Here is a 141812-nt window from a genome sequence, read left to right as displayed (position 1 = left end):
GCCAGAGAGAAAGTCCCCAAAAAATGCCAAAGAATCCATATCCTGCAGATCACCAACTCTGACCACAAAGCAACTAGATTAGGAATGAAAAACAAGGCAACTAAGAACTCCTGGCACTGCATCTTGAAAGCATATTCCTGAATAACCCATTGAGTTCAAGAAGTCATCAAAATGGAAATGAGACGATATTTAGAACTGAGCCATAAATAAAAATATCACCTATCAAAAACTTGTTCAATAACTTAGAGGGCATTTAGAGGGATATGTGTGGCCTTGAATATTTATATTATGAAAGAAAGAACAAATTAATGGGCTAGTGGTCACCTTAAGAATGCAGCACAAAGGCAATCCCATACTCACAACATTGACATGGCCTCTCTCTCTCTCTCAGAACTTCTGCTGTGACCCTTAAGTGAAGATCACACCTAAAAGTGTCACATATTCCTTAAACTAACAGGGCTCCTCTCCAGTGTGTCCTCATGTGCATCATACAAGACTGAGGGCTTGTGAAGGCTTTCGCACCTTTTTCTGTGAAAAATATGACCGTTTTCTTCGTAGGTGTACAGTTCCTGCCCTGTCCAATTCTTGCGAATTGAAGAAAGTGACTTTTGCCAGAAGGCTCTATTTAAGTGTCTGTTTTCCCAGAGCTTCTTACATAAGTTTTTTAAAATAATTTTTAAAAACTAAATTATATTTCAAATCCTCAATAAAGGATTTTGAATATAGGTTGTGTGCCGGTAACATTATTTTATTAATGATAAATTTCATGAGTGTATTAATGATATTTTGATTATAAAGGAAAACGTCTGCCAGGAGACAATTCTCTATGGGTAGTCATGTTTCCACATGTCTTACTTTGTTCTGGACTGTCTCTTCAAGGATGTTTATATAGCAAACGTCCTCAGAGCAGAGGGCAGATTGGTTTGCTGTCCAGTGTACTAAAGACAATGTCTCCCTCAGGGGCAAAGATTGGGCAGGTCTGTTTGAAGCTCCTTAGAAAAGCCTGGGGCTCCTCAGCTGTGATGCAAACCCACTATATGTGCAGCAGCCACGTAGCCTGGGTCACATCACCTTGGTGGGATCTGGAAGTCAAGGAGAACTGACAGGAACATGAAGCTGATGCTTCCTGCTGTGCTGTAATAAAGTCCTTGTCTCTAACCCAGAAGTCTGGTGTCTTTGGCCAAAATCCATGAAACTGTGGCAGGCTAACTTGTTAGCGTCTAAGGAGGGAAAAATCTCAGATCTTTCAGTTCCTGACAATTAACAAGTTGAGCAAAATCTAGGTTCTGAGAGTAGGAAGAAGGAGGAGAATGGATACAGAGGCAGCCAGCAGTGTCTGCCACACTGGGCCAGAGAGAAAGTCCCAAAAAGTTCTCAGAACAAATGCTAAAGAAAGGTGCTAAATACTAAAGAAGTTGAGATAAATGCTAAAGATGTCTCATGTCTGTAATGGCTCATCCATAAAGGAAAATTATACACAAGCAAAGAAAGATGTACAACTGCCAAAAAAATACTGACACCTGATGATGACAACTGATGACAAATATTGACAACTGATTCAACAACTGATGAATCCAGGGGAAGGTATGGAATTTGGGGGAGTTTCCTCGGCTAATTTTTATAAGGCTAGCATATTCTTGAAACAATAACAACAAAAGGACAGCATGAGTAAGGAAAATTGCAGGCTAATCTCACTCAAAGATGCAAAAATCCTATCATTTTAGCAAACTAGGAATGACGATATGTAATAGGTATGTGATGGCTAAGTTATCCAGGAATACAAGGCTAATTTCACAGTGGAAAATCAATTAAAGTAATTTACCACATTAACATGTTAAAAAAGAAAAGTTACATGTCTTCATTCATTCCTTCAACAAATACTTATTGAGTGCCTATGCTGGGTTGTACCATTGTTCTAAGGGTTTTGAAATACATCAGTGAACAAATAGTATCATCTCAGAAGGTGCAGAACAAACATTTGATAAAATTGAACATCTGTTCATGAGGAAGAACACCAACACCCTAGGCAAAGAAGGAAACTTTCTTATCCCGATAAAGCTATCTGCAAATATGTTCCAGCAGACACCAAACAGAAAGATGAAATATGAAAAGAATGCCCCTTAAGATCAGGAAGAAGGCAAGAAATGCCTAACACTTCTAGATGATATGGTTCAGGCCCCAGCCAGGGACAGTAAGGCAACAAAAGCATAAGAAAGGTATAAGGATTTAAAAAAGAGCAAATGAAATCTGTCTGTATTTGTAGATACAATTATCTGCCAAAAAAAAACCCAAAGGTCTACACATCAGTTATTAGAATAAGAGTGTAGCAAGTTTGCTACAAGCCAAACTCCACAAACAAAGTGAATCATCTATGAACACCAGCAAGATACGTATGTTGGCATTACTGACATAGGCAGAAACCTTTACCTGACTAAAAGAATTATTAACATTTTGTCTTTTGTCTCCCAACCTAGATAAAATCAAGAGCTAGGGGTTGCTGACACATGGTCAGTCTTTCAGAAATGGGAACATCGATCAAGGAGGAAGAAAGTTGAGACATTCTTGGGAACTGAGGTCACCCACTTGGAGACAGATGTGTGGAGGAATTGTGTTCCTAGAATAACTTTGTGCAAGACTGCATGTCCACACCCCTATATAAATTCTCTGTGCTTTTTGTTCTGGAAAGATGGGCTTTGAGGATGCTAGTCCACCATCTCCCATCTTTGCTTGCCAAAACAAATAAACCCTTTCTATTCCACCAAATTGCCTCTGGACTCATTGGCTGGTCTCATGACAAGCAGAACAAGCCCATTGCTCAGTAACACATATACCTCTAGTCCTTCTCAGAAACCTTACACCCTGATTTAGTTTGAAGCATCCAAAGCCTATGAAAGAAAACCATTCAACGTCTCACAAAAAGTCCAAAAGGACTTCTAAAGAACACAATGAAAAGAACCAAATTAGAAAGTGCTGCAGTGAAACAACCAAGGAAAAGGAGAAAGACTGTGAAAGAGAAGACGACATTGCCAAGCTAAATAAATACTCCACCTGAATCCCAATGAATGAGTTAAAGAGTGTCACACTCTTCAGATCATTCATCCACTCCAAAAAGGATTCATAAACAATTGAACTCCCACAGCATTTGAGAAAATATATTGCTATTGTCCCCTATGAGGAACACCAAAATTGCACAGCTGGGTATTATGCAAAATATTTGGGTAAATGCAAAATTGATTTCAAAGCTGGGTATTATGAATATATCCTACCACGATGGAGACTGTAGCTAGATTTATCAAAATGAATGCACAACGGAAGCTCCTTTTATAACAGCTTTAGTGAGGTATAATTTACATACCATAAAGTCACCTATTTTAAATGTAAAATTCAAATGATTTTTAGTAAACTTACTGAGTTTGTGCAACTGTTAGCATGAACCAGTTTTAGAACATTTCCACCAACCCAGTAAGATCCATCATGCCTGTTTAATCAGGTTCCTGCCCCCAGCCCAGGCAAACACTAACCTACTGTCTCCATGGCTTTGCCTATTCTGCATGTTTCATATAAATGGAATCATACAATATGTGGTCCTTTGTCACTGGTCTCTTTCACTGAGCATGTTCTCAAGATTCATCCACATTGAAGCATGTATCAGAACTTCACTTTTTTTGTATTGCCAAATAATATTTCATTGTATGGATAACTAGATCTTGTTTATCCATTCCTTCTCCAGTTGATGGAGTTTTAGGGTATATCCCTTTTTGGCTATTATGAAACATACTCTGAACATTTGTGTGCAGCCTTTGTGTGGACATATATTTTTATTTCTCTGGAATATCAAGAGATCTCTTTGAAATCAAATGGTAAATTTATGTGTTTTAAGAAAATGCCAAATTGTTTTTCAAAATGACCACACACCATCTTACATTCCTACCAACAGTGTACGTTCCCTGATTTTTGGAAGCTGCTTTTTCTGGTCTCCCTTTTCCCTCAAGACTCATGTTTGTCAATAGAAATGATCTTTTAGATACCGTATTGAGGATCTAGTGTCCACACTTCAAAGTTGTGCCGGTGTTTTAAAAAATAGTAATAAACCAATCAGGTGAAGTGCTTTTGGAAAACATGAGTCTCTTTTCTTAACTTTCTTAATGCAAACTCTTTGCCTTAAAACAAGGATTGGCCAGCCTGGCTTCTCTTTTTATAAATACAGTTTTATTGGTCCACAGCCACACCCATTCACTTATGTACTTTCTATGGCCACTTTTGTGTCACACAGCAGAGTTGAGCTGTTGCAACAGACACCTTATGGCCCACCAAACCTAAAATATTTACTATCCATCCATTTACAGAAAAAGCTTGTATAGCTCTGTCTTAAATGGTAGGTTTAGAAATTTGCACAAAATACAGAGTTATTATTTGCACAAAATACAAAGAGTTAAACTACTGTTTTGGAGGGCTAAGAATAGAAAGAAACATATCAGGCTGACGACCTAGAAGAGTAAATTCCCCCTACCAATTAACCCCCAATGCAATGAATGCTTTTTAATTTTATTTATTTATTTTCCCCCCAAAGCCCCAGTAGACAGCTGTATGTCATAGTTGCACATACTTCTAGTTGCTGTATGTGGGACACGGCCTCAACATGGCCGGAGAAGCGGTGCATCGGTGCGCGCCCGGGATCCGAACCCGGGCCGCCAGTAGCAGAGTACGCGCACTTAACCGCTAAGCCACGGGGCCGGCCCCCCAATGCAATGAATGCTTTAAGGTGTTTATAATTGTGTACACAGCTCTTGATTGGAGCACTGGGAAAGGCGCTGGCCTAGCAGGTCATGTGGAGGTGGGCATGCATAAGACGAAAAAGCTGATATTCTTACTAGGCTGTTTGCTCAGTTAAACAAATGACCAAGCTAACTGTCAGGTTTGGTTTTGGTTTTTTATTTCTCCCTGTCAAATTGCTACTTCTATTATGGAAGACAAAAGCATTTCCATGTCTACAGTTCACAGCTTTGTTAATGTTGGACAAAATCACTATGGTACACTTTCTGGAGTGATGGAAATGTTTTATATCTGGATTGGGATGGTGGTTATAGGGGTGTATACATTTATCAAACCTCATCAACCTGTACATTTAAAATGGTGAATTTTCTTATGTGCAAATTAAGTTTTGAGACAAAATTATAAAACTAATTATATTTCTTAAGAGACATATTCAAAGAAGTGATTGCCTACATGAAACATATATTTCACAATGTCTTTTTTGGTCTTGGAAATAGGGAATATAAAAAGAACAGATATATTTAACTATAAAATACTGTGATTCATCAATCAGCACAAACTTCCATTTCATGGAGTTCATCTGTTGACTTTGAACATACATTATGTGGTCAAAGATGTAAAGATTTTGAACTAATGTTGATTCAAATTGTGTTGTCTTACTGTATTTGTCTTTCCAAGTACAACCCATTGAAAAAGAAAGTACTATGTTTATTAAATCTGTTTGGAAACGTTCAACAAAATTAAGAATTTTTTATGTTTTATTTTATTTTATTGAGGTCATATTGGTTTATAACATTGTGTAATTTCAGGTGTACATCATCATACATCAGTTTCTGCATAGACTGCATCGTGCCCACCACCAATAGTCGAGTTTTTATCCATCACCATATATATGTTCCCCTTTACCCCCTTCACCCACCCCACCCTCTGGTAACCACTAATCTGTTTGTTTATCTTCCACGTATGAGGGAAATCATACAGTGTTTGTCTTTGTCTGTCTGGCTTATTTCACTTAACCAGTTTGCATTCCCATCAGCAGTGTGAGTGTTCCCTTTTTTCCACATCCTCTCCAACACTTATTATTTCTCGTCTTGTTAATTATAGCCATTCTGACTAGTATGAGTTGATATCTCGTTGTAGTTTTGATTTGCATTTCCCTAATGATTATTGACATTGAACATCCTTTCATGCACCTATTGGCCATCTGTATATCTTCTTTGGAAAAATGTCTGTTCATATACTTTGTCCATTTTTTGGTCAGGTTGTCTTTTTGTTGTTGAGTTGTATGAGTTCTTTATATATGTTGGAGATTAACCATTTGTTGGATATATGATTTGTAAATATTTTCTCCCAGTTGGTGGGTTATCTTTTCATTTTGTTCATGATTTCCTTTGCCTTGCAGATTTTTAGTCTGATGTAGTCCCATTTGTTTATTTTTAATTTTGTTTCCCTTCCCTGAGTAGAGATGGTATTTGAAAAGATGCTGCTAAGACCAATGTCAAAGAATATACTGCTTATGTTTTCTTCTAGGAGTTTCATGGTTTCGGGTCTTACATTCAAGTCTTTAATCCATTTAGAGTTAATTTTTGTGTATGATGTAAGATAATGGTCTAGTTTCATTCTTTTGCACGTGGTTGTCCAGTTTTCCCAATACCATTTATTGAAGAGAATTTCCTTTCTCCATTGTATGTTCTTTGCTCCTTTGTCAAAGATTAGCTGCCCATAGATGTGAGGTTTTATTTCTGGCCTTTCAATTCTGTTCCATTGATCTGTGTGTCTGTTTTTGTGCCAGTACCATGCTGGGGTTTCTTTTTGTTTTTTTGGGTTTTTTTGTTTTGTTTTTTTATAATTTTATTTATTTATTTTTTCCCCCAAAGCCCCAGTAGATAGTTGTATGCCATAGCTGCACATCCTTCCAGTCGCTGTACATGGGACGCGGCCTCAGCATGGCCATAGAAGTGGTACGTCAGTGCTCGCCCGGGATCCGAACCCGGGCCGCCAGCAGCGGAGCGCGGGCACCCAACCGCTAAGCCACGGGGCTGGCCCCACCATGCTGTTTTGATTATTACAGCTTTGTAGTATATTTTGAAGTCAGGGATTGTGATGCCTCCAGCTTTGTTGTTTTTTTCTCAGGACTGCATTGGCTATTCAGGGTCTTGTTGTTCCGTAAAACTTTATGATTCTTTCTTCTATTTCTGTGAAGAATGTCATTGGGATTCTGATTGGAATTGCATTGAATCTGTAGATTGCTTTAGGTAATATGGACATTTTAACTATGTTTATTCTTCCAATTCAAGTGCATGGAATATTTTTCCATTTCGTTTTCTTCAATTTCTTCTAATAATGTCTTATAGTTTTCAGTGAATAGGTCTTTCACCTCCTTGGTTAAATGTATTCCTAGATATTTTATTCTCTTTGTTGCAATTGTAAATGGGATTGTATTCCTGATTTCTCTCTTTCTGCTAGTTCATTATTAGTGTATAGAAATGCAACTGATTTTTTTAAGTTGATTTTGTACCCTGAAACACTGCTGTAGTTTTTGATTATTTCTAATAGCTTTCTGGTGGGTTCTTTAGGGTTTCCTATATATAGCATCATGTTGTCCACAAACAGCAAGAGTTTTACTCCTTCCTTTCCAATTTGGATACCTTTTACTTCTTTTTCTTGCCTAATTGCTCTGGCCAAAACCTCCAGTACTATGTTGAATCAGAGTGGTGAGAGTGGGCACCCTTGTCTTGTTCCTGTTCTCAGAAGGTTGGCTTTCAGTTTTTCACCATTAAGCATGAAGTTGGCTGTGGGTTTGTCATACATGGCCTTTATTATGTTGAGGTACTTTCCTTCTATAACCATTTTATTGAGAGTTTTTATCATAAATGGATGTTGGATCTTGTCAAATGCTTTCTCTGCATCTATTGAGATGATCATGTGATTTTTATTCCTCACTTTGTTAATGTGGTGTATCACATTGATTGATTTGCAGATGTTGAACCATCCCTGCATCCCTGGTATAAATCCCACTTGATCATGGTGTATGATCCTTTTAATGTATTGCTGTATTTGATTGGCCAATATTTTGTTGAAGGTTTTTGCATCTATGTCCATCAGCAATATTGGCCTGTAATTTTCCTTTTTTGTGTTGTCCTTGTCTGGTTTTAGTATCAGGGTGATGTTGGCCTCCTAGAATGAGTTAGGAAAGGTTCCATCTTCTTCAAATTTTTGGAATAGTTTGATAAGGATAGGTATTAAATCTTCTTTGAATATTTGATAGAATTCTCCAGAAAAGCCATCTGGCCATGCATGGACTTTTGTTTTGTGGGAGGTTTTTGATTACTGTTTCAATTTCTTTACTTGTGACTGGTCTATTCAGATTCTCTATTTCTTCTTGATTCAGTTTTGAGAGGTTGTATGAGTCTAAGAATTTATCCATTTCTTCTAGGTTATCCAATTTCTTGGCATACAGTTTTTCATAGTATTCTCTTATGATCCTTTGTATTTCTTTTTTTTTTTTTTTAATTTTTTATTTATTTTTCCCCCAAGGCCCCAGTAGATAGTTGTATGTCATAGTTACACATCCTTCTAGTTGCTGTATGTGGGACGCGGCCTCAGCATGGCCGGAGAAGCGGTGCGTTGGTGCGTGCCCAGGATCCGAACCTGGGCCGCCAGCAGCGGAGTGCGAGCACTTAACCGCTAAGCCACGGGGCCGGCCCTGATCCTTTGTATTTCTGTGGTATCTATTTTAATTTCTCCTCTTTCGCTTCTAATTTTATTTGAGCCTTCTCTCTTTTTTCCTTAGTGAGTCTGGCTAAGGGTTTGTCAATTTTGTTTTTCTTCTCAATGAACCAGCTCTTAGTTTCACTGATCCTTTCTATTGTTTTTAATCTGTATTTCATTTATTTCCACTCTAATTTTTATTATTTCCTTCCTGCTGACTATGGGCTTTGTTTTTTCTTCTTTTTCTAGTTCTGTTAGGTGTAGTTCAAGATTACTTATTTGGCGGCTGGCCTCGTGGCATAGTGGTTAAGTTTGCATGGTCCACTTCAGTGGCCCAGGGTTCACATGTTCAGATCCCAGATGTGGACCTACACACCTCTCATCAAGCCATGCTGTGGCAGCATCCCACATACAAAAAAATAGAGGAAGACTGGCACAGATGTTAGCTCAGGGCCAATCTTCTTCACCAAAAATAAATTAATTTATTCATTAAAGTAAATAACAGTGCTTTTAAAAAAAAAAGATTACTTATTTGAGATTTTTCTTCTTTGTTGAGGTAGGCCTGTATTGCTATACATTTCTCACTTAGGACCGCTTTTGCTAACTCCCATAAGAGTTGTTGTGTTTTCGGGCTGGCCCCATGGCTTAGCGGTTAAGTGCGCGTGCTCCGCTGCTGGCAGCCCAGGTTCGGATCCTGGACGTGCACCGACGCACCGCTTCTCCGGCCATGCTGAGGCCGCAGTCCACTACAGTAACTAGAAGGATGTGCAGCTATGACATACAACTATCTACTTGGGCTTTGGGGGAAAAAATAAATAAATAAAATTATAAAAAAAAAAAGAGTTGTGTTTTCATTTTCATTTGTCTCCAGGTATTTTTTGATTTCTCCTTTGATTTCTTCATTGATCCATTGGTTGTTCAGTAGCATGTTGTTTAGTCTCCACATATTTGTGAATTTTCTAGCCTTTTTCTTGTAGTTGATTTCTAGTTTCATAGCATTGTAGTTGGAAAAGATGCTTGATATGATTTCAATCTTCTTAAATTAATTGAGGCTTACCTTCTTTCCCAACATATAGTCTATCTTTGAGAAAGTTCCATGAGCACTTGAGAAGAATGTGTAGTCTGCTCTTTTGGGATAGAATATTCTATGTATATACATCAAGTCTACCCGGTTTGGTGTTTCATTTAAGGCCACTGTTTCCTTGTTGAGTTTCTGTCTGGATGACCTATCCATTGATATAAGTGGGCGTGTTGTGGTCCCATACTATTATTGTGCTGCTGTCAATTTCTCCCTTTAGGTCTGTTAATAAATATTTGCTTTATATACTTTGGTCCTCCTGTGTTAGGTGCATATATATTCATAAGTGTTATGTCCTCTTGGTGGAATGTCCCTTTTATCATTATGTACTGTCCCTCTTTGTCTCTCATTTTTTTTATCTTGAAGTGGCTTTGTTTGATACAAGTATGGCAACACTTGCTTTCTTTTGTTTGCCATTTGCTTGGAGTATTGTCTTCCATCCCTTCACTCTGAGCCTATGTTTGTCTTTAGAGCTGAGATGTGTGTCCTGGCGGCAGCATATTGTTGGTTCTTGTTTTTTAATCCACACAGCCACTCTATGCCTTTTGATTGGAGAATTCAATCCATTTATATTTAGAGTGATTATTGATATATGAGAGCTTAGTATTGTCATTTTATCTCATTTTCTGGTTGTTCTATATTGCCATTGTTTCCTTTCCCTTGTATTTCTGACTGCCATTTCAGTTTGGTGGTTTTCTGTGATGGTTTTCTCAGTTTTCTCTTTATTTATGATTTGTGACTCTGCTCTGATCTTTTGTTTCGTGGTTACCATGAGGTGTGTATAAAAGATCTCATAGACGATATAGTCCATTCTGATAGTCTCTTATCTCCATTAGCCTAAGCAGGTTACATCCCCTTCCTCTTCCTCTTTTGTTTTTGTCACATTCTTTTTCATGTTGATTTCGTGATGAACTTGAAGTGTTTATAGTTATTTTTGATGCTTTCTTTCCCTTTGTCTTTTATGTTATAATTTTTTACTGACCTAATCCAATATAGAGCTGCAATTTTCTGATTCTATCTATCTCCTTTCTCAAGATTTTGTAAACTTTTGCCTTTTTGTTATAGGTAGGAGGTCTTCATCATTTCTTGTAAGGGAGGTCTAGTGGTGATGAACTCCCTCAGCTTTTGTTTATCTCGGAAAGCTTTTCTTTCTCCATCATATCTGAAGGATAGTTTCACTGGATAGAATATTCTTGGCTGAAAGTTTTGTCTTTCAGTATTTTCAATATATCATTCCATTCTCTCCTAGGCTGTAAGGTTTCTGCTGAGAAATCCACTGAAAGCCTGATAGGGGTTCTTTTGTAGGTTATTTTCTTCTGCCTTGCTGCCATTAATATTTTTTCTTTGTCATTGACTTTTGCCAGTTTTAATAGTATATGCCTTGGATAAGGTCTTTTTGCATTGATGTAATTAGGAGTTCTACTGGCTTCATGTACTTGTAAGTCCAGTTCTTTGCTCAGGTTTGGGAAGTTCTCAACTATTATTTCTTTGAACAAGCTCTCTGCTTTTTTCTCCCTCTGGAATACCTATAATCCTTATGTTGTTTTTCCTAATTGAGTCAGATATTTCTCAAAGATTTTCTTCATTTCTTTTTAATCTTAGTTCTCTCTCCTCCTCCACCTGAAGCATTTCTATATCTCTATCCTCTAAATCACTAATTCTGTCCTCAATAACATCAGCTCTATTTTTTATGGACTCTGGATTTTTTGCTGGGATTCACTCTGAGCTAACATCTGTTGCCAATCCTCCTCTTTTTTTCTCTTTGTCCCCAAAGCCACAGTACATAGTTGTATATTCTAGTTGTAAGTCTTTCTAGTTCTTCTATGTTAGCCACCACCACAGCATGGCTGACAGCTGAGTGGTATGGTTCCAAGCCTGGGAACCAAACCCAGGCTGCCAAAGTGCAGCATGCTGAACTTCAACTGCTAGGCCATCAGGGCTGGCTCTGGATTATTTTTTATCCAATTAATTGTGTTCTTCATATCCAGAATTTCTGTTTGGTTTTTGTTTAGAGTTTCAATCTCTTTGGTGAAGTAGTTCTTCTGCTCATTAATTTTATTCCTGAGCTCACTGAACTGTCTTTCTGAGTTTTCCTGTAACTCATTGAGTTTCTTTATGATAACTATCTTGAATTCTCTGTTATTTAGATTATAAATTTCTGTGAGATCAAGATTAGTTTCCGGGGACTTGTCATTTTCCTTCTGCTCTGAAGTATTAATGTAGTTCTCGGGGCCGGCCCAGTGCCACAAGTGGTTAAGTGTGCATACTCCACTGTGGCGGCCTGGGGTTCACCAGTTCGGATCCCAGGCATGCACTGACGCACTGCTTGGCAAGCCATACTGTGACAGCATCCCATATAAAGCAGAGGAAGATGGGCATGGATGTTAGCCCAGGGCCAGTCTTCGTCAGCAAAAAAAAAAAAAAAAAAAAGAGGATTGGCAGATGTTAGCACAGGGCTGATCTCCTCACAAAAAAAAAAAAAAACGTAGTTCTTCATGGTGTTTTATCAAGTGATCCTTTGCTGGTGCATTTGTGGTAGTATCAGGTCACAGATTCCACCTGCCACCACTGGGGGGTGGGCAGGAGCTGTGTTTTCTTATCCCCACCTGCTGGAAGTTGTGTGGGTTGGGCTACTCTGTGTTCACCCGGGCTAGCCACAGCCACTCTGCAGGATGCACTCACATGGACAGGGCCTCTGTGCTGGGGGGGCAAGTCCAGCACCATAGGTGGGGTCTTTTTGTTTTTGTTTTTGTTTTTGTGAGATCAGCCCTGTGCTAACATCTGCCAATCCTCCTCTTTTTTTGCTGAGGGAGACCGGCCCTGGGCTAACATCCATGCCCACCTTCCTCTACTTTATATGGGACACCACCACAGCATGGCTTGCCAAGCAGTGTGTTGGTGCACGTCCGGGATCCGAAACAGCAAACCCAGGGGTGCTGCAGCAAAGCGTGCTCACTTAACCGCTTGTGTCATCAGGCTGGCCCCATAGGTGGGGTCTTTGTGCTTGGAAGGGGACCAGCTGAGCTGCTGTGTGCTAGATGGGAGAAGCACCTTCATGGTGGATGAGCTGCCACTCTGTGGATCCCTTGGGCTGCTGTGCTCTGCAGGCACAGGCACCTTCTGAGTAGGCAGGGTGCCTTCTCACCTGTGCTGCGCTAGAGGGGAGGGGCACCCACATGGTGGCTGGGCCACTGCCACTCAGTGTAGTATGTTTCCATCGGTGGGGCTGCCATGCCACATTGGGCTCTCCAGCAAGCCGGGCTGCAACTCTGAAAGGATTCACACAGGCCAGGCTGTCCCCACCTCCTCTTACAGTCATGGCATGGCTGCTATGTGAGGATCCGTAAACTTGCTTGCTGCCACCAGTGGAGCGAGGGGTGTGCATACTTAGTTCCACTGACTCCTGTGGATCCAGTCCACCCACCTTCAGATGTATAGCTGCATGGATCTCTCAGAAGTCCTGTTTCGCTGTGCAGGGAATCCTCTGCTGGTTAATGAATGCCCATTTAGTTGTAACTTAAAGAAGAGAGACTGAGGGAACAACTCACTCCACCATGATGCTGACATCACCTAAGTAGAATTTTTAATAAACATTTATCTCTGGCACTGAAAAACACGAAGAATCTATGTTTACAAAGAAAAAAATCACATTTTTACTATATTAGCACTTAGAAAAGATAATTTTAAAAATACAATGAAATAGCAAGAAAGGGGGCTGGCCTGGTGGCACAGCAGTTAGGTGCTCACACTCCACTGTGGCAGTGCAGGGTTTGCATTCCATGCATGTACCGACACACCACTTGTCAAGCCAAGCTGTGGTGGCGTCCCATATAAAGTAGAGGAAGATGGGCACGGATGTTAGCCCAGGGCCAGTCTTCCTCAGCAAAAAGAGGAGGATTGGCATTGGATGTTAGCTCAGGGCTGATCTTTATCACAAAAAAAAGAAAAAGAATAGCAAGAAAAATATAAAAAAATATGAAGTGCATAGGAAGATATCTGACAATAAAGGTGCCAGATCTCCATAGAAAAATATATAAAATTTTACTGAAAGACATTAAAGAACACCTACATAAATGCAGATACGAAGTTCATGGCCTGAAAGATTTAATAACATAAAGATGTTGATTCTACTAGTACTGATTCAATGCGATTCCAGACATGAGACCAATATGATTTTTGGGGAACTTTTTGCAAGCTTGTTGTTAAATTTATATGGAGAAATAAAAGGCCCAGAAGAAATAAACCACTCTTGAAGAAGAACAAGTCATAGAGATCTGCCTCTCAGGTACAAAATTATTAAAGATTGTGCTATATTAATCCAGGATTAACAAACTGATTAGAAGAACAGAATGGAAGGCCCAGAAACATAAAACCATGCACACAGGAACAACTTATGGGAGACATTCTGATTAGAGTTCCAGGAAAATTGGTTATCTACCAAGGAAGAAATTAAATTGGACCCCTCCTGACACTACATACAAAAATCAATAATGGATAGAAAACTATTTTAGAAGAATATTTTAGAAACATTTTAGAAGACAAGAGAGTAGAACATATTGTGGAAATTAATAAAAGAAACCTTAACTAAATTGGAGTTAGGAAGGCCTGTGGGGGGGTTCTCATGCCTTATCATTAGTCATGCTTGCATCTCTGACAGGAAGTACAACTACTTTACACTGAAGGAAGATTTCTCTCCCCACTCAGCAACAGACTAGCCAATGAGAAACACTGCAGCTCAGCCAATGAGACACCACTGCTGCCCTGAACTGCTACTTCCCCCAGTGGACTTTCCTATAGAACAGCGCCTCCCTACTCCTCCTTTTCTCTATAAAGGCAGCTCCTCTCCTTTGTTTTCCAGATTTGCCTATGGTTTGCCATAATATGCACTTCCCAAATTGCAATTCATTATGAGGATAAAATAACAGGCCAATTTGCTTTTAAGTTGACAATATTTATGACTGCATGTTATTGTCCCAATACAATCAGCCAAAGACCACCAAAGACAAAACCTAAAGTCTGACAAAGTTTACCAGCTCATTGCATTGAGGGAGATCACACACCTGAGGAACTAGGGGGCGTTCCACCAAACAAAGGAAGATATATGGATATTATAGGATCTGGAGGAAGAAGAAAGTTTAGGTGAAATTTAAATGGAGTACAGTCATGTTCATCACCAACTAGGTGCCCCGAGAAACTCAAGGGTGGGTTTGGAAGCATTTAACTGTTTTTCCAAGTTGTATTTTTCCCCTTTTGTTAAGGAGATGCAACCACCAACCACCCTGAAACTGACCAAGCCTCACCACAAGAGCTACGCCCATGACCTTTGCCTTATTTTTAATGCTAAGATCTCTCCAGGAGGAGCTTAGGCCTCATTACTGTAACCTGCAGTGTCTGTGGAAGCATGTTTTCCAACTGAGCCTGTGCAAGTGAATACCCGCCTCTCCCTTTGGAATGTTCATTCCCCATCCACAAAAAGGTCCTTGCTTCCCTTTCTTCAGGGATGCCATGACTTAGGAAATGATTCCCCATGGTCTTCTATTTGCTGAAAATACACTTTACTTTGTGAGACAACTTCCACTGATGTAGAGTCTTATTTAACTCACCAGGAGGTGAGCCCACTTTGTTCGGTAACAACGTGTACTTAACAACTGGGATATATTCTGAGAAATGTGTTGTTAGGCAAGTTCATTGTTATGCAAACACATAGAGTGTACTTACACAAACCTAGATGGTATAGCCTACTACACACCTAGGCTATATGGTACTAATCTTAGAAACATTGTTATGTGATACATGACTGTAGTATTTTGATAGGCTCAAAGTAAAGTGATGCTGTGAATTAAAATAACTCTAATAGCTATCAGACAGTATTTAAAACTAAAATCAAAAATTTTAAAACCTTAGATCAAAATCCATGTAACATACCTAAGGAGTACTTGGAGGAATATCTATGGCCTTAAATGCTTATATTCAAAAACACAGACTGAAAATTAATGAGTTAGATTTCCAATTTAAGCATAAGACAGCAATAGAAGCAACCCCACATTTATAATATTTATAAGGTTTCTCTCTCACTCTGAATTTCTTTGTGCAGAAGTCAAGTCCCAGTGGAAGGCTTCCCTATACTGAAGATATCCACGGAGTTGCTCACACATGAGATCGATGGGGCTATCCCACATGCTTCCATTCCTGGGCTTCCCTTCACTATGAGTTCTCACATGTTTCCTGTGGGATGAGTGACTACTGGAAACTCTCCCACAGTCATTGCACTGGCACATCTTCTCCCTTGTGTGTGCCCTTTTGTGGGCAGTCAGGCTACAGCTCCTATCGAAGACTTTTCCACAGTCACTGCATTGATAGAGCTTCTTCCCAGTATGGGTTCTCAGGTACACCATCAGATGGAAGTTCCTGCTAGAGGTTTTGCCACAGTCATCACACAGATAGAGTCTCTCCTTGGTGTGCATTCTCTTATGCACAGTCAGGTCGCTGCTCCTGATGAAGGCCTTTCCACAGTCATTGCATTCATATGGTTTCTTCCAAGCGTGTATCCTCCTGTGTACAGCGAGGCTCAAGCTGGATCTGAAGAATTTCCCACACTGGTTACACTCATGGTTTCCCTCCAGTGTGAGCTGACACGTGTATCCTAAGGGATGAGTAGCAACTGACAGCTTTCCTGCACTGAAAACATTTACAGGGTTTCTCACCAGCATAAGATCACACGTGGGTCATAAGGGATGAAGGATAACTAAATGCTTTCTCACGTTCTTTACATTCATTGCATTTCTGTCCTGTGTAATTTCTCTTGGGCAAAATAATGTTAGAATTCCTTTTGGTGGCTTTTCCACATGGATTATATTCATGGGGTTTCTCTCTGGATTGAGTTGGTGCCTGTTGATTAAAGGATAAGTGGTAACTAAAGGCTTTCTCACTTTCACTGCACTCATGGGGATACTCCCCCATAGAAAGTCTGCACTGCAAAAAAAAAAAAAAGCAAATTCCTACACTAGAAGTTGCTACCATTTTCAGAGCATGAGTACTGTTTATTCCGTTTGAGTTCTTTCAGACTGAGTAAGGTGAATGCTCTCTGCCCCAAGGTTGCATCATAGTCATGACATTCATAAGGCTTCTTATGTACAGATTTTTTTCTGATAATTGTTTAAACAAAAACTGAATTATGTGTCAATAATCACTAGCTGAGTCATATTTATGAATATGCTTACTTGTGGGAATTCTGTGAATAAATAAACTTTGAAATTGGTTTAGAATGTTTCCCAAATTCATGATACTCAGATATTATCTCCTGAGACATGACTTCTTTTGGGTGAAGGCCACTGGCTCCAAGTGTCTGCCCTCGTGGTTGTGGTGTTTTTTTCTATCTCGTGGCAATCCCAGACTTCTACTGCAGAGAACAAGCAATGAGCCCTCATGAGCCTCACCCTTTTCCTATCAGTAGATGGTTTTTCCCGAACTTTATTCCGCTTTGCAGTGGTCCCTTTGGTTTTAAGTCAAGACTTCTGGTCTGAAATCTATGGGGGTGGGGGAGAAAACAAATATTTAAGTTCTTAGAGAAATAAATGATGAGACAAACGTGACTCTAAAAAATATCCAGACCCTTGTAGATTTTTTCATATACTAACCTAAAACATTAGAAGTCAATGTGACATGGGGCTGGCCCAATGGAGTAGCAGTTAAGTGAGCATGCACTCTGCTGTGGCAGCCCGGGGTTCAGATCCTGGGTATGCACCGACGCACCACTTGTCAAGCCATGCTGTGGCGGTGTCCCATATAAAGTGGAGGAATACGGGCACGGATGTTAGCCCAGGGCCAGTCTTCCTCAGCAAAAGGAGGAGGATTGGTGACAGATGTTAGCTCAGGGCTAATCTTCCTAAGGAAAAAAAAAAAAGAAGTCAATGTGACAGGGAAGAACACACCAGCAGTTAAAGACAGACTTCAAGGATTTCAGCAATGTGAAGAATTTGACAGGACAATGACAGGAATGGGGGTTGCAAATGACAGGTGACTTGCTAAGAAATGATTTTGTCAAAAATGAGATGGCTGTAGGGCCAGCCTCATGGCTTAGCGGTTAAGTGCGTGCGCTCTGCTGCTGGCGGCCCGGGTTCGGATCCCGGGCGCGCACCGACGCACCGCTTCTCCAGCCATGCTGGGGCCGTGTCCCACATACAGCAACTAGAAGAATGTGCAGCTATGACATACAACTATCTACTGGGGCTTTGGGGGGAAAAAAAAAAGGAGGAGGATTGGCAATAGATGTTAGCTCAGGGCCAGTCTTCCTCAGCAAAAAGAGAAGGATTACCATGGATGTTAGCTCAGGGCTGATCTTCCTCACAAAGAAAAAAAAAATATTTCCTCTCTGGCCCTTTAAGGAAAAGTGTGCGCTCCGCTGCTCTACATTTTCACTTCTTAAAAGGGTGGACCACATCTCCTTCATCACTCTTCCCAAGACCAAGAACAGTTCCTGGAATATAACAGGTACTTAAGAAATATTTGCAGCAAAAACCTACCAAAGAGATGAGGCTGGTCTTACCGACTGAGGTTCTCCAGCATCTCATCTCTGTACAAGATTTTCTGAGCAGGGGCCAACAGTGCCCACTCCTCCTGAGAGAAGTCCACTGCCACTTCCTCAAAGGTAACTGAGTCCTAAAACATCACACACATTAGGGCTTAGCCAAGGCCCATCTCCATCACCGGCCCAGTAGGATAGGGCGTGGGGCTAAAGGCACCAGAGGATCAAGGAGTGGGAAGTTCAGACAGGGGACCCTGGCCTCAGCTCTCTCCACTTGCACACTCTCAGCAATCTCACCCAGCTTCATCAATTCATTAGCTCAACACATGGTTGAACTTTTCTCTCTACAACTAGTCTATGAACACATTCAGCCTGGGTCCCCTCAGTCAGGCATCACACAGCCCTGAGTTCATGGCAGCCTGGGAGGAATATTTAGTAAATGAATGAGTGATGTCCCCAGGAATTCCTGAGACAAAGTCATCTCATTGCCTTTCTTGGTTTTCTGTCACAGCTCTGAAGTGACTACTGAGCTAATAAGGACAAAGTACTGAAAAAAAATCATAAATACTGAGGCAATGAGAGCATTCTCTGGGAAGTCCCTTGGCCACCATCAGAGGCTAAGAGTCCTGAGGAAGCGTGGAGACAAGTCCTGGTCAGGTTTGAGGCTCCAGGCCACTGGAAGGAGACACATCCACCCACAGGGAAGGGAGACGCCATGTTGGAAAGAGATTTCTGATTACCTGTGACCAGGTCCTCAGCAACCCGGGAGCCATCGCTTCCTCCTCCACACTCCCCTCCAGGAGACAGGTGGGGTCATGAGCAGGCACAGCTAAAGGACAGGAGAGGGGCTGTGAGAGACAGGCCAGGTCCTAGATTCCAGCCCACACAAGTCTGGAGGCTGCCTCACACAACTGGTATCCCACACACAAGCAAAACACAAGTCCACATGCATGCAGGTTTCCTAAAGGCCAGGGCAGTCCTGTCTCTCCCACGAGAAAAGAGGCCTGTGGGCCTTGCTGCCCATGAGGAAGCCTAGTCAACTCCTGTGACTGTTGAGAGCACTCAAGTTCACAGAGGTTTAGCAAGTCAATTGCCAAGAGTGTAGAACAAATACAATGCATAATGCAATATTATCCCCCAAGCATCTCAAACTCTAAGAGGCACCAACCCTAATGCAAGCAGGCTTGGAGTCTCTTGGGGTTCCACTCCCACCTTGTCCCAGCCTTTGGAAGCCCTCAAGGAAGAGGGTCTCAGGAAAATGAAAAAGGCCAGGGTGCGATCTAGCTCCAGGAAGGTGCATGAGGGACAAGGAAGCCCACGTGGTGTGGCTGGAGCTTGGCGACTGGGGTGTCTGGAGAGGAAAGTGGCAAGAGAGGGTGGCAGAGGGACCAGGAACTGGGTCAAGACCAGGGCAAACCAGCCTGGATCCTATCTGGATTTACACCTTGTGACTGGCAGCTTAGTGGGATAGATTTACAAGAAGAGTTTTCTGTTCTTGTTTATATTTTTTAAGATCATACTGGCTGCTGTTCACAGGACAGCACTGGGGAAGGCAAGAATGTCAGGGTAAGAGAAAACCTCCTTTCTTCCCTTCTTGTGTTCTTATGGCTGGACTAACAGTAAAACTGACACAAGACCACACTAACAGGAGAAAAATCTAGTTTAATACGTACACATTGGAGATTGTAAAGAAATGATACTTCGAGAGTGAACAAAGCAGGCAGTACATCTATCTTTTACACACAAAAAAAACAATAAATTTGTGAGGAATGATAGGACAAAGAAACTTAGGTTTGGGGTACGTAATTAGTGAGGAATTTAAGCAGAGTTAGGCTTGAAGTAGTGAATTAGCAAGGTTTGTTTATGCAGGCTTCTCAGCCCTGAATCCTCTAGCTCTGGTGATAAGGATGCAGGGAGAGCACCTTTCACAGGGGAGATTTATTTCCTGCTTTCAGGGGACTAGAGACAGCAGGGTCAGAACGCCCTTTTCGTTTCTCAAGTAACTTTGATTCAAAATAATCAATATGCTATTGTGGGATATTTTGGGGTGGCCTGCCCTGGACCCCAACAAATAGAAGCAGGGGTCCAGGTGAGAAGGGGGATGGGGAAGCCTTGGGAGATGGGAGGAGCAGCAGAGACTATTGCAAATGGTTAATATTGTTGACACAAAATAACCAATAACCATGCTATAGAAGAGATAAGTGAGTTCTTTTTTTTTTTTTGTGAGGAAGATCAGCCCTGAGCTAACATCCATGCTAATCCTCCTCCTTTTTTTTTTCCCCCAAAGCCCCAGTAGATAGTTGTATGTCATAGTTGCAGATCCTTCTAGTTGCTCCATGTGGGACGCGGTCTCAGCATGGCCGGAGAAGCGGTGCGTCAGTGCGCGCCCGGGATCCGAACCCAGGCTGCCAGCAGCGGAGCGTGCGCACTCAACCGCTAAGCCATGGGGCCGGCCCAATAGCATTTTTAATTTAAAAAATTTTTACAGGATACAAAACATACAGAAAAGAGCATTGTAATGTTATATGTGATACATTTATATAAACACTTCAATGCCACTCACATGGTGTCATGTCTATCTTGTCCCCTGAAGTGGGCCCTGTGCCAAGTTCAGAGTAAGCAACTGACATAGGTTTGTCCCTCCAGTGAATAAAGTGGTGCCAGCAAAGGGAATTCCACACGCCCCTGGCTGGGAGTCGGCAGGGCTGTGGGAGGTGTCCTAGCTACAGCAACAAGTAACTGCCTCTGGAGTCTCCTAGCCCAGCCCAGCCCAGCCATCTCCACTCACAGGGAGGGAATGGGCCCCATGTCCCCAATTCATTAGACTCTCACCTGATGGAGACAGTGGAGGGGAACATGTGTGGTACAGGTGGTAATTAATACTCTCTGTTCAAATTCTGTACAATGAACACTCAAAACTTTCACACACACAGGCAAACACACAAACTCTATCTAGATCTATTATATACAAATAACATACAGAGACATAGGCATAAATATATTTTAAACCATTAGTTGTTCCGTGCAACAATAATAATGATGCAACCCCTGGCTCAAATGTGGCATCAGGAGAAGTAGTTGCTCCCAATATCGGACTTGTGACATTGTGAATGGCAGGAGGAGAATCTGGGGGATCGTGGGACTGGAGGAAGGGGGCACCGGAGGGATTTCAGAGCAGGTCAGTGCCATGCTTGGCGAGGAGAACAAGGGGCTGGGGCTGGGGTCCGCTTTCCCCACAGTGGGAAGACTCGGGGCCCCCATCATAGGGAGAAGGGCACGGCAGGGGAAAGGGGGTGCCCTCCGCAACCCAGGTTGCTGGGACCAGATTCAGATTCTCTCCCCTGGGACTCGGACCAGCCTCCCCAGGTGAGAGATGGGGCTCGGGCTTCAGGGCTGCAAGGGGCAGGAGGCCCAGCTGCTGGCCCAGGATGCTCATTATGAAAGGTTCAGTAGGGGCTGAAGTCAGACCCACACCATCTGAAGCCTCTGGCATGAACACAGCGCCCCAGGGAGGGTGAGCTGTGGGGGTCCCCTCAGAGACTCTCCCCCAGGGAAACTAGGAGATCCTGTGTCGAGAGAGCAGGTCTGGCTCTTTTCCCTTTAAACTCCCCCTTTCCTCCTCAGTGGGCAAATTGGGGCCAAATCAGGCAGCTGATCCCAACCAGCCAGCTGATCCCAACCAGCCTGACTGCAGCAGCGTCCCCTCCTTAAGCTCTGGACTTCCTGGTTGCCTGTTTTCGGGCACCTCATATGCACTCACATGGGGCCAGCTACTCAAGGCGGTGTCCTCTCTGCAGCCAGAGGCAGGTCAATGTAAAAGCGGAGGCGGAGTCAGCAAGGCTGAGCTACCCAATATCATGAGTATTAATTAGCACAGATGTTGCCTGCAGGGGCCCTTTCCAGACCCTCAGGCCCTAAACTATCCCTAATCCCTGGCTCTTGATTCCCAGAGGGAAGAAAGGATTTGGGGGAAGGAGCCAGTATCAAGCAGGGAGGGGAGGGTCTGGTCTCTGGCTCCCAGGCCCTCTCCTGTCTTCCTCACCCTAAGAGACCACCCTAAGCTTTCTGCAGTCACGACAGAACTTCCCTCAGCCCTTCCCAGCGGGAAATGACCCCCAGCCGGCAGCACCTCCTCCTCATCCTCCACTCCCCTTCCCTCCATTCCCAGGTGCCCCTGATCCCAACCGCCCTGGCTTTCTGCCAGTGTCCTCCCATGCTACACAACTGTCTCTGAGCTGCCTGACCTTCTCCATCCAAAGATTTTCTCCTTTCTCTCCCTGAGGAACCCAATTTGCATCATAGGTAGAGCCCAGTCCCTGGGGAGAGGTGGACAGAAGGCTGGAGCCTAGAGGAAAGAGACAAGGGACTCTGGCAATCCTAGGAGAATCTCACAGGACCAGTCCATTTGGATGGGACCTCCTTTGGTGCACTGGGTTGGGGTGGGGAGGCACCAGCTGGATGCGCAGGAGAGACCCTGGGGTGACTGCAAGATGACTCATAGATCTTCTGATCCTTTGTTTACAAACACACACACTGGAGACAACCCTCATAAATTTCCACGGAGGAATTTTCATGGGGAACGTTTTTCATAGCTCGGCCATCAAATCCCTTTAGAGGTTTTCCATACAGTGCACTTACAACAGTCGTAAATTTTCATCGCCCCCCTCCCTGCCCATTTTGACTTTATCTACATCATTTCATGAATATCAATTCCTTTTCTTGCGAATGCTTCATTCCTCCCACACCATTTGGCCTCATCTCAGTAAATAAATGGCTGATTGGGATGGAAACCTGCCCTTGACACACCCTACTCTTTCACAGATCTAATCAAAGAATTCTTCCAAGGACCCTGAAGGTTAGGATCCCTGAGCACTTCCCCACCCACTCTGTTCCCTCAGCTTCCCGCTCACCCCCTCTTAAGGTCACAGATTCAAACGTCACTCCCTCAGAACTCTCCCCACCCCCTTATAGCCAGTCCCTCCTCTAATAACCCCAACTATTTTTCTCATCTCCCTAGTAATGAGAAGACCTTGTCATTCTCGTAATTATGAGAACAGTACTGGATATTTTATTTATGTATGTGTTTATTGCTGGGACTCCATACACAACCTTAGCACAGGAATGTATAAGTGCTCTTTATCTTTTAGTAAATAAATGACTGAGTAAATGAAGGAGCAAAACTATGCTCTCAACGCCACTCCCTATATCTCTTTCAAATCCTTTTACTTCTTTCCCATTCCACAGCCATTCTATTTTTTTTTTCTTTTTTGGTGAGTAAGATCAGCCCTGAGCTAACATCCATGCCAATCCTTCCTCTTTTTGCTGAGGAAGACTGGCCCTGGGCTAACATCTCTGCCTATCTTCCTTCCCTTATATATGGGACACCACCACAGCATGGCCTGACAGGTGGTGCCTCGCTGGGCACCCGGGATCCGAACCCAGGCCGCCAGCAGCAGAGCGCACGCACTTAACCGCTACGCCACGGGGCCGGCCCCTCCATGGCAATTCTAAATCTAGGCTACTGTTATGCTGCTCCTAGACTTATTCTCCTGATGCCATGCCTTCTCTATGCTTCCCGAAGTCCATTCTCAATCCAGCAGCCAGAATGATCTAGCTAAATCACAAACCAAATCACATCACATCCCTGCTTCAAACTCTTCAGTGAATTCCAATTTCCTTAAAGTTCCATCCAGTCCTGCCTCCCTCTTTTGCCACCCTCCCCACAGCCCCGGTCAGGCCTCTCTTTCCTCGGTTCATGCAACACACCAGGCTCTCTCCTGCTTCTGGGATTCTGCACTGGAAGTTTCTACCACTTCTCAAACCCCCTCCTTCCACAAGCCTCTGCCTCACTCAGCCCCACCTATCCTTCGGTTCTCAAATATCACTTCCTCCTAATAGGTCTTCCCTCATTGTCCATATTAAGCTCTCCTGTTTGTCATAGGCCCCTCCATGTCCGTTTCATATCTGTTTCCAGTATAAATAGCCTACTCTGTGGGGGACAGCACTGCCTTTTTTGATTGCCCTGTGCACATGCACCCGCCCAGGCCTCATACCCGGCACCCAATGAGTTTCTGCTGAGTACCCTGAAAAAGGTTCATTTACAGCTAGATTGAGAAGGTGCACACATCCAATAGAAATACAATTCAAACATTAACACAGGAATTAATTTAAATGCTTGTTGTGAAAGATCACATGAGTGGAGCCATATTAAAATAGAGCCAGGGCAGCCATTTCAGAGGCATTGCTTTGCTCGTCTTGTTTTCTTTATCTTCCAAACTGGACCAAACCGCCAACATTCCAAGAAGTCAGTGAGGATGAGGATAAGAATATCCTGTCTATACTTTGCTGATGACCAAATCTCAACCAATCAATGCAACTGGATTTTGCTGATGACCAAATCTCAACCAGTCAATGAAGTACAAACCTAGGCTTACCTCATCTAGCACCAATGAACTCTTCTTTAATACAACTCACTTTATCTTCTCTTTTTCCACAAAAACCCTAAGCCCCTCTCGTGTAATCAGGACACTCTTTGGGTTTCTACCTGAATTTGTGCTCCCCAAATTGCAATTCTTCGATCCCAAAGAAACGCTTTGCCTCTTAAACTGGTTTCCATTTCTGCAGGTTGACACTGTCTACAATATATACCACCAGTATTATTTCTAAAACTTTTAAGAAAAATTCTTATGGGCCAGCCCCGTGGCTTAGCAGTTAGGCGCACGCGCTCCGCTGCTGGCGGCCCGGGTTCGGATCCCGGGCACACACCGACGCACTGGTTCTCTGGCCATGCTGAGGCCACGTCCTGCATACAGCAACTAGAAGGATGTGCAGCTATGACATACAACTATCTACTGGGGCTTTGGGGGTAAAAATAAATAAAATTAAAAATTAAAAAGAAAAAGAAAAATTCTTATGAAAAAGGCAAGATGTGCGAAATATTATTTTCAAAACAAGTGGCCTGTGTTGCTGAATTTCCTCCAGAATTATTGTTCCTCTAATTTCTCACTCCTGAGTTTTTAACCTCACTGGAAAAAAACCCACTTGGTCAAAACACAGCTCTTTTAAGGTTAGTAAATTCGATTTTCTGCTACTAATATTAGGAAAGCTGCTTCCTCCTCTTCCCTGCAGATTCTTATCTTTTTTTTTTTTTTTCCTGTGAGGGAGATCAGCCCTGAGCTAACATCGTATGCTGATCCTCCTCTTTTTTGCTGAGGAAGATTGGCCCTGAGCTAACTTCTGTGCCCATCTTTCTCTACTTTATATGGGACGCCACCGCAGTATGGCATGAGCGGTGCGTCGGTGTGCACCAGGGACCCCCGGGGCCTCTGAAGCAGAGAGCACAAACTTAACCACTTGCGCCCCGGGGCTGGCCCCATTCCTATCTTTTTAATACACACAATTTCATGTATTTCACTTATAATTTAGGCTTTAGCTAGAAGTATATACCACCAAAATCTGTTTTAATACTATTACTAGGAGATCCTTATATTTGAAAAGTGTGCAGCGATTGCAGCCTGTGGAGGAGAGGTGGAGCTCACTGGGGAAGCACACAGCTGAATAATCTTACTTTAGTTATAAGGCTTGTTATTTACACTTGCACTTATTTCCTTTTATTTTCTTGATTACACTTCTTTATTTACACTAACCCTAGAATCTTGAGAAAGTATTCTCCCAAATGAATCTATGAGACACAAATAACTTAAAAAAAGTTTTACGATATCCTCACCCCAAGAATGTTTACGAAAGCAAAAGTCACAGGTAAAATTCTGTTGCATGAGGAGGGCAGAAAGCGACCTTCTTGATGTGAATTTCACGGGCGCCTATCATCCAAAATACCGACGAGACCCCGCCCCCCGAGCCCCGCCCCCGCCGGGACCCGCACCCCCCGCCGCCCCGTCTCCCACCCCACCGGGACCCACCCCCCACAGTAGGGTCTCCCCCAACCCTCGGCCCCGTCCCCCCGCCCCCGCCGGGACCCGCCCCCCGCAGTAGCTTGTCCCCGCCCCCGCCGGGACCCGCCCCCCCCCCCGCCGGGACCCCCCCCCGCGGCCCCTTCCCCGGGACCCGCCGGGACCCGCCCCCCCCCGCCGGGACCCGCCCCCCCGCGGCCTCGTCCCCCCGCCCCCGCCGGGACCCGCCCCCCGAGTGGCGGGGCCGCACCTGGAGCTGGTGGTCCGCGTCGGAAAGCGATGAGAAACCCTGAGGCGCCGTTACGGGGAAGATGGCGGCCGCGCTGGCACGCGCACTCCGCCTCCCGCCTGGGCCGCGGACGTGGTGGACGGCTCCGGCCCGGGGCCGGCAGCGCCTGAGGCGGCGGGAGGGGCGCGGCCGCGACCTCCGGTCTCAGGCGAAGTCCTAGTGCCCTCCGCGGGGGTGGCGGAGGTCCCCCGCCCGCCGGCTCCACTAGGGACCTTGGGTCGGAACCGGGCGGGAGAACCGGGCGGGGGGCGGGACCAGAACGGTTCGGGGGCCGTTGGGCGGGGCCTCGCGCCTGCCCTAGACCGGCCGGGGGGCGGGGGGAGGCTTCAAAGATGTTTTCCTCTGAGCTCTTGCAGCCGTGTGCAGGGATGCGGCTTGCTACGCAGCAGTGGACAACTGATACATCCCTCTTCACTATTCTTTATTTCCCAACTTTCTTGTGCATTCTCAGAAGTCTTTCAATATTATCTTTGAACTTGTCTTACATTTGTATATTATCTTGGGACTATTGACTTTATTTAAATCTTTCTGTTTTTATCCGATTAATAGCAAAGGATTTTTAGAGTTTATGTACATGTTTAGATCGTTTACATATACTTTTTTGCTTTTACTTTTATGTGGTTACCATCATTTCCCTTAATAGTGCTTTTCCTTTCCTTTATTCGTTTAATAAATACTGAGTCGAGCCTTCACAGAACGTTTATTTCAGTTGGGGGGGAGGATAGATGGTAGAACAAATATGCAAGAAACGTCATGTCAATGCCACATCAGAATATTTCTAGCACGTTTCCAAATTGCATTTGGTGGAAATTCATTCAATCATTTTTGTTAATTTTTAAAAATAAATACAACACAAAAAAAAGGACAAAACAAATTTATACTGTGATGAATACTTTTAAAAGGAAAACTCCCACAACTTTAGAAATCTCATCTGTCCCTTCTCATTCACAAACCCCTGGCTCCCCACCTAAAAGGGAGCAATATCCTGGCTTTTATGGTAATCACTTCCTTGCCTTTCTTTATTCTTTTACCACCTAAGTAGTTATTCCTAATACTACAGTTTAATTTTGCCTGTGTTTGAGTTTTATAGAAATGGCGTCACACAGAGTTTTGTTAAGAATTTAGGTTTTTTTCACTTAACATTGTTTGTGAGATTCGTGCATATTATTGTGTATACTTGAGTTCATTCATGATAATTAATGTATGATATTCCATTATATGAATACATGGCAATTTATTTACCCATTTTAATGATGATGGACTCTAAATTGTTTCTAGTTGGAGGCTATTTCAAATAATTGTATAAATATTCTTGTACATATCTCTTGGTGCCCATGTGCAAGCATTCCAGTTATATACATCCCAAAGTGTGGAATTACAGGGTCCTTGGGTATGCATATCTTCCATCATAATAGGTCTGTCCTCCAAATGGATTGTATTAGTTTTCTTTTTTTGTTGTTGTTTTTTGTTGTTGTTTGTGAGGAAGATCAGCCCTGAGCTAACATCCATGCCAATCCTCCTCTTTTTGCTGAGGAAGACTGGCCCTGGGCTAACATCCGTGCCCATCTTCCTCCACTTTATGTGGGACGCCACCACAGCGTGGCCTGACAAGCGGTGCGTCGGTGCGCGCCCAGGATCCGAACCCGGGCCTCCAGCAGTGGGGCGCAAGCACTTAACCGCTAAGCCATGGGGCCGGCCTCATGAATTGCTTTCTTTTTTGTCATTGATACATAGGAGTAAGTTATATACTTATATATCGTGGATTTATTCCTTTATCTTTTTTATATCACGTATAGTTTCTCATGGTTTGTTTCCTATCTTTCAACTTTTTATTTAATTTTGATGTAGTCAAATCTTTTCCTTTTGTATTTTCTTCTTTTGTGTGTGTGTGTGAGGAAGATTAGCCCTGAGCTAACATCTGTTGCCAATCCTCCTCTTTTTTGCTGAGGAAGATTGGCCCTGGGCTAACATCTGTGCCCATCTTCCTCTACTTTATATGTGGGACGCTGCCACAGCATGGCTTGACAAGCGGTGCATTGGTCTGTGCCCAGGATCCGAACCCTCGAACCCTGGGCCACCTAAGCAGAGCCCATGAACTTAACCACTATGCCACCAGGCTGGCCCCCTGTATTTTCTTCTTGAATGGGATTTCCATAAACAACAACATATCCCCCAAGTGTATTGGTTGAGCTTTACCCCTAACACTTGTCAACTTAAAAAGCAAATTTGTCTGTTATTTTATCCTCAAAATGAGTTTATTCAGGAATAGCCAAAAGAATTCCAATTCAGGATGTTCATGCTGTGGGGAACTATAGGCAAATCCAGAGAACAAAGGAGGGGAGCTGCTTTTATAAGGAAAAGGGGGAGTAGGGAGGGGCTGTTCTAAAGGAAAGTAACAGCTCAGGGTGGCAAGGAGTTCTCATTGGCTGACCTGCGGCATTTCTCATTGGCTGAGCTGCAGTGTTTCTCATTGGCTGAGCTGCGGTGTTTCTCATTGGCTGAGCTACAGCGTTTCTCATTGGCTGAGCTGCGGCATTTCTCATTGGCTGAGCAGCGGTGTTTCTCATTGGCTGGGCTGTTGCCTGGGTAGGAGAGAAATCTTCCAGTTTTACTTCCTGTTGGGTGTAACTGAGGATGTGTGATAGAGCATGCAAGCTCCCCCACAGGCCTTTCCAACTCCAATTTTTTTTTTTATTATCTCACTCAGTTTCTTTTCTTTTCTTTTTTTTTTTTTTTGTGAGGAAGATCAGCCCTGAGCTAACATCTATTGCCAATCCTCCTCCTTTTTTTTCCCCAAAGCCCCAGTAGATAGTCGTATGTCATAGCTGCACCTCCTTCTAGTTGCTGTATGTGGGACTTGGCCTCAGCATGGCTGGAGAAGCGGTGTGTCGGTGCACGCCTGGGATCCGAACCCGTGCCGCCAGTAGCGGAGTGCGCGCACTTAACAACTAAGCCATGGGGCTGGCCCCCAACTCTAATTTAATTAAGCTTTCTTTTATTAATTTCCACAGTAACCTAGATAACTGCTTGAGTCAGTCAGCTTTTTTCTTCCCACACCCTAATTCCCACTCATGTTTTAAATTCACCAATACAGAGTGAACCCGTGAAACCCTAGGCACCCCACCCTTGACCCCAGTAAAGGCAGAGCCCCAGGTCTGCGCTCTCTCTCTGTTTGTCTCTACCTGTGTGTGACCTTGCTGTGTGGCCCTCAGGCATGCTGTGTACCCTTCAGGACCTGTGAGTAATAAACCTTGTCTATTCAGAGTTCCCTGATGCTTGTTGCTGAGGTGCTCTTGCAGTCATAATAAGAACCTCAAGGGCCAGTCCAGCCACAACATTGGCTCTGGTTGGGGAAATGTCTGTGGGGACTCACCACAGATAGTAGGGACCCAGGTGAGTGCCTCAGGCATTCCTAGCCATAGCATCGCTCTCCATAGGCTGAGACTGACACAAAACAGCTATGCATCTATTTTAGTCTAAATTAGGGAGGAAACTCTATCCCTCTAGCTCCCTGTGTCCAAGTAGGGAGAATTTCAGCTGACATGACAGTCCTGACCTCTCTCTGCCCATACACGCCCATGCACTTTCTCTGACTAGTGGGTTTAGAAAAAGGAACTGAGGGGCCGCCAGGTGGCGCAGTGGTTAAGTGCGCGTGCTCCGCTGTGGCAGCCCAGGGTTCGTAGGTTGGGATCCCGGGCACGCACTGACACACACAGCTTATCATGCCATGCTGTGGTGGCGTCCCCCATAAAGTAGAGGAAGATGGGCACGGATGTTAGCCCAGGGCCAGTCTTTCTCAGCAAAAAGAGGAGGATTAGCATCAGATGTTAGCTCAGGGCTAATCTTCCTCACAAAAAAAAAAAAAAGAAGGAACTGAGCTCCTTTGGTTCACGCCCCTTCTGTCTCCCTTTGGGAGTTGGCCAGACCCCAGAGAAGACGTATTTTGATCAGACTGAGGCCATGCAGTAAGCATCCAGAGGAGCCTCGTGGTTGACCATCTATGCCATGCCCGAGTAGGTTTGGCAAATTCAGGGGTGAAATATCAGAAAGCCCACTGGGGCTGCCTAGTGGAGCCACAGGCTCCAAGCTCGCTTTTATCAGTTGTGAAGCTGATGTTTTCATCTGATTCCTGTGACTGGTCTCAGACTCCAGAAGGAAATTAAGAGATGTCATTGAGGGGCTGCCCCGTGGCTTAGCGGTTAAGTGCGCGCGCTCCGATACGATACTGGCGGTCCGGGTTCGGATCCCGGTCGTATACAGACGCACCGCTTCTCCGGCCATGCTGGGGCCACGTCCCACAAACAGCAACTAGGATGTGCAACTATGACATACAACCATCTACTGGGGCTTTGGGGAGAAAAAAAGAGGAGGATTGGCAATAGATGTTAGCTCAGGGCCGATCTTCCTCAGCAAAAAGAGGAGGATTGGCATGGATGTTAGCTCAGGGCTGATCATCCTCACAAAAAAAAAAAAAAGATATGTCATTGATTGATATTTCTCCAAAGTCTCAATAGTAGACAAAGAAAGTTCTAGAAAATTACACACCAAACTTCACAAGGATTTCCTCTGGGGCCTGGGATTAGAAAGAGGTTCACTTTCTGTAATGTTAGAATTCTTTACAAACGTGTATTATCTTTGACATCAGGAAAAATTATGTTCAACAAATGTATGTTTAAACACAAGTATCCATCAATTGATGTATGGATAACAAATTGTGGTACAGCCATACAGTGGATAGGAACTACTCAGGAACAAACTGTTGATTCCTAAGCAACCTGGATGAATCTCAAAATCATTGTGTTGAGTGAAAGAAACAAGACCCCTCCCCCAACACACACAAAGTACATACAATCTGATTCCATTTACCTAAAGTTCTAGGAAAAGCAAAATAATCTATAGTGACAGAAAGCAGATCAGTGGTTGCCTGGGGATGGGATTGAGGGAGGGAGGGTTACAAGGGGCCACAAGGAAACTTTTGGGGATGATGGGAATGTTTGTTATCTTGATTGTAGTGATGGTTTTGAAGCCAGGTACCTAAGGGTTACTGTAAATATTCAATAAGATTACCTTTTGACCTTCTTATGAAAAGAAGTTAATCTTGTCAATTTGCTGTTTTCCTATTTAACCTGAGGGGTAGCTCAAGGGTCACAAGGATTTATGAGCTTGTTTTACAGAAGAAAAAGAATGCCTTCAGGGAAACTATGATTACCAGATAACCAGCCCCCTCCTCTCTGCCCTTGACACTTAGAAGTCAGATTGCCCAGGGGCTTATTGGGAGTGAAAGAAAGATGGATTACCCCTTTGTTTCTCCGAAACTCCTCCTGCCAAGCCCCTTAGCTCTATAAAACCCCCTGCTTTCTTCTCTTGTTAAGGCGGATTTGAGAGGACCTATGCCCCCACCTTTCTTGGCCAGTTTGAATAAACCTTTCTCCATCTCCAAGCACTGATGTCTCAGTGTTTGGCTTACTGCGCATCAAACACACAAACTTGAGAATTAAGAGGTTCAGTAACAGTTTCACAAGTGTACACATGTGTCAAAACTCATCAAATTCTGCACTTCAATATGTGCCATTTATTTATGTTAGTAATACCTCAATAAAGCTATAAAAATTTTATATGTCTAGTCTTTGTCCCCTGATGGGCACAATTTTGGGCCATCCTTTGAGACATTGTTACATGTAAGCAAGACAGCTTCCCATAATGGTTAAGATTGTGGAATAAAGTTACTTAGTTGCTGCTCCTTTTCTAGTTGCGTGACTTTGGGCAACTTAACTTCTCTGTGCCTCAGTTTCCTCCTCTATATATTCCTCATTGGGCTGCTGGTAGGCGTCCATGCTTGAAGGACTGAGTGAAGTGCCTGATATGTAATAAACACTCAATAAATGTCAGCTATTGTGATTTTACCTTCATTGGAGGGTGTATTAATCATATTTTTTATTTTCTATATTTTATGATGCTCTGACATCTTAGGGCCTTGCAAACCTGGGGAAGGACCGCCCCTCTGAGAATTAGGTAATTCTAGAGATTGCAAACACCTTGCCATTGAGCACAACTTCAAATGCAAACCAACCAATTCAACCACCTCCTTTAATTCTCCCACACTAAACCAATGTTCCCTCTGCCCTAAATCACACCAGGACCAGGTAACAGACAACTAGGGACCACCATTATAGCCTCGAGCCCCCCGAAATTATTCAAACTATGCAATTCTAAACTTGCTCAGCTTGCCTTGTCCATAATAAAGACTCTGTCCCATGCTGTCCCCTCCTTCCAACCAATCCTGGTGCTCCCCTGTGTGGCCCTGCGTGGTATGGCGTGCCCCGTCTTCTTGGGAATTTTAAGTAATAAACTCTTCTTTCAAAGACAGGTGTCTCTGTGTCTGTCACCTTTCCATACTTGATTATAACAAATCTCAGGTATATTTTAAAACAGAGGGCAGCTTTAAGACTCCAGCCCCTTATCTGGGAGAAGGCAATGGTCAAGGGTGGGGAGATCCCAAGATCTCCTGTGTCTGATGGGAGCTGTTTCTCATTTCCCATAACCCCAACCCCTCAGAGCTAAACCCAGAGAAGGAGTCACTGAGGCAGAGTGAGTCCTCCACAGAGTGAGCCTGGGAGAAAGGCACCTGTAGCCAGTGGTGTGCTGCAGCCAGCTTATGCCAGCTCAGGAGAGCCAATTGCTAAACTTTCAGGAATTCTCTGAGCCAGTTGTTAAACGGTTGGTAGCTTGAAACCAGCCATGGTGAAAGTATTTAAACCACAGAAATTGGCAAACGCTACAAACACTACAGATTAGGTCTTGCCCCACCACCTGCTACCGCTGGCTGTTAAACATTTACATTAACCACATTTACCACTAACTTCATGTCTCCTGCTCCTTTCCTACTGGAAAGCAGAGAGGAGGAGAACGAGAGGAATATTTTTCCCCTGGAGCTGCTCCAGGTACAGCATCAGTAGCCCACCTCCAGGACCACCAGTAGAGCCCAGCACAGGGCTGGTGGTGACCCCTGCATCATATCCCTGCAATAGACCCCAGATCTCCAGACACCCTCCACCAGCAAAACAGATCTCATTCCCCTTCCTGAGACTTCTCCAGTCTCCACGCTCCAGCCTGGATCAACCCGGTTCCCCAGGTGTCTAGAGCCGGAGCTGCCAGGTTTGGTCACAGCGTGGGACAAGTAGACCCCAACCACAGTCACATTGCGGAGTGGGAGTGGGGACTCATACCCCAGTCCTCATGTGGCCAGATGGGGAAGGAATTTGCACTCCAGCCTCCAAGGAGAAAAACATCCATGTCCTCTCTGATGGGTGAGCTTGGAATAAGGAATCAGGGACACTGTTCTCAGCCCCTTTTCTCTGTCCTGGCTCCGCCCACCACAGAGCAGGCACCCAGGCCGGCAGGCAGGTGGTGAGCCACACACACCCTCCTACCCAGCTCAGAAGTAACGTTCATCTCATGGGGGAGTGCTCATTATCACTATCAGTCGGCCACCTGCATCTTTCAAGTGGTTCAGACTCAAAAGGGAGGAAAAGGAGTTGCTTCTTACTGAACCCCTAAAACCTGAGCCACCTGTGAGGCCCTGTCCAACCTTGCCCCATCATCTCTCTGACTTCACTTTCTTTTTGTTTTTTGTTTGAGGAAGATCAGCCCTGAGCTAACATCCATGCCAATCCTCCTCTTTTCGCTGAGGAAGGCTGGCCCTGGGCTAACATCTCTGCCCATCTTCCTCCACTTTACACGGGACACCGCCACAGCATGGCCTGACAAGCGGTGCGTTGGTGCGCACCTGGGATCCAAACCCGGGCCGCCAGCAGCGGAGCGCGCGCACTTAACCGCCAAGCCAGGGGGCCGGCCCCATGACTTCACTTTCTATTGATCATCCCTTGTTCCCTCCGCCACATGGACTATTTTTCCCATTCCTGGAAAATGCCAAGCTTATTCCCAACTACCGCATCTTCGCCTTTTGTTTTCCCCAGTGCTTTCCAGGGCTGGTTCCTCATCACCTCTCAGGTCTCAGGTCAGAAAGCCTGCCATGCCCACTCCCCCAGACAGCCACACCTCCATCACGTGACCCTGGTTTATTGCCTCAGAGTCTCTGCAACTATGACATGGATGTGTTCACCAGCCTTCTTCTCTGACCTTGTCTGTTTTGTTCACTGCTCTGGCCCAGTATCCAGAACAGCACCTGCAAAATAGCGGATGCTTAAGAAATGTTTGTTGAATGAATAAACGAAACACTCTTTTGAAAAAAACAATTATTTTTCTTTAATAGCAAAATAATATATACTGTAGAAAACTTGGAAAATACAAAATATAGAAAACATAATTTAGAACCTTTATTGATGTTTTGATCATCAAAGCATGAGTCACACCTGCCCTTTCTCTCCATGTCCCCCAGGTGCATGTAGGTATGTCAATGGCGTATAGGTGTGTGGGTGCACATAGACAATCCTTCCGGGGTTCCTAAGGGGTCTGGCCCCTCAGGTCCCTCCAACTCCTAATTCCACCCTTCTGCTTCTGTCCTGCCACTGCCGATGACCCTGAGAATCACCCTTTGTCGAAGACCTTCTCAGGCCTGGGGCCAGTAAAGAGTAAGGCTTTGCAACATATCCATGAGGTAGTTATGGTCTTCCCCATTTGTAGATGTGGGGACCGGGCTTCCAAGAGGCTGGCTGATGTCACAGAGGCCACACAGCCTGCAAACAATGATTCCAATTGTCTGGAGGTCCCAAGGCCTCGGCTGTCTTTACCTGTGGCCTTCAGGCTGATCACTGCCGTCTGCAAGGTGCTGCTCACAGGGGCTGGGGCTCGTTAATGAAAGCTGAGACGGGTCTCGGGGACGGGTGGTGCAGTCACATCCACCAGTCCATGGATTCTTTGGGGCAGGCCCTGACAATGACCATGCAGTGGGGCAGCCCCTCACACAGGATCCTCTCGGCCTCCTGGCGCTCCCAGCCCAGCCCCTGCAGCTCGAGCACCCTGAGCTTGGGCATGTTGAGGCAGGAGGAGAGGATTTCAGCCGGGGAAGGCATTTCCGGGGTGACGAGCGGGCCCAGCAGGCACAGACTCTCCAGGGCCGGCATGCCCTCCAGGACCGACAGGCCGGGGGCAGAGAGGCCCCTGACGGTCAGCCGGATCTTGCGCACGTCCCGGAGGTGGCGGCTGATGGCCAGGAGGGTGCTGTCGGCCGAGAGGGTGCACCCCAGCACCTCCAGCCTCTGCAGGTAGCTCAGCTCCTGCAGGCCCGCATCCAGCCCCGTCTCGGTCACACGGTAGGTGCCGCCCAGCACCAGCGAGCGCAGGGCACGGAAGCGGGTCAGGCCCTGCAGATGCTCGTCGCGGAAGGCGGGGACGCGGTCCAGCACGATGCACTCGAGCAGGGGGAGCACCGTGGGGTCCTGCTCCTTGAGGAGCCAGGCCATGGAGATCTCACAGCTGTGCAGCTCCAGGGTCCTCAGGGTGCAGGGCAGGCTGGTGATGGGCACCATGCTCAGGTCAGCCACGTGCAGGCAGAGTCGCTTCAGGTTGGGGCACTTCTGGCCCAGGGCCCTCAGCAGGGCAGGGGACAGCTGGGGGGCCTGGGAGCCGGAGAACAGGTAGCCGCCCATGCGCAGGGAATGAAGCCGAGAGGCCATGTAGCGGCGAAGGAGGTGCCACATGACTTTAGGCCGCATCTGTAAGAGCCAGAGATGGGGGTGACCAGGGGCAAGGCACGGGGGGATCTTCCAGGGCCCCTGCCTGCCTGGAAACAAGAAACCCCAGCTGGGGTTCTGGTGCTCCCCTGAAATCTGTCCTTCCATCCCCTGCCAGCCTCACCAGACCAAATACCTGGCCAGGAGTAACAAGACTTTTTTTTTTTGTTTTTTTTTGCTGAGGAAGATTGGCCCTGAGCTAACATTTGTTGCCAATTTTCCTCTTTTTGCTTGAGGAAGATTCGCCCTGAGCTAACATCTGTGCCAATCTGCCTCTATTTTGTATGTGGGTTCCCACCACTGCATGGCCACCAATAAGAGGTATGGGTCCGTGCCCAGGAACTGAACCCAGATGGCCAAAGCAGATCATGCCAAACTTAACCACTAGGCCATGGAGCTGGCCCCAACAAGACGTTTTAACCCCACCATTTTGATTTCTAGGTTTGAACAAAAACAATGAGGGAAAGAGAAGATCACAACAGATCTGTCTTAGCAACAGAGTGGATTCTCATTATCTTCTGGAATAAGTAAGAAAGTAAAGCGACCCACTGGTATTTTTATCCCTTTCTTAATGACCACCTCTGGCAGCAGTAACAAAATAAAACTGAAAAAGGCTAAAACTGCCCAGGGCAAATCAGAGCTGGGTTGAAAACAAACAAAAAAAATCACAGCCTGGCCATAGCGAAGAGCTGCAAAAATTAACCCCAGAAATTTGACTTGAAAACAAACAAAACATAACTAGCTGATAGCACTGTGCCTTTCACTGTATGTACATTTTACCCTTAAGAAAAACAAAAAGGAAAGGAACTGTATAGCATACAATTTGTTGACTACTTTTGACAGAATAATCAAATCTTCCTGGCCAAATTTCGACCTGCAAGTTTGGGCCCAGGGAAAGGAACTCACTAGAAATATTGCCACTAAAAGGTAACTCACAAGTGTAGAAGCCATGGAGGCTAAATTTAAAATGGGCACAAAGCCAATGGGTGAACCAACTTTTACTTGCAAAATGACAAAGGAGAAAAAAAATTTTTTTTTTTTTGTGAGGAAGAAAATTCTTTAAAGATTCACAATATCAAATATTGGCCAGGATGTGGAGAAGCACATCTTGAGCCCTCCTGGCGGGAACTGGTCTGGATATTTCCAACGCAATCTGGTGGTTTCTACTGAAATGTAAAATGCGGACACCGCTACCACTCGTTTTGTTTTTGAAGAATATAGATGTTTGTGTTTTTGTGTGCAGAGTATCTCTAGAAAGATTCAAAGGAAAATGGGAGCACTTGCTGTCTCTAGGGGAAAAAATGGGGTGATTTGGGTGACAGAAGTAGAGGGAGATCTTTTTTTTCACCTTTTACTACATTGCATATTTTGAATCCTGTGGGTTTTTTTTTTTTTGCTGAGGAAGATTCGCCCTGAGCTAACATCTGTTGCCAAACTTCCTTTACTTTGTATGTGGGTCACTGCCACAGCATGGCTGACGACTGTAGGTCGGTGCCCAGGATCTGACCCCACAAACCCGGGCCACCAAAGCAGAGAGCGCTGAACTCAACCACTATGCCACATGTATTATTATTATTAGTTTTTTTGTGTGTGAGGAAGATCAGCCCTGTGTTAACATCTGCCAATCCTCCTCTTTTTGCTGAGGAAGACTGGCCCTGAGCTAACACCCATGCCCATCTTCCTCCACTTTATATGGGACACTGCCACAGCATGGCCCTACAAGTGGCGCGTCGGTGCGCGCCCGGGATCCAAACCCCGGGCCGCCGCAGCAGAGCACGCACACTTAACCACTACGCCACCGGGCCGGCCCCTGTATTATTATTTTTAAAAACCAATTCTTTAGTTTGTTTAAATGCACACACTGCCTAACCTAGTAATACCTCTTTTTTGAAATTTACCCTTGAGAAACACTGGTTTCTGACAGCACTGTTTTAACAGCAAAATCTAGGAAAAAAACTAAAATGTACATTGGTAAGATAATAGCCATCTAAGCAGCAATTCAGAACAAAGCAGATCTAGAGATACGAACACGGGTAATTTCTCAAGATGGGCAGGAAACAGTGGCAAAATAATGCCTCATAGATAAAAGAAAAAAGAAACAATACCATTTATTTTGTCTGGGTATAACTATTCCCCGACATAACGGCTAACATTTATTGAGTATCTACTGTTTGCTAGGTACAGCGCTGAGCAATGAACTAGAGCACTGATCACTGAACTACCTGGTCATGTAGTAAATACCCCTGGAAAAATAATCTTGGCTAGAATCTTGTTGCAAGAGGAAGAGGTAAGTTTCAACACAGCCTGACTCCAAAGCTGAATCCTGCTCTTGTAACCACTGCTCTTTCCTCCTTACACAGACACAAGGATGTAAACGCATATAAGATGGGATGGAAGGAAATATTCCACCCTTATAGTGGTTCCTCTGGGGAGGGGTGAGGATACCAGAGGATGACTGTCAAAGGCTCTTAGCTTCAGCTGTGGCAATATTTCAACGTTCTTACTAGGAGAATTATTCGTGACTCGTGATTTTTTTAAAATAAACTTTCACTAGTACATAAATTATATATCAAAAAGAGGACTGTAGGGGCTGGCCCGGTGGCGCAAGCGGTTAAGTGCGCGCGCTCCGCTGCGGCGGCCCGGGGTTCGCTGGTTCGGATCCCGGGCGCGCACCGACGCACTGCTTGGTAAGCCATGCTGTGGCGGCGTCCCATATAAAGTGGAGGAAGATGGGCACCGATGTTAGCCCAGGGCCGTCTTCCTCAGCAAAAAAAGAGGAGGATTGGCGGATGTTAGCTCAGGGCTGATCGCCTCACAAAAAAAAAAAAAAAAAAAAAAGAGGACTGTAAAACAAATGTTCTAGTTAATCTATTATGTGTGCTGAAGTGTTTAGGGATGAAGTGGACCCATGTTTGCAACTTATTTTGAAACACACTTGAATAAAATGGATTGGGCCAGCCCTGGGGGCCTAGTGGTTAAGTTCAGTCCATTGGCTTCGTGGACTTGGGTTCAGTTTCCAGGCACGGACCCACACCACTCCTCTGTCAGGGACCATGCTGTGGTGGCGGCTCACATAAAAATTAAAAAGAAGAGGACAATTGACAACAGATGATAGCTCAGGGCAAATCTTCCTCAGCAAGAAAAAAAAAAAAGACTATTTATTCCAGCGGGATAAGGAAAAGGACATTATTTGCCTCACACTAGTTCAGGTCAGGGTTTGCCACCAAATGAATTTGTGCCAAGCTTACAAAAAAACTGTTCACTTTGCAGACTTTTTGATTCTGGAATTGTAGATAAGGAAATGAAGATGATAAAGTATAAACGACCCTACCCTCAGAAATTGCACCTCTAGGTTTCTGAGTAACTCCTACCTGGACACAAGAAGACGGACACAAGCACATTCTCACGGAACAAGAATCAGTGGCATGAGTGACACCTGGGAGGTTCTTAGAAATTCAGAATCTGGGGCCCCCACTCTAGGCAGCTGAATCAGAATTTGCATTCTAACAAGATCCCCACGTGACTCATACGCACAGTAAAGTCTGAGACACCACTTTTAAGACTGTAATCATAAAAAGTTGGAAATAAACTAAATGTCTGTCAACAGGAAAACAGATGAACACATTGTGGTATATTAATTTAACAGCAGTTAAAAAGAATGACCTAGATTACAAGCGCCAATTAGAATAAATCTCAAAAGCAATGTTGTGTGACGGAAGCTAGTTGTAGATGGATGTGTAACTAAAATAGCATTTAAATATCTAAATAGTAGAATAGCATTATCTAAACTTTAGAAACACGTTAACAATACTGTATATTGTTTATATAGGGCACCCACACAAGAAGTAAATAAAAATGTAAAAGGATAAAAATCCACTTTCTAATAGTGGTTGCCTCTGAGGAGGGTTCCAAAAAGTGCGACAAATATACCTATAAATGTTATATGCATATATGTACACATAAACATTTGTATGTGTGTTTCACACGATCTGCAGTAAACGAGGGCAAAGGTTAAAATAGGTTAAATCGAGGACATGATTGTTCTACATATTTGAAATAGTTCATAATAAAAACAAGAAAAATGAGAATGCGGGAAAGTAGAAATGGTTCGGTTGCACTACTCAGGAAATTAATTCTGGAAATAAGCTGACTATGGAAAATTATGTCTCCATGAAAACTCACCAATAATAATAATATTTGATAATGTAATCATCAACCAGCATCTATCGTATGCTGACTATATGCCAGACACTAACGGTGCCCATTCCCTGCACAATCTCGGTTACCCCATTTTGGAGATGGGGAAACTGAGGCCGGGAGGTCGCAGAGGAGCAGGTAAGCGACGCGACCGGAGTGCGCCCGGGACTGCCGGGCTCGAAACCCAGGGTGAGAGGGGTGGTCTCGAGGTCCGGCCACCCGACCGCGGCCCAGGCCGGCCCCACGTACCGTATACAGGGTCAGGTCGACGTGTCGCCACAGCCACCGGTCGTCCACCAGCCTCTTCCAGCGGTGACAGACCCTGAGGGAGGGGACCCGCGGTTAGAACGACCCCGGCCCCGCGGGGACCGGATCCGCAGCTCCGGGCGCGCCCCCCGCCCGGCCCTTCCTCACCTGGAGACGCGGATCCGGTCCCGGACCGGGAGGTAAGAGAAGACCTCCAGCAGGACCGAGTCCGGCAGGTCGGCGAAAGTCGCCATGATCCGGCCGACACGCACTTCCGTTTCCGGCGAGGGGGACTCGGGGATCACCCCGGGGGCGCCCCAGGAGGCGGGGGAAGGTGGGGGTTCGGCAGTGCGGTAGCCGCGGCCTCCGGCAGCCGGCGGAGACTTCCGGCTTTCCTCTTGCGCGAACGTTGTTGGGCCTCAGCTCCACACCAGCTCGGGGTCTGGACCGAAAGCTGAGGACTTCGCTGGGGCCGAGGATCAAACCCAGAAGGCGTGGCCGGGGTGGTGACAAAGCCCGGGGGCGGGGTTAGGGGCGGGGACGAGGCTCTGGGGGCGGGGCTGGGGACGAGGGACAAGCCCGGAAGGCGTGGCCGGGGGGGGGGGTGACGAACCCCGGGGGCGGGGTTAGGGGCGGAGACGAGGCTCTGGGGGCGGGGCTGGGGACGAGGGACAAGCCCGGAAGGCGTGGCCGGGGGGGGGCGGGTGACGAACCCCGGGGGCGGGGTTAGGGGCGGGGACGAGGCTCTGGGGGCGGGGCTGGGGACGAGGGACACGCCCGGAAGGCGTGGCTGGGGTGGGAGACGAAGCCCGAGGGCGTGGCTAACGGGGGGGCGGTGGCTCAGGGGCGCGATTAAGGACGGGACGAGGACCAAGCCCGGAAGGCGAGGCTAAGGCGGTGACGAGCCGGGAGGGTGGGGTGGAGAGACCAGACGTCGAGCGGAGGGCGTGACGGAGAGCGAGGTCTTAACTTTTTTACTTAATCATAGTTTTTGATGCATATACACGAGGATAAATTTGCAGAAGCGAGATAGCTTTTTAAAGTGCATGTTGAATTTTTCGTTTTGATTGATACTGCCAAACTGTTCACAGAGGCTGTCTTGAGCTGACCCTCCCACCAAATGTAGATCACTCATTTTTAAAATAGCAATTCATAAGGGTAGTGAAACTTATTCAAACGTTCCCGTATTGATGAGCATTCAAGTTGCTTCCAGACTTCTTGTTACCACAAACAATAACGCAGCTAAGTATTCTTTATTATATATGTATGTACATATATATGTATGTGTGTATATCCTGCTTTTATTTCTATAGGATAAATAATCAGGAGTCGGTTTGATGAGTCAAAGGACATGTGAGTTTAATTTTGTTAAATCACTCCCCCAAGAGCCTATAATGGCAATAAATATGTTTCTAATACACACACACATACAAAAGCAGGAATTGGAGATTATTTTAAAATTGAAAACTATTTTAAAAAGAAATGCAAAACTCATTAAGATGTATACATGAAATGTGTGCAATTTTTATATATCAATTATGCCTCAATAAAGCTAAAAAAAATACATCTTTATGCTCACACTTATCCATAAATAAATAAAAAGTAAAACACTCTGGTTTCTCACCTATCAGATTAAGAAAGATGAAGAAGCTGGAAAATACCCACACTGGCCTTGGTGTGAGGAAACAGATCCTCTCAGCTACCACAGATGGGGCAGGATTGATGCAAACTCTTTGAAGGCTGTTTGGCAATAGGAGATTGCAGCCCCTGTTTGGACCCAACAGTCCCACTTCTAGGATTTCAAGATGTCAAAAAGAATGAGGTAGATCTTTCTGTGCTGTTTGGAATCCTCTCCAGGATATTGTTTGCTTTAAAAAACAAAAAGTGTAGAGGACAGTGTGATACTGGTTCAACACGAGGTTGACATGAGGGAAGCCATATTGTAGGAAAGAAACCCTATTGTAACTTTGAATGACCTCTGATTAACTGACATGCTCTGTGGATTCTATGGCCCCTCCCAGCTGCTATAAGTTGATAACTTTGTTCTTTTGAGTTCCTTAGGAATGTGATGACCCCCGGGCAGAGAGGCTATGCTGATAGCCATCATTAATGACAACTGAAAGATCTGGGTATAGGGCGTTGCTCCGGTCTCTGATGCATATCCAGTAAAACAAAAGACTATCAGGAACTAAACAGACTATCAGGAACAGATATCTGCTCCCACCCAGAGATCAGATGGATGCCCCCACCCAGAGACCAGATGCCTCCCCCACCAGGAGACCAGCCCCCTATATAACTGGCCTGTAATCTTTGTGCTGTAAGATGGCTTTTTTAGGTCATGAGTTGGCCGTCTTCCCTCTTGCTAGCAAGCTGTAATAAAAAGTCCTTTCTCTCCTACCACCTTGCCTCTTGACTATTGGCATGTCTTGCAGCAGGCAGAAGACGCCCCCTTGGGCAGTAACAAGTGCATATAGTTTGATCCCACTGGATATATATATCTCTCTCTCTCTCTCCAATAAAATGCATACACAATTTATAATGTGTTTTGCTTTATACATAAAGGCCTATATAAAAACTAAGTTGTTTGTTTCTGCTCTTTGACATAACTTAACCCATTGCATGTACTTGAAAATATAAAGTCCCTATCTCCATTGGAACATGTTATTAACATCTGAAAAATTTTGTTATCTTCTTGGGAGACTCCATATCACACATGTTTGAAGATGCAGAGACTCAGAAATGGAGACTTTTAATGGTGGTTGCCCCTGGGGAGAGGCTGGGTCTGGAGAGTAAGGAGACTTTATGTTGCTGTATATACACTTTTGTGCTGCTTGCATTTTTGCCGTGTGGAAGTAGTACCTTAAAAAAAAAAAAGTGGGGCCAGCCCAGTGGCATAGTGGTTGACTTCATGCTCTGCTTCATAGGACTGGGGTTCGCGGGTTTGGATCCTACATGCCACTCATCAAGCCATGCTGTGGCAGCATCCCACTTACAAAACAGAGGAAGACTGGCAACAGATGCTAGCTCAGGGCTAATCTTACCAAAAAAAAAAAAAAAAAAAAAAAAACAAACAACAAAATAAATCAAACCCCTTTGATATTCCTCCTCAAACAAGAGCACAGAAAAAGTGCTTCATGCTTTGGCAGCCGTCTTGTGCCTGTGGAAGGAAAGACCAAAAGAATCGCACAGAGATCAAGCCACTTGCCAGGGCCACAAGCTCAGATCTTTCTTTCTTTCTTTTTTTTTTTTAAATAGTCTTTATTGGTTTACACCACGTGCAGCCAGCTCAGAACAAGACGAATGAACAATGGGCTGAGAAGCAGTGTTCCTGAAGGAACAGCGCTTGGCTAGGGGGTCCTTCTAGTTTTGTTTTGTTTTGTTTTGTTTTGTTTTGTTTTGTTTTGTTTTGTTTTGTTTTGTTGGTGAGGGAGATTGGTCCTGAGTTAACATCTATGCCCATCTTCCTCTATTTTGTATGTGGGACGCCGCCACAGCATGGCTTGATGAGTGGTGTGTCGGTCCACACCTGGGATCCCGGGCTGAACCCCGGGACGCCAAAGTGGCGCACATGAACTTAACCACTATGCCACCAGGCCGGCCCCAGCATGGATCTCTCTGGTGCCAGATCCTGGGCCTCTACCACAGTGCTGCATGGTCATGATTCCCTCTGGAAAGCCCCCACCATCATGCAGGGGCAATGTCTTCTCTGCTCCCAGCGTCTTGGGCTTCCTCCTCACAGCACCTGACACGCTGTATTGCAAGGACCTATTCACTTGTTTCCTTCTTTCCTTGTCTTCCTCCTCTATCAGACTGAATTCTGGGGTGGCAGGTCAGCCTTGCTCACTGCCATATCTCCAAGGCCTGCTGCCCTGCTAAGAGATTGGGAGAAAGGACTTCCTGAGCAACTCGCTCCACCCCTAGGATTATTTCTCCTCTGGTGAACCCTGGGTGGGATGGCTGCCTTTAAGTTTGGCAGAACCCAGGTGTCCCTGCCCCCGGCTCAGTTACACCGGTTCCTTAGAACCATCTCCTGCCCCATCAGCACACAGCAGTGGAGAGAAGAGATCCCCGCATTCTGATCCTCTGGGTCAGAATCCCAGGAAACAAGAGGGCAAAGGGGGCCTGCCAGCTGGCAACTTGGGTCGTGACCCAGCACTTTTCCCTTCTGAGAAGCACCTTCCTCCTCCTAGAAGGAGCAGCTCTGACAGCAGATCCGTTTGCCGCCCAGACAGAGTGATGGGGCTGCCCTAGCCCCTCAAAGGGCAGTCACTGAGTCCCTTCATGCGAAGCCCAGAATTATAAGTACCAGGGTGTGTGTAGGGGGTGGGGGACAAGGTCTCTTGTCTCCTGAGGCTCCTCCCCCTCCCACCTGGGTCCAGGAGAGGGAGTCAGTGCTGTCTAGTCCTGGGACTTCTCACTGCCCACTCCCTACTCCCTCCTCAGGATGGCTTAGCCCAGCTGGGGCTGGCAGGCCCCCCAGTAGATCCCCCCACTCCCCATGGAGCCCAAGCCCCCAACAATCCCAGACTTTATTTTCCTCCCCCTTCAGCAGCACTCCCCATCCCCTTCCAATCAGCCCCAGCCTGTAACTCAGCATCACGATCCCGTGCTTGAGCTATCTTTGAATCAAACATCGAGAAATTAGAACTTCTTTTTTTAAAAAAAAAAAGACTAACATTTACTTTTTTCCCAATTACCAAAGTAACATATGTTCATCGCAGATAATCTGGGAAAACACCAAAAAGCAGCAAAGAGGAAAATGAGCCTCAGCAATTCCACCATCTAGTGGCAACCACCATCAACACCTTGGGTGACCCAGTATTTCTTTTTTATAATTTTTATTTATTTTTTTTTCCCCAAAGCCCCGGTAGATAGTTGTATGTCATAGCTGCACATCCTTCTAGTTGCTGTATGTGGGACGCAGCCTCAGCACGGCCGGAGAAGCGGTGCGTCGGTGCGAGCCCGGGATCCGAACACAGGCCACCAGTAGCAGAGCGCACGCACTGAACCGCTAAGTCACAGGGCCGGCCCTGACCCAGAAATACCGACCCAGTATTTCTATGTGAATGCAAAGATGTGCTCCTTCCAAACTTCCTCAGGCACATCAATCCCCTCAGCTCACCCTTGACCTTCTGACCTCCCCTCTTGCCCCATATGTCTTCTGCAAACTATTAGAGGATTGTCAGAGGCTGGTCCCAAATCAATCCTTACTACAATCCTAGGGTGGGAATTGTTACCCGCTTTCCATAGATGAGAAAAATGAGAATCAGAGAGTGGAAGCGTCTTGCTTGTGACCATACAGCTTAATATGAAGGGGTGAGGTTGGGGTTTCGACTCATCTGCCTGGATCCAAAGCCTGTGTCTCCAATGTGAATAAGCTTTCCCTTCAGATTCCTTGCCCTCTCAAGCCCACTCTGAGGGACTCTGAAGAGGATCGAGGAACCACGGAAAGTTCTGAGGCAGGAAGGCCCCTGAGCCTAGAATTTGTGGTAGGGTCTCTTGGGCCAGCTCCCTAAGGCAGAGCAGCTCCAACTGGGTCACAGAGCGTCTACCCTTTCCCTATTACGTCTTCCGCCTAATCTCACATCCTAGTTTGAGAAGGTGGATTGGGTGATTCAGAAGTGGTGGCCCCTCTTGGGAGTGAATCCCTTTAGGCTCCCCAAACCGCACAATCCTGCCTGCTGACAAGGAACAGTTGACCAGTTCCATTAGCAGCTGTTCGGTTGAACTTAGAGAGGGGGGGCCCCTGTCCGGCCCTGGGGAACCACACCAGGGGGGCTACTTTGGGGCTGCAAGGCAAGGTTGAGATCTGGTACAAGGCGCCCCCTGCCGGGCGGGAGCGACCTTCCTGGAAGAGAGCCCTGGGAGGTTTTGCACTTGTGCCCTTTCCAGCTGCCTCCCGGTGTTGTAGGTTGGTGTGCAACGTCCTATCTAATAAGTGCTGGTTTCCAGGCCAGGATCAGGCGGCTCCTTCGCTTGTGGACTGTGGTCTGCACCCCAGGAATCCCGGGGGGGGGGGCCGAAATAGGAGGCATCCCGCCCTGAATGAAGGCAGGGGGCCGGACGCCATGACTACAGTACTCGACCCAGGCTCTCCATGGCCCCGAAGCTACAATAAGAGGAATCGTCAGGCTCAGGAACGAGAGGTCACCCCCTCCCCCCGGGATGTCCCCCGAGCCTCCCTGGCGTCCCCACCAGACGCCACACAGTCGGTGTCTCCCCATAGCGAAAGGGCCTCAATTAACGGCTTCCAAACGGCTGGGCGCTGGCCCCTGACCTCTGACTCTCCCTCGGTGCCCCTTCCCCAGCCCCGCACAGCCCGGGACCCCCAATTGGCCCCCTGCACCGAAGGCAGGTGTCTTCCAGCCCAGGATCGGGAACCCAAAGCCCGGCCTGGGGCCGGGAACGACCCGGCCCGGTGTTGACGGACACCGGGAGGAGCAGAGCCGGGAGCTTCCGGCGGCGCACTTCCGCTTCCGGCTCTCAGCGTCGATTCTGGCCCTGGCTCTGCCCTCGAGCGAGGAGGTTGTGGCGTCGGCTGGTTCCAGGCGATTGGAGGTGAGGGGGCCAGGTGGAGAGGTTCGGAGTCGGGGAAGGCTGAGGGGACCCGGCCGTCAAGGGTCTGCGGGCCGGCGAGAGGCGAGGCCGGGCCTGCGGGCGACCTGAATGGCGGCGGGGCGGGGAGGGGGTGGCGCGACTGCTCGGGGTCTGCGATCCTGGGAAACGGGACCTGGGGCCCGGGAGGACTCGGGTCTGGGGGTTGGGAGGGCGAACGTAAGACTCAGTAACCGGGGGTCTTGGGGCCTGGGAGACCCCTGAAGTCCGACTCTGGGGCCCCTCACCCCCCGCCCTGTGTAGCTGCAGACAGGATGATCGAGGTTGTCTGCAACGACCGTCTGGGGAAGAAGGTCCGCGTTAAGTGCAAGTATCCACTGGCGGCCGAGAGGCAGTGGTCCCTGGGAGCTTGGCATGAGCCAGGCAACTCAGCCTGTTTTGTGGGGTGATTTTAGTTAAAGCCGGGAGAGGGGGTGGATGGGGTCCTGGCAGCGTGCATTTAGCCCTGGAATGTCCTCTTCCGCGTTCTACTTCCCGCCGCCTTCCATTTCCTTAACTCCTCTGCGCCCAGCACGGATGACACCATCGGGGACCTTAAGAAGCTGATCGCAGCCCAAACTGGCACCCGTTGGAACAAGATCGTCCTTAAGAAGTGGTGAGTGCAGTGGCAGAGCTGGGGGCCGGACAGGACTGGGCCAGAAGGTTTTGGTTGGGGGTGCGCTGCTGGCTGCCCTTTGCTTACAGCAGGGCTTCCTCAGCCTGCCTCCGGGGTGAAGAGCCGCCTGAGGCGTCTGTCTGAAAGGTTTCTTTCCCCGTAGGTACACGATCTTTAAGGATCACGTGTCTCTGGGGGACTGTATCCTTTGTGTGACTTCTTGAGGAAGAGTGTGCATACCCAGACTTGGTTCTTTTTGCTCAATACCGGAGTCTATGTGACATAATGCACATAACGTGTTTAACTTAGTGTGTGGCACATGGTAAGAACTTAGAAAATGAGAGCCATGTCATTATTTTGTTGGGGGAGGTGGGCGGTAGACGTGTGAGGTATTTTGACTCAGCTTAGAAGACACTTTAAGGTCAAAATATTTATTACTGAGCTCCGCCCGGGTGTGAAGAGGAGGTCAGGGTGGAGTGAGACTTGGGCATGTCTGTTGTGCAGAAGGAACAGGAACGTTTTTTATAGTTTGGATTCTCTCCAAATCAAAAGGAGCCAGTCCCAAACGGCTTCCTTGGTCCTGGGCTGAGTCCTCAGTTCCCCTTGACCCAGGTGTGAGAGATGAGAGGGGTGGGGATGGAGCCCACAGTGAGGATTCCTTAACCCCTTTACTTCAGATGAAATCCATGATGGCATGAACTTGGAGCTTTATTACCAATAGAGCAGAATTTCTTCCCCCTGCCCTGCTCTCCCCTCTTTTCTCTTTTCTCCCACCCTCACCCCTCACACTGGTATGGATGCTTGTTTTTAAAGACTCATGTTAATAAAAACTGAGAAGCTCCTTCCTTGTTGTCATCTTTGAGTGAGGGCTGTCTAACGAGGGGAGGGTTGGTATCTGGTCGTCACTCTCTCTCAGTACCCAGCTGCTCCATAAGAGGTCACGAAGGAGGAAGAGTCAGCCAGCAGACTGGGAGCCTGAGTGGAAGCCCAGAGTGCTGGGGCTTGCCATGGGTCTCTGAAGGTCACGAGATCCTGGGATTATTGTCATCCTAAAAGACCAAGTTGCCTCTGAGTAGGGACCAAGTTGCCTCTGAGTAGGGACAGTATGTACTAGTTAGGGATACAAGTTCTGGATTCAGACCGACTGTGGGTGGAATCCCAGCTCTGCCACCAACAGTGACCCTGGGCTAGTTACTTAACTTCCCTAAGCCTTCATTTCCTTATCCAAACTGGAAGTGATGGTGCGTACTTCACTGGTGTGTTGTGAAGTGTAGATGAGAGAAAGCCTGGGTAAGCATCTCCAGTTCCTGGCACTTATGAAATCCTAGTGGACAGAGCGAGGCAGTGTGCCATAGGCTGAATTTTGACTGATTTAGCAGTGAGATTTGGGGAAGTCAGCCTCTCTGATACTGTTTCCTCCTCTCAAAAGGGGCACCATGATGGCGCCCGCATCTCGATGAGATACTGCAGTTAAAACAGCAGGATGCCTGGCACATAGTGTTGTTAGCTCCAGCCTTCCCCCAGGTGTGAGTACACAGGACACCAAAAACATCTCTGTTCCCTTGTCCCCAGATCCTGGGGTTGACCTTGGCCCTGGCCTTTCCCAGAGCCCTCCATTCTGGAGCCCTTCTCCAGAACATCACCTAGAACCTTGCTCCATCCCTCTTCAGTACATGAACAAGTCCAAGTCCAGCCCACTGCTCCTGCCCGCCCCCCAAGCTCCATCCAGCCTTCTGCCTTCCTTTCGCCACCAAGCTTCTTGGGAGGTGGACCTGCTGGCTGCCTGGGATGCTGCTGGCCTGAGGTCCATTGAGGATGGTCTCTCCTCGGTCTCCATGAGTCACCTCCCTACCCACCCCCCCGGCTTCCCTCCTGTCCCTAGGACTCCACTTCCTTCTGACATGTCAGAAATGTCTGCTTACTCTTAATGTCTGGTACCCTTACTCTTCCTACTCTTAGAGCTCAGTCTCCCCCTTAGCGTCTGTTTAAAAACAAACCCAATAATTTAATTTTTTAACTGCACACCATCCTTGGCAAGGTGATTCCTTGTTAATTTCAAATCGGCACAGAAAAGTACAGACCAAAAATAACACCCTTCTCCTCACCCCATTCTCTCTCCTTTTCAATGCATTTACATAAACTTTAATTTTATTTATTTATTTATTATTATTTATTTTTTGGTGAGGAAGATTGGCCCTGAGCTAACAGCTGTTGCCAATCTTCCTCTTTTTGCTTGAGAAAGATTGGCCTTGAGCTAACATCTCTGCCCATCTTCCTTCTATTTTTTATTTGGGTCACTGCCACAGCATGCCTTGATGAGTGGTGTAAGTCTGCGCCCAGGATCTGAACCTGCGAAACTGGGCCGCCAAAGCAGAGTGCGCCAAACTTAACCACTATGCCACCGGCCCAGCTCCTCAATTTTATTTTTATTTATTTTTTTGGTGAGGAGATCAGCCCTGTGCTAACATCTGCCAATCCTCCTCTTTATTTGCTGAGGAAGAGTGGCCCTGGGCTAACATCCGTGCCCATCTTCCTCCACTTTATATGGGACGCCGCCACAGCATGGCTTGCCAAGCAGTGCGTTGGTGCGCGCCAGGATCCGAACCGGCGAACGCCAGGCTGCAGCAGCAGAGCACACACACTTAACCGCTTGAGCCACCAGGCCGGCCCCTCAATTTTATTTTTAAAAGATAACTATGCTAATATCTGCTTGTAAAAAAAATCCAAATGTTTTGTTAAAAATTAAGTGTCTTATTTCTTAACACCACCCGTCCGACCTGTGGCAGTCATTAAAGTATTTGAGTGAATCCAGAAATTTTCTGAAATACAACCCATAGTTTTTATACAATTGGGATAATTATACATTCTGTAACATTCACATACCATTCAGCAGTTTGCTTTTTTAGGCTTTATTTTTCACATCTTTCCATATAAATGATGTCTCATTCTTTTTAATTAGTATTTTTGCTGTTCTTGTTTTGCTTTTAGTACATAAAAGGGCAGTATGGAGGGATTTTGGAGGTGATGGAACTGACTTGTCTGGAACTGTGGTAGTGGATGCAGGACTGCATTTGTCCACCAGGATGTGGGGAGGGAAAGGGAATGTAGGCTGTCGACTGAAACTGCCTGTACCACAGATTAATCACATGACCACACTGAAGGGGGAAGAAAGGAGCTTTGGAAAAAAGTAAGTTTGGAAGAAGTCTTTTGACTGGATACCGTAAGACTAAAGACAAAAAGGATTATACAAAAACACTATTCTGGTTGGTAAATGTGTTCCTCGCAGCAGTATGATTTAGAAGTTCTGAAACTAGTTTTGTACATGTATACACACACAGGGTTGAACAAATGGGTAAATATATTGTAGATAATAAGAGCCTGATTTAAAATGAGGCGGGTATTGGTGGAAGGGTGTGGTTAGAATGAACTGGATTAGAATTGGAGGCATCGCTATGAACTGATGTATATGTACACAGACATGGAGAAATACAGATATATATGTTACCTTGCTTTATCCACTTAGAGGGACCAGAAGCAGTAACACTCCAGTAGCAATAAGCATACCTAGCACGCAGATCGTGGTTTTTTTTTGTGCTAACAGCCCTGTGCTAACATCTGCCAATCCTCCTCTCTCTTTTTTTTTTTTTTTTGCTGAGGAAGACTGGCCCTGGGCTAACATCCGTGCCCATCTTCCTCCACTTTATATGGGACACCGCCATAGCGTGGCTTGCCGAGTGGTGCGTCAGTGCACACCCGGGATCCAAACCGGCGAACCCTGGGCCGCCGCAGCAGAGCGCACGCACTTAACCACTTGTGCCACCAGGCCGGCCCCCAGATCGTGGTTTTTAAATAACATTCTCCAATGAAAGAAACTAGGGCTTCTTGGAGAAGTGATTAGTTCTAGAGTTAGGGCAGGAAAAATACAAGCTGAGCCTGCAGCATCTTGTGTCATGAAATAGGAAGTGCTCAAATAAAAAGGGTGGAAGCATGTTGAAAGGGCAGAGAAGCCAACCTGTGAAAGAGCTCCCAGTAGCCAAATTTGGAACAACTTGAGCAACAAACTAACAATAGTATTGGACTAAACCCAAAGAAGAAAATAAATATCCTTGAGCCTATGCTCATATCAATAAATAACTTAACACATAAATAAATGAGGGAGAAGGGCTAACTCTTCATTATAAAAGGATTCCAATTAATGTAGAAGGGAAGAGGGAAATAAGAAATCACCCCCCATTGCATCACCATAATAATAAATTGCTCTAGGCAAGATGCACTGACATGCTAAAATTGGTGGGTGAAAGTTTAAGCAGCAGTAGGGTATTTGCATAGTCTCAAAGTATCTCCTCAAAAATATTTATTTATTACAAAGGGGAAAATAGTAAGTGTAGATACTGCCTTAACCAAGTGATCAAAGTTAATATCACAAGTGTGGTAGGCAGCCTCTAAGATGGCTCCTAATTATCCCTCAGTCGGAGTATTCACATCCTTGTGTAATCTCTTCCTCTTGAGCGTGGGCTAGACCTAGCTTCTAACAAATGGAACATGGCAAAAGTGATAGGATATCAATTGTGAGATTAGGTTGCAAAGAAACTGTGGCTTCTGTCTTGCTTGCTCTCTTGCTTTTGCACTTGCTCATTGATGAAAGCCAGCTGCCATGTTGTGAGCTGGAGAGACCCCCAGCCAATAGCCAGCAAGGAACTGTGGTCCTCATCCAACATCCTGTTAGCAACTGAATCCTGCCAGCAGCCACATGAGCGAGCTTGGAAGCAGATCCTGCCCCAGTCAAGCCTTCGGATGAGGCCACAGCTGCCCCTGCTGCTAAACTGCCTGGATTCCTGACCCATAGAAACTGTGAGATAATGAATGTTAGTCCACTAAGTTGTGAGGTAATTTGTTATGTAGCAATAGATACCTTAATACAACCAGTGATGCACTGCAACACCATCGATCACCTGGTACGATGCACTGAGAAGGGCACAGGTCTCTGGGGTATCCTTCCCAATAATGCATAACCTCAATCTAATCGTGAGGACACATCCAACAATCCCATCATGACAAAACATCAGAATGAGGGACATTCTACTCTTTAAAAGTATCAAGGTCATGAAAGACAAGGAAAGACCTGGAGGGGCCGGTCCAGTGGCATAGTGGTTAAGTTCACATGCTCCGGTTTGGTGGCCCGGGGTTTGTGGGTTCAGATCCCAGGCGCGAACATGCATACCACTTACCAAGCCATGCAGTGGCAGGCATCCCACATATAAAGTAGAGGAAGATGGGCACAGATGTTAGTCCAGGGCGAAACTTCCTCAGCAAAAGAGGAGGATTGGCAACAGATGTTAGCTCAGGGCTAATCTTCCTCACCAAAAAAGAAAGAAAAAAAGAAAAGGAAAGACCTGGAAATTGTCACATATTGCAGGAGACTAAGGAGACATGACAGTGTGGATCCTGAAATATAAAAAGAATATTAGTGGAAAAACGGGGGGAAAAATTCTTTTAAGTCTAGTTTAGTTAACACATAATATTGTACCAATGTTGATTTCTTAGTTTTGATAATTATTCTAAGGTGTGGTTTCTCAGCTCTGGCACTGTTGGACATTTGGGGCTGGATAATTCTTTTTTTTTTAATATATAATTTTATTTATTTATTTTTTTCCCCAAAGCTCCAGTAGATAGTTGTATGTCATAGCTGCACATCCTTCTAGTTGCTGTATGTGGGATGCGGCCTCAGCATGGCCGCAGAAGCGGTGCGTTGGTGCGCGCCCGGGATCCGAACCCAGGCCGCCAGCAGCGGAGCACACGCACCCAACCGCCAAGCCACAGGGCCAGCCCTGGGCTGGATAATTCTTTGTTGTGGGGACTGCATTGTAGGATGTTTAGCAGCATCCTTGGCCTCTTCCCACTAAATGCGAGTAGCATCTCCCTCCCCCACTTTGTTTTGTTTTTTTGTGTGTGTGTGAGGAAGATCAGCCCCGAGCTAACATCTGTTGCCAATCCTCCTCTTTTTGCCAAGGAAGATTGGCCCTGGGCTAACATCCATGCCCATCCTCCTCTACTTTACGTGGGACACCATCACAGCATGGCCTGACAAGCGGTGCGTCGGTGCGCGCCCAGGATCCGAACCCCAGCCGCCAGCAGCGGAGCGCGAGCACTTAACCGCTAAGCCACCGGGCCGGCCCCTATTATTATGTAAGATGCTAATATAAGGGAAGGCTGGGTGAAGGGTATATGAAAACTCTCTACTACTTTTACAACTCTGCCCTAAGTCTAAAATTATCTTTATAAAGAGATGATGATTGGGCCAGCCCCGTGGCTTAGCGGTTAAGCTCGCGTGCTCCACTGCTGGCGGCTGGGGTTCGGATCCTGGGTGCGCACTGACGCACCACTTGTGTGGCCATGCTGAGGCTGTGTCCCACATACAGCAACTAGAAGGATGTGCAACTATGACATACAACTATCTACTGGGGCTTTGGGGGAAAAATAAATAAATAAAATTATAAAAAAAAGAGAGAGAGATGATGATTATTATGCTAATACATGCTTGTAAAAAAAATCAAAATGTTATATTAGAACTTAAGTTCCTCATTTCTTCACCTGCGTCACCAGTGGTAGTCATTAACATATTTGGATGAATCCAGAAATTTCCTGTAATATAAACCTGTAGTTTTACACAATTGAGGTAATTATACATACTTTAATACTCATACTGTTCATATTGCTCATACAGCAGCTTGCTTTTTAATGCTTTTTATGCTTTGATATCTTTCTATAAATGAGGGCATTCTTTTAAATCAATTTTATTCGTTGATTTTTTTTGGTTATGTTATGCTTTCATATATACTATAATTGCTATGCTGTACTATGACTTACTGTTTTTTCACCCAGCAAATACATTATCTTTGCTATCCACCAGGCACTATTTAAGTGCTTTATATAGATTAATTCATTTAATCTTCCCATCAAAGCTATGTATGAGGGGCCGGCCCCGTGGCTTAGTGGTTAAGTGCGAGAACTCCGCTACTGGCGGCCCGGGTTCGGATCCCGGTCGTGCACCGACACACCGCTTGTCTGGCCATGCTGAGGCCGCGTCCCACATACAGCAACTAGAAGGATGTGCAGCTATGACATACAACTATCTACTGGGGCTTTGGGAAGAAAAAAGGAAAAAAAGGAGGAGGATTGGCAATAGATGTTAGCTCAGGGCCGGTCTTCCCCAGCAAAAAGAGGAGGATTAGCATGGATGTTAGCTCAGGGCTGATCTTCCTCACCAAAAAAAAAAAAAAAAAAAAAAAGCTATGTATGAGATATGTGTTATTTCTTATCCTCATTTTGCAGATGAGAAAGCTGAAGTACAGAGGTTAAGTAATAAGTTCAAGGTCGTAGCAAATGGTAGAGCCAGGCTTTGAACCCAAGCAGTCTGGCTCCTGTGTGCTCCTCACCTTCTACCGCATCCTGCCCCTATAATTTGTTGTGCATATGTTTCCCTGTGTTTCATGTCACTGCGCCTCATTCGATTTAATGGTCACATAAGGGGCCATGCTATAGACGAAGTGTCATTGAACTCTTCCCTGTTGGTGTTTTTGACTCCCATGTCTATCTCCAGCCCCACGTTCCCAGTCACCTCCTCAGTGTCCCATGAACGCCACAGACTCAATTTTAAATTGACTAAAACTGAGCTCATCCTCCTCCCACCCGCGCCTGCTCCCCTGTCCCCATCTGAGTGGCAAGGTCAACACTCACCAGTCATCAAGGGCAAAGGCAGGAGCTAGATTGAGAAAGAATAAGTGACATAAAGTAGGTTCCAAAGGAAATGAAAGGTGTTTGGGTCAGTGGCATAGGGAAAAGGTTAGCCTTGCAAAAAAAAATAAAAGGGCGTAGGTTAGCTTTGGACGTCTGGAGGAAACAGGTGGGAAGAGGGAGGATGGAGGAGACAAATTTAGGCTTCTGGGTTCTTAGCTGCTCATCACCAAGGCAACTGCGCTGCTGTGGCAACAGCAAAGGAGCACCGCCACCGCCCCAAGTACCTCGTCGGCTGCCGTTCCCTCCGCACCAGCCAGACGCTTCCGCATGGGGGGGCTTGCGGGGCTCCGGGAACGGCTGAGGAAGGCGGGAATTGCTGCTGCAGTAGCCAATCGGGTGGGCCCTGCGGAGAAGGGCGCAAAGGAGGGGCCGGGAGTTCTTTGAAGCTCTCCAAAGGGCATTGAGAAGGCGGGCTCGAGTCCCTTCTCCACCACTTAGGGGCCGAGGGGAGGGAGGGGGCGGGACCGGGGTGAGGCCGACCGGGGGCGGGACCCGGGTAAACAGTGGAGAGGGTCCGCCCACTCTGGCTTCTGCCCAATAGGAAGCCAGGGAGCCAGTCCGGACAGTTAGAGTACCCAATGAGCGTCGTGGCCAGGCCCCCGTGCGCGGGGCGCCGAGCCAATCGGCGGCCGCGGCGGGCGGGCGCGGGCGGCGGAGGCGGCGCGGCGGAGGCGGAGCGGGCGCTGCGGCAGGAGGGAAGATGGCGGACGAGGAGAAGCTGCCGCCCGGCTGGGAGAAGCGCATGAGCCGCAGCTCAGGTGCCGCGGGGTCGGGGCTGGGGCGGGGCCGCGCGGGCCCGCGGAAGTAGAGCTCGAGCTCGCCCCTCGGGCGCCGCGCCGCCGCCCTGTTGCCGTGGGGTCTTGGCTCCTCTGCGTCGTCCCCGGGTAACGGCCCAGTCGGCCCCGTGGGGCTGCGAGCTGGAGGAGCGGGGAAGCCGGAGGAAACTGAGGCAAGGGGCGGGGCCGGAGAGGCCCAGCGCGCTGCCGGGGGGTGAGGGGCCGGTGATCCGGCTGCACCGCCCGGGCGGTGGCCGTGGCCCTACCGGGCCGGCTGACACCTTTCGGCCGAATGCACCTGCCGTCCCGGGGGACCGTCTCTGCACTCCGCGGGGCCCGGGGGCCACCCCGGGGGAGGTCACCCCACCCCCATGCTCAGGGCGTGGCCCCAGGGTGTTGCCCAGCCTGGGATCCGCAACCTACTTTTGCTAACACGCCTGCCGTGCGCATCTAATGCTGAGTCTGCGACATGCGGCTGGTGGTGTTCTCTCTGAGGATGGCGCCTGTGCTGGGGGCCCGGGTTAAGGCTCATCCACAGTATTCATGTCAATAATAGGGCACGTTTGTCTCAGCGCCAGGCATTGTGCCAAGCTTTTTAAGTGTGTTCTGTCTCTGCACGGCCGTAACTCGGGGGGGGGGGGAGAGGTCGTTCTTCCTCCCATTTTGTAGATCAGAAGACTGAGGCCAGAAAACTTAAGGAAGTCTCCCAAGGTCGTTCATTTCAGGGGTGGGGGCTGAGTTAGAACCCTGCCCTTGTCACTGCAGACTACTGAGGAGCAGGCCCTGCGTCTCCCTCCAGTGGCTCCATAGCCCGTAGTAACCGCAGTGGCAGTTATAATTCCTGATTATTGACCACCAGGCACTGCGGCGAGCACTTTGCATACATCATCATCGATTCCACGTTAACCCCGTGAAGTTTGATGTCCTTATTCTCTCGCCTCACTTCTACTTTTCAGATGAGAAAACTGAGGTTCAGGGAGATGGAGCCTGTTGCCAAGGTTTTAGAGGCAGGCAGTGGCTCAGCTCTCAGCCTGCTCCGGCCCTGGCCTGCGGCTGTGACCTGCAGCATAAACTTGATGCTCTGCCCAATTCCGGGCCCCCACTCCTGCCACTTGTGCCTGGCTCAACCCTGAGAGTGTTCCTTAGGGGTGACATCAGCCCTTCAGGGTGCTGGGCGCAAGTCTTCCATGTCACCCAGGGAAACTCTGGGCCCCTGGAATGATACCCCATCTCTGCTGGGTCCTACTTCTAGCTTCTTATTTGCAGCCTTCACTGCTTCATGTTCCTCAGTCCTAGGTAACGTCTGGCCCCCAGTCATTCTGGCCTCTGGTTCTGCGGCACAGCATACGGGGTGGGCGACAAGAGCAGAGCTTTTGTGTCTCACACACGTGGGTGCAGTTCCTGCCTCCCCGCATTTGTGCCTGGAGCAGAGTAGACACTCAGGAAACGTAACCAAAGATGCGCAAGGTGAAGCCTCAGTTTTGTCGTCTCTAAAATGAAGAAAATAACAGCTGGCACACTCTTCGTGCCAGGTGCTCTCCTGAGCATGAGTTTTATCCTGAGCATCAGTTCCAAATGTGGACTTATTCAGCCTTCCAGGCAGATACTGTTATCTCCATCTTACAGGTGAGAAAACCTGAGGCCGGGGCAGGTAGGTCATACCTTGAGGAAATGGCAGAGCCAGATTTGAACAGGTGTTTGGCTGCCTGCGTGCTTTGAACTACTCCCTGTCCCCAAGGCTTCCTCTCTTCCTCACCCTGGGTTATTTTCCTTCTTGAAGTTATGGCTGAAGTTACTGTCTTATTTGCTGTCTGGTACCTGTTTGTCCCCACCTAGAATGTTAGCTTCCTAAGGGCCTCTGGCAGGTGGTGGACACAGTGGATTTGCTGAATGAAAGCATCTCATCGGCCAGTCCTGTATGCTGGCCCAGGGTGGTGTCCTGTGAGCACGTCGGCGCTGAATTCCCGCCCGCCCCCCCCTACAGGCCGGGTGTACTACTTCAACCACATCACCAACGCCAGCCAGTGGGAGCGGCCGAGCGGCAACAGCAGCAGCGGCGGCAAAAATGGCCAGGGGGAGCCCACCAGGGTCCGCTGCTCACATCTGCTGGTCAAGCACAGCCAGTCACGGCGGCCCTCGTCCTGGCGGCAGGAGAAGATTACCCGGACCAAGGAAGAGGCCCTGGAGCTGATTAACGGTGAGCGGGGCTGGCGGCGGGGGCTCGGGGTGGGGTCCTCTCCCCGGGAGCCAGAGCCGGCCTTGTGGAAACCACGTCAGACCTTCCACCCCAGCTGGCTCAGCTGTCAGGGGGGCCCTGGGTCCCTGAACTTGACAGGAGCCTGGCCCACACGGCCGCCTCTCCTTTTTCTTTCCATCTGGTGTTGGAGGCTGAGCCAGGGTAGGTGGGGAGGACCTAGCAGATCTGGATTCAGGTGGTTGCTATGCCACTGTAAGCCCCTTGACCTTGGGGGACCCGAGTCACCTCCTTAAGACTCAGTTTTCACCTCTGTAAAGTGGGCGTCATCACATACCTATCTGTGAAGGCCGCTGGGAAAATTCGGTGAATGAGACAGTCACTGCGTGCCGCACAGTGGGCCCTCGGTCAGCGGGGCTGTGGTTGATGGTAACATCATCGAGCAGGGTCCTGGGGCACATATGTGGGTGAGTAGGGAGGGAGGTTGGAAAGTAGCAACGCAGAACCAGCTGGCAGAGTTGGTGAATTAATTCTGCCCCGAGGGAGGAGGCTGTTCCTTGCTCTGTTCTGTGCTTCCTCCACAGTCTAGAGCAGCAGTTGAGAGGCAAACTTTTTCTGAAAAGGCCAGATGGTAAATCTTTTAGGTTTTACGAGCCATAGGGTCTCTGTCGGCTTTGCCTTGTAACTCGCTAGCAGCCGTGGATAATATATAAACAAATAGATGTGGCTGTGTGCCAATAAAACTTTATTTACAAAAACAGGAGGATTTGGCCGTTGGGCCGTATTTCGCAGAACCCTGGTCTAGAGCTGTCCAGTGTGGCCGCCACTACCTACATGTGGCTATTTGTGTTTAAATTAATTAGAATTAAGTAACATTAAAGATTGGTTTCTCAGGCATGCGGGGCACACTTTGAGTGTTCAGTAGCCACGTGTGGCTAGCGGCTGCCGTCTCAGGCAGCACAGGTATGAAACGTTTCCATCCTTGCAGAAAGTTCTGTTGGGCAGTGCTGCTCTGGCTCTCACGTACGGTTTCATTGTCCGCTCAGCCTCTCTCACCAGAGACCCCAGACCCCTCTCAGGCTGCTGCTGCCTACCATAACTCAGCCACACCTAGACAGCCTGAGTCCCAGTATGGCTCTGCCAGGTCCCCGCTGTGTGACCTTGAGTAGGTTACTTAACATCTCTGAGCCTCAAATCTTTTCACTTGTAAAATTAGTGTTATGATAATAAGACTGACCTCATAGGGTAGTTGTGAGGACTCCAACCTAATGCATTAAAGCATGAATAATGGCCCTGGAATGTGGAATGTTCTATAATTGCTAGCGGTCATTATGATTGTTGTGCTTATTAGCACAGGCCTGACAGAGTGCATACTGGGTCCGTGTTGGCTGTTATCTTACTGTCACATCACTCGATCCAATACTCGGCCTGTAGGATGTTACCTGTACACACCCACATGCCCTGCATGGCGTCTTGCACAGAATCTTGAAAGCAGATTAAAGAGCTCACCTCCTGAGCTCTATGAGGACAGGGACTGGATCATCTCTCTCCCACTCTATTCCCACTACCCAGCACAAAGCCTGGCCCACGTTAGCGCCCACGGCATCGGCTCATGAGCCAGCAGGAAACAGCAGAAATGAAGGCCTGGGGCTAGGAGTCAGGGGAAGGCTGTGCAGGGGCCTGAGGAGGGATGAGACCCTTCTAGGTCAACATCCCCGCCGGGTTGAGGAGGGCCCAGAGTGAGGTGAGGAGTTTGGGGCCTTTCCTGGGGGCGGCGGGAAACACTTGGCCACAGGTGACGTGGAGAGGGCCCCTGCGGTGCTGTGTCTTCAGGAAAGAGCCGTGTGGCTGGAGTGGGAGGGCCGGGGAAGCCAAAAGGCCCAGAGCCCAGGCTGGCTCGATCAGCAGTGAGTGACGAGGGGCGTCTGGCTGCCCCAGGGGAAGAGGAGGAAATGGTGGGGGTCGGGGGAGCCAGAGAGAATCACGAGATGACCTCTTGGGTCCTCCCAGCTCGAGTGGTCCATGTTCTGAGGCTTCTGGACCACACGAGAGTGAGCAACAGGTAATGCACATTTGGAAATTGAGTGGCAGGAGGCATCGTCCCCAGTAAGGGGGACTCCAGAAGAGGCGCGGTCTGGGGAGGGACTCACTAAACCTGAGGAGCCCGAGGCAGAGGCGCTGGGGAGGCAACTGGGAGAGGAGCTGGAACAGCCAGGCCAGAGGCAGAACCCCTTGGGACAATCCTGGCAAGAGACGGCAGGAGGCTGAGGCAGGTGGGCACGGTGTGATCTGAGCGTGGCTTGGAGGGAAAGCCGTCGGGTCGTGGGGACTGCCTGGGAGTGGCAGGTGGGGGTGCTTCCCCCATTGTGAGGATGGACATGTGTGTGTCTGGTGGGCCCGGGGGTGCTGAGGTCAGCTGGGGTCTTGGGAATGGGTATCTGGGGGCTGCAGTAAGCAGCTGGGCCCTTGAGCCTAACCTTAGGTCACTGCAGACTCGGGAGCGTTAGCCGGAGTCAGACAGGCGTGCCTGTGCCAGAGGGCCCCGTGCAAGGTGTGGGAGGAATTGCAGCTAGAGGCAGTGTGACTTGAACTTGGGGGCAGGTAGAAGTAGAGGAGCAGATTCTAGAGAGATTTAGGAGGCTGAATCAGGAGGACTGGGTGATGGATTGGATGGGCAGGGCGGGGTGAGGTCAGACCCAGTGTGACCTGCCCTGGAGTCGCACAGAAATGGATCCTGGTGCCGGCGGTGTGGCCTCGAGCAGGGGTCTTCATTCTCAGAGCCTCAGTTGGCTCGTCTGTAGAATGGGGACATGGTGGCCGTGAAGATCCAGGGGCCGACCTGGAGCTGAACACTCAGCAGAGTGATGGGCTCAGTGTCTGGCGCTCGCTGTCTACACAGCAGAGCCTTGACTCCAGTCATTCAGGCGTGTGTGGTAGGGGGCCAAGATTAGAACAAGGCCTCTGCTCGCTGGCAGCCCCTGCTGTGCCCCCACAACCCATGGGGAGAGCTCTGGGCAGGGCCGCAGGGGGCCCGGTGGGCTCAGCCTGCAGACCCTCCAGTGACCTTGAGCCACGACCTCTGTCTTGGCCTCAGTGTCCTGAGACACACGGGGCTGAGGCAGGCCCCCGGGGGATCGTGAGGAGGTCGCAGCGAGATGCGGGCCGTGGTGCCGTGTAGGCGAGGTTTTGCCTTCATTGTCTCTTCTGTGAGAGTGGAAGTGCCCCTGTCACTGTTCTAGGCGATCAGGATTTGGGCAGCACACTCGCAGCCCACAGCCTGGGCCAGAGTCTCATCAGTACCCGTTTAGATCCAGCTCCCCCGTCGCCCCAAGCCGCAGAAATCAGCGCATCCACGTTTTCTGCTGAGGCTCCTTTGCCCAGCGTCAGCTCCTCTGCCGCTGCTGGGCTTCGGCCAGAGGCTGTCAGGGAGCCCAGGACCGGCTGCTTGTCATTGCCACTGTCCTTGTGGAAGTAGCCAGGCCATGGAGGCGCCCTCCCCGCCTGCTGCCCAGCCCTCCGCCCCCACATGCCCAGGGCCTGAGGGCCCAGGGAGGCCCTAGTATGAGCAGCAGTCCCCCCACGCACCCATGCCAAGGGTCTGAGGCTCAGTGAGCACCTTTGGCCTGGTGTCGCCACCCACGGTCGGTGACTCCCTTCCAGCCTGGTGGCATCAGGCCAGGTCTCTTGTCTCCCTGGGCCCCTCCTGCTGTATCTTGGGTCTTCTGGGACAGCACACCTAATCCTGTCACCTTCTTCCCTGTTCAGGCCCTTTCCCTAGTTTGTCTCGACACCTTTTTAGGGTCAGAGAGCACCCTGTTGGTTCACTCGCTTCCCCTTGAGTAATTATGGTGCGTTAGCTCAGGCTGCCCTAACAGAATACCACAGACAGGGTGGCTCAGACAGCATGATTTCTCACAGTTCTGGAGGCTGGAAGTCTGAGAGCAAGGTTCTGACCAATTCGCTTCCTGGTGAAACAACCACCTCTCGCTGAGAGCTCATACGGCCTTTCCTTGGTGTGCGTGCATGTGTGCGCGTACGTGCACATGTGTGTGTGTCTCATACGGCCTTTCGTTGTGTGTGTGTGTGTGGAGAGCGAGAGATGGATCCCTCAGGTGTCTCTTCTTATAAGGACACTAATCGTATTGGGTCAAGGCCCCACCCTTATGACCTCATTTAACCTTAATTAGTTCCGCGAAGGTCCCATCTCCACCTACAGTCACATTGGGGGTTAGGGTTTCACCATAGGGATTTAGGGGGACACGGTTCCATCCATATTATGTAGAGTGACAACTGGTGACTGTCAAGGGCTTGCCCTGCACCAGGCACCACTCCAGCAGTAATTCCCTTACTCCTCACAGCAGCTCTCCAAGGTGGGGGCTGCTAATTAGCCCATTTTACAGACCAGGCGAGTGAGGCTTCAGAGGTGAAGTCACCTGCAGGGTTGCAGAGCTCAGGAAAGGTAGAGCTGGAATCCGAACGCAGCAGTTAGAGTCCAGAGTCCGCCCTCCTCACCCTCAGGGGTATACTGTGAGCTGGCTGGCCTGTGATTGTCAGTGGAGGCAAATGCTGTTCTCTTGTGCATCCAGTTTCAGGGGCTTCTGAAATCCCCGAAGCAGGTGGGAGATCCAGGCTGGGAGCTCCCTGAGAGGCGGCCCCGGGTCTGCCTTGCTCATAACCAGAGCCCCAGCCGGAGCCCCGGGGAATGGGCACTGTCTTGGTGAGTGGTGTCCATGCCACCAGGCGATGCTGGGCATTGCCGGGAAAAGGTCGGGCAGCATCTGGGATGCACTTCCTTTCTCTCCTCTTTTTTTTTTTTTTTTTTTTTTTTTTGGTGAGGAAGATTTCCCCTGAGCTAACATCTGTTGCCAATCTTCCTCTTTTTGCTTGAGGAAGATTTTCCCTGAGCTAACGTCTGTACCAGTCTTCCTCTATTTTGTATGTGGGACACGGCCTCAGCATGGCTGACAAGTAGCGTAGGTCTGTGCCCGAGATCCAAACCTGCAGAGCATGCTGAACTCAACCACTACACCTTGGGGCCGGCCGCTCTCCTACTCTTGAGTTCACAAAAAAAAGGCGTGAGATTCTAGAATTTCTGCCTCAAGAGCCTGGTGGTAGATCCCTCTCCTTCCTTGTGGCCTGTTTCTGTCTCATTTATTCATGAATTCCTTCAGCCTTCGTGAACACCTGTTCTGTGCACAGCGCAGGGTGCTGGAAACACAGCAGTAAGCAAGGCCGACCTGCCCCTGTCCTCCCAGTATGAGGGGGCGACAGACGCACAAACAAGGCAGGGGTAAATGCAGGGCCCAGGAGACACCCCATGCAACGAGGTCTTAGGGAAGACTTCGGGCTGAGACCAGAGACACAGCAGGTGAGCTTCAGGCGGGAAGAGACACCTAAGCAAAGGCCTGGAGGTAGTGGGGTCAGGGGGAGCCAAGGAACAGGGCATAAGACTGAGCTAGGGGTTGCACGGGGGTCTGAATGTTCCCTTGCATCTTGGCAGGTGACCAGACTCTAGGAAGGGGAACTCAGGCAGGACGTGTGATTTTTTTCATTTTTTATTTTTTTGGTGGGGAAGACTGGCCCTGAGCTAACATCTGTTGCCACTCTTCCTCTTTTTGCTTGAGGAAGGTTGTCCCTGAGCTAATATCTGTGCCCATCTTTCTCTGTTTTTTATGTGGGATGCTACCACAGCATGGCTTGATGAGCAGTGCGCAGGTCTGCGCATGGGATCTGAACCTGCGAACCCTGGGCTGCCTAAGCAGAGCACGCCGAACTTAACCACTATGCCATGGGGCTGGCCCCTCCCCCCTTTTTTTTTGTTAGGAAGATCAGCCCTGAGCTAACATCCGATGCCAATCCTCCTCTTTTTGCTGAGAAAGACTGGCCCTGGGCTAACATCTGTGCCCATCTTCCTCCACTTTATATGGGACGCCGCCACAGCGTGGCTTGACAAGTGGTATGTCGGTGTGTGCCCGGGATCCGAACCTGCGAACCCTCAGGCCGCTGAAGTGGAGCGTACGCACTTAACCGCTGCGCCACCGGGCCGGCCCTGCCCCCCCCCCTTTTTTTTAAATCATTTCAGGCTCCCGTCCAAGCAGAGTGTTTTCCAAGAGAGCTTGCCGGTCAGAGGAAGATTTGGGTGCTGTGAACTGGGGGGCAAAAGCTGGGCTTTTATTCGATCTTTAGGCTAGTATCTCTTGGTACACACACCTTGCCTGGGCCATCTGGTCTCAGGGATCCCGGCTGCTGGAGGATGCCGGGCTTGTCCTGGGCTCTGGGCAGGGCCTGACTTCACAAATGCTGGGGTGGGGACAGCTGTACTTCATGGAGGCGGGCGGGGACACCGGGGGGGGCACTGTGCACTCAGGATTCCCTCGCCAGTGTATCGAGGTCCAGACAGAAGAGAGAAGAGGAGGAATCTCAGGGCGGCGCAGGTGAGGGCAAGGAGATAACCAGAAATCCAGGGTACCGTAGTGACGTCCGGTTCAGGTCGGAATCACCGATGGATGCGTCTGGCGCAGGGGGACCGCTGTTCCCATCACCCCAGGGCATTACTGGCAGAAGCCACCGCAGCGTGCAGTCCACAGAGGGTGGGGCTTGTGTGTCGCATGGGCGAGCCTGTGTGACTGGGCAGCGCATCACGGTGATGGCCAGACCAGACTGAGACGTGCAGGCAAAGGAGACCAGGGATGGACAGATCAGAGAGAGGTAGGGGCAGCCTCATCCCTGGGGCGTACAGCCCACACGGCAGGGAGAATGGTGACAGCAAGTGACACTTGTCAAGGTCTCACTGTGCCAGGCACTGTGCCGCATGTCACTGTGGCCTGCTGGCAAATGACAAACAATTGAGGCTCAGAGGCAAAGGGATAGTCAGGACAGGACAAGAGTGACAGGGACATGGGGCAGGCAGGGATGAGGGGACAGCCATGGGGGCGGCCGAGCAGATCAGATACGAGGACGCTACGCTTGCTGGCGTGACATGCGGCAGGTCGGGCTGATCGGCTGCTGTCATGGTCCAGCCATTTCGACTCTGGTCCCAGGCAGGTGGGTTACCGTGACGTTGAGGTCACACAGGAGGCCGAGGCCCGAACAAGAAGTTTGCAGCAGCCCAACGTCAGGCAGATGGCCCCGGCGGGGCGTCTGGGCCTCTGAGCACCAGGTAGATTAATCAGCAGTGTCCCTGTGGTGCCCAGGCAGGGACCAGGCAGGCGTGTCACAGCCTCGTTTAGGTGAGACAGGAGCAGCGGGTGGACGTGTCACAGTGGTGTTCAGAAACCCAATGGCAGGTGTGACAGGTTGACCCTCACATCTGACGTGGGCTGGTGCCGCATTGCTGAGCCAAGTGGGTGCATGGTCTCAGGTGTCCCCAGGGCCCTCAGGGAGAACGCCCCCGGGGGAGTGGCCATCAGGAAAGCCATGTGGGCCCAGTGCGAGGTGAGGGGCTGTTCCTGCTGTCGGGGGCCAGATGTCCTCAGAGCCTGCTCGGTGGCTGAGCCTATGGCACAGGGAGGAGACTGACAGGGATGCCCGTTCCTGTGCCAGGGCAGCTGGGCCGGCAGGAGGGGGGCATTTAGGGGAGGAAAGGGTGGGGCCAGGACTCGAGAGCGACTGGTGACTCCTCCCCACCCGCACATGGCCCTCCCGCTCTCTGCTCCCTGAGTGTGAGTGACACAGCTGCTCCGAGCTGCCACCTCGAGCCGCTCTGCAGGGAGCACTTCTCAGTCATCCTTCCCGCCCATCAGCCCTGGCCTCCCTCTCCCTCCAGGGAGAGTCGTCACCCCATGGGGACAGTCTGGGCCGCACAGAGCACGGTGAGCTGCCAGTACCCCCTCTGGGGGCAGCTGCGAGAATGTGTAGCTGCCTCTGGGGCCGTGGTCTACGGGAATGACGTCCACAAGCCCCACCTAGGCTGCCTCGGGGTGTCTTCACGACGCCCCAGTGAGCAGCTGGGCCTTCCACCTGCTTTCGACAGATGGGACAACTGAGGCCCACGGGCTGAGGACTCAGCTGGCTCCCGTGGCAGAGCCAGGCTCATGCCCTGGCCTCCTGCCTTTCTCCTAGAAGCCTCTAGAAAACTTTCCCACCACTGCCCTAGGGGCTCTTGGGGGGCCCTGGGTCCCAGCGTCCTTCTTCACCCTCTGCCCTGTCTCCTGCTCTCCTGCTCTCCTCCCCGACAGGGCCTGGAGGTAGATTTTCTCTCTCAGTGTGTGAGGGGTGGGAGGAGGCCGTGCTCTGTTCATGTTATGTTCGCGTGTGTGCACGTGTGTGTGTGTGTGTGTGAAAGAGAGAGAGCAGGAGTGTAGGAACGGGGTGTGAGACCGGCATGGCTGTCGAGGTCACCACAGGGTCACGGTGTGCTGGAGGAAGGCACCACTTCATGGACACGTGTGACTCCGGCTGTGACTGCACACATGTGCGGGGAGAAGGCGTTCCAGGATGTGCGTTAGTGTGTGTGCATGCGTGCACACTCCGTAGGGGAGGGGGTCGCACACTCCTTTCCGCGTGAAGTGCCGCCCTGCGTCTGGAGCCCTGTGCCCCCTGACGCGAGGTCTCCCTGTGTGTCCCCATGTCGTGTGTCCGCAGGCTACATCCAGAAGATCAAGTCAGGAGAGGAGGACTTTGAATCTCTGGCCTCACAGTTCAGCGACTGCAGCTCGGCCAAGGCCAGGGGAGACCTGGGTGCCTTCAGCAGAGGTGCGCAAGGAACGGGCACCACCAAGCCCTGGGGGACCCTGGGGCGCACCGGTGGGCCCAGCCCGGGAGTGGTTGGGAGGGGCGGCCCCTGCTGCACGGGCCTTCAGGGTCCACCAGGTGGCAGCACAGTCCCTCCCTCAGGCCCCAAGGGCTGCCCTGCTGTGGCTGAGGTGGGGGCTGCGGAGCCCTCTCTGCGCTGTCATTCCCTCCTGGGGTGGGGGGTTGGTCTGTGTGTCTCTCTGCACAGTTGTCCCCCTCATGGGCCCACCAGAGAGGGCACTTCCTGCCATTTGCCTCTCCTGCTGGGAATATAAGGCATAGGCCCCTGAGAGCCCCAGGGCATGTCCCCCAGAACATGTCACCCATCAGGGGTGAGGGGAGAGGGGTCAGATCAGCCGCCCTGAGTTTAGGCCTGTCTGGCGGGGGCAGTGGAAAGAGAGGAGAAGAGGGGACCAGGCCGCCGCTGCCTCCTCCTCCTCCTCCCTCCATCCCTGGGGTCTGCAGAGCATCAGGGAGGGGTCCAGGATGGGGCGGGGGGTGTGGAGGAGCCAACAAGGGGCGTCAGCCGCCCGCCCACCTGCCCCAGAAGGCAGGGGTACAAATGATGTGACGGGCTGGGAATCAGGCCTGAGAAGATGAGTGCATCACCAAAATGCGTCTGTAAACGCGCGGCAGCAGCTCTGCCTGCCATCCCTCATGCTGTCCTCAGGCTTCCCGGGCCTCTTTAATGGCCCTGCCGCCCCCGCTGGGCCACAGCTCAGCTCGTGACAGGGCCATAAACGGCGTGACGGATGAGTGGAAGGAGTGTGAGGCTGGCGCAGGCGGGAGTCCCATCTGCCTGGCCTGCCTGGTCCTGGCCGGCAGCCCAGGCCTTGACCCCGCACCCCGCCCCTCCCGCGTCCCCAGGTCAGATGCAGAAGCCATTTGAAGACGCCTCCTTTGCGCTGCGGACGGGGGAGATGAGCGGCCCCGTGTTCACGGATTCTGGCATCCACATCATCCTGCGCACCGAGTGAGGGTGGGGCGGCCGGACCTCGCCCGCGGGGTGGGGCGGGCGGGACAGGGCGGCTGGGCCTGCAGACTCCACTCCCCGCTCCCTGCTAGTGTCCGCAGTATTTATTGTTCCCAGAGTGGCTGGGGGGCTCTTCCCCGGGGGGAGCTCCCTGTGCGCCCCTGGTTGGGGCTGTCCCTGCCAGACTCTCCTCCCCTTTAGGAATTGACTTCAGAAGGGCAGCCGGGCTGGGGAGGCCCCCAGACCCAGGGACTGGGGGTGACCTGTCCCAAAGAGAAGGCTTGGTTATCTGAGCTGTCCCCTGTGTCCCCTTGGGTCCAGGACGGGAGCCGGAGGGCCTTAAGTTGTTTCTGGTTATGCCATGTTCCTCTGTTGCAAAAAGCAGATGCTGTGCGTGTGGCCTGGGGGGCCGTGGGGCTCTCTCGGCAACAGTGCAGCACCCCCTATACCCTGATTAAACCTGGAACCACTGCTCTGCTGTCCTGTGTCTCATTTCTCCGCCGCTGAGGCCAGAGGGGCACTGGGGGGGGAGCCATCATCTCCCGCCATCCTTAGTGTCCAAGCGTCCACCCTGCCTTTCCTCCCTAAGAAGAAATTCCCAGCAGGAGTTCTTCCCAGCAGCCAGACACCCAGGGAGGCGGGGCACCATTCAGTGCCAGCGGTCTTCAAACTTGGGTGTTGAAGAATGTTCTAGAATGCACAGGCCCTGCCCCACCCCACAGCTCTAGCTTCAGCAGGTCAGGGTGGAGCTGGGGGATCCTGGGAGAGCCAGACTGAAGCCCCTCTGCCCTGGGTGCTCTCCACACACCCCCAACCCACCCCCTCCACACGCTGACTGCTCTCCGATTAGAGGGAATTACGCCCAGCACCCTGACGGCACCCAGAGGCCTGCTTCCCTGTCACCACAGCCCTGCTGGTAGGTTGTGCCTGGGTCCTGCCGCCAGACCCAGCACCCTCCGCGGATGCCATCACCATGGCGACAGGGAGCCAGCCTGGAGGGGAGGGGGCTACTGCCAGGCACCTGAGAGCAGGGATCCTGCACAGGCCCCTGGGGGAGGGAGGCCCTGTGCTCAAACAGGGGGGAGGGGGCTGCCTGTGGCCGTGAGGGAAGATGCTGGGCTCTTCCTCTTCGGGTAGGGGCGCCTGCCGGGGTGGGTGCTGTGGGTGTGGCCCACCTGCTCTCATCGCCTCCCACGGCTGCTCCTGTGCGGGGCCTGGGCTGGGGCCTCAGAGGTCAATGTAGGGGCTTGTGGGTCTGTTAGGTGCTTCGGCCTCTCGGGCCCCCTTGCTTAAGGGGGGCCAGCACAGATCAAGGGGGTGGCAGGCTGGCAGGCTTTGGGGACCTGAGCAAAATAAAGCCCTTCTTGGCTGGGCCCCAAGGGAGTCCCCCCACAAAGGCCTGAGTCTAGTAAAGGCCCCAGTCTCGTAAACAGTCATCTGGGCCAGCTCCCATCTGGCCGATTTCTGGAGCAATCGCTCTTGCTGCCCGCCGGAGCGGGAGTCTGCCATTAGGAAGGTTTAATGAGTTTCCTCTCAGCTCTGGCGGGCTGGGGAGAGCGGCTGGTTGGCTGCACCTCCAGACAGAATCTTCTTGCATTGCCTGTGGGGGCCGCGAGGCAGGCAGCAGCCCCGCTGTTGGCGCCCACAGTTCTGTGGCGGTGGGGAAGCGATTGCACCCCTCCTAGCCCCATGGAGCCTGGGGAAGGATCAGAAATGAGTGCTGGGGGGACAGGAGGGTTTGCGGAGTCTACTCCAAGGCAAACGCCCACCGGGGAACGGGCCTGTGCCCCGATCTCAGACCAAAGGCCCGGGTGAGGATCTCCCCGGAGCTCCTAGGCATCTGAGATGCTGCCAGGGAGGGGTGCGCATTTCCCTTTGCGGGGCTGGCAGGGAAATGGGCTTCGTGGCACCCCGTCTCTTTGGGCATCCGCGTGTGTGTGTGTCTGCCCGAGCAGGCGTGTGGCTGTGACTCTAGTTGTCCTTAGGTGTGTGTCTCGCCTGTGCGACACTGGGAGTGCCTCATCTGGGCGTGACCTCCGTGGACCTCCCCCTTAGTCTAGCTGTGCAGCGGCCAAAACCCAAATACAAAAGAACGTTGCTGTTAGATAAACATGCCCCGGAGCCCACGCAGCGTCGGTAAAGCAGCTGTGGCTTCGCTCACCTGCTCCCCACCCACCCCACCTCCTGCCCAGAAGTGGGACCGGCAATCCCAGGCCTTCAGGACGGTGACAGCGCGGTTTTCCCTCCCCTTCCTTTGGTCTGGCACCTTCCAGCGCGAACGGCCCCAGGGAGCTGCTTTCCACCCTTCTGCCACGGGCACCAGCTCAGGCATCTGTGGCCATGGGGCAGGGCTAGTGTGGGTCGTCTCAACTCGGGGTGACACAGGTACGGCCATGCGATGGGCTACAGAGCTTCCCCAATGTAGCCAGATACACATCCATGAGAGGGGAAGTCCGAGTTAGCAGTGGGCAGCCTAAGACACACACACACACACACACACGTGCACGCGCGCACAGATGACATGATCCTGGCCTGGCCAGGGGGGAGGGTGTTACTCCTCCTGTCCATCCTTGGTTGGAACAAAAGCCGCAAACGCAAAAGCGTAAGGAGCGCTGGGCGTGCGTGTGTGTGTGTGTGTGTGTCGAGAGAGAGAGGGAGAGAAGCGGCAGTTATGGTGCAGTGTGTGTGTGTGTGTGTGTGTGTGTGTGTGTGTGTGTGTGAGTGGAGAGAGGGAGAGAAGCGGCGGTTATGGTGCCAAGCGCCTGTGGCATCTGTTGAAGGACTGGTGTGCAGATGTGACAGCCACACCCACACCCAGCCCTGTTCTCTGTGTGAGAATGTGGGTCTCCAGGTCTGTGTGTCTCAAATTTGGACAAAGGTTCAGCAGCCCGCAGTATGTCCCCGTCCTTACTTTGGGGGGAGTCAGTATCAGAGACCGATGAACGACCCCCTCCCCACCACCCTGCTCACCTTGGAGATTTGTCTCCAAATAAATACACATTGGAGGGGGGTGCAGACGTCCTAGGTGTCCCAGCCCTGTGCCTTTTTTTAGGCAGGTACCTCTCAACGTGCTTATCCAGGAATTGATGTTTTCCGGTGTCAAACTTGTTAATTTAAATGGACATTAATTGCTTTTCTCGAAGATTTCTTGAAAAATTGGTTTTAAATGAGTGCATCAGGCAGTCACATTTATTATTCATTGGTTTCGTTTGCAGTATGGCCCCAGTGTCCCGGGTTCCCAGAGATGCCAGCACAGGGCGGAGATTATTTAATCAGGGAGGCCATTAATTAGAGATGGGGAGATTGAGGGGGAGGGGGACCTCCTCGAGGAGCAGGTTTCGCTTCGTCCGTGGCCTCAGCTGGGTGGGGTCTGGGCCGGTGGGCTGTTTGCACAATGTTCCTGCTTGGGATTCAGCAGGGGTCTATGGGTTGGGGTGAACGTGGGGCTGGTCGTCAGCGCTACGTTTGTTCCCAACCACTGTTGTCCCCACCCCACTCTGGCCACCAGAGATCTGGCTAAAATGAAGCCCTCATCTCGTTCTTCCCCTTCTGTGACCGCCAGACCCCACTCCCTTAGTCATATCACTAAGACCCCTGAGGATTTGGCCTCTGTTTACTTGCTCAGTGTCTTCCTGACTCCCTCTCATGGCCCTTTCTGCCTCCCATCCTTCCTGGCCTGGCCCGTCCTTCCCCTCCAGGAGCTCTGGTCCCCATGGTCCCCATGTCGGGGCCCATCCCTGCTCGAGCCCCTTCCAGCTCAGTGGGCTCCAGACGCGGGCTGTGAGTGTGTTCAACCAAAGGCACTCAGCCCACCTTCAGGCTGTTTCTAGCTTTCTGTTATTAACTCAGAACAGCTGCGACTCATTTAAAATCATTTTGAAATTACAAAGCAAAAAGAAGAAACACGAAAAATTGTACTGTGTCCTACCCTCTCCTACCTCAATTCTTGAAAGCAGCCAAATTGTTAAAAACCTATTTAAAAAGTTGCCAGACGGCTCAGCGACACACCAGAGTGATCAATGAGTAAAAAAACCAGTGACAGAGAATACTCATTTGAGGCCAATTTTCATCGTTGTGATAGAATTCTCGGTTGTTTGGATCAAATTGCTTTTAAACGAATTGTTTTCAATCGAAATGACTTCAGACTGGGTCTCCTCACCTGTCTTCCCAAAGGGCCCACCCTGCCGTGCCCCCCACATGCCCCCCAGGCTGGGCTTGTGCCCCCGTACACAAAGCTTGCAGCGTGAGACAAGGGAGCCCAGCTCAGGCTATGATTTCTCTCTGCCCCTTCCGGACACACACAGCCACCAAAGCATCAAATGTCCAAGGTCCCGTTTATTCCGGCAACCCGGAAAGAAAGGGTGTAAATAAAAAAAAGAAACAGATCCATGCACTCAACTCCTTGGAAGGGAAGCAGGGAGGGTGCAGAGAGAGGAAAGGAGACTGGATGGGAAGCAACAAGGGAGGGGAGGGAGGGCGGAGATGGACAGACAGACAGAGAGGCAGAGACAGGGAAAGGGACTGGAGAGTCAGATCAATAAAAAGAGACAGAGGGACAGCCATAAAAAGAACGAGAAAGAAGTCGCGTTATCAAAATCAGAGATCAATAAAGGAGAAGAGACAACATTGAGAAAATACACCGATAGAAATAGGCAGAGAAGGAAAGCTGGGCAGGAAGGAGGGGAGAGAGAGAGGGCAGGACACAGACAAAGAGAACCTTGAAGGGACACAGGCGGAGTAGAAGGGGCCCCCGGTGGCCCTGGCGTGGCAGCCCCTAGGGGTCCCCAGCGGTGCTGATGACGTGGAAGAGGGTGACATTGTAGAGCACCTGGTGGCCGTTGTTCCAGGTGTACAGGGCCCGCTCCCGGGGGTTGTAATCCAGCATGGAGATGTGGGAGTACTGATTGTGGAAGGGCACGTCCGTGTACTCGTAACTGGACGTGTTGGTGAAGTAGGCGAAGTAGACCTTGGCCCCGGCCAGGTGGGAGTTGGTGACATAAAGCACGCCACAGATCATGAAGGCCTCGCCCGCGCTGCGCTTGGGGTAACCAGTGTCCCAGGACCGCACGACCTCGAGGGTGAGCGGGTCCAGCCGGCTGACCACGATGTTGCCCGCGTTCTGGTTGGTGGTGTAGACGGCCCAGAGCCCGCTCTCGTCCACCATGAAGTCCATGTCGGAGAAGCCGCCCCAGGAGTAGGGGAAGGTGTTGTTGTAGCCGGCCCCCGGGAGGCTCCTCTGCACCAGCACGGAGCGCGAGCGGAAGTGGTACTTGACCACCACGTTGCTCTGGTACTTGTTGTAGAAGAGGGAGCCATTGTAGACCACGTGGCCTGTGCCCGCCCACGGCTGGGGCAGCAGGTGCTGGATAAAGTTCTGGCCTTTGATGAAGTCTCCCAGGGTGCGGAACTCCAGCACCCGCCGGCCCTTGTAATAGCCATCCATGTACCAGACCTACGGGAGAGCCGCCGGTCACTGGGGGACCCCTGCCAGTGACCCTAAGGTTCCAGCAACCACTCAGGAATCAACCGTGGTCATTAGGGATCAACAGTCACTAAGCGGTCATTACCCAGTCATGGAACGTCCAGTGGCCGTTCATGGCCAGTTATAGTCCCAGTGACTGGGATTGTATGGTCAGGGAATGCCATTGGTCTTAAGACAGACCCTAAGTGGATGGTGCTTGATGCCTAAGGATCAGGGGAAATTGCAGTCTCTGGCGACTCACTGGGCCTAGGAATTCACTGGTCACTGGACAGCCCTTGAGTGATAAGAAGTCACTTGAATCCATTGCCCGTGGGTTACCCCTGTAACCACAAGGTGACCAGGCCTGTCATCAGCATCTTCTCCATCATCATCACTCACTGTGGCCGTGTTAATTAGCATTTGTGAGTGCCCTTACTAGTGCTGGTTACTGGGCTAAGCATCTTTAACGCCAACATTATCACAACCATTTTGAAGATGAGGAAATTGAGCCTCAGAGACATTAAGGAACCTGTCCAAGGTTCCCTAGCTAAGAATTGGTGGAGACAGGATGTAAATCCGAGTCTGATTCCCAAACCCAAGCTTTTTTTTTTTTTTTTGTGAGGAAGATCAGCCCTGAGCTAACATCCATGCTAATCCTCCTCTTTTTGCTGAGGAAGACTGACCCTGAGCGAACATCCGTGCCCATCTTCTTCTACTTTATATGGGGCACCGCCACAGCATGGCCTGACAAGCGGTGCGTCGGTGCGCGCCCAGGATCCGAACCCAGGCAGCCAGCAGCAGAGCACACGCACTTAACTGCTATGCCACGGGGCCGGCCCCCCAAACCCAAGCTCTTAACCACTTGGTTGAACCAGCATAATCCCTGGGAGGCCAATGATCACAGTGGGGCGGTGGCTAGTTATGAACCTCTAATCTGTGATACTCAGTGGCCACCCAGTAACCAATGCCAGTCACTAGGATAGTCACTGGGTAGTTAGTGGAGGATTCCTGTGGGTCAGAGGTGATGGGCAATCCTGACCATGGAGGCCACTGGAAGTCCCAAGGTCATTGAGCGGTGCTGGTAGGTCCTAGTCCTTGGGAAGGCACTGGTCACTGATAATTCCTTAGAGGTCAATGGTGATTGGGAGCTGGTCAGCAGCACTAGTCCCATTAGCGTCTATACAGTCATGAGAAGTCAACAGACTTGGGATTCACAGGGCTGGAAGGCCCTTGGTCACTTGCCAGTCACTAGACAGTCAAGGGAAGATCCAAGGGCCCTGGAGATCCTAGGACACTTCGTGCTACAAGAGAATCATTGGTGTGGCATCCCTGGGCACCTGCGGGCAGCCACAGGCTATGTCTCCCCAAGGCTCTGATCCCTGGGCTGGGCACAGTCACTCACCCGGCTGTCCGCACTGGGGGCCATCGTGTCGGTCATCCAGGAGCCGAAGCGGGACCCCATGGCCCGGATAGTGATGGGGTTACTGACCCCAGTCAGCTTCCCACAGCCTGGGAGGCAGGAACAGGGGGGATGAGGGTGGGGGACGGGAAGAGCCCGAGGGAGGCAGGGCAAGGGTGAAGTGGTGCGATCAAATGGGGAAGAGCTGGGACCAGGGGTGAGGGAGGGTCCAGAAATCTGGTCCCGAGATAGAGTCAGGCCATTTCCAGCTTCTGGGTCTATTTTTGGCCTTGGGTAGGGAGATCAAGGGTCACAGTTTAGAAGTTAGAGGTCAAAACTGTGCCCAGCTTCTGGGCACAAAGGGAGTATAAGGGTTGGGCTTAGAGGTCAGGGGTCAAGGTGAAGGGTCAAGGCATACCCAGCTTCTGGGCGCAGGCGTGGAGCCGGGCCTCCAGTGCCATCACGCGCTGCTGCAGGTCCTCGTACCCGTAGGCGCCCATCTCCTCTTGGATGGCGGCGAGGCTGCCGGAGAGATTCCTCACCTCTTCCCGCAGGCGCACGATGGTCCGCGTGTCCGCCTTGTACTGCTCCAGGACCGAGCTCAGGGGCAGCAGCTCCGTCATCCTGTCCCTCAGCTCCTGCCCACCAAGAAGGACCACTCGCTGATCCCGACCCCTGACCTTTGACCCAGACCTGACCCCAACCCTTGACCCATGACCTCACCTCTTTGATGTACATCTGGCCCTTGACATTTGGCCTACACTGGACCCTGGGTCCCGGCCAACCCTTGGTCCTTCCCAGACGTGACCCCACTCTCGGAACCAATGGCCACCAATCCCAATTCTTCCCTTGACCCCTGACCTGAACCCAGAAGGACCCACCTGGAAGCTCTTGGCGGAGAGGGACCCATCAGCCGCCCGGAGCCGCGCGTCCAGGCTCCGCATGAGGGTCTCCATGCTGCGCACGTACTGGAGGTCACGGTACGTCCGCAACTCAAGCACCTCCATGGCCTGGGAGGCGTTCTGGACCTAGGAACTGGGAGGGTTAGGGACAGCCAGACTCCACCCCCGCCCTGAGATGCCACAGACAAGGCCTGGCAGGGCCGGAGGTCAAACACCCGACCAGCCTGCTCCCCTGATCTCACCAGCAACCTCCCAATGGCATGCCCCGCCCGTCCATTGGCTCCAGCCTGGTCTGGCCACCGTCACCTCTCCCCTCTCCCCTCTTGACCTGCTCTCCCTGCCCCCATCCTTGCCCCCAGCACTCAGTTCTCCACACAGCAGGCAGAGGGAGCTTTTCAAAAGGAAGATGGGATCACCCCCTTCCTGTGCAGACCCTGAGGGCTGGTCCTGCCCCCACACCTGCCTCCTCTCCACGTTCATCCCCTCCAACCACCAGCCCCCTGTGTCTCTCAGACTCCAAGCTGCTCCCCTCCTCAGGGCCTTTGCACTTGCTGATCCCTCTCCCTGGAGCGCTGTTCCTCTTGTCTTCCCACGGCTGGCTCCTTCTCATCCTTCAGGGCTCAACTCCAGCCTCACTTCCTCAGAGTGGCCTTCCCTGACCGCCCTGCCTCAGGTACCCATTCTCCCTTTACGTGGTTATTTTCTTCCCAGCTGACTACTACGTGGAATGTTCTTATTCATCTGCCTCCTTCAGGCAGATCCTCAGAGGCAGACCTGGTGTCTAGCTTGTCCACAGCTGAATCCCCAGTGCCCAGCACTGGCCCAGACTAGAGGCTCAATAAATGCTTTTTGGCTACATGAATGAACTGAGTTTCCTTGCCCTGGCCTCTCCTAACCCAGACAGAGGGCCCCTTAGCTCCCACCTCCACCTGGTTAAGGTGAGCGCCACCTCGCCAAGGTGAATTCCACCTGGCTAGGGTAAACCCAGAGACAACACTGGATGCTTGTCGAAACACACAGATTTTCCTGAACCATCGTTCACGCGACACTTGGAAGTTCTCAGAAATCCCACAGCCTGATACCCATCCTGGACACAAAACATTCTGATAGCCATCGTCCATAATCAGAGGACGCCACGTGGACGTCCCAAACCGTTGGGTTAGCAGTTCTGGTGTTGTGCGCAGGCCAGGATCCTGCAGAGTTAATGGGCAGGAGACTGCAGGGCCAAGGTTCTCTGCTGAACCTCAGCTCTCTCCTCTAGAGGATGGCGGTGGGAGGTGGCCGGTCCCTTTCAACATCGACATCAGGGCTGACTAATGGGCAGCGGCAAGGGGCAGCCATCGGTCTATAAAGGGCACCGAAACATCGTTGGGGATGTATTGAATGGGGACCATTTTATACCGACCATGATGAGAAGGGGAAGGAATCTCTATGTGAGTCTCTTGGGATGGAGGGTGAGACCCCTCCACAAGGGACACAAAACATCTTAGCAGGTGAGTCTGGCCCACGAAAGGGCTGAGGGGACGTGCACGGCGGGGGCCGGAGCTCACACACAGGAGACTCAGACCCTGCCACTGGGGTCCTCCTTCTCTGGGTCCCCACGCAGCGCTCAGCGTCTCCTCCAAAGACACACTGAACAGATATTGACTGAGATATCCACCTGGAGGGTGGCCAGGTAGTGCCAGCGCTACATAATCCGCACGGCTAGATCCGGCCCCAGTCCTCAGGACGGGGGCAGAGGGCAGGGTGGGAACTGGGAGGTTTTCCCGGCCTCCTCAGGGAACCTGGGAGGTTCTCACCTTCTCCATCAGCTGCCGCAGCTCCCGACTCCGGCCGTCGCGGGAGCAGCTGCTCTGCGCGGGGATCACAGCCGTGCAGATGCATTTCCCGTCGGGCGCCTGGGCCGACGTGTACAGCTGCCAGCCTTCGTCGGGGCTTTGGAAGAGGGTCTGCAGGGAGGTCAGGGGTCAGAGAGCGGGGACCCAGGGGGGCATTCACCTGCCCCTGCCGGGGGAGAGTGGGGGCCCAGGGAAACGACAGACGCCCTTTGCTGGACCCCTGGAAAGTGCCGGACCATCTGCTGAGGGCCTGATGCATGTATCTCAATTCCTCCTCAGGGAGCCCCATTTACAGATGACAAGACTGAGGTATGCAGGGCTAAGAAACACAGCAAGGAATGGCGGGATTCGAGCCCTTCCACAAGACTGGAATTCATTCTCTCACGCATGTTCACACACACACAACACTGCCTCCATAACCACCAGTAGAAATAGACCCATTCATACTGACCCCCAAACCTGGACCTTCCTCTCTGCTTCCCCAGCCCACGGTGACTGTGGATATACCTTAGGGGCCACTAAACACAACCTTACTATTGTCATCCCCCCACCCCCTGCTCCTGAGAACCTAGGCAAGGTAACAGCCAAAGGGTGACAGAATCCTCAAGAGACTTCCAGACCCTTGAATAGAAAGTATCACCTTCAGATTCCTCCTAAATGGAACTTCAAGTCAGTTTATGCTATGCTGCTCAGATAATTCGGGGATGAATTATGGCTGTGTTTCCCAAGCCACGCTCCTTGGAACACTGGCAATCTCACCAGGCACACTGGAAAAGGACGCTCTGTGGTCAAATAAGTTTGTGCATTGCTGCATGAAATAAGTGTCTTTAATGCAGGACTTATCAGAGCCTTTGAAATGCTAATGTGCATCGGGAAACTCGAGAGAGTCATAATTTTCCAAATTTATTAGAAAATATCTAGTGAGTGCCTATTCTATGCCAGGCACAGAGTCTGGGGTAGGGGCTAGGAAGAGAGGGGTAAAGAAACCATATCTGGTTGCTGTCCAGGGATGTGAGGAGATAGACATTAAGCACATAATCCCACTGATACTTCTAGAATAATATGCTGCAGTGAAGGCCTCAAAGAAAGTGCAGGGAGTAACAGGGGGTCTCAGAGGAGGTGCCCCACGATTTGAGCTGAACTCGAGGGATGAATGAGCCAGGAGAAGGGGAGAAAGGATGGGACACTTTGAGCCCCACAAATTTGAATCAATATCTGGAGGGATTTGAGAAACATTGTTTGAAAAGCACTGGATACTCCTGGATGGAACATGATAGGCCTCCAGATCAGGCCCCCTTGAGCTTCCCCAGAACACACTGGAGTTAGTCACAAGTCCAAATCTCTTTGGTTTTATAAGAGCATGTTGGTCTCATTTGTTCAATAAAGATTTATTGAGCTCCTACCGTGTGTCAGGCTGTATTCTGGATGTTGAAAACACAGCAGTGAACAAAAGATACAAACACAACAGCTCTTCTAGGAGTTTACATTAGAGAGAGAGAAAAATAAACAAACAAGTAAATATCAAATATTTAAAGAGTGATGAGTGCCATAGAGAGAAGAAATGCAGGGAAGAAATGATGGAGGACACTGGGGTTGGGAGTGATTGGGGTTTGCAGTTTTAGGGTGGCATGGCAAGGCCTCCAAGAGAAGAATTCACTTGAGTCAAGACCTGAAGGAGATGAGGGAGGAGCCATGCAGATATCTGGGGAAGGCAAAGAAAACAGCACGTGCAAACGCCCTGAGGCAGGACTGTGCCTGGTGTATTTGGGAAACATGGAGGAGACTGGTGTGGCTGGAGTGGAGTAAGGAAGGAGGTAAGTGCAGGGGGAGGTGAGGACAGGGAGGGGACAGGGCAGTGCATTCAGGGCCTGTGGGCTGGGGGGAGGACTTCGGTTTTTGCACTGAGTGAGGTGGGAGCCATGAAGGGTTCTAAACAGCGGATGGACATGACCTGACTCAAGCATTCACAGGCGCCCTCTGGCTGCTGTGGGGGCAACAGACCGTGGGTGGCGAGGGTCGGGGACCAGAGCAGAGGCGACTGCACCAGTCCACACAAGCACTGATGGGTGGTGGCCACAGAGGTGGGACGTGGAAGATTCTGGTCCCACCTAGGATGCATTCCTTGGGCCCAGAAGAAATTCTGATAAAACCCCAGTGTTTAACAGAGAAACAAAGCCCCATAATAATCGATCATTCGCACAGCTGTTACTGATGGCCCAGCAGAGGCGGCTCCCACGAGCCGCAGCACAGAGAAGCCAGGCTGTGAGTTACGAGCAATCCCGGAGGCTCCAGCCATTAGCCCACCTTTTTCTCTCCCACTCAATAAAATCTCTTTTTTCAAGCTTATGGGAATGTGAGCAGGTGATATCATTGTACAGACGAGCTTGACTCCTCCATTAATTTATAAGAAAAACAAACCATTCAGAAACGTCATCTGAAACTATTGTAATTAGTCATTCTTTGTGCCTTGTGTACACCCTTCCGAGGTTCTTTCTGAGTCCACGTCTCCCCCTTGGAGGAATGAAGTCATTCGCTTTCCTAGCCTCCCTTGCACGCAGGTATGGTCCACACCTCTCTGGTCTTGCCAGAAGCGCCCAGGATCCCCACTGCCAAGGGCTTTCTCTAGTGGTCGGAGCCCACTCTGCCTTTGCACTGGGCAGGCAGAGTCCCTCCCAGCCGGCAGTCCCAACAACGCCTCATGGAAGGTAGTGATCAACACCAGCCCTCTGCCTCTCGGGTGGGAGAACCCGGAGGTGCGAGTTGCACACGGTTTGCCAGGGGACCCCCCTGGGACCTGCGCCCACCACAGCGTCCTGCTCATTAGCTCACTCTGCACGCGTTTCCTTCACTTCCTGTCTTACTTCCCCCACTGGTTCCTCCTGGAATCACCTCCCACATGGATATTTGCACTCAACTCTACTCCTCCAGCTCTGCTTCTGAGTGAGCCCAACCCAAGACAGGAAGGGTGGCCCAAGGTAGCCTTCCCCTTGGTTCTGGGATAATCAGAACTAGCTTTGCCTCCTTTCATGACAAATCCAGTTCTTTAAAAAAAAAAAAAACAAAGCAGGGGCCAGCCCCATGGTGTAGTGGTTGGGTTGGGTGCAATCTGCTTTGGCAGCCCAGGTTTGGATGCCAGGCGTGGACCTACACCACTTGTCAGCCACGCTGTGGTGGTGACCCACCTACAAAATAGAGGAAGATGGGCACAGCTGTTAGCTCAGGGACAATATTCCCCAAGCAAACGGGAAAATTGGCAACAGATTTTAGCTCAGGGCCAATCTTCCTCAGCAAAAAAAAAAAAAAAGTGTGCGAGTCCAAGCACCCCCACCCGTGCTCCCCTGGCTTGCTCCCCAAGCAATTTGGACAGAACCCCCTGAAGAGCTCCATTTGCGCAGAGACAAAGCAGCCCGGTTCAACATAATTAACATCTCCTTCCAACATTTCCTAGCATGTCCTTTGAAGCAAACAAGTCATTTTCTCAACAATTGAAATATTGAATTGTAAAAGAGAAGCAAGATTTAAGTGGTGAGGAGAGGAGGCCTCCACGGCTTTCCTAAAATAATTGTCTGCGTCGGACGCACCTCGCTGGAGTGTTCTCTGCAGCAGTGTAATTAAATGCCTGGGGTTTGGCTGCCAAATCTCGGCACGGCAGACATCCTGAGTTTTGCCCGTCAGGTTCATGTTCAGATATGCAGGCAAGTTCATGTGCCCGGGGAACCGCTGGAATGTCCTGGAAGGCTAAGTGTTTGAGAATCCAAATCCCAGCTCTCCCAGAATGGGTGTGGCTTGGATCCAGAGTCATAAAGTCTTGGGGGGGGGGGTCACAGTTCGATGGATGGAGAATGGTCTACACAAATGGAAATGCCTCGTAACGCAGGTGTGGGAGCCCAGGTGAGCTCTCCAGGTACAGACACCTCCGACTGGGTGGCCTGTCTCACCCGGGCTGTGGCACATGCGCCGGAGAAGCCAGACGCTCTCTCGGCTGAGCTGCTGGTTCTGAGTTTAGTGCTCCTGCTAAGGGGATCTAAGAGGGTCAACTATGCGCTCAGGTGGCTGGGCCTCAAATTGTCTTTTCTGGCTGGGATTTTTCAAGTCCTTGCACCCGATTAAGCAGCAGTCTCCATAACAGGTCCAGGACTGACGGACTAGGAGACACGCAGGAAAAGCGTTCCTCGCTGTCACACCCAGGACCATCGTCTCAGCCTATATCTCTGCCGCCTACACTTTGTTTCAAAAACAATTCCTGGTTCTGCCGGGGCCAAGGGATTGCTAAGGAGCCCGGGGGCAGCCATCCATCCAGCACTGGCTACGGGGGATTAGCCGACAGGAATACAGCGAGCGCCTGCCTCTTAATAAGACAAGGATATGATTGCGTTTGAGGCTGGATAATTTAATCAGGAAGCAGATGCAGCTTGGGGCTCATATATTTATTTGTACCTTGCCTTGTTTCAGAGAGGATTCCAAGTGGAGTACAAGGATATGTAAAAGACCACAGATAGCTCCGGTTAAACAGGGGTAGGAATTAGATGCTCCTGGAGGGCAGTCTGCCAATCTAGACCCAGTGTTGAGGTTTCTGCATTTGCATTGAACTCAGCCAATCCGCGTCTAAGAATCGAGCCCTGGGAAATCGCATGGACCAGCCCTCGATGGCTGCAAAGATGCTCATTAAAGCGCTGTTTAAAAAAAAGCATGGCTGTAATTTTTTCCCTCCAGTTGTCTGACCATAGTGTATTGATTTCAAAACATAAGGTGTACCCACAGGAGGGAATACTATGCAGCCATTAACATTGAGGCTTAGTCGGGATTTTTGTCACCATCTTCCAATTTATCTTATTTTCTGAGTTTTCTACAATGAACACGTAGTGGTCTTGTAAAAATGTTTTTCAATCCCTTACAAAAATTTATTTTGCAAAGGAGAAAAGGGGGGACGTGGAGCCAGAAGTGAGGCTAAGAAAAACTCATCTCTTAAAAACCTGAACATCAGCATATGGTTGGGCCATAAATTTGGCTCCAGGCTCCAGAGCAGCCAACTCGAAAAGGAGAAAGCTGGTCATTTCTGCGGTTCTCAGTGTCCTGAAACAAAAGCACGCCAGATGCTCCGGAGAAAGCATCACTATTTTTGGCCCAAGAACAGGCAAGGATCTCTCCCACGGTCCTCCCAAAAAGGAGTCCGGTGATGTCACCAGCATCTTTCCAGACAACATCCTTACGATAGAAATGACTCGTTTCCCCTGGATGTTTCTTATTCCGACTCGGATGGTAGAGCAGAGCCGGATGGTTAAGAGTAGTGTCCTGGGGGCAGGCTGCCTGCGTTTATTTCCTGACTTGGCCACTACATGCTGTGTGACCCGGCCAGGTTGTTTAACCTCTCTGTGCCTCCATTTCCTCATCTGTAAAATGGACACAATAGCTGTATCGACCCCACAGGGTTGCTGGGAAGCTTGAATGAGTTAATAATATATGTGGGAGCAATTTGAACAGTCAGCAGCGTGTAGTAAGTGCCACGTAAGTGTTTGCTATTATTGTTACTATTATTAGAACCGTTATAACACTTTAAAGTCAATTTAGTAACTTCTTGAAGTCAAAATGGTTAGAGTTTGATGCAGGCACTGAATTGAGACGATCTGGAAGAATCGATGGGGGTTCTGTGGAGTCAGGGCTGAGGCTGCAGGATGAGGAGGGGTCACAGATAGTCCAATGTCAGAGAGAAAGGAATGAGAGAGTCAAGCCCCGTGGAAGATGGATGGAGATGCCTCATCCCAGGCTCCACGTGGCTCAGCCAGCTTCATGTCCCAGAGCATCTCCTCAAGAGAATTTGGCAGAGGGTGTCCTGTTCGGCTTACAGGCAATCAACAAGGCTCACCCTGCCGTGTTCTCTCTGGCCCATCCTACAGTCCATCTCACTCTTCCTGGAACACTGCTTTTTCCTACCTCCGGGCCTTTGCACCGGCTGGACCCTCTGCCGTCAACACTCTTGCCCCATCTCATGGCCAGGCTATGCTTCTCCATCCCTGGGGCTCAAGCATAAAGGTCTGTACACGTCTAAATGTCTAACAACCTAAATGTCTCTCCCAAAAGCAGTCTCCCCTGTCCCTGCCCCATGTTATTACCCCCCTTCTCAAGGCATCCTGTGCTTTTTTTCATAATACTTCTACTTCTTACTATATGTCAAGCATAGTTCTAAGCACTTTCCACGTTTTAACCAATTTAATCGTCACCACAATGCTAGAACGCAGGCACCGTCATTAGCCGCCTTTGATAGGTGAAGAAACTAGGGGAGAGAAAGGTCAAGTTTTGTTTTGTTTTGTTTTTGTAGTGAGGAAGAGTGGCCCTGAGCTAACATCTGTTGCCAATCTTCCTCTTTTTTTTTTTTTTTTTTTGCTTAAGGAAGACTGTCCGTGAGCTAACATCTGTGCCAACCTCCCTCTATTTTGTCTATCTTTTTGTGTGTGTGTGTGAGGAAGATCAGCCCTGAGCTAATATCCGATGCCAATCCTCCTCTTTTTTTTTTTTGCTGAGGAAGACTGGCCCTGAGCTAACATCTGTGCCCATCTTCCTCTACTTTATATGGGATGCCACCACAGCATGGCTTGACAAGCGGTGCATCGGTGTGCGCCTGGGATCCAAATTTGCGAATCCTGGGCCGCCGCAGCGGAGTGTGCGCACTTAACCGCTTGTGCCACCAGGCTGGCCCAATCTTCCTCTATTTTGTATGTGGGACACCGCCACAGCATGGCTCAGTGAGCGGTGTATGAGTTTGCGCCCGGGATCTAAACCTGCAAACCTCAGGCTGCTGAAGCAGAGCACGTGAACTTAACCACTATGCCACCCGGCTGGCTCAAGTCTTTGGCTCAGAACATCACAGCCTGGGAGTGGTGGGGCGGGATTCGAACACGGGCCATCTGGCTCACAGTCTACACCACCATGCTGTGTCTCCCGTGTCCTCCTTCAAGCCCTGATCATAACGGCCATGAGGACCACATGGGTGTGGACACTGGCTCAAAGCCAGCCTCTCTCCCTGCACAGGAGACAGCATGGGGGTGGGGAGTTTGCCCATCACTGAATCCCTCAGGCCTGGCACCATGAGTGTTTGTTGAATGACTGTACACTCATCGGCTGGTGGGAGAGAGAGCAAACGTCTTCACAGACCCACTGCATTTTCCCTTCTGCCACCCAACTGGCTTCCCTCTCTCGCAGGGAGGGATCATCCGAGATCAGGCTGCAGACAGGTGCCCGGCAGACTCCGAGGCAGCAGCGGCTTCTCTCTGACTGCCGGGAAGGCGGAAGGCCGTGACGAATGATCAGGGACATGCTTGTCTGCCATGTCTGAGCCGTGACGGGGGCCGCATCCCTCTGGAGGGCTTGAGATAATAGCAGGCTGCCCCGTCAAACCTCAAGGCACCGAGCAAATCCCCCCTGAGTGATAACCTTGACAGGCCTTAAAGAAGATGTCAGCTCACCCGTGCCAAGACGGAGAGCTGGGGCCTCCCAGAGCCCGAGCAGCTGGGGCTTTGTCTGTGAGAGCCTGTGGCCAGAAGAGGGGCTGGAATGGGGGGGCAACTGCAGGTCTATTCATTCATTCATTCATTCATTCCCTCCCTCCCAACGCAGTTAACCTATCTTGCCCTGAGTGGCTACCCAGGCTGCAGGATGGCACAACCTCTCACCCTCTGAAGCCACCCATGCTTTGGCAGAAGACCCTCAGTGCCCCCTGAGCCCCATCCAGGCCAGTATTATGTTCCAGGATATCTCAGCCTCTGTCATCACAGTGCAAATGTAGGCAATAACCAATGAAATAGACTTTCTTGGGAAAAGCGGGAAGAGACACAGGTCTCAAGTTCAACTGACCACCCTCCTCGGAGTCTAGGGAAGGTGTAGAGAAGCCTTGCCTTGTGCAAGAATTTACAATTAATTCTCTCTGAGTGTGGCCAGACTGTGTTGGAACCACCACAGATCCCTGCAGACAGCCCTAAGAGTAAGGTTCATGGACAGAGGTCTGCATCAAGGCTACAAATTCTCATGCAAGGGCCACACCAGTCATCAGACAAGCTTGCTTGGAGAAAGTGCAAGTCCCTCCCCTCACCCCCAGCACTCAAGAACACCTCCTTTGAGGAGACCCTTCTGGGAGGAAATAAACTCTCACTTGAACCTCCTGAGTCTCACCGGCCTCCTTTCAGATCCTCAGTGATCCCTGAGCTCTTTACCACCCCAGGGCCTTTGAATGTGCCAGCCATCCCCACAGTCGTCCAGCTGAGCCATGATGAAGGCTCACACCAGGGTAGCTGTAATGGGGACAGACAAATGGGTAGATTCTTATATTTCAAAGGCAGAACCCACAGGATTTGAGGGACCAGATGAGGGGTGGAAGGGAAAGCAGGGAGTTGAGGATGACTCCAACTTTGGGGGCCCAAGCAAGGGAGTGGATGCGTGGGGGTGCCATTTACCCAGACGGAGAAGGCTGGAGGAGGAGCCTATGGGGAGTGGGGGAGGGGCAGATTGGGGGGGATGGAAATCAAGACTCCAGCCTGAAGGCACGTTCAGTTCATGATGCTTGTGACCACATCCAGGTGGAAATTTTTCGTCAGAGGCTGGGGAGAAGAGCAGAGAGGGCTTGGCTAGAGAAACGCATTTGGGTGCTGTCAGCAGAGAGATGGAATTTAAAGTCATGGGAATGGATGAAGGAGAGGACCAGGCCCCAAGAACCTCCTACCAAGGTTTCATATTTTATTTAATACTTACAGAGCTCACTCTTTGCTATCAACTGTTCTGTCCCCCCAAAATTCATATGTTGAAACCTAATCCCCAGTGTGACGGTATTTGGAGGTGGGGCCTTTGAGGAGTGGGCTTGGTGCCCTAATAAAGACCCTAGAGAGCTCCCTGGACCATTCCGCCACGTGAGGACATAGCGAGATGACGCCATCTATGAACCAGGAATCTGGTTCTCACCAGACATTGAATATGATTTGACCTTGCACGTCCAGCCTCCAGAACTGTGAGAAATCAATGTTTGTTAGTTAAGCCACCCAGTCTGTGGTGTTTTTGTTATAGCAGCCTCAAAGGACTAAGACACTCTTCTAAGGGGCTTTACAAATATTAAATCCCCATAGTTTCCTCTCTCTCAATGATGGAGGTACTACACTAGCTCCATTTTACAGATGGAAACACCAAGGCACAGAGAGGAAAGCCAATTGCCCACACTCGCAGAGCTGGTAAGTGTCCGAGCTGGGATTTGGACCCCGGCCCATCATTCTCTCAAGTCCTCACTCTTAGCCACTATGCTCAGGCTGGGGGAGAACAGTCCCTCCCTCCACAGAACCCTGGCCTCAAGCCTTCTGCCCTCTGATCCATTCCCCTCAGAGAAGCCAGAGCCGGCTCTCGACGTGTCACTCCCACATTGGACCATGGGAAGTGCCCTCGGTATAAAGCCCAAAGCCACTTGGACGCATTCACCCGTTGTGCCCAACTGGGCCTGGCTGAATTCTCAGCCTCACTGCTCACCTGTCTCCACCCACATGGTTATTGCGGTTCTCTTTTCCTGCCTCTGGACCTTTGCCTGTGCTGCATTCTTTTTGTGTGTGTGTAAGGAAGATGGGCCCTGAGCTAACATCTGCCAATCCTCGTCTTTTTGCTGAGGAAGACTGGCCCATCTTCCTCTGCTTTTATATGGGCCGCCGCCACAGCATGGCCTGACAAGCGGTGCGTCAGTGTGCCCCCAGGATCTGAACCGGCGAACCCAGGGCCGCCGTAGCAGAGCGCACGCACTTAACTGCTTGCGCCACCAGGCGGCCCTGCTGCATTCTTTCCTTAGGACACTCTCCCTCTCCCCCTCCACATGCAGAAAACTTGCTCAGGCCTCAGCAGAGTGGGGTGCTCTGGTTCCAGTTGCCCCCCGCCCCCCACGCTTAAATGCTCCTCTGGCATTTTAATACCCCACCTCCCACACACAGAGTCCTGCTAGTGGGATACGACAGCCCTCTGCAAAGGGAGGTCCTTTAGCATCACAACAATAGCAGCAATAACAATAATCATCATCACCACCATCAATAACAGCTAACATGTATGGAGCACATCCTGAGAGCCAGGCTCTATTCTAAGGGCTTTGCAGTTTGTTTCTGATTAATCCTCAGAAGAATCCTACGAGGTTGACCACAATAAATGTTCAAGTCCTGGAAGTGCCACTTCCTCTGTGTCAGTTCCTAAGCAGATCACTTGGCCTCTGTCATTTGTAAAATGGGGACTGAAACTGTCCCCTGCACCCCCCATGTGCACACACACACACAGAAGTGGCTGAATTTCCACGCCCTTTCCCTCCCCTGCCCCGCTCCGTAAGGTTGAGAACTACATTTCCCACACTCCTTCGCCTCTGACTTCCAGGAAGACTCAGCCAATGGGAGGCGTTCATGGAAGATGGAGGGTGGATTTCCCCCCTTTCTCTGCCTCCTGTGCTCTGGCAGTGGCTACATCTGTGAAGCCTCTGTGGCTTCACTCCCACTGGTCATCCCACTCCTGGGCTCCATTTATACCACCTCTTCTATCTGACCCCCAGTCCTGGGGGGATAGAGGCTCTCTGCCGTTGCTAATCTCTGAGTTTCATCTGCATCCTCTGTTTTTGTTTCTCATCTCTTCCATCATCTTTGTCACCAATTCCCTCAATTAAAATCCCTGAAAGGCCTAGAAGAGCTCTGTTTCTCTATTCAGCCCCTGAGAGGTATAGTAGCTTCTCAATAAACACCTGCGCTTGAACAGGTAGTTGTAGATTTTAACAGCTCAGTTTGCTTGGGTCCAAATTCTAATCTTCTCCTTCCTGTGTGACCTTGGGCAAGTAGCTTGACACCTCCGTGCTTTTCTTAACCTCTCTGCTTCCTCATCTAAAAGTTGGGATCATAATGGCCGGGCTTCACAAGGTCATTATCAGGATGATGAGTTAGTTGAGAGTCACTCACATAGTGCATGCCCAGACAGTGGGGGCTTTTATATCAACTCACAGAACCAGCACTGTTCTAGAATTGTTCTATCTCCCCTGTTGATTTATTTTGGGATAATTTTAGATTATTAATTATTACTAGATTATTAGCAGAGAGCTCCCATAAGCCTCCCACCCAATTTCCCCTGTTGTTAACACCTTATATATCCATGGTACCTTTGGCACAACTAAGAAGCCAACACTGGTGCATCATTATTACTAAGCTCCGATTTTACTCGGATTTCCCCAATTTTTCCACTCACATGCTTTTTCTGATCCAGGACCCCACACTGCATTTACTCGTCACATCTCCTTAATCTCCTCTGGTCTGTAAGAGTTTCTCAGTCTGTGTTTGTTTTTCATGACCTTGACAGTTTTGAGGACTAGTAGTCAGGGATTTTGCAGAATGCCCCACTGGTTCATATGGGCAGGAACCGGGTCCTAATTTCTCCTTGCCGTTCCCCGGCTCACAGCCCAGCGCCTGGTACTTGGTAGCCGCTTCACAGACACTTCCTGAATGAATGAACACATGAATGGCAGTCATTTCTTTCTTTATCCTCCCGGACTCTGTGTTCTGGAGACACCCCTGCCAGAGGCTAGATCTAGAAAAGTTCACAGCGAAATAAAAGCTCTTTTCTTTTCAGAAAGGTTCGTTTTGATCCTTCCTTTGTAGACATCAAGGATTCACTTCTTTAATATTTAGGGGCTTTTGTACCAAAGTGAAGCAGCTACATTTGCATCAGACATCTCATTTTTCAAGGCGAGCAAGAGAGATCTTTCTAGCAAGACGGGGTTTCTTCCTTCCCAGCGCTATCCCTGGATATCTCTGCTTCTCCCTGCCCCGCCTTTGGGCAGGGGGTGGAGTGAGGGTGAGAGGCTCTGAAATTATCCACACTTTGATGTCCTGTCTGCCACAACCCAAGGAAGCTTAATTAGAACCTCACAAAATTGCCGAGACTGAGCTGGTGCAGGGGGCTGGCTGGTGAGGGAGAGGAATTAGAGGCTTTATTTTCCATCGCTATGAATGGTTCAATATTTGCCGCAGAGACCAAGAGGCTTGTCTTTGGGTACACAGAGCGTGCCCCTTTTTTAACATTAGCTGGTCAGAAACGGGAATTCCCTTTAACCACGCAGGCCTGTGGGTCTGGCTGCTTTTGATCTCTCAGCCCTGGGACGCCAAGGCGAAGGCAGAGGATGTAAGAAAAATGCCCACAGCGAGGTCATTTCCCCGCCACCACCATCCCCACTGCTGGAAGACACTGGCCCAGGTTTAATCTCTCGCCTGAAGTTTGTCAGAAGTAAAAATGAGCCCGGGTGAGCTTTTCCAACACTTCCCTCGACTTACAGGAATTCAATTTCTGGCCTGGGCATAAATTTGAAGCCATCAGCGCCCGCGCTGGGGGCTGGGGCTGGGCATATTGGCTGGGGATAGATTTCTGAAATCAATCCGTCGGCGCGTGGAAAAGGTCGTCATGGGGGAAATTTATCTTCCGTGGCTGGCTGAGGCATTTCACGCCGATAGCCACAGACGCCCCTGCACAAGATGGAGGTGTTTGCTGCAAGGCTCCCAGGTGGAGGCTGGAGGGAGGGAGGCCTCGAAGGATGGGCAGTGTGGCCAGAGGTGATGCACCTGCCAGCTAATAACTCACAGAGACAGCCAGGGGCCAGCACTGCCTGAAAACCCACTTTCGTGGGCTCCGTGTGTGCCCCTGGGGGTGGCGAGTTAATCTGGGGTCCAAATCTTTTATCATTTGACTGCATCTTTGACACACATTCCAGGGTTTCAAAGAAATGAGTCTCAAAGGCATTCAATTCCCCCAGCCAAGGCGAGGCAATGCAACACAGTCATTGAGGGGCACCGACTATGCAGCCAGGTCACCTGAGTTCAAATCCCAGGTCTGCTGTGTGACCTTGGGCAGGTGACTTAACCACCCTGGGCCTCCATTTCCCCAGTTGTAGTACGTGGCTAAGAATAGTACTGATGTCACTGCTAATATATTCAAATGGCTTAACACAGGCAATGTAATATACAAGTGAGAGCAATAAAATTGACTGTGGAATAAAAATAAGCAAGTAGGTGCTGACAGCAAACACAAAAAGCAGCCCAGGATCTGGGGACCAGACTGTCTGCATTTAAATCTTGGCTCTGCATTACCTGGGGCACGGTATTCACTCTCTCTGCGCCTCAGTCTCCTCGTCTCTCAAAGGGCACGGGGTGATGACCATGTTGGTGTTTTGAGGGTTAGGTGAGCTAATATATTTGAAATACAAGTGAGGAAGTGATTATACAATGGTGTGACAAGTGTCGTGATGGGGGCAGCATGGGCCGCCATAAGAGCAGACGCTGGCTATGGAACCTGGTTTTGAGGGTGCAGGAACAGCCTTCTGGAAGAAGCAATAGCTAAACAGACTGAATGGATGAAGAGGAGCCATCAGGGTGAGGAGGAGAAGATTCCAGGCAAAAGGAACAGCATGGGGCCTGGGCAAAGGCCTGGAGGGGAGAGAGCATCCATGCGTCCCACAGACATTTACTGAGTACCTACTATGTGCCAGGCTCCGCTCTAGGCACTGGAGACACAGCAGCACACGAGACAGCCAAAGATCCCCACCCTCATGAGGGTTCCACTCTAGACGGAAGAGGCACGGCGCCCCTGAAAATCGTGCAATCAGGAGTTGAAGCTCAAAGTGGGGAGCTGGAAGGTGAACCAGAGTATTCTCTCTGCCCCTCCAGGTCCTCTCTCTCCACTTCCCCATCCGCTCTGCGCTCCAGGAGGCCGACCCTGCCGCCCACACCTCCCAGAATCCCCTGCCTTCCAGCTTCCAGTGGAGTCTGGCCAATGAGAGCCATCACAGGAGACTGGGGAGCAGAGGAGAGAGAGGCTGGGATATATTCACGCCTCTCGTTCCCTTCTCACCAAGCAATGGTTCCACTGCGGCCATTCTTTTCCTATAGCTGGTGGCTCCTCTGGGTGCCTCCCCTGTAATGGGCTAAGTGGTGTCCCCGCCAAATCGTATGCGGAAGTCCTCCCTGCCAGGACCTCAGAATGTAACTGTATTTGGAAATAGGGTCTTTAAGGAGGTGATTAAATGAGGTCATTTGGGTGGGCCCTAATCCAATATGATTGGTGCCCTAATAAAGAGATCAGGACACAGACACACACAGAGGGAAGACCACGTGAAGACACAGGGAGATGACGGCTGCCCACCAGCCAAGGAGAGAGATCTCAGAAGGAACCAACCCTGGGGCCAGCCCCATGGCGTAGTGGTTAAGTTCAGGGCACTCCACTTTGGCAGCCTGGGTTCACAGGTTCGGATCCCGGGTGTGGACCTACACCACTCGTCAGCCATGCTGTGGCAGTGACCCATATACAAAGTAAAGGAAGATCGGCACAGATGTTAGCTCAGGGTGAATCTTCCTCAGCAAAAAAAAAAAAAAAAAGGAACCAATCCTGCTAACACCTCCAGAACTGTGAGAAAATAAATTTCTGTTGTTTAAGCCCCCCACCCAGTCTGTGGTACTTTGTTATGGCAGCCTCAGTAAACTCACACACCCTCCTATAGCTATGGCTCCTTCTCTGAGGCCTGGGGGAGGCAACTGCTCCTCTCAGTTGCTGACCTCAGTGGTCTTCAACAGAGAACAGGCCCACCCCTCTGAAAAGCGTCATTTTGTTGAATTCTCTTCATTCATCTCTTTTGAGAGAACCATGTTCCCTGCCGGACACAGTCATGTTGAGATGGTCAGGTGCCTCGTCACAAAGGATCTTATTTTGTGTGTGTGTGTGTGTGTGAGGAAGATCAGCCCTGAGCTAACATCCACGCCAGTCCTCCTCTTTTTTTGCTGAGGAAGACTGGCCCTGGGCTAACATCTGTGCCCAGCTTCCTCCACTTTATATGGGACGCCACCACAGCATGGCCTGACAAGTGGTGCGTTGATGCGCGCCCAGGATCCGAACCCAGGCCACCAGCAGCGGAGCGCGCACACTTAACCACTACGCCACAGGGCCAGCCCCACAAAGGGTCTTAAATGACAGACTCAAGTTCACTCTGAAGGGGTGGGAAACCAAGAAGGGTATGTGTATTACTTTGCTGGGGCTGCCATAACAATGTACCACAGACCAGTGGCTTAAACAACAGAAATTTATTTTCTCACAGTTTTGGAAGCTGGAAGTCCAAGATCAAGGTGCCTGCAGGGTTGGTTTCTCCTGAGGCCTCTCTCCTTGGCTTGTGGATGGCCGTCTTCTCCCTGTGTCCTCACATGGTCGTCCCTGTGTGTGTGTGTCTGTGCCCTGAACTCCTCTTCTTATATGGACACCAGTCATATTGGATTAGGGCCCAGCCTAATGACCTTTTTTTTTGGTGAGGAAGATTGGCCCTGAGCTAACATCTGTTGCCAATCTGCCTCTGTTTTGTATGTGGGGCGCCACCACAGCATGGCTTAACAAGCAGTGGGTAAGTCCGCACCTAGGATCTGAACCTGTGAACCCCAGGTCACTGAGGCCGCATGTGAACTTAACCACTACGCCACTGGGCCAGCCCCTCTAATGACCTCTTTTAACTTAAATACCTCTTTAAAGACTTTATCTCCAAATACAGCCACATACTGAGGTCCTGGGGGTGAGGACTTCAAAATATGATTTTTGGGGGGACACAGTTCAGCCCATAACCATGTGTGAGCCAGGGAAGGATCTGGTCAGGGAGCTCATGGGGGGTGGACTAGACAGAGCAAGACAGAGAGGCAGAGAAATCCACCAGCAAGCTCCAGGCGAGCACACTGAGGGCTGACTCAGCTCATCCTTTGGAGTTTTCCAGAGCTTTCAAAGAAATGAATCTCAAAGGCAGAAAACAGCTCTGGCCGTGAGGCACCTCCTCCGCTCGGAGGGGAGGGGCAGTGACGGCCACCTGGGTCACCAGAGCCCTTCTGTTAGCGAGAATGGAAGGGAAATTGATCCTGGCTAAGAGTCAGGCAGCTGCTCCAAGCCAAAACCGCCCGAGAGAAGCCCTTTGCCCCTCTCCTCTAGGGCTGGACAGAAGCCAGCAAGAGTCTGAGGATTGTTCCACCAGGTGGTGGGCTCCATAAGGGCCTTTACTCAGCGTGCATTGTGGTCGCCGGCACCTACATCCATCTGAGGAGGAATTTCAGCATCACCTCCAGCCTGGGCTCTCACCAGAGACCAGTTCCACATGTAACGATTATCATTATCACCAACTTGCCAAATGCTGCCCATGTGTCAGGCAGTGCCTCCTGGTGCCACCTCCCAGCTGTGTGACCTTGGGCAAGTGACTTGAACCTCACTGTACCTCAGTTTCCCCATCTGTAAAACAAAGCTAACAGTAGCACCCACCTCTTAGTATTGTTGTGGAGGTAAATGAGTGCCCACGTGCACAGAGCTTCAAACCATATGTAGTAAGAGCCATGTAAGGGCAGCTAGGGAGGGTATTGTCCGTTCATCTCTCAACAGCTATGTGATGTCGCCGGGGTTACAAACTGAAGGTTGGGGAGGAAAAGTCAAGTGGTGGCGCCTGACGTGCCATCAGTCTGTTAAGGGAACAGAGGCCATGCACAATGGTTGCATGGAGGGAATCTGATATGGGGAGTGTGGTGTGGAGGAGCCACAAGGGCTGAAAGAGGGAAGTAGGGGAGGTGAAAGGACCAAAAGAATAGCAACTAAAAGAAGCTGCAGGATTTGCAGAGAAAGGCAGGAGGGGTGTTACCGGAGCCCAGGAGCCGGGGCCACCAAGCAGGCGTCATGGCTGCCTGAGCAGACGGCAGATGGGAACTGAACCCGGGGAGGACAAGAGGCCACTGCTTGCAGCAAAGGGAGAAACCCCCTGGCTTCTTTCTTCCTCCCCGCTTCAAACTCCCAGCACAGCCTCCCATTGGCTGAACCTAACAGGAAGCCAGTGAGCAAGGGAACCTGGGAAATGTAGTTTTCAGGGGTCGATTGCCCAGCGACACAGAGAACAAGAGAAAGGCAAGCAATTGATCTGAGGGACACCAGGTAAATGACCAGTACATGGGACTCAGGGCCCAGGCAGCCTCTCTCTAAAGCTGTCTTAACCACCGAGCCACACATTTAGGGAGCATTTGCTCAGATCAACTGTCCCATTTCATCCCCCACAATAGGCTTTTGAAGGGAAGGTGATAATGCTAGATTCTTCTTGTTCATAGTTAAGAGTTAAGTTTAAAAGTCACCTCCTCAGGGAAGCCTTTCCTGATTACCTCCTCAAAGAAGCCCTTCTCAGTCTCCTTCTCCCTTCCCGGCATTTGTCACGGCAGAAACCATACTCTACATATTTGTTGGCTGGTGTGGCTCCTTCCCACTAGGAGGGAAATGTACAAGTACAAGCACTTCATGTCTTGTTCCTGATGCCTAGAACAACACTTGGCACATAGTAGGTGCTTAATAAATATCTGTACAATTTTTTTTCAAACTTCGAGGCAATGCTACTTGCTCTGCATATTAAGTGACAGAGCTGGAATTATGATCTCAGGTCTTTGGGACTGTACAGACAGCGGTGTTTCTACTCAGCCACCCTCCTGCCAGCTACCCCAGGACTCTCCCAACTCTCTGTATCCTTCAGGGCTCAGAGTAAACATCACCACCTCCGGGGAGCCTTCCTCATTCCTACAGACAGGTCAGGGTCCCCTCTTGTGCGTCTCCACAGTTCCCTACCCCTTCCCTCTCGCAAAGTTCTTACATTTTATTCTTTTCCTTGCCCGGGTGAATGTCTGCATGTCCTGTTAGGTTGTGAGCTCCAAAGGGGCGGGGCTGAGTCTTTCTTCTTTCCCACTGTGGCCCCAACACCAGCACATGCTGGATAGAGTAGGCAGACATCATCAGGGCATGAAAGAATGAATGAATGAATGCCTCCTACACACTCTGAGTCCTCCATGTGACCTGTTTCTCTCCTACTCTCCACACGCCCTCTGTTCTGTTCTCTCAGGCTCACGTCCCTTCTTCCCCTCCTCTCCCAGCGTGGAGAGAGGGGCTCTGGGTTTTGAAGGGGTTGTGGGGTCTAAGGCAGTTGACTGTAGCTCTGAAGCACACGGACCCCAGAGCCTAAGGACTTGAGTTCAAATCCTGGCCCCTCCACTTTCTAGCTGTGTGACTTTGAGCAAGTGATTTAACTTCTCTGTGCCTCCGTTTCTACATCTGCAAAACAGGGATGATATCAGTGCCATCCTACAAGGCCATGAGAGAATTAAATGAGCTATTCTGACCTGCTCCGGGGCAGGATCTCTTCCTCGAGGCTCCATTCTGCAATTCCCAGACAAGCCTGGGAAGCAGAGGGCTGAGTCTCTGGCCGTTAATGAATCCGGAAAGGATCTCAGCTGTGTCAGGGGAGCCCTGGTGCCAAGCTGGCCTGATTTTCATCCCGAGAGAGCTGAGCACAGGTTCTGGTATTAGACATCCATGCTGTGATTGGCATAAATGCCCGGTGCTCCTGTGACCCTTTTTGTTGGGGCCTGGGGGTATAGGAGATGCTCTTGGGGCTCTGCCCAGATCTCCTCACTGACTGGGTGTACCCACCCCGCAGCTGCCGAGAGCGGAGGCCCACAGCTAGCACCTGTGACCTTCTGGAGACCTGCCCTTGGCTTTTGGGAGCCAGCAAACCATGGAGATGCCTGGGAGGGGTCCCCCACCCCCAGGAGGAGCCAACAATTGATTGAGGCAGGGGTCCAAAAGCCCACAGTGCAATTTGCAGTGCAGTACAATTTACATTCCAAAGGGCCCCCCCACCCATGTGGATCAAGGCAAGCCTGGAATTCACCTGAGACCTCATCCTTGGTCAACCCACCCTCCTCCCGGGTCCTTCTTTCTTACCCCCAACTCACAACTAACCATGAGCTTCAAATCCTTGTCTCAGGCTCTACTTCTGGGGAACCCAACCTAAGATGGGTAGAAACAATGAACAAGAGGGTATTTATGTGGGTGTTCCTTCAAAGCTCATATTCACACCCAGGCGCCCAGTTCTGTCATTTCCACCTACGTATTGTTTCCATCAGCCAATCCTGAGAGAAGTTCTCGTTTCAAAATGTATCCCAAATTCTGCCCGGTCCACCAGATCGTCACGTGCAGCCCCCATCACTCTCCAAAGGTCCCTCTGCTGCATTTCTCTGCATAATACGCACTGCCCCTTGACCCTGCATTAAAATTTATCTTGTTTCTTGTCTGTCTCCTCCATGAGGCTGTCAGCTGCCCAAGGGCAGGGATGTTTATTGCTTTGTTCATGGCTGTGTCCTCAAACCAGAACAGTGTCCGGCACACAGTAGGTGCTCAATAAAGATTTCCGGAATTAAAGAGTGAATCCTTTAAATCCTTTAAATGCATTCATTTGTCTCTTTCTCTTACAGCTTTGCAATCGGAATATATTCACTTCTCTCCCTCTCCATGGCCATCTGCCCAGTACCATCACCTCCACCCTGGTGCCCTGGCTCCCACCTCACCCCCCACAGTCTGTGCCCCCCACAGCAGCCAGAGGTCACCTGAGAGCACCTGAGTCAGGTCCCCTCCCTCCTCTGCTCCGAACCCTCCATGGCTCCCGCCTCTCTTGGGGTAATAATCAAAGTCCTCGTTGTGGCCCACAAGGCCCGGCATGATCTGCCCTGTCCCTTCCCTGCCCTCACCTCCTCCATGCCCCGCCTCCCAGCCCACAGGCCTCTTGGCCATTCCTACGACACCCCAGCATGCTTCTTCTCTATCAAGTCTTTGTACTGGCTATTCCCTCTGCCTAGAATGTCCTTCTACCTCCTTCAAACCTTTACTTAAATGTCATTGTTTCAAGAGGGCTTCCCTGACCCCCTCCATAGTCAGAACCACAAGCGCCGCAGCACTACCCACCCCTTCCCTACTTGATCAGCTTCCAACACACTGCATCATTGAGGCATTAGTTTTGCATGTTATCTTTCTTCTCCAGAATGTCAGGCAGGGATTTCTTACCTGTTTTTATTTACTGCTGTGTCGCCAGCACCTAGAATAGTACCTTGCACGTCACTGGCATTTGGTATCCATTTGTTATTTTTAAAAATCCGCACAACAACGCTATGAGGTAAGGACTCTCAGTGTCGCCCTTAGGCAGATGAGGAAACCGAGGCCCAGAGCGGGGTTGTGGTGCAGGGAGGGGTCCCATGAGCTGGGGCCGCAGGTATCTCTCTGGTGTGTGTGATTTTGTGCACCTATGTGTTGTGTGTGCTCAGAGCTCAGCCGCTCTGAGCCTGAGCGGCTGTATCTGCCTGAATGTGGACACAGGAGGCTGCCCGGACATGTGCAGGCAGATTCTGTATGTCAATGTCTGTGTGTGGCAGGGAGGCAGCGGGCCAGACCCCAGGCAGGTGCGAACACAGGTCTGTGTCCTCAGCTGTGTAGGCATGTGTGCCAGTGCACCGGAGGATGAGAATTTGTGCATCCACAGCCAAGCTGTGTGCATGCATGCGTGTGTGTGTGTGTGTGTGTGCGTGTGTATGTGTGTGTGCGTGTGTGTGGAGGGGCAGCTCTGGGGCTGGAGCTCAAGTTGGAATGTGGTGGGTGAGGGAAGAGCCCTGTCAGCCACAGGCCTGTTATTTATAGTTGGATCCTGGTTCATAAATTCCAAATGTTGTGTTTTTTTTTTTCTCTCTCTCATTGCCAGGCCCCTATAAATATTCATGAGTTTCCTGCCTTGGAATATTTAAGTAGTCGGAAGGAGGAGTGGGGTGGACCGTGCGAGGGGAAAGAAAGGGTCCCAAGTGGCGTTGGGAGGACGTGGGGGTGGGGAGGCTGGGGGTCTCTGTGGATTCACCTTCTCTCCCCCAGGCTCCCCTTCCAAGCTGCAGCTGGCAAGATGGGGAAGGTTCTCGGCCAATACAGAGATCTCCCAATGCCTCTCGTTATTCCTCCCCAGTGTCTGTGGAAAAATACTGCCCACTCCAGGGGCAGGGAAGGTGTCTGCACTGTTTCGTCAGCTCCGACTCTAGCTCTGGCTTAGAAACTCGTTACTCTTGGACCCCCAGCTCAGGAGGGAAGAGGAGACCCCTCAGATGCGCCACGAGGCAAAAGAGTTCAGGAGGCAAACCATGGGCAGGGCATGGTGGCTTCCAGCTTCGTCCCATGTAGAGGTACCCGTCATAAAGACTGGTCCACATGGGAGGAAATGAAGTGTGCGTGTGTGGACCTGCATACGTGAGTGTATAACTCTTTGAGCGCGTAAGAGACTGGCAAGTCAATAGAAGTGTTCATAAATTTTCCAATTCTCTCTTGGGCACACAATAGGACTGGACTTCCCCAGCGTGGCCCTGTAACTTCCTTTAGCCAATGCCATGTGAGTGGAAGTGACTTCCAGGTGACAGCTTTAAGATCCAGTGCGTGATTCGCCACGTTCTTGCCTCAGCGATTGCGGAAGTGCATGTTGATGAGAAGCCTCCATCAGCTGGGGTCCCCGAGTGACCACACTAGGCAGAGACCCCTGCCAACCGGCATATGGCATGAGCAATAGGTCATTTGGTTGTGCTAATCCACTGAGACTTGGGGACTGTGTGTTACGCAGCTCAGCCTTGCCTATGCTGACTAGCACAGAGCCTGTGAGTGTATGAGATGGATGTGTGGCCCATCTGTGTCCATGTGCCAAGAACACACATGAGTGTGTAGCCATTTATAGGCCTAAGTGTGTGAGCATCACCGAGTGTATGAAACTACACATATGAATGTATAAAACAGGAACTAAGAGTGTGCAAGACTGTGTATGTAAGAAAATGTGAATGTGAAAAGGCACTGCACGCACAACTCCAGGGGGCACTGTTCAGAGAATACCATGTCCCCTAGAGTCGTGCCACTGTTGTAAATGTGAAAGTGTCACAGCGTGGGAGGCTATGTTTGCATGCACTGCCCTGGCTGGCTGGCAGTGCATTTGTGAGACTGTGATGTGGTCCATGCATGTGTGTCCGAGGATTTGTGTGTGGCTGTGTGTCAACATGCACGTCTATGCAAAGTGTGTTGCTGTGTGTTTGAGGCACAAGTTTGGGTGCTGTGTGTGATGAGGCTGTGTGGAGTGTAGGTGTCACTCCAGTCTGCATCAGAGCAGTCATGGTCAACATGGAGGGAGGGAAGGCCACCCCGGGCATTCTCCAGCTGTCAGCTCTGCTGAGCATGTTTCCAGGCTCATGGGCCTGAGCTGGCTCAAACTTGGGTCCTGGCATTGGACTTCCCCTCATTAGTCCTGGGATGTGCCACATCATTTGCAATAGACATTAAATCACAGAGGTACTCAAGGGTTTGAGTGAAGTGGCTCAGCAAGTAGAGAGATCCCCACAGGGCAAACCTGCTCTCCTCCAACTCCCCAAGATAAGCCCTTTTTTGTTTCTATTCTCATGAGCTCGCTCTGCTCTGGTCTATCTCAGAGATGTGGGTTCAGCACTGGTCCATCTCAAGACTCAGGTTCCACTCTGGTCTATCTCAGAACCTGGGTTTGGCCTTATCTATCTCAAACTCATACTGTAGCCCTGATTCACCCAGGACTTGGATTCATTCCTGGTCTCCTAGAACCAGGTTTATCTTCAGTCTATCCCTAGACCCAAGTTCAGCATTTGTCTATCCAGGGCTTGGGCTTGACTCTAGTCTATCTGAGTCAACCATCTCAAGTATCTTAAGACCTCAGGGGTTTATCCCTGTTCTGTCCCAGGACTGGAATTAATCCCCAGTCTTGGGGTCTGAGCTGAGCTGGGTCTATCTCAGAACCCAGTTTCCCCCAGGTCTATCTGTATCTGAATCCCCCTTGCCCTAGGTCAACTTTCACAATCGGGTGAGAAATGCATAGCTGAAGTTTCCTCTTCCTAAGCATCTCCCCATGCGTGGAGCACTTGCCTTCAAGCGCTCAGGCCTCTGGATGAATGTCCACTGCAAATGATTGGCGTGTCCCAGGATTAACGAGGGTAGGGGGATTTCATTTTTCCAATGCCATTATCTAAAACTCATTAAAGTGGATTTTATGGGTTTTTTTTTCAAGGATTATCATAAGGCTCTCTTGACGGGCTATTACAAATGGCATTAATCTTCAAGAGTTGGGGACTTTATGAGAACCTATCATGAGTCTTACCTCATAAATACTGGAGTTGGACATTCCCCCATTCAAGCTCTCTCTAGGCTCAGATGCCAAACCTTAGGCCAGGAGTTCAGGAGGGGGCTTTGAAGAGGGCTTTCTTCATGGGTATGTATCATGGGGAAGGCCAGCACACTGTCACCAGGCGTTTCGAGCTAAACAGGAAGACTTGAAACATTCTCCACTCTCCTCCAACCTTCCCTGAACCCCCCAGAGAAAATAAGAGCCATAAAATGGAATTCCTCTTCTCCCCTGTCATAATTTATGAACTCATGTCCCATCCTGGTCCCCCCCTCCTGTTACAATGAAAGAGCTGCCCTTCATCTTAAGGTTCATGCTGCTATTCTTACTTTGGTCCTCTTCTGCCTTCTTGGGAATCTTATGCAATCAATACTCTGTTTTTATCTTGCATACGCAACCTCTCTCTCTCAAGTGGAGCTTTCTCATTGGTTTTTAAATAAACTCGAGTCTCTCCTATTAAAAAACAAAACAACTTACTTGACTCTTCCCTCCATCTGTCTGCTACTTCTCTCCTCCTTTTCATAGCTGCCTACACTAACCGCCTCCATTTCCTCACTTCCTGAACTCGCTCCTCCACCCAGCCTATCTAGTTTCTGACCCCATCGTACCACCAACACACCTCCTGCAAAGTCCACCAATGGCCTCCATGTTTCGAAATCCAATGGATGCTTTTCAGTCCGCCATCTTTCTTGACTTCAGCAGGATTCGACTCTGTTGACTCCTCTCTTTCTTGACACATTTCCATCCCTTGGCTGCCATGACACATGACTGCATGGTTCCTTCCTACCTCAACACATCTCCTTTTCAGACTCATCTTCCTCCACCTGGCCATTAAACGTTCTTCTAGACCAGAGTTTCTCAACCTCAGCGCTATTGATACTTTGGCTGGATAATAAGTCTGTGCACTGGAGGAGGTTCAGCAGCATTCCTGGCTTATACCCACTAGACGCCATTAGTACCCCCTCCCAGCTGTGACAACAAAACGCCTCCTGACATTGCCGAATGTCCCCTGAGTGCAAAATCGCCTCCAGGTTGACTCAGCCTTGGGTTCTCTCTCTACCTTGGTCTTGCTCTAAGGGTTCTTATTCTTGCCAAATCTCCCACCACCACCTGCATGCATATGTCCTCAGAACTCTAAATCCATATGCATCTGACTCCTTGACTCCTCACCCTTGGATGTCTCAAAAGCATCTCAGTCCCAACATGTTCAAAATGAAATGCAAGATCTTCTCTCTAAAACCTAGTTCTCATTCAATACTCCCTATGTCACCATCTCCATCCATCCAGGTCAGTGGTTCAGATACCCAGGCATTATCGTCATGCCCATTTCCACTCCCTCCCCAAGTCTGGTTCACTTTAACTCTTAGGTACTTTTAGAATTCATGCATGGTTCTCCACCTCTGTCACCACTCAACGGTCCAAGCCACCCTCACAATTCAGAAAGTCTATTTGGTCCACCTCAATCTACCCTTTCTCTTACCAGCCTGCTTTACACACGTGAGCCTCAGGGAACCTTCACAATGTAAATCTGATCACATCATCCTTCCAACCAAACCCCATTGGTAGATTCCTTTAATTCTTGGGATACAAATAAAATTCCTTAACACTGCCACACGTCCCTGTGGGTCTACTCTTTCCTCACCTCTCTGCTTTCATCTCACACTACCCTTCCCCTCCAAGGCCTTCTTTAGTCTGTCATACTACCCACACTTTCTCTCACCCCAGGTCCTTTGCAGAAGCAGTTTCCTCTACCCGGATCACCCTTTGCTCTCTGCTTCAGATCTCAGCTCTTGCTTCCTCTGACCTTCCAAATCAAATCAAATCCCCTTATTAGAAACTCCGGCAACACCAAGGACCTTACTTCAAAGCTGTTATCATAGCTGCCATTTATATTTATTTGTGAATATTTGATCATGATCTGTCTTCCCAGTTTTGAAGGAAGCTCCATGCACCCATGTCAGCCTGGCTCACCATCCTGTGACGGGTACAAAGTAGGTCCTCAGAAGTACTTGCTGAATAAATACATGGATGGGTAAACGGCCCCACTGCTTTCAGGATCAAGTTTGAGTGACTTGCTCTGGCATTTGAGTTTCTCCATCATCTCAAGGACTGAGATCTCAGTCCACGGAAAGGTCAGAGCAGAGACCAAAGGGCACAAGATGCCAAGTGGAGAATAATAATTCAGCAGAAGCAGGAAGTCAGAAGCAGGGATGACGGAGAGAATATAAGCCCCCCAGGGAGGGGGGAAATCTCGGGGAGACACTGGCCTTCCACAGAGTGTAGAAGGGGGTTCGGGCCATTATCTCTTCCTGGCTATAAAGAGGCAGGGTGACCCAGCTCACATCTGGTCTGCTCTGGTCCTTCCATCTTTTAGAAATTCTCCCTCGGCTTCATACCTCTCTCCAACTACCACTCTGTTTCTCTGTTCCTTTTTTTTTCCTCACCTCTCACATCTGGTCCATCAGCAAGTCCTGATGGCTCTACTACTAAGACATGTGCCAAATCTGCCCACTGCTCACCATTCTGGATGCTTCTATCCCGGCCCAGGAACCCCTGGCTTTTGCTTGGACTATTGTAGTCAGCTCCTGCCTGGTCTCCTGGCTTCCACCCTCTCTCCCTGGAATCCACTCCCCAACACAGAAGTCAGAGGGACCTTTAAACAAGGCGAAGCAGATCGTGGGGCTCCCCCCGACTGCAACTTGCCCTGCGGCTTCTCGTTGCATTTAGAATAAAACCCAGCAACTCACCTTGGCCTGCGAGGCTGCGCATGCAATCCCCTGCCAACCTGTACAACCTCACCCTCTCCTCCTCTCAAGCCACCCCAGCCCTCTCTCTCCAGGAGGCACCAAGCTCATTCCCATGTCAGGGGCATTTGCACTTGTAGTTCCCTCTTCCAGAACGTTCTTCTGTTCTTTCCATGGCCGACTCCTTCTCATCTCTGAGGTCTCTGCTCAAATGCCACCTCCCCAAACTTCCAATTATGAGATGAATAAGTTCTGGGGATCTAATGTACAGCGTGGTTACTATGGTTAACAATACTTGAAAGTTGCTGAGAGAGTAGATCCTAAATGTTCTCACCACACGTACACAAAAACGTAACTATGTGAGGTGATGGAGGTGTTAACTAACCCTAATGTGGTCATCATTTCCCAATATATACATATATCAAACCATTTCATTGTACACCTTAAACTTACCCAATGTGATAGATCAATTATATCTCAGTAAAGTTGGAAAAAAAGCCACCTCCCCAGAGAGGCCACCCCAATGTCCTGACAGAATGGGGCTCCTCAGTGACTTTCCTTTACATCTCCTTGTTATTTTCCTTACAGCACTCATCTATCCAAAACGAAAGTGTTTGTTTATTTGCTTACAGGTTTATTGTCTCTCCAATATAATATACATGTCACGAGACTGTGGTAGACCCATCATAGTCACAGCTGTGTCTCAGCACCTGCCACAGTGCCTGAGACTGTAGGCACTCAATCAGAGTTTGCTGAGTGAATGAATGAATGAATGAATGCGTGACAATGTCTATCATTACCTCCCCTCACAGTGCCTCTCCCAAGAGAATATCCCTGCCCATAAATCCCTACTGAGTGGGAGACACCCATAATCGTGTGTTCCCACATGCCCAAGGTGTGCAGTCTCAGCAAACTGGGTAAGTGGATTCCTGATACAAGTTCAAAGAGACAAATTCTCCAGTCCAGGGAGATGGAACATGGAGGGTGAGGCAATTAAAAGATGTGGGGTTGTGGAGCTGAAGAAGCATGGGAGTTTGAAGTCTGCAGAAACCCAGAGCCACGGGCAGGGGTGCAGAAACGAAGGACCCTCAGAGTGGAGGGGGGGACAGGAAAGTGGGGATTTGCTCCTGAATTCAAAGTAGCCCCCCACCGCCACCAGCGTCCATCACCCTGGCTTAACTCTCTGCTCGACGCTATTACTGGATGATAATTTCTGGTTTGTTTGTTGTTACTGGTCTCTTCCCACTAAAATGTGGGCTCCATCAGAGCAAGCGCCTTGTCTATCTTGTCTACCCGGTACATAGTAGGTGCATAATAAATATTTGCTAACTGAATTGATAAATGAGTGAATGAATGATGGCTTTTGAGTCCCTGGAGCCCCAGCTATTGGGTTTTGTGAGATTCCCTGCATTCTTTATCCAAAGCTCCTCTTTCGTTTTAGGGGGTTTTCTATTTCAAATGGACTCTCTGATACCCCCCGCCCAGGCAGACAGACTGGAACTGTGATGCTTGGGGGCAAATGAGAATGAAGAGAGATGTCAGGGAGGCGCCCACCAGTGAGAGACGAAACCATAGCCTTAAAGGAATGACTGTCTCGAGCGAAAGAAGGAGAGAAATAGATGAAGCCGGAAAGCTGGAGGGTCACGAGGGTGGATGCCAGGACAGGCAGGGGGATGAGAGAAAAGGCTGGAAAAGTAGACGCAAAGGACCAGGATCTCTCTGCATTTCAAGGAGAATATTCATAATGGTAATAATGATTCCACTCAATAGTAATGGCGGTTTCTAACATGTACTGGGCTCTTGTGCCAGGCACCGCTCTAAGCCATTTCTCAGCATTGGCTGCCACAATTAGCTCTGATGGGCAGGGGCATCAAACAGGAGAATCTCAGCTAAGACCGCCTGGAGATTGAGGTGGGGCTCAGGGCTCTGGATTACTGGATGGTGTTGCCAGGTCACCCGGGCACCCAAGTGCCTCCGGCCTTCCCTTCCACGGTCCTCCAAAAAGGGCCTGGGGGCAGTTCCAAGGCCACTCTTGTCACCTTTGAGATCTCACTTCACCAGGAGTCCAGGGAATTTGGGGGGATTCAGTCATTTACATGCCAAAATAGTGGCATGTGGGTATTGGGGTACACAAGGGTTCTGTGACTGTCTGTGGACATCCATGTTTATCCACAGGCATCCGTGAGCATCTACATTCTGGACACATGCAGGACACCTGGACACATCTGTGACTAGCCATGTACACGGGTGCAATTCATGTAAATCCAGGCGGATGCTGATGTGCATCAGTGGACAAGTGCTAGTCTACGTGCGTCTTGCACTGTTGCCCACAGCCATGAACATTCCCTTGGTCCAGACACGCCCATAAGCATTCTATTCCCATATACTCTGTGTACAATTTGTGAGCCCACAAGTCAATCTGTGTAACGACTCTTTGTATGTACACTGGGTATATTTGTGTCCATTTGCCTCTCTCCATGAGTGTCCATGTCCCTGTGTCGCTCTATAGCCATGTATGTAAAATGCACATTGCCTACAGCCACAAACAACTCTGCCACAGTGTGCCCATCACACAGGTGAATGCCTCCCCATAAATACCCATGGCCCTCTGTGTGCTATTCTGGACAGCCACATACACATGTGTATGTCTACCCAGAAGCCACAAACACGTTACACATCTGAGTCCCTTCAAGAACATCCATGCCCTTCCATGTATAATGCTCCACGTCCACTTGTGTCCACCTGCCTGTATCCACAAACATTCCTACACTCTTCGAGAGGAACCAACATCTGTGTACATTCTGTCAGCTGCCCTCTTAGGTCTCCCTGGCTAACTCATTAGCATTGCAGTCAGTCCTGAAATATTCCTGCAGAATTTATGCTTTACTAATAAGCCTGGTGTCCTGCTGAGGTCAGATGGCACTTACAAGGGCTAATGGAGCCAGCCTCGGCCAGAAGGGTTGGGGAATCCTGGCATCCTGGAAGAGCCAAAGAAGGCACTCACCAGGATGAGCAAATTCCCCTTTCTTCTCTCTGCACCAAATGTCCCAGCCAGTGCCTGTCTGCAGAACTGAAGTCACATTTCGAGGCATGTTTATGGCCCAACCACTACCCTGGCATCACACTGAGGGCTGCATTGCCAGATTTGCCATTATACCGAAGGCTTCATCACTCTGATGGGCACTACACTGAGGGCTGCATCACCAGACTTGTCATTTTACTGAAGGCTGCATCACTCTGAGAGGCACTATACTGAGGGCTGCATCACCAGACTTGTCATTATATTGAAGGCTACATCACTCTGATGGACATTACACTGAGGGCTGCATTACCAGACTTGTCATTTTACTGAAGGCTGCATCACTCTGATGGGCACTACAACGAGGGCTGCATCACCTGACTTGTCATTTTACTGAAGGCTGCATCACTCTGATGGGCACTACAACGAGGGCTGCATCACCTGACTTGTCATTTTACTGAAGGCTGCATCACTCTGATGGGCACTACACTGAGGGCTGCATCACCTGACTGTGTGGGGTGGGAAGGGGCAGGCAGAGGTGAGGTTGAGAAGTAATTCTACAGGACCTATAGCAATGGAGAAACTGGGGACTCTGAAACTAGGCACTGGGGGAGGGAAGCTACAGAGGACAGAGGAGCAAACAGTAAATCAAGATTTGGAACTCAACCCTCCTCATCCAGCAGCACTGAAGGGGCTGGAGAAACTCAGAGTGTGCAGCTGTGGAGGGGGCCTGACCAATTCCTCCTGGAAGCTGTAGATATTGTCATGCCTTCATTATCTCTGCCAAGGGGCCTGCAAAACAGACCTCATTATGCCCTTGAGGAGAGATGGTCCCTGACACACTCAGGTGTGCTATGCTTCGACATTCCCCACATGAGAGACATGTTCTGACCTGCTCCAACATGAGCTCAGACATGCCCACTGGCCATCAGATTCTCCTTACACGAAGGGGCATGCCTTCCATGAAGACGTGCCCAACGTGTTCAAACATGCTACGACACGCCCTGACACGCGGGGCAGGCTCCAACACACACGCACACGCCCCAGCATGCTCTGGGTGGCCGCAGGTCCCCAGCATCTGCCCGAGTCTACACGCCTGTGGCCACTTTGCCCTTCTGGATGGATTGATGGGGCAGCGGGGAAGAGGCTGTTATAAATTAAACATTGAGACACCGTCTGAGCACCAGACTCTGCCATCCCCTCATTGGCTGGTTCTCTCCCAGGAGGCTGCGGGACTACAGGGTGGGGGAGAGGGCAGAGGAAGTGGCTCGCTTAATTAATTAGTCCTAATTGAGATATCTTTGTAAATATCCCTTTATTGAAGGACACGATCCCATTGTTTCCTGGGAATTTGCTGTCTCTATTTGTCTCCAGCCCCTGAGTATCGCAGAAATGACAAGAAAGGAAAGGGCATTGCAAAGAGCTATGCTTCTGATAACGACGGCGGCACCGAGGGACTGGCGGGGAGGCTCAGAGACACGCAGAGATCCAGGCGGAGTGGCAGGCGGAGAGACAGAGAGATAAAGGCAGAGAGAGATGGAGAAACTGAAATACAGGGCAGGAGACGGGCCAACAGGCTAGAGGGAGACCGAGCAACACAGGCAGCGTCAGAGATGCAGGCTCTGAAACACAGCAAGAGGGGGAGCCAGCCAGAGACAGGCGGAGAAACTTCACGGCAGGGAGGACCAGAAGTGGGGACAGATGGACCCACGGCTGGGCAGAGAGACTTCCCTCTGCCTTTTCCTGCCTCGCCCAGTCTCCCCATCTCCTGGGCAAACCACTCTTGCGGCAGCAGCAACAATCGAGCCTGATTCCTTTTGGCCCTTGCTACCCTCCCCTTCTCTCTCCCTCCCCCCAATCACTCCTGCAATCATCTCCCTTGTTCAAAATGAGCTTCTGCAGCTGCAGCCCAGACAGCTGTTCTATCCTGGAGCCAGCACTGGGGCCGAGTGGCTGGGTCCTAGAGGGACGCCCTCCTGGGCAGCAGAGGGGAGTGGGGATGGGGAGAAGGAGGGCAGGGGGGTCACCTGGAGCTTGAGCACCCAGCCCCCCCCCAAGCTCCCATCAAAGCTTGGTCCCCATCCCCAGCATCCCCAGGAGGCCACACACCCTGGACCCCCTCTAGGGCCTCTGGGGATTTGCGCTGGTCTGGCTCATCCTGTCCCACTCACTGAATCCTGACCAACACCCAGCATAGGTTCTGGCTCTATCTTGTCTCAAGAGCCCTCGCAGGTCTGAGAATTCTAGTCTCTCCCCCACCCCTTGTCAGGTTCATGGACTGTGACACAGCAACTATGGTGATATGGAAACAGGATTCCAGAGAGAGAGACACACAGACAGACAGACAGGATGAAACAGACTCAGAGACAGAGAGAGAAAGAGAAGACAGAGTACGACAGAGAGAGAGGCACATATAAAGACAAAGGCAAACAAAGAGACAATCACCAATATTCACTCAACAAACATTTCTTGAATGTCCACTATGTGTTGTGGATACACAGTTAAGACAGAGAGAGAGGGATAAAGACAGTTAATGAAACAAAGATATGAGAGAGAGAAAGGGAAAGAGAGAGACAGAGAGTGAAACTCAAAAGACAAGAGTTTGAAAATAGAGAAGCACAAAGGCTGGGACAGAGAGGGACAAGGACTGGGAACCAGCCTGGCCTCCTAAGTCTCCCAGTGGCAGCCTCTTCACTCCCACACACAAACACATCCAACCCCCACATCAAACTCTTTCAAAGCGCCTGGACCTCTCCCAGACGGCTGCTTTTCTTCCTTGCCCAGTTTCACAGCTGCTCCCCAAAGCTTCACAAAGAGGCGTCGGCCGCCCAGGGCCAGAGGTAAGAAGGATGCTGGGGGCACGAAAGACACTAAGAGGCTGAAACCAGAGCTTCCTTCCAGCAGCCCCAAGGCCCAGACCAACCTCCCTTGATGGCTGTCCATGGTGCTGACTGGATGGGCGAAGGCACCACCTCGAGACATTTCTACACGTTGGTGTCAAACTTGCGGTGGACTGGGTCTAGGGCAGTGGTCAGCAACCCGTGATGGGTTAAGACCCCCGCCCACCTCACCAGATCCTCAAACACCACCTGTCATCCCACCCCAACACCATCACGCACCCTGTTCTCTTGGCTTCTCTCCCTTCACCTTCCCAGTTCTGTCTTTGCCCAACTCTCACTCAACCTTCATGTCTCCAGGCAAATGTCCCTTCCTCAAGGGAAGCCTTCCCTGGCCACCTCCTCCCAACTGCATACCTTCACGGCTCCACATCTTCTCCTTCATGGCCCTTACCAAACTGCAATTACATAGCGATGTGCATCATTTTATGTTCACTATGTTTCCCTACGAAGCTTCATGAGGGAAGAGACAGAGTCTCTTGTTCATGCTGTGCCCCCAGCCCCCACCATAAGGCTGGCACATAGAGTGGCTCAATGATTGGTAGTTGAGGATGACTCTGCTCTACTCTTTGGTGGCAAGACCACTCCACACCTGTATGTGAAGTTGGCAATGTGCACATTTGTTGGACATTCATTCAAAGAGAGAAAGGTTGAGAAACAAAGACACACAAAAAAAGCTTTAGGAAACAGATGCTTCTGAGCCATGGGAGCAGATGTGGAGGTCACAGAAATGCTTGTCAAGTCTCACAGGTGTCATTAAGAGGAAGAAGGGGCAGAACTGAAACCATTCAGGAAATATCTGTTGCCCCAAATGAGAAGACCCCAGTAATAAGCAAGAGGGACAACGTTTTTGCTTGCATGGCAATTCCATTCTAGCAGTGGTAAACAAATAATTACCCAGATAATTTCATATAATTATGAGTACTGGACAGAAAATAGAACAGGTTCAAATAATACTGTGGGGACATTTTCCCTGGGGTGGTCAGGGGAGGTTTCTAGGGGGAGGCGACATTTGAGCTGGGACCTGAGTAGTGAGAAGGAGCTGACTAGAGGAAGGGCTGGGCAAAGGGTGTTCCCAGAGGAGGGGACAGGAAGTGCAAAATTCCAGAGGCGGGAACAAGAAGAGTGGAGAGGGATGGAAGAGTGGTCCAAGATCCGACAGTCAGGCAGGTAGGGTCTTGTAATGATAATAACGATAATAATACAATAGCTCACCTTTATAGCACCTTCCATGTGTAAGGCACACTGTTAAGCACAATGCTATCAGGGTACTTTCTACTATGATCCCCATTTTACAGATGAAGAAACTGAGGCTCAATGAGTTGGGTCAGGGTAAAGAGTTTAGATTTGGCGCAAGCGAGGTGGGCAAAAGTTAATAGGAGGCAAATTTCACACTCACAATCTAGAAGGATTTTCTAACAATTGAGTCTCTTGAAAAATGCAACAGGCAGCCACATATGCTCTTCCTGATCCAAACCACTCCACGTCTCTCATCCTTTGACACTCAGAATGAAGTACAGGCACCTCAGGCCAAATTCCTTTGTGACATGGACCCTTCTGACCACTCAGGCTGTTTCCACACTCCTCCCAACCTGGTACATAAGTCTCCAGCAACTCTGAGCTGCTTTCAGCCTCTTTGTGCTTACCAGCATTCTCCTGACTCTGAGCCTTTGTCCAGGCTGTTCCTTCTGCCTGGAATGCCCTTGCTATGTCTTCACCTGGCCAATTCCTTCTCGATTTTAAGACACACCACTTTGGGGATCACCACCTCCAGGCAACCTCCATCGTACCCCAGCTGGGTTCAGTGCCCCCATAACACTCCAGAAATATCCCTATCACCACACATCCCATGTCATGTTACAAGTATTGTTGATGAGACTGCGATCTGATGGAAGCCGGGGGCGTTATTCATCTTTATATTCCATAGTCTAGGACCCTTCCCAGTATAAAGTAGGTGCTCATTAAATATTTCCTCGCACTTTGAGCAGAAGCTGGAAGCCCACAATTGGGAGCAGATGTGGGTCAAACCCACAATATGCCTCCTTTTCTCCACCTCCTTGGCCCCTACCCTGGTCCAGCCCCCATCATCACTCACCTGGACCAGGGCAGTGGCCTCCTCGCTGGTCTCCCAGCTCCCACCCTCACCTCCCACACTCTGCTCTCCCCACAGGGGCCAGAGGGCAACTGTGAACAGCTGGGTCTAGTCCCGTCCCTCCTCTGCTCAGAACCCTCCCCAGCATCCCATTTATTCACTTCACAAGTATTTATTGAACACCCACTGTGTGCTAGGCACTGCGGCTACAAGAAGCAACAAAAATTGGCTTTTTAAAAATCCCTGCCCTTGTGGAGCTGATGTGATGGTGAGGGAATCAGACAACAAAATAAGTCACATAGCATATATTAGAAGGTTAAAAATGCAATGGAGAGAAGCAAAGTATGAAAGAAGGACAGGGAATGCATGATGAGTTGCAAGCTAAACCTAAAATTCCTACAACCTCCTCTCCCCCAACATGGTGTGGCTCCCACCACCTCCCTCCCCTCATCTCCTCTCTTTCCCCTCTCACTTGATCTGCTTTAGCCACACTGGTTTCCTCACTGTTTCTCCAACATTTCAGGCATATTCCCACCTCAGGGCCTTTGCACTTGCTGTTCCCTCTACCTGTAACTCTCTTCCCCTAGATGAGCCTTCTTTCACTTCCTTAAGATCTCTGCTCAGATGTCACCTCCTCAGAGGGGCCACTCAATCTAAAATAGTCCCTCCATCACTCTCCATCCCCCTTATTATGCTTTATGCTTCTTTATAGCACCTGTATCACCACATGGAATATTACAGATTTACCTACATACTTATTTCTTTCTCCCCATCCCTGCCATAGAATGTCAGTTCCATGAGGACAAGGATATCTGTCTGTTTTGTTCACTCTTCTATCCCTGGCACCTAGAATAGTGCCTGGCACACAGTAAGTGCTGAAAAAATACTGGTTGAATAAATGAGTGAATGAATGAATGGAGACACTCTCTGAGCGAATTCTTGTCACTTAGAATAAGAGGAGGAGGGATCAGCAGAGTGCGGTGGTGTTTAGGGTTGTCCACAAATATTTGGCCTCTCTTCTCTGTTCAGGTCAACGGTAGGACCACACTGCTCATCTTATTTAAGGTTAGGCATGTCATGTGGCTTGCACTGACCAATGAAATGTGAGCAAATGTAACATGTGTCACCTCCAGGGCAAAGCTTTAGGAGCCAGTGGGAGGTCTGCCGTGCCCTCTTTTTCCCACCTCAGTGATCATGTCACCACAGAGCCTCCATCATCCCAGGTCCCTGAGTGGCTACCATGGACAGAGCTCTCCAGCCAACAATGGATACACAGTGCAAGCGAGAAATAAACCTGTGCTGTGTGAAACCACCCAGATGTGAGGCTGCTTGTTTCCACAGTGTAACTCAGCCTCTCTTGACTGATACAGAGTATCTGGAAGCCTTTTCCCCCAGAAAACTGTCAAGAAAAGACATGGATTCTGAGCTTTGGTTCTTCACAGGGAAGTCTTCAAAGAGCCTTCTGATGATAGCTGCTCAGACCCTCCCCATTCCCCCCAGGAGGAAAAGGGTCCTCCTGAAACAGAATACCCCTCCTCCCTCTCCCCTTCCTTCCCTCCAGCCCATAAGAATGAGGAGATAGGCAAGAGCACAGCATATAAGGTGCAGGTAACTCACTTCAGGCTCTATAATGACAGCGGTCGCTGGCAGTGGGGCTGACAGCTCTTAGTCTGGTTGTGATTTATCACCCCCAGGTGAGGAGCCATTCCGCCGAAGGCTCCCATCCCACAGGGATGGTTCATGGCTGGGAGTTGGCCAAAGGTAGTAGTGGGAGGCAGCTTCCTCCCCCCTCCTTTCCAGAGATGGTCTGTAACACCATCTTTTAAGAATCTCTTAGAATGCTAAGCTGCTTCTCCGGATCCGAGAGGGGAGCGGAAGCCAGAGACAAAAATGGCCAGAGGGTCTGGGCTCACCCCCACCTCAACATTGAGGTCCTTTATTAAGTCAAACACCAGTATCCAACCTTCTGCCTCATGACTGGAATTCTCTCTACCTGGGTTCCTGAACCCCTCAGCTTACCCATGTTGGGGTTCTACACCTTCTTACAACTCCTCCTTACTAAGCACCTACTATGTGCCTAGTCAATTCCATTTGTTCTCCCCAATCCATAGGAAGGTGGGTTATTGAGGTAGACACTTGACAAATATTTATTCCATGCCTACTATGTGCTTGGCTGCAATGGAAAACAAAGAACTCCTTACTGAACACCTACTATGCACCCAGACATTTGTTTCCATTTGAAGGTGGAATTCGTGAATTCTTATGAAGATGTTGATTATCCTTCCATCCATCTCTCCAGCCATTTCTTCATCCACCTCTCCATCCACCTGAAGGTGAAATTGGTGAATCCTTATGAAGTTGTTAATTTAGCCACTTGACAAATATTTATTGTAGGCCTACTGTGCCTCAGGCCTTAGGGTTCAGTAGTGAACAAAACACTGATGTCCTCATGGATCCTATGGTCTAATGCGGACTCTGAACTCTCCTTGACTAATGAGGATATTGGACCTTAGAGAGATTAAATAATTTCCCCAAGGTCATACCACTGGTATGGTGGGACCAAAATTCAAACCCAGATATGTTTAACTCAGAGTCCTATCACTAACTGAGCATCTACTATGTCAGGCACTGATCTGGAGCTTTCAAACATATTCATGCTTGACACAGAGGAGGCACTCAATAGTTTTGTTGAATAAATGAAATGGATGGAAGGATGGACGGACAGAAGGATGGATATATAGAGGATAGATGAAGAGATAGTTGGATGATGGATAGTGGGTGTATGGAGGGATGGGTAGATGCATGGATAGAGAGATGGATGGATAGAAGGATGGATGCATGGAAAGACAGATGGATGGAGAGGTGGAAGGAGAGACTAATGGAAGGGTAAAGAGATGGGTGGATAAATGGGTGAGTGGATGGATGGATGGACGGACGGACGGACGGATGGATGGATGGACGGATAGATGGAGAGATGGATGGATGGATGCATGGAGAGATGGATAGATGGATGGAAGGATAAAGAGATGAATGGATGAGTGGGTAGATAGATGGATGGATGAAAGAATGGGGATAAAGATGGATGGATGGAGAGACAAATGGAAGGATGGATGGAGGCGGAGCTCTGTTACCCACAACAGTTCTGCAAGGTGGGAATTATTATTCCCATTCTATAGATGAGGGGCAGTCAGAGTGGTGAAGTCACTGGCCCAGAGTCAAGAGCAAGTCATAGAGCAAGTTGGGGGAAAGTCTGGATTCCAATCTAGGTCTATCAGACTCCCAAGACACTTTCTAGAGCACCCGCACGTCACAGTCCCCTCCCAAGTCCTATCCTGAGTCCCATGGCATCTCACTCCACAGAGCCGTTCTGGCAAGGCTTAGTGAAACTGAGGGATGGGGCGGGGATCGGGGATGGCAGAACCGTTTGCTTTTAGCAAGTGATTTCATGGAAGCCTTGGATCAAGGTGCTGTTAGCTATACAGATGGGCCAGAGAGGAGACCAGGTCTGTGTGGGTGTAACACGTACACACACATACACACACAGAAAACACATGGTACACACAGGAATCCATTCACAAATACAAGGCAGGCACACACATTCATAGATACACACTTGCACACATACACTCACAAAGACATATATGTTCACACTTATATGCACACAAAACACTTATACACATATGTATTTATTTGCACAGACACAAATGCACACACAAAATCATAACCCAGAGATAGGCTTACACACTACTGTACACATTCCCCAGACGCATCATATGCTCGCATTTACACACCATATGCTGCACATAATACATACACACATTTACATGGACTCACACTCTTTAGATGGTGGTGGAGGGGAATCTGGCTTCTGATTTCAGTGAGACACCATCTCTCTCCCCCCTCAGCAGGCAACAGCTACAAGGCCGTCTCAGACTCACGTATACAAACTCATATGCACACACACAATCACGTAACACACGCAAACCCATAGCCGGGGACACACAACTGCAGATACACACTTAGACACATCCTAGACACACTAACTCAGGCACACACCCACACTCATTCTAGGACCCACCCTCACACACAGCAAGACACACTTGGACCCTCACACTGGCAACGCACATAAACTTTCTCCCACCCCCCACTCACACACACACCCCATACACACACTGAAACTCACGCATGGATAGACCCACCAGGATATACGCAAATAATATCACTCGAGGTGAGAGACGCACAGAAAGACACCATTTCACATATTGCCTTCAAGTCTGGGAATTTGGACTGAAAGCCCTCACCTGTGCCAAGTCCAAGGCCATCTCCCTCCTGGGGCTGGACAAAGTCTGCACACAGCACACGGCACTCCCTCTCCACTTGCCTGCAACCCTTGGGAGCAAAGACCTCTTTCTTTTCAGTGAGGGGAGAGAAAAAGGCAGTGTGGTGGCCGCTGGAAGCTAAACAGGGGAGCTGGCGAAGTTGGGGAGATATTGAGCAGATATTGAGCAGGAGAGGGAGCCCCACGCATTCTAGTTCCACACATTGGGAGGAGTCCCACAAACAGACTGAGGAAGGGAAGGGGTGGGGGGGCATATCTGGAGGAGGCTGAGGGAAGTTTGCAGTGGAGGATGCCTCCTCGCCTCTTCCCGGGACACCAGGACCACCATTATTAACCCCACTGAGTCCCCCTGCCCGCCGCCAGCTCTGTGGTGAGGAAGCTGGAAGGTGACAGAGGAAGATAGGACGGCGGCGGCAATCCCGGAGCTTCTGGGGGCAGCCCCAGCCCCAGCCCCTGTCTGAGACCCGTCTGCCTCCTCGGGAGGGCGAGTTATGGGAATAAATACGCAGCACATGGCGAGGCAGGTAATGAGGAGGGAGATGTTCGGGGTTGGGGGGGGGTGTGCAGGGGAGAGAAAAAGAGAAACAGACAAAAAGAGACACAAAGTCAGAGACAGCGCAACAGAGAGACAGACAGGGAGAGACAGAAACAGAGAAGCAAACCAGAGCAAAAAGACGAGAGAGAGAGCGACAGAGAGAGGGAGAGAGGCACGAGACACACACAGGCAGAGATCCTGCAGGTGAGGACGCCGGGAGACCTCGAGACCCCCCTTTCAGAGGCAGGGTCCGTCCCGGGCCCCGCACCTCCGCTCCCGTCCGCCCCACTGCGCGCGGACCGCTGGCTCCCGCAGCCTCGCCGCCTCCGCCCGGGGCGCGGAGAGCCGGGTAGGTTGCTGCCGCTCGGGCAGCGCTCACCCATAACAACAATAACAGTAACGACGACAACACAGCGGCCGGCGCGGGGCGGCTGGGGGTCCGGGGGGCGCCCCCCGGCGGGCGCGCGGGAAGCCGGGGCCGGGCCCCGGGGCTGCGGCGGCGGCGCGGGCACCACGCCCCCCGGGAGCGCCCCCCGCGCGGCGGCCACTCACGATTTTCTCGGAGGCGCCGGCGCGGGACACGGTGCCGTTGAGCCCCACGAGCGAGGGCAGCGTCTGCGACATCCAGTTGGTGACCATGGCCATGGTGCTCAGCACGGCCCCGATCTTGAGCAGCGGCACCGACATCGCGCCCCCGCCTCATGCCCCGCGGCCGCCCGCCGCGCCTCGTGGTCCGGCCCGCCGCCTGGCGCTGCGACCCTCGCCGCCCAGCCGCCCCGGGGGCGCGAGCGCGAGCGGGGCCGGGGCGGGCCGGCCGGGGGCTCGGGGACGCGGGCTGCGGCTCGGCGCGCCGGGCGGGCTCGGCTTATAAGGCGCCGGCTCGGCCCCCACCCCCTCCCGCGCCTCCGCGCCGGCACTTCCAGCCGCCGTGACGTCACGGCTCCGGCCCGGGCCCCGCGGGGGGCGGGGGCGCCCGGCTGACCCCACCCCCCGCCCGGGAACGCCCCCTCCCGGGCGGGGACCCCGCCGCGGCGCGCCCCGCCCCGCCCCCCGCGGTGTTCCCGCCCCCCCCGCCCCCCAGGCATCCCCGGGCCCCCTCCGCGCGCAGCCCCCCGAGAACCCGGGCGCTCGGCCCCGCGTTTACAGCCGCCCCGCCCGGCCACCCACAGCGCGCGGGGGCCGGAGTCGCCCGTCCCACCCACCTACTGTCCCCACCCACCTACTGTCCCCACCCACCTACTGTCCCCACCCACCTACTGTTAGGACAGCGGCCCCGGCTCTCAGGCCGGGGAGCAGGGGTGGGGCGTGGGGGCGAGACTCGGGTGCGCTCCCCTGCGTCGGGCAGCCGGGGGTCTCCCTCGCGGAGGGGGAAGGGGCTCCCCCGCAGCAGGGCCACCCGGGGGACCCCCGGGCGCGTCGGGACGAGGGAAGCGCAGAGGAGCCGCGATGCCCGGGACGCAGGTGCGGGAACGGGGGTCACTCCGGCGGCGGGAGGAGGCCCCGGGTCACCAGGGGGCGCGTGGCGACCGGCCGACAGCCCCAGGCGGGTCTGCGCTCACAGCTTGCACCTGGGGAGGGGCGGGGAACCGGCACTCGGGACCTTCCGCCCAGCCCGGGCCTGCGGGGGACGGGAGTGCGCCCCCCGCGCCCCCCGCCCACCTCCGCCCACGCACCAGCCGGCGGCGGGGGCCGCGCGTTTCACTTCCTCCGTTTTCCCCGCACTCACGCCCCCTCCTGGCGTCCCCGCGTCACCTCGCGCCGCCGCCGGCGCCCTCAGCCCGCGGCCGCCGCCGTCTGCAGGCGGCGATGACTCAGGCCTTCCCCGGCCGTGGCCGCCCGCCGGAGGGCTGGCCTCGGGAGAAGCGCCGAGCAGGGGGGCGGGGGTCTTGAACCGTCCTTTTTCTGAGCTTAACACCACCCAGAGGCAGGTTCTGCCCGTGTGTGGGCGTTCCCGCCATGACTGCTCTCTGCCTCAGTTTCCCCATCTGCAAAGTGGACCTAATACGTGTAAAGGGCTTGGGTGTCCTAAGAATCAAGGGAAAGATTTATTGAGCATCTACTGTGTCCCAGGCACTGAACAACAGACAAAAATGCCAGGCTTTGTGGACTTGCAGTGGGGCGAGACAGACAACAGGAAAAAAAAAAAAAAGTGAAAATATATTACCAGGAGGAAGGGGACTACAGACTAAGGGGTGGAGTAAACTTTAAACAGGGTGGTTGTTGGGGAAGTGACATTTGAGCAGAGACCAGAAGGTGAAGGAAGGAGCCATTTGGATATCTGAGGGAAGAGTTTCAGGCAACAGGGCAGCAAGTGCAAAGGTCCTGGGGCAGGAGCATAAGTGTTTAAGGAAGCGGAAGGAGGCCAGTATGATTGGAGCAGTGAGCTGGCAGAGGGTGGGGGGAGATGGTGCTTGTAAAGTACTTTGCAGGGTGTCTGGGACATGGTGTTTCATAAATAGTAGCTGCCATTCTTATTATTTGCAACTCATAATGAGCTTAAAAAAATGAGAGGCGTCCCTGTCTACTTGTACTACAGCTTGCATTTATGAGTGTTGAACACTTTACAAATGAGCTTGCTGAGTACCTGCTGCAACCTCCCATAAGAAGTAGGCGACTTCCCTATTTACAAGAGGAGAAACTGGGCTCAGAGAGGAGAGGGGACCAGCTCAAGGTGACCCAGTGGGTAAATGGGGGCCCAGAATTTGAACCTAGGTCTGTCTGATTTCAGACCCCAAAACCACTGGGCTCCAAGGCCTCCCGGCTTAGAGAATTTGGAACCCAATAATACTCTCTCACCGCTGATGCTGTAAGAAACGGCCCCAGCTCCTTACGGCCAAGCTTCTCTGAGATGTGGTCTAGACTCCTATCTGCACTTGCTGCCTCTCCTTCGTCACCGTCTGCCTCCTCCCTACTTCCAAAACTCCCCTCACCAAAGGGGCCAGTGACCTTCCAATCTGCCAGTCCCACAGCCGCCCACGAGCCCTCATACAGTCACTCTCTAAGGTTAGTCTTTGTGGATCATTCCCTTCTTCTTGAAAGTCCCTTATCTCTTGATTTCAGACACTTTATCATTTCCTAGTTCTGGCCCCACCTCTCTGGCTGCACCATCACTGTCACTCCTGCCTTCTTCCTAAATGACTGTATCTCCCAAGTCTTTGTCCTAAGTCCCAGCCCCTCTCATTCTGTACACTGTGCCTGGACCATCATACCCACTCCCAGGGTTTTCGTTCCACCTGGCACACTCCCGCCTCAGGGCCTTTGCACTTGCTGTCCCCTCTACCCAGAACACTATCACTACAGATATACGTATGGTTTGTTCCTTTACTTCATTTACATCTCTGCTCTAGCCTGGTGCAGGTCAGAGCCATGCCCTGCCCTTCTCCAGGAAACTAGACTTCCCAGGTTCCCTTGCACACTGGCTTCCTATTAGGCTCATCCAATGGGAGGCACTGGAGGGAGATTGGAGGATGAAGAGGAGGGGAGAGACCAGGGTATTTCTCCTCTCTCTTTCTGCTTGGAGTGGGGGTGTGTTCTGCATGGCTACACCACCTCCATCGTCCCTGCTCCCACACAAGAGCCCCTTCCTCAATTCCCTGTATTAAATTCTCTCTATTTGAAACACCTGGGGTGGTTTGTTTCCTGTCAGATCTGAAAGACCTTCCCTGCCCACCTCATCTACAATGGCAGCCCCCACCACTCTCTGACCCTTACTCTGCTCTGGTTTTTTTTTTTTTTTTTGGTGAGGAAGATTGGCCCTGAGCTAACATTTGTTGCCAAACTTCCTCTTTTTGCTTGAGGAAGATTGTCCCTGAGCTAACATCTGTGTCAGTCTTCCTCTATTTTGTACGTGGGACGCCACCACAGCATGGATTGATGAGCAGTGTGTAGGTCTGCGCCCGGGATCCAAACCCGCAAACACCGGGCTGCTGAAGCGGAGCACGCGAACTTAACCATCATGCCACCGGGCCAGCCCCTGCTCTATTTTTTTGAACAGCATTTATCACTGTGTGACATTATGTTGTACTTTTGTTTATTGATGATCTGTCCCGTCCATTTTTCGCAGCTGCATCCCCAGGGCTTAGAAGAGTGCTTGGCACACAGTAGGTGCTCAAGAAGTTTTTGTCGATTGACTGACTAAATGAATCTACAGCTGAGATGTCCAAAGGTATTTCTACAGCCCAGATTCCACCTGGAGCTCATTCCCCTATGCCCTTCTGCTTCTTGGGCATCTCCACCTGTGTATTTCACAAGACTAATAGCGTATGATATCCACCAGCACAACCTCAGTCAGAAATACGGCAGTACCAAGTACTGGCGATGATGTGGAGAAACCAGAATCCACGGCTAGTGGGACTATAGAACGTTGCAACCACTTGGAGAAACAATTGAACAGTTTCTTAAAAAGTTAGACAGAAACTTACCGTAAGACCCAACAATTCCATCTACCCAAGAGAAATAAAAGCTTATGTCCACGGAAAGACTTGTACGTGAACATTCACAGCAGCGTTTTTCACAATGAACGAAACCATCCAAATGCCCATCAACTGGTGAATGGATAAAAAAACTGTGGTACATCCATACAACAGAATGTCATTCAACGATAAAAAGGAATGATCTACTGACATATGCTACAACATGCACGAACCTCAAAAATACATCACTAAGTGAAAGAAGCCAGACACAAAAGGCCACGTTTTGTATGATTCCATTTACACGAAATGTCCAGAAAAGGCAAATCTATAGACAGAAAGTAGATTAGTGATTGCCTGGAACGGGGGGTGGGAGCGGGGATGGATTGCAAATGGGCACAAGGGACCTTTTGGGGGTGATGGAAATGTTCTAAAATTGATTGGGGTGATGTTTGCACAACTCTGTAAATTTACTAAAAGCCATTGAATTGCACATTTAAACAACGGATATGATGGTATGTAAATTATACCTCAGTAAAACTGTTAAAAGGGGGGAGCATTCTTAAACTTTCTGTGCAAGCCCTTCCCCCGGGATGCCCTGTGCTTGCACTGACATGAGAATGAGTTCTTCCTTAAATTTTGCACCTTAGCTTCCTTTCTTCCCTCAGCCTGGTCCTGGCCCAGATGTACCCACAGTTGAAAACTACAGATTGTGCCTCTTTGCCCCTCCTGTTCCTTCCCTACACCTCCATCCAAACCGGCACCAATGCTGGCTGATCTTGATGCAGAAATATATCCAGAAAGTGTCCCCTCCTCCCCATCACCATCATCATTCTAAGCATCCTGCTGAGGAGTGCCATAGATTGAAGGTTTGTGTCCCTCCAAAATTTGTATGTCAAAGCCCTAGCCCCCAAGGTGATGGTGTGAGGAGGCAGGGCCTTTGGGAGGTGATTAGGTCATGAGGGTGGAGCCCTCATGAATGGGATTAGTGCCCTTATAAGAGACCCCAGATAGCTCCCTTGCCTCCTCCACCATGTGAGGACACAGCGAGAAGACGCCATCTATGAACCAGGAAGCTGACACTGAATCTGCTGGCACCTTGATCTTGGACTTCCCAGCCTCCAGAACTGAGAGCAATAAATTTCCGTTGTTTATAAGCCACCCAATCTATGGTATTCTGTTATAGCAGCCTGAATGCACTAAGACAAGGAGCCACTAAAAGAAATGTTTTTCCCTGAAAATTCCCAGAAGGAAAAAAACTCGTAACTATCAGAAACAATAACAATAATTGCTAAGGTTTATTGAGTATGTATCATGCGCTAGGCACCATTGGCTGTGATGTACATGTAATAATTCATTTAATCCTCGGAATAGCGCTATGAAGTAGATAGGATTACAATTCCCATTTAAAAAATGAGGAAACAGAGGCACAGAAATGCTAAGAAACCTTCCCAAAGGCCCCTGGGATTCTATCCCAGACAGTTGGACTCCAGAGTCTGCATGGTGCTGGGTCAACAGGACCTGTTCATAGGGGAAAGAATTAATGCTGATCCCTACCTCACATCATATATAAAAATCAATTCCAGTTGGATTGTACATCTCAAGGTGAAAGGTAATAAAGCTTTTAGAAGAAAATAGAGAAGAATATCTTCATTACTCTGGGGTAGGCAAAGATTCCTAAAACAGGACACTAACAAGCACTAATCTGGAAGGAAAAAATTATTTGGACTACATTAAAATTAAGAAATTCTATCGATCAAAAGACACCATTAAGTGAATGAAAAGACACAGAGTAGGAGAAGACATTTGCAATCCTTATACCCAACAAAAAACTCATATCCTGGGGCCAGCCCCATGGCGTAATGGTTAAGTTCAATGCATTCTGCTTTGGCAGCCCAGGTTTACGAGTTCAGATCCCAGGCACAGACCTACAGCACTCGTCAGCCATGCTGTGGCAGCGACCCACACACAAAATAGAGGAAGATTGTCACAGATGTTACTTCAGGGCTAATCTCCCTCAGCAAGAAAACAAAAACAAAAAACACCTCATATCCCATCCTGATTTTATATTTCTATCAAATATGTATAGATAAATATAGATGTAAAATCTGGATATACACACACATATTTCTATGAATCAATATGAAAAAGATACACAGCCTAACAGAGAAATGGGCAAAAGACTGGAGCAGGCATTTCACAAAAGGGAATACCCAAGTGGTCAATAAACATGTGAAAAGGTATTTAACGTTATTAGTCATCAGGAAATGTAAGTTAAATCCATAAGGTGATACCACTACACACCCATCGGAATGTCTAAAATGAAACGGAAAGACAACACCCAGTGCTGGTGACGATGTGGAGCAACCAGGACACTCAGACACTACCGGTGGGAGAGTAAATCGGTAAATTGAACAATCTTTGGAACTTTGGAAAGCTGTTCAGCAGTAAAGCTCAATATATGAGCTTTTCATATTACCTCCCGTGCGACCCAGCAATTCTACTCCTAAGTATACACAGTTGAGTCTCATCATTCGCAGAAGCCATATTGGCAAACTTGCCTCCTCGGTACAATTTATTTGTAACCCCCAAATCAATACTCGGGGGCTTTTGTGGTCATTGGCGGACTTGCAGAGAGTGGACAGAAATTGAGCCACCACGTGCAGGTTCCCAGTGAGGTCCAACACGGCCATGCTGTGCCGCCTTGTTTCCACTCTCGTAACTATGAAGTGTCTTTTTTATAGTCTATTTAATGCCAAATTTTTCACATTTTGGTGCCTTTTATTGGTGATTACACTACTTTAAGTGGCCCCCATGCACAGTGTTGAAGTGCTGTGTAGTGTTTCTAAGCGCAGGAAGGCCGTGATGTGTCTTCCAGAGGAAATACATCTCATTGATAAGATTCATTCAGGCATGAGTTATAGTGACTTTGGCTGTGACTTCAATGCTAATAAATCAACAATATATATTAAATAAGGTGTCTTTAAAGAGAAACACACATAAAACAAGGTTTCATATTGTTTGGTTGACATTCTTACCAGAGGCTTGCAAGAATCTAACGTTACAATGGTTCAATGCAGTGACTCAGTATTCGCTAATTCAGTGTTCACAGGGTCTCTATAAAACATAACTACCGCGAATAAAGAGAATCTAACTGTACGTATATACCCAACAGAAATGCGAACAAGCATTCACTAAAGACATGTGTCAGGGTGCTTATATCAGCACTGTTTGTGTCAGCCACAACCATGACCAAGCCAAGTGCCCAGAAACAGTAGAATGGGTATATCATGGTATATTCACACAATGGAACACCAAAAAGCAATGAAAACAAGCAACCTATCACAAAACAATAATAAGAAGGAATCTTACAAACATTATGTTGAGCAAAAGAAGTAAGGCACCAAAAACTACATACTTAATGACTTCATTAAGTTTAAACGCAGGCCAGTGCATGGTGAGAGACAACTTAGTGGTTATTCGTGGGGGTGGGTGGCATCTGGAAGGAATATAAGGGGGCTTCTGGATTTTTGCGAAGTTCTGTTTCTTGATCTGGTGCTGGTAACACTATGTCACTTCAAGACAATTTATCAAGCTGCACTTTTATGACTTGTTTACTTCTTTGTAGATAGGTTTTACACCGAGAAGAAAGTTTACTTAAAAATACGAATTAAGGTATCAACGATAAAACATTAAGTTCCATCTCTGTTTAAGGTGCAGCTGGTAAAAATGACAAAACTTTCCAACAGGAAACACAAACCAAGCAAAACGAAGATTCTTTTGCAATAAGCCAAGTGGCCTCTGTCAACTGGGCCGCCTGGGCCCCCATGGTATTTCATTCACACGTGAGAAAGGCATGAATCCGTGTCCACACATACACAGCTTTGCATCCCTCAGAGCACAGATGGTGTTAGCCTTTTAGCCTGTGTCTGCTTTTAGTTTTTTGCTGGGTTACAGCAAGTTTTTGGAAATGGTGTTAAAACATGTCTCCCTCAAAATCTCTCAGTGCCATCTCTCTCCCATCATCTCTGCTTTCCCACCTGGTTCAGAATTCCAGGAGGAGGTTGGGAAGGAGACAGTAGGTCTGGTTGAGGACCTTGGACAGCAGACAATGAGAGGTACACTCCCCGTGCCCCCCAAAATGTTAGTCTAGCTATGCCTCTGGCTGCCACCAATTTGCCTCAGGATTTGTCAGCTCCTGAAATAATTCTGTCTTCACACCTTTACCCTCCGTTCCTCACTCCAGGCTGTCTTCCATGTTATAGCCTCACACACATCCAACCATGTCTCATTCCTGCCTTGAAAACCTTCCATTTAAATAACAACAACAACAAAAAAAACAATTAAAAAGTGGACAAAGGACTTGACTAGACATTTCTCCAAAGAAGATATACAAATGGCCAAGAAATACATGAAAAGATGCTCAACATCACTAACTCCTAATGAAATGCAAATCAAAGCCACAGTGAGAGATTACCTCACACCCATTAGGATGGTCCAGAATCAAAAAGTCAGGTAATAACAAGTGTTAGCGAGGATGTGGAGAAATTGGAACCCTTGTGCACTGCTGGCAGGAACGTAAAATGGTGCAGCCGCTGAGGAAAACAGTATGGCGGGTCCTCAAAAAATTAAACACATTATTACCATATGGTCCAGCAGTTCCACTTCTGGGTATATATTCAAAAGAGTTGAAAGCAGGGTATTGAAGAGATATTTGCACACCCATGTTCACAGCAGCATTATTCACAATTGCCAAGAGGTGGAAGCAACCTAAGTGTCTATTGATGGATGAATGGACCAACAAGACCTGGCCATCCAGACAATGGACTATTATTCAGCCCTAGAAAGGAAGGAAATTCTGACACAGGCTACAACATGGTTGAACCTTGAGGACATTATGCTAAGTGAAATAAGTCAATCACAAAAGGACAGACACCATATGATTCCACTTACAGGAGGTCCCTAGAGGAGTCACATTCACAGGGACAGAAAGCAGAATAGTGGGGGCCAGGGGCTGGGGGAGGGGGATGGGGAGTTAGTGTTTAATGGGGACAGAGTTTCAGTTTTGTAAGATGAAAAGAGTTCTGGTGGTGGATGGTGGTGACGGTTGCACAACAATGTGAATGTGCTTAATGCCACTGAACTGGACACTTAAAAATGGTTAAGATGGTAAATTTTGTTATGTGTATTTTGCCACAATTACAAATGTTTGAAAACCCTTCTATTTAAACACAAACACGCACGCACACCACCCCTTCTGTGGCCTCCTATTGCCAGCTCAATAAATTGTAAAATCCTTAACCCAGCTTTCAAGGCCTTACAGTCAGATCACAACCTACCTGTCCAAGCTCACTTCCTTTCTCACCTCCCCGTGCACACCAGCCCCATTCCACCCGATTCTCGTTTTCAGAACCCACCGTGTGCTGTCAGGTCTTGCTAGCTTGGCCAACAACCTTCCTCTGCATGGAATGTCCACCCTCCAATCTTCATTCACTCATCCTTCCAGGCCCAACTCAAATGCCACCTCCTCCAGGAAGCCCGCCTGACTCTTGACATCCCGCACATTGTACTGTGTGCCTGCTGCGTCTGTCCCCCTGACTTGGCTATGAGAACCGCTCCACAGCAGGCCATGTACGTTTCTTGGGAATAACCAAGAGTCCCTCAGGACCTAAAAGGTGAGGAGCTGTTTGCCACTTCATTCCACGGCTTCAGCTGACTTTGCTTTTGGTTCCTTTCTTCTCACGCTGTGACTCCCTGTCTTCTCATCTGCTAGGCAGGGCTTTGATGCTGGCTGCCCAGGATCGTTGGAACTGTGTGTGATGTAAGAGGAAACAGGCATCGAGAGCCTACGGAGGCTTCCAGAAGCAACACAAATAAGCCTCTGCATACAGACTTCACGGAATCTATTCTCTCCTCTCTGTTCTTTCTGGTTTCTCCTTGGTTTGTAGCTGAACTCTGGAGGGATGAAGTTGTGGGACAGGCAGGGCTTCCACTTTGGGCGTGAAGACACGTCGATGTCCTCAGACAAGAATTCCAGAAAAATGGGAACAAAGTCCCCTGTTCCTGTCCCAACTCCTTTTCCCCAGCACAGCCAGACTCAACCACAGAGAAGTTCAATCTTCCATCCCACCCGTTGGGAGCTCAAACTGACACCCAGCCCTTGGTGTCTGGTATAAGGCTCAAAACACCGAAGGCTCACAATGCGTGCTTTCTAAATGAATACAGTCATGCGTTGCTTAACGACGGGGCCACGTTCTGAGAAAGGCGTCGTTAGGCGATTTCGTCGTTGCGCGATCACAGAGTGTGCTTACACAAACCTAGATGGTACAGCCTCCTACACGCCTAGGCTCTGCGGGACTAATCTTATGGGACCACCATCAAAATTTAGTCTGTCATTGACCAAAATGTTGTTTAATGCGCGTGATTGTACCTGAATGCATGAATACGTGAATGCATGAATACACACGCCCACGTGGTTGACCCATATGGACAGAGAGTCGTTGTCCACACACACAGATGTGATTATGGCACACACATGTCCCTGTGCCCAGCTTGGTACAAGTGGTACAAACGACAAGTACCTGGGCCCTAAACATACACACACACCCATGGACACTCCTACAGGGCCAGGGTTAGAAGGATGTGATATGCGTCATGTGAGTCATGAAAGTGCAGAGTTGGATCTGTCTTTATTTAAAATTTTGATATTTTATTCAACATACATTTTTTGCACTAATTTTGATTTTCTTAAAATATTGCATTAAAATAATATTTATCTTGGTGACTGAGTTTTTTTGGCGTCCCCTTCAATTTTGCACCCCAGGCGAGTGCCTCACTTGCCTCTCCCCGGGCGGGGCCCTGACACACACAGGGACATGGGGGGACGCGCACCTTCACCATAGCCGCAGGGACACACACAGTCTCTGCGCAAACCTCATGCCACCACTAGGTGTCGCTCCCGCTCCTTCATCTTGGGCCCAGCCCAACCCCGCTCGACCTAGGAAGAAACCGTCCAATTCACTGTTATCTGGGAGTCCTCAAGATTGCCTTTTATTTCCCTCCATCTGAGATATTTACATTTTCTAAAGGAGCCCGGGAGAACAGCGTCTTAACCCCAAATATCGGTGCCCCATAATGGTGGAATTTTAAGCACAGGTGAACAAGAAGGGTTTTGCTGATGCCGCAGATCCAGGAGTGGTGGTTGACTTGAAGTGAGTATGGGACGGTCCAAGGGGAGAGTTGTTCCCTCGACCCTCCCTTGGCACAAGAGTCCCATGGTTTGAGAAAGAAAGAGACTGTGGGAGGAGGAGTGGGATCCATCCATCCATTCATTCATTCATTCAACCAGTATTTGTTGAAAACCTACTAATGAATTAACAAATCGTGGAAAGGTAATGACAAAACTTATGAAGAAAAATAACAGTAAGAGCCCAGAGAGTGGCAGTGGGGGGGTTATTTTACACGGTCAGGGTGGGCTTCTTAGAGGAGGTGACATTTAAGCAGAAGGAGAGGGAATCAAGTAGCTACCTGGGAAATCAGTGTCCCAAGGAGAGGGAATGGCAAGTGCAAAGGCCCTGAGGCATGCAATGCAAACTGAACTGTCTCTCCCCTCCCATTCTGAGGGGACCCCAAGAAAGAGGTGACTCCAAACTCAGATAGTGCCAAAGACATAGCTGGATCTTAGGGAGGACTTCCCAGTGGTCAGGAAGGGGGCATCTTTCCCACAGGGAAGATGGTGGGGCTTGGACCTGGCAAGCTCTCTGGCAGCTCCAGGGGACTCAGGGACAGACCCAGAACATCTGGGACAGACCCTGGATGGATGGATGACTCCTCTGACAGGTGCTACTCCTCTGTTCTCAGGGTCCAATCCAAACTCCTGTCCACAGCCCACAAGTTCCCACGTAGTCTGGCCCCTCCTGGCTTCCCTGGTCTCATCTCCCCACAACCTCCCCTTTGCTTACTCCTCTCCAGCCACACCAGCCTCTTTGCTGCTCCTCAAACACACCAAGCTCGTTCCTACCTCAGGGCCTTTGCACTTGCTGTCCCCTCGCCTCCGTTTTGAATGCTCTTCCCTTGGATACCCAGAAGGCTCCCTCTCTCACTTCCTTCAAGTGTCGCCTCAAATACCACCTCCTTAGAGACCCCATCCCCGACCACCCCTGCTAAAATAGCCCCCACCCCACCACCATCACTCTTTAATCCCCTTTATCCTATTTATTATTCTTCATGCCACTTGCATTATGTTATACGTTTATTTAGTTTCTGACATTGTAGTATATATTTATTCGGTCCTTGTCTGTCTCCCCTGCCAGAAGGCCAGCCTCAGGAGGGCAGGGATCTGATGACTTGCTTCCTGGCTGTATCCCCAGTGCTTAATCTTATCTGTTGATTGAACGGATGAATGAATGATTTCGAGAAAGCACCCCTGGTGGAGCCCGGGGCTCATCAGGGACCGAGGAGGGGACTCTGGGAAGCAATGGAGGGGATGGAGAGCGGGCAGAGCACCCATTCTCCAGACCCTGCGGGCTGAGACGAGTTTACGACGCTGTAGTGCCCGTGGTGGCCATCTGGAGGCGCTGCAGCCCGAGGCAAGACCCCACCAGCCCCGCCCCAAATGATTACTCCAGCTTAGCCCCGCCCCGTCTGCTGTTTAGCCCCGCCTCCACTGACCCCAGTTGAGCCCCGCCCCCATGAGGCCTCATGTTAGCCACGCCCCCAGGCAACTCCCTCCTCGCCCTGGGGTCTGTAGGACTGGCCTCTCAATAGCACTTCTCACATCACCCTCCCGCACCCTTAGCCAATCTTGGCGACAGGACAGGTAATCTAGAATTCCCTAGGGGCCAGCAGGGTAGGGGAGAATCCCCAGGTGGGGGTTCCAAGGATCCTTCTCGGAAACCAAATTCAACTTCACTCCTGGTTCATTTTTTCCAGCATTCTCTCAAGTGTATGCCTCTTTTGGTCTCTTGTCTCTCTCTCTCTCTCAGCTGTCTCTCTTGACGTCTCTCTGGTTCACATGTCCATTGAGCACCTACTGTGTGCAGCCTGATGCTGGGGCTGAGCACACTTCCCATCCCAGACAGTAAGTGGGTTCTGGGGTGGGGAAGCGGAGGAATGGAGAAAGGGACCCCGCAACGTCTCCTTGTGGCCTAGAAACACTTCTATTAGAGCTGACCTCGGTCCCCCACAATGCCCTCCTCGGGTGGGTACAAGAGTCTGTTACTTTCTTCTCTTGACCAGGAAAGAGAAGATGCTACGACTGTTTTTCCAGTGAGCTTCAATCGAAAAACCCCTCCTAGCGTCTACACAGGCACTGTCCACACCCATGGAGTGGATTACCTAACCAGAGGCTAAACACGTGGGCTCAGGAACCAGGCTGCCCCGTTCAATCCTAGCTCTGCCCCTGCCGAGCTGTCTGAGCTTGAGCAAGTGACGTAACATTTCTGTGCCTCAGTTTCTCCATCTGTAAACTGAGAATAGTGATGGCACCCACTAGCAGGGCACTGGGAGGATTAAATGCCTTAGCTCATTCTGTGTGCTTGAAACAGCGCCCAGCGCATGATAAGCACTTAATAAATGTTAGCTGTTATTATCACTCTTCTTTTATTTTTTTCAATTCCAACTTCTCTCTGAGCTTCTACAGATCTGAGAACTTGAGGGTGTTCCCACGCCCAAGATGGAGGGGGAAAGAGGTTTCCCAATAGCTGGAGAAAGCGTGGACCCCCACATTTTGCAAGGTCCCCCCAAGCCTGCCCAAGAGATAGGGTACCATGGAGAAAAAGACCAGCGTCTGTGAAAACGTGAATGGCTGTTTGAGGCACCAACACACACACACAGATGCATGGGTGTACACCTTTGCACACACAGCCTTCGCCCTTCACACCCCCTTTTGAGAGTGATTTACTCAAAAGCACACAACAGCACACGGTCACCCCAAAGCTCTTACACAGCCACACACCTGGTCACACATTTTGTACAGCACACAGGCAGATGGACAGAGTCATGGGGACACTGTCACACACAGTCTTTTATACACAGCTAGGGCTGCCCAAAGACTGCCAGGATAAACACAGTGGCTGTCACATCGCCAGTCACACACAGACACACAACTCACAAGCCTCGCACTGTCACACCAACCCTCCAGTCACAGCCTCCCCGGTCACACACAGACTCTCCCTCACGTATAGACACCTCTCCCGATCACACCCCAGCTCACGCCCAGGTGGACATGCACCCGCACAGCCACACACACACAAACTCTCAGTCACACCCAGCCATGACACAAAGACACGTTTACCCAGCACCCCACACACGTCCCCATCAGTCACTCACACGTGAGTCCCGCCCCCTTCCCCACACTGGGGGTGCAGGCGAGGAGTGGGGGGCTGCAGAAGCCGGGCACCTCTTGCCATAATGGGGGTGAATGGAAGGTAAGTGACACCCAAGGCCCCCTGAAGTCCCCCCCAGCCCCACTCAGCTCCAGCGAGATGGCGGGTGTGGGCTCCGGGTCATCAAAGAGTTGAGAACCCCGAAGCTGGGGTCAGACTGTCCCCCAAACCATCCCAGCTTGCGGCTGGATTTGAAGCCCCCCCATCTTCTCCCCCAAGCCCGGGCGGACGTGCCAGCCCCTCCCCCGCTGCGACCCCCGCCCCGTGCAACCCTGGGGGGGCGCGTGGAGCCCCACACCCCGTCTCCGCGGGAAGCCTCGGCGCCCCCCGCCCCTCCGGGAGCCCCCTGCACCCGCACCTGCCCGCCGGGCCCCTACCTGTCCGGCGAGGCCTGAGCTCAGCAGCAGCAGCAGCGGCGGCGGCGGGACCGCGAGCGGCCACATGACGCGCCCCCGGCCCGGCGCCCCGTCCCCCGCCCGCCCTAGCGGCGCCTCGGCGCGGGCACCGCCACCGCGCGCGACCCCGCCCGCCCGGCCCGGGCGACCCTCCGCCGCCGCCTCCCCCGCCGCGCCGGGGCCGGGATTCCGCCCACCCCGCCCCCCTCGCTCGCTCCCGGCCTTTGTTGCGGGCTCCGCCCCCCGCCCCGCCCCCAGCTGTCTTAGGGCGCCGACCGAGCGGGGTCTGGGGGTGGGGAAGGGTGGGGAGCAGGCACTGGGGAGGAGGGCAGCTGGGGACAAGACCCGGCAGCCCCCCCAGGCCATTATGGGGGCGGGTCACTGAGGTGGGGGGGTTCCGTCGCGTGTTTGTCAATTGCACCCTCCCTGCACCTTTCCCACGTTGAAGATGGGAGTGGGAGGAGGCTCAAAGGGCTGGGGGTGTAGGAGGAAGGCCTGGTAGCAAAGAAGAGAAAGTGAGAGGCCCCCTCCTTAGAGAACTCAAGAATCGACAGAGAAACTGAGGCAGAGCCTGTGAAATTGGGTGTTGGGGGAAGGGGGTCACTGTCGGGACAAGGAGGGGTGGGGCAGAGATGGAGATAGGGGATGAGAGACAAACACAAGAGGCAGGGGACTGACGGACAAGAGGCCGACGGGGATGGCCAGCCGGGTGGGCCTGGCCCCCAAAGGGGGCATCCTGTTTTCACTCCCCTCCCCCAATTCCCCAGGAGCCCTCCAGCTCAAAGTCCCCCCTCCTGGCCACACCTGGAACGGGTCTCTCGCTCCCGTTTCAATGGCTCAAGGTGAGACACCAGATCCCAGAGTCAAAATACTAAGGCCACCTCCACGTGACTCTATTTGCATGTGAAGGGCATCCTTGTCCTGCCTCCAGGCTTTCTCTGCCTGTCCGTCTTCATCATCTCCCCCCTGTAGCCCTTCCTTGGCTTTTGGGGGAGGTGGGGGGAGGAGCAAGCAAGTTAAGTTACAGAGGAATGGACCATAAGATATGGGGGCGGGGAGGCCTGGCATTTTTCTGACCCTACTCTGTGCCAGGCAGACAACACGTCATGGACGGTTTTGTCAAAGCAGGGAGGAAGAGCTTGGTGTCCAGCAGAACTGGGTTCAACCCTGGTTCTGTCCCTTCTTGGCCATGTGACCTGGGGAAAGAGCTTTCCTTCTCTTAGGAGACCTGTTTCCTCATAGAGTTGTTGGGAGACATCTGTGACTCATGAGTAAATAGAGCACCTAGCCAGCACTCGATCCCCAGAATGAAGCATGGCATTGAGGACACTGGCCATGGGATGTGGGACAGAAAACAGAATCTGAGCGAGGGAAGGCACCTCGTCCATCTCTACCTCCTCTTCCCAAATGGGAGACAGTCCTTTGCTGCCTCCTCAGGCCAAGCCTGCAGTAGGCGTGGGTTAGGAGAAGGATGTTGGTTGGTGGAATGTGCAAGTTCTTGACCAAGAGTGGTCAACACTGGAGTGGGGGAGGGCCCTGCTTGTCCCTTTCCTACAGAGCGGTGCCCTTGTAACGCTGTGTTTCAGGACCTTGCACTCTGGTCATTGAGATGGTCTTTGTCATGTTCAGGCTATGGCCTGTGCTGTGTGGTTGGCATTGGTCAACATGCGCTTAGGTCCATTTCCCACCCTTCCCCTACTCTGCTCTGCGTCAAGGGAGATGGCGCCTGCAAACTACATTTCCCAGGCTCCCTTGACCCTCTACAAACTACATTTCCCAGGCTCCCTTGCATCTGGCTAGGCTTGGCCAATGGGAGGCCTAGAAAGAGATTGGAGGGCTGGAGGACAGAAGAAAGCCCAGTTTTTCTCCGTCTGCTTCCAGTTTGGGTGTCTCAGGCGGTGGCTGTTGTGTCTGCTCTGTGGTCTGAGCCCCACTGGGAGTCCCCACTGTGGCTCAGCTTCTGCCAGGGGGCCGCAGCCGCTGGACTCTGGTAACCACCTCCTCCTTTTGCTGCTTCAGCCATTGGGAAGATGGCAGCTTGCTACTTTAGGGTCAGTTCACCTCCTCCCATTTACTCTTAAAGCTTAACTAATACCTCTGTGACTAAATCCCCATATCAAATTCTTGCGATTGAACTACTCAATGTTCTGGACACTGGCCAACCCATTCAGTGCTGTGGTCATGACCACAGCCATGGTCAGTGGCAATCTCAGTGTTGTGATCATGCTGTGGTCAGTGTCCTACTGAACTGTGATCTGTGCTGCCATCAGCATCCTGGTTGTACTGAGGTCGGCATTGTGGTCGGTATTGTGGTCTCCACTGGTCATTCCTGGTTGTGTTGTGGTCAGTGTGGTGGTCAGAGTCAGAATCACTGTCCTGGTCATGTTGTGGTCATTGTTCTGACCTTGCTTTGGACAGTGACCTGGCCGTGCTATGGTCAAAATTACGATCCAGTCATACTGTGGTCAGGGTCATTCTCAGTGTCCTAGTTATAATGTTGACAGCTTCAGGGTCAATGCTGTGATGAATACAGCGTCTACCTTCCTCTGTGGTTGGTGTAGTGGTCAGAATTGTGGACCACCATTGAAGAGAGATCGGCTCCTCAAGGACCTTGTCTGGCAAAACTGATAGACCAGGTGGCTCAGGCTCTGGCACTGGGCAAAGTCTGCTCTCCACAATGTGCAGAGGCAGCGTAAAGGGGCATTGGGTTTTCCTAATTAGTGCTTAGGGCAGCCATTTGCTTTACTCTTTTGTGACCCCTTCTTGTGTCCAGCTAGTGGAAGAAACAGTCCAGGCCTTTGCTTTTCTATACTCTGCACAGGGCCCAACACAGAAAAGATGATTAAGAAGAATTTAATGAGTGAATGAATCTACACTATGCATGTCTACACATGCCTTTGCTCTTGCTGATCCCTCTGTATATTATTCAGGGCTCCTTTGGTAGCAAGTGGCAGAAAGGCAACATGAACTGTTTTAAGCAAAAAAGAATACCTATTAGCTCACATAATTGGGGAAAAAAATCCAAGGGTAATGGAATTCAGGCATGACTGGATCCAGGAGTTTTTGTTATATCATCAGGATTCTGTCTCTCTGTATTTCTCGTCTTTACTCTTCTCTGCAAAGGATTCTCTTTTAGCCAAGAGGTGACAAAAATAGTTCCCAGAAGCTTCCATCTTCCAAGCTCAGCAACTTCAGCAGAGAGCTTGAAAAATAATGACTCTCATTGGTCCATCCCAAGTCATGTGCCCATCCCTGAGCCAATCATGGGTTTAGAGGAAGTGATTACGTGGCATGGCTAGATCTGGATCATAGAGCACTCCCCTGGAGCCAGAGGGTGGAGTTAGTCCCATCCAACCTACGTTGGATAAAAAACAAAGGGGAGATGGCAGATATGGAACTTTTACCATTGAAAAAGGGAAAGAATGCTGTGCAAGCAAGACCGAAAGATGACGGATTGATTCTCAGTGCCATCCCAGCATGCTAGTGTGTGCTCCTACCCTGCGGAGGCTGCAAAGCTAAAAACTATGGTTTCCAGACTCCCTTGCAGCTAGACTTCTGTGTCCAATTAGGTTCTATCAATTGCAAGCATAAGATGTAGGTGGGGGAAGTGAGTGGGGGTCATCTTTCTGGCAAACACAGTTGTGGAGACACTGGGTTTTCCTGCAGGTATATTACTATCTCCAGTCACCAGTGTCACCAGCTTTTTTTGAGAAGCAGTTGCAAGTGACAATGATGGTGGCTTCCAAATCTCTAAGTTGCAACTATGGTGATGTATTCTTTAAAAAAAAAAAAAAGCTTTATTGAGATATAATTCACATGCCATACAATTCACTCTTTAAAATGTATGATTCAATGGTTTTTGGTATATTACATTGTTATCTTTTTAAGTTGTAGTAAAATATATATAACATAAAATTTGCCATTTTAACCACTTTTAAGTGTACAATTCAGTCGTGTTAATTACCTCTGCAGTCTTGTGCAACCATCAATTTCCAGAGCTTTTTCATCTCCCCAAACAGAAACTCTGTAACCATTAAGCAATAACTCCCCATTCTTCCCACCCCCAGCCCCTGAAACCTCTAATCTACTTTCTGTCTCTATGAATTTGCCTATTCTAGATATTTCCTATAAGTGGAATCATACAATATTTGTCCTTTTTGTGTGTGTGTGAGGAAGATTAGCCCTGAGCCAACATCTGTTGCCAATCCTCCTCTTTTTGCTGAGGGAGACTGGCCCTGGGCTAACATCTGTGCCCGTCTTCCTCTATATGTGACGCCACCACAGCATGGCTTGACAAGCATTGCTTCAGTCCACACCCGGGATACGAACCCGCGAACCCCGAGCCGCCAAAGCAGAGCACGTGAACCTAACTGGGCTACGCCACCAGGCCAGCCCCAATATTTGTCCTTTTGTGTGTGGCTTCTTTCACTTAGTTTTTGAGGTTCCTCCGTGGTATATCACATGTATCAGAACTTCCTTCCTTTTTATGGCTAAATAATATTCCATTGTATGGATGGACCACATTTTGCTTATCCATTATGGTGATATATTCTTGAAGTCAATAGTTCCCAGTGGATTGTTCTCCACTTTCCTGTGAATAATAGAGCAGAAGCTTCTGGGTGGGCCAATTCAGAAGTGATATTCTGTAGAAAGTCATTCTATAGGCTGAGCCTAGAGCTCCATCCTCCTGCCTCCTAACAGTTTTGTAAGCACCAAGCATCCTGGTTTGGGCCCTTGTTCCCTATAGCTAAACCCTGATTGATGTGTGCTTGGAATATTTGTTCCCTTTACCTGTCTGGAGAACCTCATCATTCAGGAAGCCCTAATACCCCAGGCTATGGATGACCTGTTACATCTCTTCAGTAACAACCATCTCCACTCACCAAGCTCTCACTAAGAACACACCATCAGGCTCAGTCCTCTCCAGGCATTATTTCCTTGAATTCTTACAATCACCCTGTGAGGTAGGAATTATTGTCCCCAATTTAAGAATGAAAAGTCCGAGGCTCAGAGAGGTTAAGTAACTTGACCAAGGCCACCCAGCTATCAATGGCAGACACAGGATTCAAACCCAGTTCTGTCTGACTCAAAGCCAACCTATTGACCTCTGTAGCATTATATTGGGTTATTTGTTGTTCATCTTTCCTTTCCCATCGAGGCAACTAAGTGTCAATCCTGCTGGGGACCCCTGGCAGAGAGCATAGAAGCTGCCCCTCACAGTTGTCTTACGTGAGGGTGAGAGAGGTGGGTGTTTAATCTACAGGTCCTGCGTGTCACTGGGGGAGCGCCGCCCCCAGGGGTACCAGCTCCTCGGCACTTCTGGCCTGTCCAGCGTGTGAGCTGACAGCCCTGGGGCTGGGAGAAGCATGCACAGGAACGTGTGAGGGCCGAGGGGATACGGGCAGGGCTCCAACATCATCTGCCTCGGTCCCGTTTTTCAGATGGAGAAACTGAGGCTCAGAGAACTTAAGATGCTTGGCCAAGGCCATGCAGAGGGTGTAGAGCGGAGCTAAGACCATAATTTGGTTCGTGGCTCTTTTGTGCTGTGGGTGCAGGGGAACACCTGGGCCTGGTCCTCTGGTGTTCGAGGGGCACCTAGAAGGCCCGGCCCCGCCCAGGCGGGCTGTGCATCACCTTACCCCTCCCCAGCCCCCACATCTCCACACTGATCACTCCAGTGCCCTCCAGGTCCAGGGCTCCCTGGAAGCCCGCCTCTCCAAGTGCTCAGACAGAATGGAGCACGGCCCCCTTCCATGTCCCGGAAGAGGCTCCTGAGTTCAGCCCTTGACCCTTACGGTTCCCCACAGACTCTCCCCCCTCTTCAGCCCCATTCTTTCTTTTTCTTGGGCATTTCTCACTGTGGACCTGCTGCCACTATTGGCACTCCTTCCGCTCCAGGCATCACACACACACACACACGCACACACACACGCACGCACACTGAATGACCCAGCTGTGGGGATGGGATCTTGTCCCTCAGTGGCCTCAAGCAAAGTGACACACGAACACACAGTCACGCAGGGACACCATACTTGGATACTTGGTCCCAGCACAATGTCACGCGCAGACAGAATGGTGTCACCCAGAATCAGCACACGCAACCACGCACGACACACATCCAGATGCACGACCCAGGCAGAAGGGCCCATGGAAACACACACGCCACCATCAGATGGTGGGAGAACGTCCGAGGAGACCCAGCTACAGTTACTCATGAACCAGCCCTCAGGAATACAGTTGACCCAACACAAAAATACACAAACCCCACAATTCACACGCATAGATCCCCAGTATAGACATGTCGTTCACACATCAACACATCCATCAACCCACGTTATAGTCACACAAAGACACACAACACAAGTGCGCAGTTCACGTACATGGAGATTCATAAAACAGTTAACACATTAACATGTTAACACATGCACAAACCCACAAGACAGACACACAAAACAGTTCATACACAGACACACAACAGAGGCACAAATGTTGTATAAAACACACCCACAGACCCACAGTTCAGACACAGTCAGACACACAGTACAGGGACACAGTTGTCACACACAGAGACCCACAGGGACCCACAACACGACACAGACACCCTCTGACACGCGAACCCCAGGCAGGGCAGCGTGGGAATGAGGCTGTGAGAAGAGAGAGGTGGACAGCGTGACTCAGGGGGCCCCTCGGGGGGAGGAGGAGGAGGGAAGGAGGGCGGGTAGGCAGGCGTCCAGCGCATGTGGTTCCCATTAGGGGCCTGGGAATTGAGGGAAGGGTTGGCGGGACAAGGAGACCCAGCATTGCTTCCCAGCCCTGCCAAGCCAGGAAGGAGCAAGGCCATCGTCCAAGGTTACAGGGCCGGAACTTGGCTCAGAACCACAGCAGCTCCTACCAAGAGTGATCTCCCCTGAGCCAGGCCCGGCTGGGGCTCGTTTCAACCCCTGCCACGGCCCTGGGAAGGGTTTCACAGGAGAGGCAAGGGAGGGGCTCAGAGAGATTAAGCCACTTGCTTGAGGTCACACAGCTAGGAAGTCGTGGAGCTGGATGGGAGCCCAGGTCTCTGTGCAGCCCCAACCCCAGCCCCGAGGTAGATGCAAGGATTCCTCCATTCACTTGCAAGTAGAGAGCGGGTGCTCCCTCCAGACCCAGCCTGCACTGAATGTGTGGCTATGAACAAGGCAGCCTCCGTCCCCCAGTAATTGAGTGTTGAGGGTGGTGCATGCACAGATGGGCAGGGTTTTCTGAGCGTGTCTGGGGAGCCCTGATCTAGCCTGGGGGAGTCAGGATCAGGGAGTGATGCTGGACCTGACACCCTCGCGATGAGTAAGAGCTGGCAGGGCATGGTGGGCAGAGCAGATGCAAAGGCCCTGAGGCCGCGAGGTGCAGGAGGCTAGGTCTCCTGGTGAGGTATGATAACAAGTAAAACCAGAGCAGCCAGGTAGAAGGACTGGGACTTTATTTCAGGGCCACCGAGGAGCCTCTGGAGAATGGTGAGAGGAAAGGGACATAGTGAGGTTTAGGCAACCAGCATGAGGTTCATACGCAGGAACAGCTAAAGATGCACCTTCCCCATAACCTGAAATTTCCATTCTTATATATTTATACCCTCCGGAGACACTGCTCCATGTGCACACGTGCTGGGATGTTTGAAACGGAGCAAAATGGGAAACACCTAGAAGTTCATGAGTAAGAGAACAGAACTATGCTGAGGTCAGTGTTTGAAAGCAATTAAAAAGACGGAAGTAGAAATACTTGTGTCTACACGGAGAAGCTGCAGACACCTCCGACTGAGCCAACAAAGCACGTTGCAAAAGAACATGTTCAATATTGTACCAGCTGGAGAGAGTTTAAAATCTTGCCAAGTCATGTTGTGGGTCATCCTTGGATACAGCCCTTGTATGCAGTAAACATGAGAAATATTCTGAGGACAAAGTCCCGTCGTTCGAGGGAAGGGAAAAAATAGGGAGTTGGTGCCTAATGGGTATGGATTTCAGTTGGGGAAGATGAGAAAGTTCTGGAGATGGAGGGTGGGGGTGGTTGCATCACAGTGTGAATGTACTTAATGCCACTGTACTGGACACTTAAAAATGGCTAGATGGGGGCTGGCCCCGTGGCTTAGCGGTTGAGTGCGCGCACTCCGCTGCTGGTGGCCCGGGTTTGGATCCCGGGGGTGCACCGACGCACTGCTTCTCCAGCCATGCTGAGGCCGCGTCCCACATACAGCAACTAGAAGGATGTGCAGCTATGACACACAACTATCTACTGGGGCTTTGGGGGAAAAAAAAGGAGGAGGATTGGCAATAGATGTTAGCTCAGAGCCGGTCTCCCTCAGCAAAAAAAAAAAAAAAAAAAAGAGGAGGATTAGCATGGATGTTAGCTCAGGGCTGATCTTCCTCACAAAAAAATAAAAATAAAATAAAAATGGCTAGATGGTAAATTTTATGTTATGTATATTTTACCACAATTTTAAATTTCATTGTTTGTTTTGTTTTGTTTGGTGAGGAAGATTGGCTCTGAGCTAACATCTGTGCCCATCTTCCTCTATTTTGTATGTGGGTAACCACAACAGCATGGCTTGCTGAGTGGTGCAGGTCCACACCCGGGATCCAAACCTGCAAACCCCAGGCCACCGAAGCGGAACACGCGAACTTAACCACTACACCACCTGGCCGGCCCCTAAATTTAAAAAAAAATTCTCCACGCTCATCTACTCGTGGTGGGGAAAGGAAAGGGATGCAATGGCAGAGATGTATACAGGGGGCATCAATTGTGTGTATGATGCTTTATTTCTTAGGCTGGGTGGTGGGCACAGGGCATTTATTATAAAGTTTTCTCTATATGTATTTTTTATAATAGCAGCATTTTTATAGCATTTACCACATGGCAGACATAGTTCTAAGTGTTTGATCTATTTTAATTAATTTAACCCTCCCACTCTAGGTGCTATTATTCACCCCATTTTGCAGCTGTGGAGACTGAGGCTCAGAGGGGTAACATTCACACCTGTCAGAGTGGAGGAGCTGAAACTCAGATCAGGTGGTTGGGCTCTAACTACTATACCACACTGCCTCCATCCGCCTTCCATATTTCATTCAACGGTTTTGTAACACCAGGATTGTATCCAAGAAGAGGCTGTGTCTTGAAGGAGGTATGGGAGGGGCATGAGGAACTTCCTAGGGTGCTGGAAACAGTTTACATCTTGTTTGGGGTGTGTAGACAATTGTCAAAATTCATCAGATAGAACACTTAAGATGAGTGCATTTTATTGTATATAATGTGTGCCTCAATGAAAACAACTTTTTAAAAAGAAATATACCCAATCCAGCCATCCCACTTCCGGGTATAGATCCAAAAGAGTTGAAAGCAGGGTCTCGAAGAGATATTTGCACACCCGTGTTCATAGCAGCAAGATTCACAGTAGCCAAGAGTTGGAAGCAACCCAAGTGTCCGTGAATGGATACACACAATGTGGTCCATCCATACAATGGAATATGATTCAGCCTTAAAAAGGAAGGACATTCTGACACAGGCTACAACACGGATGAACCTGGAGGACATTATGCTCAGTGCAAGAAGCCAGTCACAAAAAGACAAATGCTGAGGATTCCTTTGATATGAGGTCTTTAGAGGAGTCACATTCATAGAGACAGAACGTAGAATGGTGGGGGCCAGGGGCTGGAGAAGGGAGAACGGAAAGTTCTTGTTTCACCAGCATAGAGTTTCAATTTTGCAAGATGAAAAATTTCTAGTGGTCGGTTGCACAACGTGAATACACTTAACACCACTGAACTGTACACTTAAAAATGGTTAGGATGGTAAGTTTTATGTTACTTTTTTTAACCACAAAAATGAAACAGTAAAATAAAATGAGAAATATGCCAAGGGAGAGGGAGCATGTATAAAGGAGATGAGATCAGCATCAAGGAAGGACGGGAAAACCTTTCCAAGTTGATCTGATTCCTCTGCTCAGCCTCCCCTGTCTCCCCCGTCCCTCCACTCTTACTTTCAGGATCCAGATGCCAAAAGGAAGCTATGGGGGCCGGCCCAGTGGCGTAGCAGTTAAGTTCACGCACGCCACTTCGCAGCTTCAAATCCTGGGCACGGACCAACACACCACTCATCAAGCCATGCTGTGGCAGCGTCCCACATACAAAATACAGGAAGATGGGCACAGATGTTAGCTCAGGGCTGATCATCCTCACAAAAATAAATAAACAAATAATAAAATCCATTTTTTG

At 50.0% G+C, this 141812-nt stretch overlaps 5 protein-coding genes across 8 annotated transcripts; 2 read left to right on the top strand and 3 right to left on the bottom strand.

The window, feature by feature from the left end:
• Positions 1-17717: 17717 nt before the first annotated feature.
• Positions 17718-29695, bottom strand: LOC131394187 (uncharacterized). The gene is made up of 4 exons (XM_058525424.1): positions 29659-29695; positions 26247-26663; positions 18827-18915; positions 17718-18220 (listed from the first exon to the last, which is right to left on the bottom strand). The coding sequence occupies exons 1-4, from the start codon at positions 29693-29695 to the stop codon at positions 18104-18106; spliced, it is 660 nt and encodes a 219-aa protein (XP_058381407.1). The 3' UTR covers positions 17718-18103.
• Positions 29696-34525: 4830 nt separating this feature from the next.
• Positions 34526-40880, bottom strand: FBXL12 (F-box and leucine rich repeat protein 12). Of its 2 annotated transcripts, XM_058525763.1 has the most exons (3): positions 40589-40880; positions 40424-40496; positions 34526-35959 (listed from the first exon to the last, which is right to left on the bottom strand). In XM_058525763.1, the coding sequence occupies exons 1-3, from the start codon at positions 40672-40674 to the stop codon at positions 35138-35140; spliced, it is 981 nt and encodes a 326-aa protein (XP_058381746.1). In that variant the 5' UTR covers positions 40675-40880; the 3' UTR covers positions 34526-35137. The 2 variants fall into 2 exon arrangements, with proteins under 2 accessions (XP_058381746.1, XP_058381747.1); XM_058525764.1 differs by lacking the exon at positions 40424-40496 and having other exon boundaries at positions 40589-40665.
• A 5993-nt stretch (positions 40881-46873) lies between these two features.
• UBL5 (ubiquitin like 5) lies at positions 46874-48472 on the top strand. The gene is made up of 5 exons (XM_058525762.1): positions 46874-46978; positions 47279-47345; positions 47547-47630; positions 47794-47831; positions 48308-48472. The coding sequence occupies exons 2-5, from the start codon at positions 47290-47292 to the stop codon at positions 48349-48351; spliced, it is 222 nt and encodes a 73-aa protein (XP_058381745.1). The 5' UTR covers positions 46874-46978; positions 47279-47289; the 3' UTR covers positions 48352-48472.
• A 7607-nt stretch (positions 48473-56079) lies between these two features.
• PIN1 (peptidylprolyl cis/trans isomerase, NIMA-interacting 1) lies at positions 56080-68575 on the top strand. The gene is made up of 4 exons (XM_058525761.1): positions 56080-56185; positions 58188-58400; positions 66981-67091; positions 67998-68575. Exons 1-4 carry the CDS (start codon positions 56128-56130, stop codon positions 68105-68107), a joined length of 492 nt encoding a protein of 163 aa, XP_058381744.1. The 5' UTR covers positions 56080-56127; the 3' UTR covers positions 68108-68575.
• Positions 68576-72420: 3845 nt separating this feature from the next.
• OLFM2 (olfactomedin 2) lies at positions 72421-131647 on the bottom strand. Of its 3 annotated transcripts, none has more exons than XM_058525759.1 (6): positions 131557-131647; positions 77665-77814; positions 75845-75991; positions 75382-75601; positions 74967-75073; positions 72421-73555 (listed from the first exon to the last, which is right to left on the bottom strand). In XM_058525759.1, the coding sequence occupies exons 1-6, from the start codon at positions 131620-131622 to the stop codon at positions 72878-72880; spliced, it is 1368 nt and encodes a 455-aa protein (XP_058381742.1). In that variant the 5' UTR covers positions 131623-131647; the 3' UTR covers positions 72421-72877. The 3 variants fall into 3 exon arrangements, with proteins under 3 accessions (XP_058381742.1, XP_058381741.1, XP_058381743.1); XM_058525758.1 differs by lacking the exon at positions 131557-131647 and adding an exon at positions 116938-117122; XM_058525760.1 differs by lacking the exon at positions 131557-131647 and adding an exon at positions 113724-114071.
• Between the last annotated feature and the right edge of the window lie 10165 nt (positions 131648-141812).

Source organism: Diceros bicornis, chromosome 30, assembly GCF_020826845.1.
Source record: "Diceros bicornis minor isolate mBicDic1 chromosome 30, mDicBic1.mat.cur, whole genome shotgun sequence".
NCBI classification, from domain to species: Eukaryota; Metazoa; Chordata; class Mammalia; order Perissodactyla; family Rhinocerotidae; genus Diceros; species Diceros bicornis.
This window is presented reverse-complemented; position numbering and strand designations above follow the sequence as displayed.

Coding starts and splice junctions, on each gene's coding strand:
- LOC131394187 (XM_058525424.1), bottom strand. CDS start 29,695: ATGCCTGAGGCACTCACCTGGGTCCCTACTATCTGTG. Junction 26,664..29,658: donor CTGGGTCCCTACTATCTGTG/GTGAGTCCCCAC, acceptor ACTGCTGCGTAG/CAAGCCGCATCCCTGCACAC. Junction 18,221..18,826: donor TGCTGAGGACCTGGTCACAG/GTAATCAGAAAT, acceptor GTGATGTTTTAG/GACTCAGTTACCTTTGAGGA.
- FBXL12 (XM_058525763.1), bottom strand. CDS start 40,674: ATGGCGACTTTCGCCGACCTGCCGGACTCGGTCCTGCTGGAGGTCTTC. Junction 40,497..40,588: donor GACCGGATCCGCGTCTCCAG/GTGAGGAAGGGC, acceptor CCCCTCCCTCAG/GGTCTGTCACCGCTGGAAGA. Junction 35,960..40,423: donor TCGACCTGACCCTGTATACG/GTACGTGGGGCC, acceptor TGGCTCTTACAG/ATGCGGCCTAAAGTCATGTG.
- UBL5 (XM_058525762.1), top strand. CDS start 47,290: ATGATCGAGGTTGTCTGCAACGACCGTCTGGGGAAGAAGGTCCGCGTT. Junction 47,346..47,546: donor AAGGTCCGCGTTAAGTGCAA/GTATCCACTGGC, acceptor CTCTGCGCCCAG/CACGGATGACACCATCGGGG. Junction 47,832..48,307: donor TCACGTGTCTCTGGGGGACT/GTATCCTTTGTG, acceptor CCTTTACTTCAG/ATGAAATCCATGATGGCATG.
- PIN1 (XM_058525761.1), top strand. CDS start 56,128: ATGGCGGACGAGGAGAAGCTGCCGCCCGGCTGGGAGAAGCGCATGAGC. Junction 56,186..58,187: donor GCGCATGAGCCGCAGCTCAG/GTGCCGCGGGGT, acceptor CCCCCCCTACAG/GCCGGGTGTACTACTTCAAC. Junction 67,092..67,997: donor CCTGGGTGCCTTCAGCAGAG/GTGCGCAAGGAA, acceptor CCGCGTCCCCAG/GTCAGATGCAGAAGCCATTT.
- OLFM2 (XM_058525758.1), bottom strand. CDS start 117,072: ATGTCGGTGCCGCTGCTCAAGATCGGGGCCGTGCTGAGCACCATGGCC. Junction 75,992..77,664: donor TGCGGCAGCTGATGGAGAAG/GTGAGAACCTCC, acceptor CCCAGTTCCTAG/GTCCAGAACGCCTCCCAGGC. Junction 75,602..75,844: donor TCTCCGCCAAGAGCTTCCAG/GTGGGTCCTTCT, acceptor CTTGGTGGGCAG/GAGCTGAGGGACAGGATGAC.